This window comes from Somniosus microcephalus, chromosome 17 (genome assembly GCF_052327205.1).
Source record: "Somniosus microcephalus isolate GS21.2 chromosome 17, FLI_Smic_1.0, whole genome shotgun sequence".
In the NCBI taxonomy this organism is placed as follows: Eukaryota; Metazoa; Chordata; class Chondrichthyes; order Squaliformes; family Somniosidae; genus Somniosus; species Somniosus microcephalus.
In genome coordinates, this window is record NC_141003.1 from 9,938,372 (window position 1) to 10,082,550 (window position 144,179).

Genomic DNA, 144,179 nt, shown 5'->3' on the forward strand with positions numbered 1-144,179 from the left:
AATTGGACACTGGGTCGGCATTAACGGTCATGAATAAGCAAGATTACAAAAGGTTATTCTCGCACATTCCCCTGAGGGATACAGAGATTGTATTGAAAACATACACGGGGCAAATAGTATACCCCAAAGGACAGATCAAAGTAAATGTGGTCTACAATGGGAAAGAAAGTCAGAAAATGGACTTGTATGTGTTACCTGATGGAGGTCCGCCACTACTGGGACGGGAATGGATCCGGAGAATAAATGTGGACTGGCATTCCATACAAGCACTGACTGTAGATGCCTGTAAGGAGGACGACGTCAAACCTAAATGACTGTCCAAAATCTTAGACAATGCTAAGGAGGTGTTTCAACAAGGACTTGGAACACTGAAAGGAATTACGGCAACCATCAAGGTTGAAGAACATGCAAACCCAAAATTTTTCAAAGCCAGACCGGTACCTTATGCGATACGACCTGCTGTGGAAGCAGAGCTGGAAGGGCTAGAACATTCAGGGGTACTGTCCAAGGTGGACTGGAGCGAATGGGCTACACCCATTGTTCCTGTCATGAAGCGTTCGTTGAGCAGCAAGCCGGGGGAACCTGGGAAGGTTCGCATCTGTGGCGATTTCAAGATCACTGTTAATCCGGTTCTTCACACGGTGCAATATCCGCTTCCAAGGATTGAGGATATCTTCGCTTCACTGTCTGGCGGAAAACACTTCACCAAGATAGACCTGGCGCAGGCGTACCTACAGATGGAAGTTGATGAAGCGTCACGTCAGTATCTCACGATCAACACACATAAGGGCTTATATCGGTATAATAGACTGGTTTTTGGAGTGGCATCGGCTCCAGTGATTTGGTAAAGGGCCATGGAGCAGGTATTGCAGGGAATCCCAGGCACACAATGCTACCTGGATGACATCCTGATTACAGGAGATAACGATAAGGATCACCTCGCGAATTTGGAGCAGGTGCTCATCAGATTGAAAGAATATGGGCTCAGAGTTAATCGCCAGAAATGCGAGTTCTTTCAAAAGCGAATCTCGTACTGCGGCCATGTCATTGACCAGGAGGGGCTCCATAAGTCACCTGACAAGATCGAAGCGGTTGTCAAAGCTCCTGCACCGGAAAATGTATCCCAGTTGAGGTCGTTCCTCGGGTTAGTTAACTATTACCACAAGTTTCTTCCAAATTTATCCACGGTGTTACACCCGCTAAACACGCTTTTGCAAATGGGAATACCATGGAAGTGGAGCGATGATTGTAAGCGGGCTTTTCAAAAGAGCAAGGCACTGATCACCTCTAAGGAAGTGTTGGCTCACTTTAACCCAACGCTGCCTATTCGCTTAGCTTGTGATGCTTCTCCCTATGGTATCGGGGCAGTGCTCTCACATAAGTTTCCAGATGGCTCGGAAAGGCCAGTCGCTTTCGCATCCAGATCATTGACCTCCGTTGAGCGCAACTATGCTCAGATAGATAGGGAGGCTCTCAGCCTCATGTGGGGAGTTAAGAAATTTAACCATTACCTGCAAGGCCAAAAGTTTACGCTGCTGACAGATCACCAGCCGTTGGTTTCCATTTTCAACCCTAAGAAGGGTGTTCCGGTAATGACGGCGCAGAGGCTTCAGAGATGGTCCCTTTTCCTAGGGGCACATCAATACGATATTGAATTCAAAGGTACAAAGCAACATGGTAATGCTGATGGGCTGTCGTGCCTGCCACTACCTACAGCGGAAGAGGCACCAGCAGTTGACGCTGTCGAGATATTTCACTCGACCATCATCGAATGCTTACCAGTCACCAATGCGGGTATTGAGAGAGAGGCCCGAAATGACCCGACACTGTCTCGGGTCTACGACTTGACAGTGAAGGGATGGCCAGCACATGGCGAACCACTGTTACCAGCATTCTCAGCCAGGCGAGAACAGCTGTCCGTATGTCAAGGAACATTGATTTATGGAACAAGGGTGATTATTCCTCCTAAATTAAGGGAGAGAGTTCTGAAAGAATTGCACGAAGGTCATCTGGGGTGAGTCAAGATGAAAAGCCTTGCTAGGGCTTATGTGTGGTGGCCAGGTATCGACAAACAAATAGAGGATCTGACTAAAAGCTGCTCAGGGTGCCAAAAAGTTCAAAATGCACCTCCAATTGCACCGCTGCATCCGTGGGAATGGCCTTCAGCCCCATGGCAACGTGTGCATATCGACTTTGCAGGTCCATTCATGGATTACATGTTTTTGATAGCAGTAGACGCACATTCTAAATGGCCAGAAGTGATTAAGATGTCGACCACTACCTCTGAGAAGACGATCGCAGTTCTAAGAACCATATTTGCAAGGAATGGGTTGCCGGAGCAAATATGTTCAGACAACGGACCACAGTTCGTGTCAGAAGAATTCCAGAAATTCATGAAGAAGAATGGGGTGAAACACTATACATCTGCCCCATATCACCCGGCTACAAATGGGTTGGCCGAGAGATTTGTACAAACATTCAAAAAGGCGATAAAGGCCATGAGTGAAGATCATATTCCACTACAACACAAGGTGAACAATTTCCTAATGGCGTATCGAAATGCCACGCATGCAGTGACAAATCAAAGCCCTGCCATAATGTTCTATAACAGAAGGTTGCGGTCCCGGCTGGATTTGTTAAAACCCAATGTGCGACGGGAAGTCGAAAACAAGCAATTCCAGCATGTAAATAACAAGGCCACTCGTAGTTTTGAAATAGGACAACCAGTGTTGGCCAGGGACTATAGGAATGATAAATGGCAACCTGGGACAATTCGTGCACGACAAGGACCCTTGATGTACACGGTAGATGTTGGAGAGAACGTAATACGACGTCATGCTGACCAACTTGTGGAATCAAGAACAAGGGTCGACATGTCTACGGCAGAGACACCAGTTGAAGAACTTATTGAGCCTGTAGCATCTACCTCAGACTCGAACGTATTGGATGATGTTAAATCCATAGGAGATCAAGTGGTTGAGCCACCCCAGCAACGAGAACCAGAGACCCCTGAAAGGCGTTATCCGGGCCGGATCAGGAGGCCTCCTCAGAGACTGAATCTTTGAACAGTTCTTGTGTGTAAATTGTATATATGTTATCCATGTAATGTTTTAATTTGGGGTGTACACTGTTAAGCTAAAAGGGGAGGAATTGTAGTGTATGTAACCTGTACTACCTTAAGAGGATACCTTAAGGTGATGGACTACTTTTTGATGGCTCCTGTACATTGTAGTACCGGTGGTGACCACACCGGTATATAAACCCTGCGGAGCAAAGTGTATCTCAGTTCAGCCCTGACCCTCAATCACTAAAGACCTGTTTACTTACTTCTGTAGTCTGTGTCCTGTTATTCAGTATAACTGCATTTGAAAACACAGACTCAACATCACCGAACAAATGGGTAGAGGTCTTGCCTCTGGTCCTCATGGGAATTCGAGCCAGTCGATCGAAGAGCACAGGGTACTCGCCCCATGAGCTGATGACCGGACGGCCCATGAGGACCCCGGTACACGTATTGGTGCCCGGCCTCACCAAAGGACAGCTTCGGGAGACAGGCCGGGACCACTTTGCTGGGAATCTGCTGGAACGACTGCAGCAGGTTCACTGGCAAGCGGCCACCAATATGGGGAAACAGCACCGCAGCAACAATCTGCTGCTGGAACCCCGCAAGCAGCAGGACTGGGAAGTCGGCGACCAGGTCATGGTCCGCAGCTTCGCCAGAGTGGGGGTGTTCGAACCATTGTACATGGGTCCTTATAGTATCGTCGATAAGGCCAGCCCAATGGTTTATGCGGTCCAATTACCCCGCCGGGTGAAGTGGTACCACATCAACCAATGTAAGCGGTTTGACCCCACCAGGGCAGGAAGGAAGAAGGTCCCCAAACCCAGAGAACCCCCAGAAGTGACAGAGGACGCCCTGGTGGAGGTGGCAGCTTTGACAGAGGCCGATGTCGGCCCGAAAGCTATGCCGCCTGGGATGGTCCTCTGCCACTGTGGAGACATCACACAACTTGACAGACAGGCAGGAAGGATAGGACAGGAAGTTCAAAGTCAAGGTCACAGGGAGGCTGGAGCTCAGTGAAACCGACGCGCAGCCGAGGGAAGCCCTGCGGCCCGCAGCAGAGAAGGGAATTGTGTTAAGCATAGCAACCGGAAAAGCAAAGGAAGGGGAGGATCAGTGGGAGGACGAAGGGATACTGCCCATGATGTGGGACTTTGTGCCGCCGGTGAGGCGTAGTTCCTGGGCGGTCCGACCCAGGGTGACTTGGTCCCCCGTGTATCCTTCCCCAAATACAAGGGTTCAAAAGCAGAGGAAGCGCCGGAAGGGTAAACTCTGTACTGTGAGGGGTAAGTCCCCGTCACAATCCCCAGAACGAGCACCAGACACAGGGGGACAGTTGAAGGAGGTCCTCCTGCAAGCCCTACGGAAGGGGTATCTCGATCCCCTGGACAAGGTCAACAGGATGACCAGGAAAGGGGAGGCAGTTACAGAGACTGACCTGGCCACCCGGAGACGGGTGGCGTTGTACATAGCACCTTTTGATAGTTGGGGTGATTTTGCAGTGAGGTGATGGTGTTTTGGTTAAGCAAGGAAAACAAACTTGGTGCTACTCCAGTCGAGCCTGAAGAAGTCTCAGGCAAGACTGTGTTTTTCAATTTGTGTTCCAGAAGATGCTCCGGACCATCGTGATGATACTCATCTACATGGGGACCTGCACCGGACGCCGAGGGGACACCGAGAAGTCCCTGGTGTACGGGTGTTCCGGGGGCAGGGCGCCAACCGTAACCACGGGAGAAGGGATCATGGAAGCAGAAGACCAGGCCACCTACTTCCACGAGGGAAGATGGCATGGGTGGTTGGGCTTGAATTCCACCCGGTATTCGAGCCACAAGAGCTTTACTTACGGAGAGGCCTCTATCCCCTGTCCGAACATCGAGGTGGCCACTTCCCGGGTTAGGGTGACAGAGGGGAAAAGGGTGTGTTTGACATGTAAGGGGGATGTACCTTTAGGACGCTGGTGGTGGCTCAGGAAATTGAGCACGGACATCGAGGACAGGGGCTCAGACTGGGAACGTCTGAGCAACGATACCTACTGGACCATCACGGGGTCACCGGGTGAAGTCACTGTGTGTTGGGAAAATTGGTGGGCCTACAACGAAGGGATGTACGTATGCCTATGGGGATCAGCCCAAGTATGCCCAGCGGGGCTGTCCATCGCCTTTGCCAGGTGGTGGCAGGACACGGGGTACGGGATGGAGTGGGATAGAAGCGGGGAAGCTTGCGTCACCCCTCGTATCCGAGTGCCCATCAATGCCACCGAGCTCCTGGCTCAGGTGAGGAAACCCCTACCCACGCCCAAACCCACTGACGCCCCCGGATGTCCGACCACCACTAGGGGACCTGGGAATGGGATGGTATTAGTACCGACGGGTAAGTTGGTGTACCAGGGAGTGCACTACGCAGTTGCATCTGTGGTCCTTAACCTAACAGAAGTTCACCTACCTGCGTTCTGCCCCCGGAAAACCGAGTTGCTGTATCAGGCTCTGCTGAGGGAGATGTTCCGAAGCTTCTATGAGCTGGATTTCGGGGACATCAGTGTGGCAGACCTGTACACAAAAGAAGACACGACCAAGAGGGGCAGACAGTGCAGGGGGGTTATGAACGATGTTTTCACTGGGTTTAATACCGGGGCCTCAGTTATGAACAGCCTGGATGATGTGCAGCTGGCCCTACAGATTAATGGGCTAAAGTCTCAGCTGCGCAGCATCCTAGGGAAGGAGAATGATGTTTTGGGCTCCACGCTTCATGAGGGGATGGCTATGACTGTGCACCTGAAGGAGATTGTCGCCCAGCTAGAGGCTCATGCTCGGACGATAAACACCTTGATTAAGGAGGACCGGCTGGCCTCCAATCAGGCGGCACAAAATGAGGTGTGTGTGCTCTATGGGGCCTGGTTGCTGGGAGAGGGTCGCAGTAACTTGGAAGACCTTAGGCAAGGTCGGGACCCCTCCTGGATCAGCAACCAGCACCTGGAGGCACTGCACCCCTATAGCCACACCCTCAGCCCATGCCAGCTCCGAGTGGCATCGGAGGCCTATCCTGTCCCGGTTGACTGTGGGAAATCCAACCACACAATTATGGGTGTGGTTGTGCGAATGCCAGTGATGGGGTCTTCCGCCAGACCAGCACCCCTGTATCATGTGGAGAATGTCGGGGTCATTCGTGGGGGGGTACACGTCCGTTTCACAATGCTCCCACCCTATGTCATTGTGTGGGAGCACACAGTGACGGGTACTGACCTGTCTGGTTGCCGTAGCCGGGGAGCACAGGTGATACTGTGTCCCCAGCACTTGAACGCCTTCAGGAGGTCACAATGCGGGTTTAGCACTGCTGGGGCAGAACCTATAAATTGCACGATGGAGGTAATGGCGCCTGGCCATGTGCCTCCACAGATAGCATATGTGGGTGGTGGGACATATTGTGTCACCACGACTGCCCACCGGTATAGGCACGGCCCAAGTGAGTGGTGTGATATACCGGATGGCAGCTTTTGCTTTAAACCTAGGGCAGAAGTTCAAGTGGCCCAGGAAAGGATCATTCCAATCCCGGAACCCTCCACAATTCACCTCACGGTACAGCACAATGTAAGTGACTTGCAGAACTATGTTGCCCGGTTTGGGTACTCTATACCACTCTTACCTGAGAAACTCACTGCCTTATTAAAGGCAGTGGACCTCAGTCAAAAACATTACTTCACCCTTGAACAGAAAAACAAAGACATAGCTCTTGGGATTGCAGACATACAGTCACCCGCATGGTGGGAATGGGGAACAAGGGTAGATATCCCTGTCGGGCTTCGCATGGCCTCCCACACGCTGGTAATTGTACAACTGGTCATTGCAGTGTATCTCATTATAAACACCTGCAAAGCCAGAAGAGCCCTCAAAGCACACCGGTATCTGAAATTATTCAACAAGCAGCAACAGAAGGACAGCCCAGTATAACCATGAGAAGAATGCCCTTTTGTTTCCAGGTATTCTTTCCTTGTCGGAAACAAAGAGGACCATTCTGATGCACTGTATCGCAGCACTACTCACACCCGGAGCTGGCTAATACCATACATTACGTCAGCTGTCAAAACTTATGTACGGCAGATCACACAGTACGAACTTACGCCATCACAGATATATATCTTATACTGTATGGATATGGAGAAAGCTGTACAACTGTGCAGGAAAGGACGCAAGGAACACACGCGGCATGGGGTATTTTGTTATGCTCTATATATTGGAAAAATGTAATACCTTGTTTTGATGTATACCTGAAAGGGAATATGATTTTTTTGTTTTTTTGTTATGTTTTTACACTAACTTTGTAAGGGTTATTAGTTAGAGTAAACAACAGGGATGACTGACACTTGGTAGGCCTTTGGATTTTCTTACATGCCAATTGACACATCCCAGCATTACCCGGTTGTGTCAAGATGGGGGACTGTAGGGTTCGAAAATCCACAACCACGTTTTACCAAAAATTGGATTGCCCTATACAGTTTAAAACCAACATTTTCGGCCAAGGCAGAGGTCCCGACAAGCAGGCTGGGATATGCCTGGGACATCCGAATACAGGGGACTGTGGCTCAGAGGCGAGCCATAGATGTCGGCCAATCAAAGCAGAGTGCATTCTCAAAGGCCAATCAGGGGACCGAGTCAGACCTGAAGCGAGGAAACCCCTGGCCAATGGGGACCACCCGGTCCGGGTTTGAATATGTGACTCACCCCTAATCGGGCTATGAATACAAGCCATCATCACCTTAATCAACTCGGACTAGGGACAATAGTCTTGGGATCACTACAGTTAAGAGGTGGCCCAAACTAATCAAGTCCCAGGACTGACACAATGGGGCAGCAGACTTGGAGGAGCCGATGTGCACTCAAAACAATACCCCTGTCCTCACACCTACCTGTATAAATATGGAACGCAAGAAGGACCAACGCTGAGAGAGAACTATTACCAGAAGAACGAACAGGAGAGCGAGTTAAGACGCTGAGGGAAAAGACGCGCCCGGGAGGGACGAGCTGGGGCGAACTAACATCTAAAGAACTCCAACCGCACTGAGGAGAAGATCCACCATCAGGCCCCAGGCTCAATCGGTATACTGAAGGTTTACTCCGCTACCAGATGGCGCAACATCGCCGCAAGAAGCCGTACCGTATACCGACTCCCGTTCCGGGGACATCGACAAGAAGACACCAACGACTGAAGTGGCTGTGGAAGACGGCATTCACTCCAGCCATTTCGAGAACCAACTAATGACAACCGACCGAAAGCGCAATCAACAAAACCAAACTTCGAGAAAACCCGACCAGACGCAGCAAGGTCCTCTCCGAGGTTCAGGGTACGGCGAACCCCGAGGCACAGGTCGAATTCCGACGATGACAACAACAACCCAACAACCGCACTCAAAATTCCATCTGTCAAGGGAGGAGGCTGAGAGTATAATCCAAGGGCCTGCAACTGTCAGTCTAGTTTAGGTAGGAAAGTGGGTTGGTGGGATTGGACTTGGTAAAGATAAAACTGTGTAAACATTCTCGTTGTGTCCGTTCTCTCTCATATTTTATTTATAGTTATAAATGTGTGTGTGTGTTTTTTATGTTTGTGGTAGAACTTACCTTGGCAAATAAAATTGGTTGTCACCTGTTCTTTTTCCAAGGACTACTTGTCTCCGAGTGTCTATTTAAAGTGCATCGTTCTCCACCCAAATTCTGGAGCTAGAACCAGATAGGGGCATTAGGGCGCTTCGAACCCGCCAAACAAGGGAACAGCAGACTAGGGAAAAGAGAGAGGACTCCAGGAGCACTTGGGCTCAGGAGTACCCCACAGATTAGGTATAAACTGTGCGGGTCGCCACCGTATTTTAGTCCTCCTCTATAAGCTGTTGTTCTCTATCTCCTTAGAGGGTGTTTAGTGACACCCGACCTGCAGGCTAACATAAGCTGCAAGGGTATAAAGGAGACCGAGGCCCAATACATCAACAGGCACTAAAGACCCCTGCAATTGGGCAGAGCAGAGCCTCATCCCCTTACAATGTGATACTTTATTAAACACCTTTTGAAAGTCCATATACACAACATCAACTGCACTAACCTCATCAACACTCTCCATTCCTTCATTAAAGAACTCAATCAAGTTAGTCAAACATAATGGCCTAGAAATTCGGTGGAGGCCCAAACGGGCCACCAAGCTCGCCTGGGCGCCGGAATTACCGCTGCGATCGGAGCAGTTGCGCCCGCTGGAAATTCAGCTTGAGTGCCCCAAGATGGATGCGGGGTGCTGCTCGAGGCGCCCTGCGTCCCTCTTGGGGCGCTGAAACTGAATATCGCAGCGCAACATGCCGCAGCGCCACACGCTACGGCACGGCGCACTGTGGTACTGCAGGCCTTCCTCCCCTTAAGGGGGAGGGGCCTGCACCAGCGCGATCACCGATCGCGTGTGCCGGTAAAAGAGCCCGGCACCGAGGAGAAGCGCCGGGCTCTCGGGACACTGCCCGGGGGGGGGGGGGGGATCAGGAGGCCGGGGATGGAGGTGCTGGCAGGCGGCCACCGAAAAAATGGCCGCCCCACACCTCCACCTTAATTTGCACCACTACCACCACAGGTAGGCCCTGTGAACCGGACGCGATTTGCGATCGGCGTTACAGAGGCGGGCGCGACCAAATATCACGATTGGGGCGGTAGCGGGGCACTGCGCACACCGATGATGTCATCAGTGGCGGCGCAGCGCTACGGGCTAACGCTACCATTAGCACCCCAGCTAAATATCGTGGGAGGCATGGCCAGTGGCGCTAAAGCCACTGAGTGCCCTGTTTAGGCGTTAACTGGTGGCGCAGCCCACCAAATTTCTAGGCCAATTTGCCTTTCACAAATCCATGCTGCCTTTCATTTATTAACCCATATTTTTCCAAGTGCCAATTAGTTTTCTCCCGGATTATTCTCCACCACGGACGCATACGGTTTGGGACTCCTTACCTAAGGAAGGATATACTTGCCATAGTTGGAATGCAACGTAGGTTCACCAGACTGATTCCTGGGATGAGGGGATTGTCCTATGAGGAAAGATTGAGGAGACTGGGCCTATATTCCCTAAAATTTAGAAGAATGAGAGGTGAACGCATTGAAACATATAACATTATAACAAGGCTGGACAGGGTAGTGCTGGGAGGGTGTTTACCCTGGCTGGGGAGTCTAGAATTAGGGGTCACAGTCTCAGAATAAGGGGTCGGCCATTTTGGACTGAGATGAGGAAAAATTTCTTCGCTCAAAGGGTTGTGAATCTTTGGAATTCTCTATCCCAGAGGGCTGTGGATGCTCAGTCGTTGAGTATATTCAAGACAGAGAGCGATAGATTTTTGAATATTAAGGGAATCAAGGGATATGGGGATAGTGTGGGAAGGTGGAGTTGAGGTAGAAGATCAGCCATGACCTTATTGAATGACGGAGCAGGCTCGAAGGGCCAAATGGCCTACTCCTGCTCCTATTTCTTATGTTCTTATGTTAAGCTGACTGGCCTGTAGTTGTCGGGTTCATCCATCGCCCCTTTTTTGAACAGGAGTGTAACATTTACAACCCTGCAGTCATCTGCCACCACTCCCATATCTAAGGAGGATTGGAAGATTGTGGCCAGAGTCTCCACAATTTCCACCCTTACTTCCTTCAGCAACCTGGGATACATCCCATCTGGACTGGGTGACTTTTCTACATCCTCTTTATTTTTATTTGGTCTAATTTCTCTACCACCACCTCCTTTACTGTGACATTGATAGCATCCTCTTCCTTAGAGAAGACAGATGCAAAGTTCTCAATCAGCACCTCAGCCATGCCCTCTGCCTCCACAAGAAGATCTCCATTTTGGGCCCCACCCTTCCTTTGATTATCATTTTAGTAGCTATATGTTTATAAAGGACTTTTGGGTTCCCTTTTACATTACCCAGTAGTATATTCTCATATTCCCTCTTTGCCCTTTATAGTAATCTGGGATGTAATGTTTAAGTTATCCACCAGATGGAGCCAAATATTAAGGGTTCACATTCACCAGTATTTAAGGTAATGGATCATGTATTCAATGTCCTGGTACACCAGTTAATATGGTAATGTGGCATTGCATTATGGGTATGACTCAGAGGTTGATCCTCCATCTTGTGCTCGTGCAATGAGAATTGTGTGCCTGGCCTCCAGCTTGTAAGAGATATGTTCCTCTGCTACACTGTGTAAATAAACAGTTGGGTTTGCTCCTAATATCTCGCTTCTCTCAGTTTCTGACCTTACCACTCGGATATCACATATTGGCGACGAGGATAAACAGATCACAATTTGACGAAGAAAAAAAAAAGGAACACTGAATAACGGATCGTGGCTGCTACGGTAGGAAAGATCTCTGCTTTTGATGTTCAGACGCAGACCTGGGATGAATACTGCGAGGTGTTGATGCATTTCTTTGAAGCAAATGATATAATTGATGTCGGAAAAAGGAGAGCAATTTTGCTCACTTCCGTGGGAAGTCAGACGTATAGTTTAATGAGAAACTTATGCAGTCCTGCAAAGCCTGGAGACAGATCATTTGCTGACTTAGTGGCCTTGCTAAAGGACCATTTCAATCCCAGACCGAGTGAGATTGTACAGCGTTTCAAATTTAATTCATGGAACAGAAAACCAGGAGAGACTGTATTGGATTATGTAGCGGTGTTGCGGAAATTGGCACACAATTGCAATTACGGCAACAACCTGAAAGACATGCTGAGAGATAGGCTAGTTTGCGGGATAATGGATGATCGAATACAGCGGAGATTATTGTCCGAGACTGGGCTTACGTATGAAAAAGCGTTGGAACTTTCTCAAGCCATAGAGACAGTGAACCGAGATGTAAAAGAAATACAAGGTTCAGACTGGGCTACTACAAAGCAAGTTGCAGGTCAGGTTATTGTGCACAAGTTAAACATGCGTCAGAAACCACAACGTGAGCATGTAAAGGCATGTTATAGATGCAATGGCGATCACCTGGCGAGGGAATGCAGGTTTCTGGAGGAAAAGTGCCACAAGTGTGGGAAAAAAGGGCACATAAAACGTGCATGCAGGGCAAAAGCAATCGTGGGGGAATACAAACTAAAAGGGGGAGGAAAGCAAAACCTAGGAAGAGAAGTGAAAAAACAGGAAGCACATCACCTCAGCGGAGAAGCTGAGAAAGAAGACGACATGTTCATAATGCATAGTATGGTAGAGAACATTCCAAAAGTGGATCCTATCACTTTGCAACTGACAGTAAATGACTCTAAGGTCAACTCTGAAGTGGATACAGGATGCGGGGTAACCATAATGGACAGGGAGGAGTACTCAAAGGTGTGGAACCGTGCAAAAGTTCCAGAGTTAAAGTTTTGCTCTATGCAGCTTAAAACATATACCGGTGAACGAGTGGCGACATTGGGTACAGCTACTGTAACTGTGCAACACAGGGACACAGTGGAACAGCTACCTGTAGTTGTAGTATCGGGTTCCGGACCAAACCTGTTAGGTCGGGGCTGGATACAAGAACTTAAATTAGATTGGGGAGCAATAAATCAAATAGAGGGAGGCAAACAGTTGTCTTTGCAAGAAGTGTTGATTGAACATGAGAACGTGTTCAAGGAAGAACTTGGCACATTTAATGGCCCCCCAGCTAAGATTTATGTAGACAAGGAGGCACTGCCAAGGTTTTTTAAACAACGGCCTGTGCCGTATGCCATGAAACTGAAGGTTGATCGTCTTTTGAGAGAGAACATACTGGAACCCGTGAAATGTTCAGAATGGGTAGCTCCCATTGTACCTATTTTAAAACCGGACAATTCGGTAAGACTCTGTGGAGATTATAAATTGACAGTAAATAGGATGTCTAAACTAGAACAGTATCCTATTCCCAAAACAGAGGATCTCTTTGCAAACCTGGCTGGAGGGAAGAAATTCATGAAGCTGGATATGAGTCATGCATACTTGCAGATTACACTAGATGAGGAATCCAAGAAGTATGTAACCATAAATACACACAAGGGTTTGTTTACCTATAACCGCTTACCATTCGGTGTCCCATCTAGTCCAGCTATTTTCCAGAGGACTATCGAGGGTGTACTGCAAGGGATCCCACATGTTTCAATCTATCTGGATGACATTCTGGTGACGGGAAGAACCGACCAGGAGCATCTGAGCACTCTGAGAGCGGTACTACAAAGATTGGATAAGGCTGGGTTACGGCTCAAGAGAAGAAAGTGCACTTTCCTGGGGAATGAGGCCGTGTTCCTGGGACACAGAGTGGATGCCACCGGGCTCCATCCAATCAAGGAGAAGGCACAAGCACTGCAGGAGGCCCCAGCTCCTACCAATGTGACTGAGTTAAAAGCTTACCTGGGACTGCTAAACTATTATAACAGATTTTTACCAAACTTGGCAACAGTGTTAGCACCTCTTCACAAACTTCTGCGCAAGGAGACACAGTGGCAGTGGAAAGAGGAACAGAGGGTTTCATTTGAACAGTCCAAGAAACTGATGCTGTCCTCGGAGGTGCTGGTTCACTACAATGCAGAGAAAGACATCATTCTCTCTTGTGATGCTTCACCTTACGGGGTGGGGGCGGTTCTTTCACACAGCTTGGAAGATGGAACAGAAAGACCAATAGGGTTTATGTCTCGAACTCTGACACCAGCGGAAAAAAACTATTCCCAGTTAGATAAAGAGGGGTTAGCAGTAATGTTTGGGTTACGGAGGTTTCACAAGTACATATATGGCAGGAAATTCACCATATGCACCGATCATAAACCTCTTCTATCTCTTTTTAATGAATTGAAAGCAGTACCACAGATGGTGTCACCCTGGATCCAGAGGTGGGCAGTGACGTTGAGGGCATATGAGTATGTCATCGTTTACAAGGCGGGCAAGTACCATGGGAACGCAGATGCCTTGAGCCATCTTCCACTGCCAGGTACACCTATCCGTGCAGCTCCAGAGGACAGAGTTTTGATGTTGGAGGACACGGACACGGTAATTGTGACCGCTGAACAAGTAAGGACTTGGACCGGTAAAGATCCAGTACTGTCTAGAGCCCGAGAATATGTGATGAGGGGTTGGCCACAGCATCCGGAAGGGACTGATTTCATACCTTACAGTGTCAGGAAGACAGAGCTGGGTGTGCAGGATGGTTGCGTGTTGTGGGGCGCACGAGTGATTATTCCACAGCCAGCACTACAGTCTATCCTAGGGCAACTACATCCGTGTCATCCTGGAGTTTCGCGTATGAAAGCCTTGGCAAGGAGTTACTTGTGGTGGCCAAAGCTAGATGAGGAGATAGAAAATCTAGTCAAGACATGCAGCACTTGTCAAGTACACAGGAAGGCACCAGCAGCGGCTCCTCTCCACCCCTGGGAGTGGCCGGATAAACCATGGAGAAGATTACATGTAGATTATGCGGGTCCATTCATGGGAAAGATGTTCCTCATAATCATGGATGCCCATTCCAAATGGATGGATGTTTATCCTGTAAATTCTGCTTCATCTACTGTTACTATAGACTGCCTGCGTAGGACTTTTATTAATCAAGGGCTACCGGAGATCGTAGTAAGTGACAATGCCACGTGTTTTGGGAGTACAGAAACAAAAGAGTTCATGAGAAACAATGGCATAGTGCACGTGACCTCAGCTCTATATCATCCGTCTTCAAATGGACTTGCGGAGAGAGCCATACAAACATTTAAGGAGATGATGAAAAAAAGTGCGGAAGGGAGTTTGGCAGCCAAGGTGTCACGAGTTCTGTTCAGCTACAGAATAACACCTCAATCTACCACAGGACTCTCTCCTGCTGAGCTGTTGTTAGGACATCGACTACGCTCCACTCTTGACCTGGTTCACCCAGATCTAAAAAGGTGGAAAACCGACAAATCAAACAAAAGGAGAACCATGACAGAAGGACAAAGAGCTGCAGTTTTGGAGAAGGAGATGCGGTCCTTACCAGGAATTTCAGTTATGGTCCAAAATGGATTCCTGGCGTCATAGACTCAATGACCGGTCCAGTATCATATACGGTCATGGTGGGAACTGGTCAGGTAGTATGCAGACATGTAGATCAGATACTGACCAGACAAGGGGAAATCGAACTGGAGGTTCCAGAGGAGATGTCAGAGGACAAGTTGGCCCCCAGTTATCCAAATGCATCGGTGGTACCAGCACCACGAACAGAGCCAGTTCCACCTGGACACCTTCGTCAAGAGGAAACCATCATAGCAGAGTCAGATACTCTGAGTACTGCTCAGGAGCAGCAGGTGGCTCTACCACAACCAAGCAGGGACTTGACTGTAAGACGTTCACCAAGAGCTCACAAGCCGCCAGAGAGATTGATAACAACCTGCTAGATTCGTTCAGTATGGACTATCATTAAAGGAGTTTCCTTATGGGACTTTTTAAGAACGTTGTTAAGAAATTAATGTTCAACTTAAGAGGGGAGAGATATAGTAATCTGGGATGTAATGTTTAAGTTATCCACCAGATGGAGCCAAATATTAAGGGTTCACATTCACCAGTATTTAAGGTACTGGGTCATGTATTCAATGTCCTGGTACACCAGTTAATACGGTAATGCGGCATTGCATTATGGGTATGACTCAGAGGTTGATCCTCCATCTTGTGCTCGTGCAATGAGAATTGTGTGCCTGGCCTCCAGCTTGTAAGATATGTTCCTCTGCTACACCGTGTAAATAAACAGTTGGGTTTGTTCCTAATATCTCGCTTCTCTCAGTTTCTGACCTTACCACTCGATATCACACCCTTCTATTTCCTTTTTCAGTTCTCTGCATTTTCTGTAGTCACCTTGATTCTCTACTGTATTATGAACCTGACATTTATCATAAGCCTCCTTTGTCTGTTTCATTTTAATCTCTACATCTTTAGTCATCCAGGGAGCTCTAGCTTAAGATGCCCTTTCTTTCCCCCTCGTAGGAATATGTTGAATCTGTACTCGATCTATCTCCTCTTTGACGGCCTCGCATTGTTCAGTTACTGTTTTACCTGTCAATCTTTAATTCCATTCCACCCGGACCAGATCCCTTTTCAACTCGCTGAAATTACCTCTCCTCCTGTTGAGAATTTTCACAATTGATTGTTCCTTGTCCTTTTCCATAATTACTCTAACCCTAATTATATTGTTTCCCAAATGCTCTCCCACTGAAACATGCTCCATTTGCCCCACTTCATTCCCAGAACTAGATCCAGCACTGCTTCTTTCCTCATTGGGCTGGAAACACCCTGATCAAGAAAGTTCTCTTGTACACATTTCAAGAATTCTCCTTGTTTCCTCTTTACAGTTATTTTTGCAGGCTATATGAATAATTGAAGTCCCCCATTATCACTTCTCTAAGGTTCTTGCATCTTTCTGTAATTTGCCAGCAACTTTGCTCCTCTATCTCCTTCCCACTATTTGGTGGCCTATAGTACACACCCAGTAGTGTAATAGCTCCTCTATTGTTCCTTAATTCTAACCAAATAGATTCTGTCTTTGAACTCTCACATACACCATCCCTTTCTAGTGGTGTAACAGCATCTTTGATCAATAGCCCCACATGTCCGTTTTTCCTTTCCTATCTTTCCTGAATACCTTGTAGCCAGGAATATTAAGTGTCCATTCCTCTCCTTGTTTGAGCCAAGTCTCCGTTATTGCCACTATATCATAATCTCATGTGGCAACTTGTGCCTACAGCTCACCAACCTTATTTACCACGCTTCGCGCATTTACGCACATGCACTCCAAACTCATCTTAGTCTACCTCACATTTTCCCCCTGTCAGATCCCTCCTATTTCTGAACTACTCTTTATTTCAATGCAGTTTGTCTCTCCCAGTCCTCTGTGCACCTTGTATCTCCTCTCCAATGCTTCATCCTCACACACACTCACTTGTAGCAATGCAGGCTCAGGACTTTATTGAAACCTCACACCATCCACAACCAGTATGAGCACACAGATCTTTTCATACATCGCAAAACCAGTATGAGAGCTCAAGTCTTCCACACTACACCAGTCCAGTATGAGAGCAAGCTGCTAAAACACAGAGGCCTAGAAATTCAGTTGTTTGCGCCAGCCGCTAGCGCCTTAGAAGTGGGGCGCTAAGCGGCTAGCGCCCGGGCGCGGCGCGATCTGCACCTCTTGCAAAATTCAGTTAAGATTTAGCAGCGGCGGAAAACCTTTGCACGCGTTCATCTGCGCGCGCAGATCCTGACGTCATTTCATGGTGCAACGTCCTTTGTGCGCCCCGAACTGGAAATTCAGTGGCGCCGGCCTATTGTGCGCCTGGCGCCTCCCCGCGACTGCTAGAGGGGAACAGTTCCCAGTTGCTGCGGGGCGCGGGGGCGCTAATTAAAGGGGACTCCTCTTGCAGTATAAATGGCAGCCATTTTGCTCCACTCCTTCTTTGTGAGAGACGGGTATTTGGAGAGAGACAAAGGTAGAGAGCTTTCTGGTTTGGCTCAACACTCGCACAGGTATTTATGGCTTCAGGCCAGAGCTTTGCACTTGTCTTTAACTTCAGTGTCATAGCATTGATTGGAAACATATAATGGGGGCTGCAATGGGTGGAAACGTTGGGCTTCTCCATTGCATTCAAAGGGCTCAGAGACGCCGTGAGAGAGTGCCAGTCATGGCCAGACGGAGAAGGGCCAACAGGCATTGGCAAAGGAGTCCTTACCCACCCAGGGTATACCGCCAGCAGTTCTCATATCTGAACATGTCTGAGGAGCAGTGTGTTCGGAGGCTGCGATTCAGAAGGGCGGTGGTCACTGAGATCTGCCACCTGCTTCGCGGAGATCTGCAGCCACAGCTGAGGAGCAGGACGTCTCTGTCGGTGGCAGTGAAGGTGATGGTGGCTCTCAACTTCTATGCCACCGCTCCTTCCAATCCACCACTGGGGACATTTCCAACATCTCCCAGTTCGCAGTACATTGCTGCATCCGCCAGGTGACCAATGCCCTTTTCAGAAGGAGACAGCAGTTCATCTCCTTCCCCATGACCGTGGACAAGCAGTATTAGTGGGCTTCCCCATGGTGCAGGGCGCCATTGACTGCACGCATGTGGCTTTGCGGGCACCTCTAGAGAATGCTGAGGATTACCGCAACCAGAAGGGCTACCATTCGCTCAACGTGCAGTTGGTGTGTGACCACAGGCAGCTCATCCTAGCTGTCAATGCCCGCTTTCCAGGCAGCAGCCACGATGCCTTCATCCTGCGCCAGACTTCTGTGGCAGACATTTTCGAGGCCCAGCCTCACCCACGAGGATGGCTTCTCGGGGACAAAGGCTATCCTTTGTGCACCTGGCTGATGACCCCGCTCCGTGCGCCCAGCACCCCTGCTGAAGAGCGATACAATGACAGCCATCAAGCAACCAGGAACATCATCGAGCAAACAATCGGTGTGCTGAAGCAACGGTTCCGCTGTCTGGATCATTCCGGGGGAGAACTACAGTACTCGCCTGAGCGAGTCTCCCATTTCGTTGTCGTGTGCTGCATGCTGCACAACCTGGCTATCCGCAGGACTCAGCCACTGCCAGCAGACATTGGAAGACCACCAGAGGAGGAGGAAGAGGAGGACCAGCACGGGAGGGAGGCAGAAAGTGCAAGGGCCACCCGTCGGCGGCTTATTGCAAGTCGGTTCTAGGCCCCCTCTCAGGGAATGGCTTGTGCCAATGGCAGAAGATGAATGTAGCTGCTCCACAAGCCCTCAGCCGAGCAGGGCAACCAGGACTTCAAAAAGAAAACATGGACAGTGCGATTTAAGAAAATGTTTTACTGTGATACCTCTGTGCCCTTCCCACATGACAAACTAATGGAGAGAAACACCCCCCAAAAACACAAATACACCAGTCTCGGCCTTTATATATAAAACAAATATACCAGTCTCGGCCTTTATATCTAAAACAAATACAGCAGTCTCTGCCTTTATAAATAAAACAAAACATTTGGCCACACCTTCTACTTTTTCCCCTGCGAGGGTGATCCGTCTCGCTTCCGTGATTGGCCCCTACCCGCCCTGCAGCTCCTCCTCAATGGGACCCCAGTGGCTGCAGCAAGGCTGGGGGAAGGCTGCTGAGGGTCAGTTGGTGAGACAGCAGATGCCCTTGGGGGTCAGCCTGGACCAGCTCTGGGCCTGGAGGGGCCGGCTGCTGACTGCTCCAACTCTGCTTGGGCGGCATCAGTCTGTCCAACGGCTGGTGGCAGCTGCAATGGAGGAGTGACAGTGTTGGCTGCAGGAATGCTGCCAACCTGACAGATCACAGGTCGACTGATACATTAGCACTCGCACGGGCCAGCACTGCAGCATGCGCAGCAATCTGCTGAAGCACAGACTGCTGGGCTGCTGCAGCGCGGCGAGTGCCCCGGCGATGCCTGGCCGATCCAGCGAGGGTGGCAGCAGTTAGAGCCCGTGTGGCCCTGGTCTGTGTCTGCATGACACCAGCCAGTGAATGCATGGCACGACTGAGCACTTGGCTAAAAGCCGCCTGTGATGCAGCGAAGTCCTACTGACTCCTAGTCTGTGCTGCCACGAAGTCCTGCAGACTCCTGGCCTGTGCTGCACTGAATTGTTGCAGACTCCTGGCCTGAGCTGCCCCGAATTCCTGCACACACCTTGCCAGTGACTCTATGGAGTCAGGCATCCTTGCCACTGCAGCCATGAGCTCAGTGTGCCTGCGCTCAGCCTGGGCGCCCATTTCCGCTAGGAGCTGCACCTCCTCTGCGCTCACCGTCGCAGGACTGGAGGCCGCACTCACCCTCCGGGGAGAAGGCCGCTGAGCTTCCCCACCCCTCCCGCGTTGCTTCAGCCCGCTGGTCCCCGGAGCTTCACTCTCCTCCGACCCTTCCACCCTGCTGCCCTCCAGGGAAGACGTGTCACCATCATGGCCGTGGGCTGCCTCGGCTGAGGGTGTCCCCGATGGGCCGGCTTCCTCTTCCTCCTCCTCTATGTCTGACTCGGACACAGTGCCAGCTGAGGGGCCGCCTCCTCACCTGGCGAGTCACCATCTGAAAGCAGGGAGGCACAAGCGTTGCTTTAGAGTGAGGACAGGGCGGCAGTGAGGGAGGCATGAGTGCTGCTGTGCACTGCATTGGTTCGATAGTGGCAAAGGATGCTGGTGTGAGGCGCAAGTGGAAAGGGAGAGGTCAAAAAGGTGATGACCTTACCATTGGTGCCCAGAACAGGGTCAGCATCTCCAGTGGCGACGGGGCCACTCAGCCGGCCTGCCATGATCTGCTCCACTCGCTGCTCGAGGTCGCTCAGCTGTTTCAGGTCAGGACGGCCTCCCCCGGTCTGTCGCTGCTGTCTTCTGTTATGCGCCAGCTTGCCCTGCAAGAGAAAGGATGGCCTCTAAGTACAGTGCCAAGCCCTGATCTTGCCCGCACTGCCTCCCATGGTTGAATAGCCCTGACAGTGTCAAGCCCTGATCTCGCCTGCACTGCCTCCCATGGTCGAATAGCCCTGACATTGCCAAGCCCTGATCTTGCCTGCACTGCCTCCCATGGTCAAATAGCCCTGACAGTGTCAAGCCCTGATCTTGCCTGCACTGCCTCCCATGATCGAATAGCCCTGACAGTGTCTAAAGTCCTGAATGTGCAAGTGCTTTTCATGACAGTCCCATAGCTGCTGGATGAGGGCTGGGCATTAGGGCTTTCAGGCCCCTTTGGCCATAAAGTGAGGTGCACATGCAGGGATGAGGAGGATGCTGGAAAGGGTACTCACCCTGACAACCCGAGTGAGGTCGTTTAATTTTTTCCGGCATTGGGTTGATGTCCTGCCAACCACGCTGTTGGACGTGACCCTGTTTGCCACCTCCCTCCATGCTTTCTGATATTCGGCGGGCATCGGCCTCCTGCCACCCTCAGGGAAGAGGATATGGCGCCTGCGGTCCACTGCGCCAACCAGCAGCCTCAGGTCTCCCTGGCCTTCTCCATTCTCCTGGGCGTGGAGCAGTTCCAGAAGCAGTGTTCAGGCCTTGCCTTAGGGCTGCAGTGTGCAGGGCGTGGCAGCCAAGCAATTCCACCCTCCCCCTTTAAGTGCTGACCGGCGCCTGACTGTCTGCCCTCAATGAGCAACTCGCTGCACCTGCGCTGCGCCCACCTTCGGTGTTTGCGCCCCGGATCGCCGGCTTAGCACCTAATGATAGTCATGCATCGCCTGCTGTAGCGCAGCAGCAACCTCTTGGGGCGATGCAACTGAATATCGGCGAAGGTGGCGCTAAGTTGTGCCGGGCGCAAAAGTTAGCGAACACCATGCTGTGGCGCCCCAAACGTGGCTATACTGAATTTCTAGGCCAGACTCACTGCAATCGTATACCATTCTTTACCCTTGATCACTACATTCCATGCATACCACCAATAAATCATAGTGCATTAAAGAGACATACAAATGACAACAGAACAACAGCATGAACTAAACAAACATGCACTTCCATAAACACAAGTGACCTAATTGCTATCATAAACTCTTTCCATTCCCCTAAACACAAGTGACTAGGCTGACATAATCCAGACCATTACAGATATGTCTGAATGACGCTTGCACATTCTACTGTAGGAACGGAGGTTCCTATCAAAAGACTGAGTTCGACTCAGATAATTAAATTAATGAACTTTAATGAAAACAAACGAGTTTAAACTGGAAACTGCTAGGACACATCAATAACAGGTCTATTCTCTCTGAGGACTCCACGAGGACTGATCCCCTGATCAGGAGAGTGACGTCATGACGTCATCACGTTCTTCCCGCCGTTGGGGCATCACGTGACTAACGGCATGACGTCATCACGTGCTGTAAAGGTAACCGGCATTGTACAGTCAAACAGTGTAATTAAAGGTACAGGCACAGACAGTAACTACATTGCTGTTAAAGGAATTATGTACAACCGCTCAGTCCTTTGGTGGCTCCGCCACAATACTATATTACCTTCCTGTGAAGATATCCTTGCTTTAAAATCCCCTTACACTATTTACAACCTACACTCAGCAGAAAGCTGTTTAACTTTTAACTCATCATGTTCTGGTCTCACAGACTGTGCAGAAATAATAATGAGGTACTCACTCCCCCGATTCTTCTCTCTGTCCTTTCTGCCAGATGTTATCTGGGTAATGCTACAATGTACCGTAATATCAAGCAATCATGGACTTAAAAGATTCTCCAGCTCTCCTTTCCATTATGCATCTTGTGGATATTCTTGCTAAGTTACATTTCCCACTAGCTTTCAGTCATTCCAATTTCATTGTTAACTCAAAGGAATTCAACCCGGAATTTTAGAAATCCAAATTCTATGTCACTCTTTAATTTTAATCCCTCTGATAGGTACTAGTATGTTTAACTCTATTTTGTTTCATTAAAAAGTCAGTTTCGCTATGGAGTATGTGTCAGTGCCTTGATTAAAAGTTGTCTCACTCTCCTGAGCCACATTAACCATTTCATGTTGTGCTGCTGTCAAGTAACTGAGCATGTCTGAGAGCCGTTCTTCAGTGCATCTTCATCATGCATTTCCGCATGCTAGTTGCCTCACGCGCAACATATCACATTTGGCCATATCCCAATATCGTACCACACTTGACATCAGATACAAGCCATTCCTGGGCTTTTAAGTTATTTTATGAAAAGATCAGAGGTCTTTCCTCATCTCTCTCTGCATGGTCCCAATGTCTAGGGTACTGGCTAGGATATCAAATATATTTTTTCATTGTTCCGTATAGGCAAAGACAGAAACCTATCAATTGATGATTCTCACCTACACTTTCCTTACTTTCAATAGAATGTACATCAATATCAAACTGAAATCCTTTTAGGAATCATGTCCATGATAATGTTACTCAGGGGTGCACTCACTTCGGGTTCCTGAAGTTCACCTAGGAATTTAAAAAAAAAATAATTCCCATTATATTACCATTTCATCTCATTCTTGAGCGCTGGAGAAAATTTACTATCCAATACAATATGATCATTACCATTTAGCAAAGTTCCCAAATCAATCTAAGTTATCAACACATTTTTGTCATTCTGTTTAAACTGTTATTGAACCTTTTATTCCTCAAACTATTGTAATCCCAGAGAGCAATTCAGTCTGCAAGATGTGGGGTGTTAGTTACCTTTAACACAACAGTCTGTCCCCCCAAAAAACTTTATTTCTTAACACACAGTGTGGAGAGAATCACGTAGACTGGACCTTCTCAAAACAGAATTTGATTATCCCCTTAAATTTCAGATAAATTTCTCTTCCCGGGTGCTTGAACAGCAACTCTTATCAATTTAAATTTCACATACAAATTATGCCCAGGCTTGATGGTTTTACAAAGGAGACAAAAGTAGTTGTAATTGCATTTGGATCTAAGGGGGAAAAGATCAGTCTCGACCATTTTGGTGCGCTAACATCACCTGGGCACTAACTCTAATTAGCGCTGGCGACCGCAAAATTCAGTTTTAGCACCCCAAGAGGGAAGTGGAGTGTTACACACTCCTCTTAGGGTGCTAACCTTAGAGCAAGGTGCAACCGCAGAGTGCTACTCAAGTTCCGGCGCTGTCAATTACAAGTACTCAGACAGACTGGCGCCTTCCAGTTCTTAGAAGGGAGGTTCAATCATACTGCACAGCCTCACTCAGATCATTGCTGCCTGTGAACTGGGCCTGCAAGGAGCCGCAAACCATCCTTGAGAAATCTCTTGGCTGATCAGCGGCCCAGGGAGAGAGCTCACTGGTTCAGTGACCAGGCTTTGGAGGCTCTGGTCACGGCCGTGGAACGCCGACGGGCCGCGCTCTTCCCGGACATGGGCAGGAGGCCATTGCCGCAGGAGTTCAGGGGGAAGTGGAGGGAGGTGGCCCAGGGCGTCTCGGCCAGAAGTGTGGTCCACAGAACTCTCACCCAGTACCACAAGAAGTTCAACCACCTCACTCAGGTGGTCAGGGTGAGTACATGCTTCAAAAACCTGAACATGCCACCATCTCAACCTCACTCCGTGCACAGGCGGTATAGACCGCCAAATCCCCACCACCAACAATGCCCACCTACTAAAAGTGACATCCACATCTCACGCCTTGCATACATTAACAGCTATTCAACTATGGTAGGCACATCTGCCAAACACATGGCTGCACACTCACTCACACTCTGTCCTTTTTCTTGCAGGCCAAGCTTGCTCCTAACAGGAGGGAGCAGCAATGCACAGGAGGACGTCAGGTGGAGCTGCACCCACTTACAGACCTGGAGGAGCGAGTGCGCAGCATCATTGCGGCCCAGGTCGTGGGCACTGTGGCAGTCAGAGACGTAAACCCACTTGTGGACAACAACGGTATGTTCATCACCACTCCCCCCTCACAACACCAGCCTTTCCCACTTTCCATCTAAGTATACTGTCGCCATTCTTTGCTCCCTTCCTGCCCCCCTGCTCTCACGTTAAAGCCACTCTTGTACCTCCCTGCTTCCTGCCTCCCAGTGGCAGCGATGCGGGAGAAGAGGAGGAACAACAAGCCGGAGCCTCACTGCCTGTGTCTCCCGAAGGTGCTAGGTCCGATAATGGGGTGACGCGGTTGCTGGAGGGGAGCAGGAGATTTGGATCTGATGTGGGTGAAGCTCCGGGACCCAGTGGGCTGCAGCAAAGCCATGGGGGAAGGGAAGCTCAGGGGCCATCTCCCCAGAGGGTGAGTGTACGCACAAGTTCTGCTGCACAGGTCTCGGATGAGGACCTCGATATCGTGGTGATGAACATGCACACTGAGCTCATGGGTGCAATGGCAAGGGTGCCCGAGAACATGGATGCACTGGCTAGGAGCATGGAGGAGTCTGCCACCAGCACAGCTGTCATCTGTGCGCAAACCCTTAAGCCCATCCTTGCCTCGTTGCAGAGGATGGCTGAATTGCAGAGACACCGTGGGGACCCAAACCAACACCAGCCGCATGTAATGGGTGAGGTGGCAGTATCTATTACAGCACAGGCCAAGGCAACCCAACGGCTTAGTGCTGGAATCGAGTCATTGGTTGGTGCCATCCAATCTCAGACTGCTCTCATGCAATCTCAGGTTGATGCCACACAAGCGCTGACTGCTGCCATCATAGCTGGGACGACCACTGTCCACCGGGGATCTCACCGGGTGCCGCAGCAGGCCAACAATCTGTGCTCGAGCAGATTGATCCGGATGCTGTGGTTCTGCCCCATGGGAGTGGCAGTGTGTCGGTCGAGCAGGAAGGTGCTGTCCTCTCTCAGGATGACAGCATTCCTGCTCCCACCACTGCCACTCCGCCATTGCACTTGTCGCAGCCTGTAATCCAGCCATCCCAGACTGCTGTTGCCCATGCAGAGTTGGTGCAGTCTGCAGCCGGGCCCTCCAGGCCCAGAGCTGGTCGAGGGCGTCCTTCAAGGCCATCTGCAGTCTCTAGATCCGACATTCAGCAGCCTTCCGCCAGCCTTGTTGCAGCCACTGGGGCCCCATTATGGAGGAACAGTAGGGTGGGAAGGGAGGGAAGTGCGAGTGGGAAGGAGATCACTCTCGAAGGGCAAATAACTAAAATTTCTCTAATATATGGGGGGAATATTTGTCCCAAAGTTGGATGTGTATGTGGTAAGAACCAGTTTTGTTTGCTAATGAATTGTTGTGTTTGTTTGTTATTGGTTGTGCTTAATAAGACACAGATGGTCAGAAAAATAAAACATTTTATTGAAACGTTACAAATTTCCTCATGTCACTCATTGGAACTCTGCCCGGTAATAGGGGTAGCGGGATGACTGTAATGATGTGCTTTTGATCCCAAAAGCCATCTTCACTGTCATTCATCAGAAGCGCTGCCTTATGAAGCATTCACGAACAGCCCTTGCAGAAGCAACATTGAGCACCTCCCTCCCACGTTGTTGCTGCTCATCCTCCTCCTGAGGTGGTGCACCAATCCCTGGTGGCAATGGCTGGGTCCTCAGAATTGCGAGGTTGTGAAGCATGCAGCACACAATGAAAACTGATATTCGATCGGTGGAGTACTGCAGGGCTCCTCCAGAGTGGTCAAGAAACCGGAACCGTTATTTCAGCACGCTGATTGTCTGCTCAATCAGGTTCCTAGTGGTGCTATGGCTTTCATTGTACGTGAGCTCAGCGGGGGTGTTGGTGTTACGGGGCGGTGTCATCAGCCAGGAGCAGAGGGGATAACCCTTGTCCCCGAGGAGCCAGCCATGAGGTTGATGCGGCGGTTGGAACAGTTCTGGGACACCAGTCTGGCACTGGATGAATGCCACCGTCACCTTCACTGCCACTGACAGAGGGGTCCTGAGCTGAGGCTGGGGCTCTGGCTGCAGGAGGTGGCAGAGCTCTGTGACCACCTCCTTGCTGAAGCAGAGCTTTCTAAAACACTGCTCCTCAGACAGGTGGTTTTATGAGACTTGCTCCTGGAATAGCCTGTTAGTGTAAGGTCTCCTGTGCAGAGCCCTGTTGGCCCTCCTCCCTCTGGCCACGTTTTCCACTCTCTCGCTCCGCCTCCGGCGATGAAGCTGGAGGACGAGGCCCCATGTTAGTACAGCCCCCATTTAATCTTCTAAGTGTGGTAGTAATAAAGCTGACAGAAATGGGAAGTTGAAAAGTCTTGCTGAGGAACAAAACTCCTTGTAGGACAGCGTTAAATGTCTCCAGGCGCCTCTCTCAATATGCAGAATATTTTGCCGACAGGAAAAAGCAGGAAGCGCACGCCTTTAAATAACGTTCCCCCAGCTCCCAGCCGACTGCAAAATGTCCCCCTCTACCTGTCATTCCTAGTGGCAGGCGCTGAGGCAGGTGGCGAGAATCTATTTAGAGTCCGGGGCGCTGCGTGCTTCGACGACGTCACGATCTCCGGGCGCAGGAAATCGTGGCGGTAGTGTTTAGCGCCACTGCAAACTGCCAGGTCAATTTCGCGGGCAGCGCTAAAATCGCCGCGCACGGACAGTAAGTCATTAGCGCCCCCAGGAGGCGCTAACCAACCACATTTTTCCCCCATGAGCTTCCCTTGTCTCCTTTATTCCATCATAACTATTTATCCTTTTTCACTTAAGCCAATTTTCAATTTCTGATGTTTTCTATTGAATCCCATTCTGTACCGATTCAAAATCTTAAACTCACAGTCCGTGTCCTCAAACAAGTCGGTTACCTCCTGCGCAGTTCTGAACACTTTCTTCTGGTATATGGCAGGTGTGCAACAACATAGAGTAAAGGGTGAAGGGAACGCTGAAGAGTCAGCCGAGAGTCCCAATCCTTTTTTCAGTTCACCCTTCGGAACTGCTGTAACTGCCTCTCTCAACGTTTTCAATATTCCAAGTCCCATTCCACATCCCTTTAGACCATGCATACAACTCCCACATTTTAGCTTTACACTGAACATCCCATCAGTTCTGAGACAGCCCATTCCTACAGGAATTTTAAGTGATTCTGAGCAAGCTTTTCCCATTGCTTTCATCTCTAACTGTTTCTGCATCAGTTTCTCAGGAATTGCTCCTCGTGTCTCTGGGGTGATGGGGTACTGTCTCGGTGGGGAGGAGGTGGGGGGCCTTCCTCTAGGACCACCTCAACCTTCATTCATCCGACAGACCCTATGTCAATCAAAGATATTTCCCGCTGCCCTTCCACATATGCCTCGATAAAGGGACAACCACCCTATCCTGAAGTAAGGGTCCTAAGAAAGTGACGTGTGGGGTTAAGGTGCAGCTTCCCTATTGCAATTCCGCCTCACTTGCAGAATCTCCTTCGACCTCACCAACTGGCTCAAGGTCTCTTTCCCGTTGATGATGCTTGTTTCCTTTCCTGATTCAACTTTTCTTTTAACTTCTGTAATTCTTTATCCAATCTATCTCTGTCCTCTATCAACTGATGGGTCGGGACCCAGATTCCACCAGGTCCCACTTCCCTCATGCGACCCCTCCTGGGATGTATCCACTCTGGCCCTTCTGCCTTCCATCGCTGTAACCTGTCTCACTTCCATGACTAGGATACATGTAGCTCTCTGATACAGACTTTCCACCCTCACCATCCACTTATCAAAACCCTCATCCCTGCCCCAGGCATCTACTTCCAGCATTACTGAGAGGGGTAGAAGTGTCAAAATGATCTCTCTACGGGTATCATCCCCATAATAATTGATGTCAATCCAATTTGTTCCCAAGCTTTTACACAACTGGAATATACTGTCCCCTGCTTCCCTGGGTCCTTCCCCTGGTAATAATGTAAGACGCCTTATCAATGAGTGCAGCAGCGCAGAGTGAACAACTGCAAGTTTGGTAAGTGTGGGAGTTCGGTGAAGTGGGGGAAGGAGGTGCTTGCTTTCATTAATTTCTCCCGCAGAGTGGCAGCGGACCTGAGCGGGAGCAGACTGAGGCCCCAGAGTGGGAATAAAAGCAGCAGCAGACCTGCATCAACAAGAGAAAACGGCAGTGTGATGTCACAGGTAAGTGATTGGTAGTGACTGTGGGCTAAGTGTTAAGATAGTGACTGTGGGCTAAGTTTTAAGTTAACATATAACATATCACTAAATTTTAAAAACTAAAAGTTAAATTAATTAATTTAATAAACTAAACGAGGTAAATAATTTGATTAACACTAAACTAATTAATTAAACAAATAAAATAATGGGAGAACAGGAGATGTGTTGCTGCTGCAATATGTGGGAGCTTGTGAATATTTTTGTCCAGGGCGGCTACATCTGCGGCTCGAGGAACGCTCCAAGTTGAGGAGCTGGAGTCCGAGCTGCAGACATTGCGAGACATCAGGGAGAGAGAAAGTTACCTGGACCTTTTGCTCCAGGAGGCAGCCACACCCCTTAGATTAAATACTTCAGAATTGACACGTGGTCAGGAACAGGAGGGTGTGACTGCGAATGAGGCAGGTACGGGGAGCCAGGAGGTAGTATTGCAGGAGCCTCAGTCCCTGCACTTGTCCAATAGATTCGAGGTTCTTGCAACCCTTGTGGACAAGTGCGGGGACTGCGGGGAGAACGAGCAAACTGACCATGGCACTGTGGTACAGGAAGCCGTTAAAGTGGGGGGAGTAAAAAGGAAGGTGGTTGTAGTAGGTGACAGTATAGTTAGGGGGATAGATACTGTGCTCTGCAGCCAGGAGCGCGAGTTCAGAAGGCTATGTTGCTTACCCGATGCCAGAGTAAAGGACATCTCCTCTGGGCTGGAGAAGAACTTGGAGTGGGAGGGGGAGGATCCAGTTGTCGTGGTCCACTTAGGTACCAACAACATAGGTAGTACAAAGAAAGAGGTTCTGCTGAGAGTTTGAGCAGCTGGGGACTAAATTAAAAAGCAGAACCACAAAGGTCATAATCTCTGATTACCGGAGCCACGAGCAAATTGGCATAGGGTCAATAGGATCAGGGAGATGAATGCGTGCCTCCAAGATTGGTGTGGGAGAAGTGGGCACCAGTACTGGGGAAACAGAGAGCTGTTCCATTGGGACGGACTACACCTGAACCATGCTGGGACCAGAGTTCTAGCGAATCGAAGAACTAGGGAGATAGGTAGGGCTTTAAACTAAATAATTGGGGGGGGGGGGGAATCTAGAATGCTAAAGAGAAAAGACAAGGAAGCAGTGCAGGAAAGTGATTGGGGTAAGGATAACCAGATTGTATCAGGAAGGGACAGAGCGTACAAACAAAGGAGTGCGCTAACAAATCATGTCCGGGTAAGAAAAAATGGTAATAAGACAAATAGGGCCATAGTACAAAAAATGTTAAGATGTCTAAAAATGTTAAAAAGACAAATCTGAAGGCACTGTATCTGAATGCATGAAGCATTCGTAAAAAGGAAACGAATTAACAGCACAAATAGATGTAAACGAATACGATATAATTGCGATTACGGAGACATGGCTGCAGGGTGACCAAGGCTGGGACCTGAATATCCAAGGATATTCGATATTTAGGAAGGACAGGTGAAAAGGAAAAGGAGGTGGGGTGGCATTGTTAGTAAAGGATAAAATCAGAGTAATAGTGAGAAAGGATATTGGCTCAGAAAATCAAGATGCAGAATCAGTCTGGGTGGAGCTAAGAAGCACCAAGGGGCAGAAAACATTGGTGGGAGTTGTCTATATGCCTCCAAATAGTAGTGGTAATGTAGGGGATGGCATCAAACAGGAAATTAAAGATGCATGTAACAAGGGTACTACAGTAATCATGGGTGACTTTAATCTACATATAGATTGGCCAAACCAAATTAGCAATAATAGTGGAGGATGAATTCTTGGAGTGTGTACGAGATGGTTATTTAGACCAGTATGTTGAGGAGCCAACTAGGGAACAGGCTATCCTAGATTGGGTATTGAGCAATGAGAAGGGGTTAATTAATAATCTTGTTGTGCGTGGTAGTTTAGGGAAGATTGACCATAACATGATAGAATTCTTCATTAAAATGGAAAGTGAAGAAGTCCAATCCGAAACTAGGGTCCTAAATCTAAACAGAGCTTCATTAAAAGACATGATGGTGGATAGGCAATGGCTAACATTTAAGGAACGAATGCATGAATTGCAACAGTTATACATTCCTTCCTGACGCAAAAACACAATAGGAAAAGCGGCCCAACCATGGCTAACAAAAGAAATTAAGGATAGTATTAGATCCAAAGAGGAGTCATATAAAGTTGCCAGAAAAAGTAGCAAGCCTGAGGATTGGGAGCAGTTTAGAGTTCAGCAAAAAAGGACCAAGGGATTGATTAAGAGGGGAAAAATAGAATATGAGAGTAAACTTGCAAGAAACATAAAAGCGGATTGTAAAAGCCTCAACAAGTATGTAAAAAGATAAAAAGATTAGTGAAGACAAATGTAGGTCCCTTACAGTCAGAAACGGGAGAATTTATAATGGGGAACAAGGAAATGGCTGAGCAATTAAACAAATACTTTGGTTCTGTCTTCATGGAAGAGGACACAAATAAATTCCCAGAAATGCTAGGGAACCAAGGGTCTAGTGAGAAGGAGGAATTAAAGGAAATTAGTATTAGTAAAAAAATAGTATTGGAGAAATTAATGGGACTGAAAGCTGATAAATCCCCAGGGCCTGATAATCTGCATCCCAGAGTATTAAAGAGGTAGCCATGGAAATAGTGGATGCATTGGTTGTCATCTTCCAAAATTCTATAGATTATAGAACAGTTCCTGCAGATTGGAGGGTGGCAAATGTAACCCCACTATTTAATGAAGGAGGGAGAGAGAAAACCGGGAACTACAGACCGGTTAGCCTAACATCAGTAGTAGGGAAAATGCTAGAGTCTATTATAAAGGATGTGATAACATGACACTTGGAAAATATCAACGGGATTAGACAAAGTCAACATGGATTTATAAAAGGGAAATCGTGTTTGACAAACCTACTGGAGTCTATTGAGGATGTAACTGGTAGAATAGATAAGGGAGAACCAGTGGATGTGGTGTATTTGGATTTTCAGAAGGCCTTTGATAAAGTCCCACATAAGAGGTCAGTGTGCAAAATTAAAGCACGTGGGATTGGGGGTAGTATACTGGCATGGATTGAAAATTGGTTGACAGGAAACAGAGAGTAAGAATAAATGGGTCTTTTTCGGGGTGGCAGGCGGTGACTAGTGGGGTACTACAGGGATCAGTGCTTGGGTCCCAGCTATTCACAATATATATCAATGTTTTGGATGAGGGAACCAAATGTAATATTTCCAAGTTTGCTGATGACACGAAACTAGGTGGGATTGTGAGTTGTGAGGAGGATGCAAAGAGGCTTCAAGGCGATTTAGACAAGTTGAGTGAGTGGGCAAATACATGGCAGATGCAGTATAATGTGGATAAATGTGAAGTTATCCACTTCGATAGGAAAAACAGAAAGGTAGAGTATTATTTAAATGGTGATAGATTGGGAAATGCTGATGTACAAAGGGACCTTGGTATCCTTGTACACCAGTCACTGAAAGCAAACATGCAGGTGCAGCAAGCAGTTAGGAAGGCAAATTGTATGTTGGCCTTCATTGCAAGAGGATTTGAGTACAGGAGCAAGGATGTCTCACTATAGTTGTACAGGGCCTTGGTGAGACCATACCTGGAGTACTGTGTGCAGTTTTGGTCTTCTTACCTAAAAAAGGATATACTTGCCATAGAGGGAGTGCAGCGAAGGTTCACCAGACTGATTCCTGGGATGGCAGGACTGTCGTATGAGGAGAGATTGGGTTGACTAGGCTTGTATTCACTAGAGTTTAGAAGAATGAGAGGGGATCTCATTGAAACGTATAAAATTCTGACAGGGCTAGACAGACTGGATGCAGGGAGGATGTTTCCCCTGGCTGGGGGGTCTAGAACGAGGGGTCACAGTCTCAGGATACGGGGTAGGACATTTAGGACTGAGATGAGGAGAAATTCCTTCACTCAGAGGGTGGTGAACCTGTGGAATTCTCTACCACAGAAGGCTGTGGAGGCCAAGTCACTGAATATATTTAAAAAGTAGATAGATTTCTAGACACAAAAGGCATCAAAGGTTATGGGGAGAGAGCGAGAATATGGTATTGAGATAGAAGATCAGCCATGATCATATTGAATGGTGGAGCAGGCTCGAAGGGCCGAATGGCCGACTCCTGCTCCTATTTTTCTGTTTCTATCAATTGTGGTCGAGTGAGCACCAAAGATTGCAACTATTATTCTACCGAGCAGGGACCCGGGGTTTGTTTCAAAACCTACCACCTTACCCCGATGATTCCCTAAAGCTGGTAGAATCATATGAACCCTCTGTTTTCTCGGATATGTTCCTCGAAAGCCACCATCCCAGAATATTACGTCACCATTGGTAAAACATATTAAGACCCTGAATCGGTGCAGGTCCCACTTCGTCAAGGATAGCTCATGTCCTGTAACTTTACCCCAACTCGCTCAAACTAGGAATCCCCAAAACCACTAAAGGTAGTGTTCCCTTCATGACCTCCATGGGGAGTGGAAGATTCATGATCTCACCTTGCCTGCCCAAACGTGCTCCTCCACTCTCCGCATTACCGGCAGGTCGGCTGTAACTGTTGCAGGGTGATGAGCGTCTGAGGAGCCGAAGAGGCATCTAACTGCTCCGCCTCCGTACCCAACGTCGCCACTCGAACCACGCGAGTTTGAGGCTTCAAAGTCGGAGATGGCAAACGGTGGTTATGCTCGCTGTCCCTTAATCCCCTTTTCAACTCTTGGACATGGTAAAGCCTCTGAGCACCACCAGGCTTCATCAATTTGTGTCTCTGCTGCAGCTTAGATATTCCTTCCTCTAGTTCTTGATTCCTGTTTTGTTTTCTGTAAGATGCTGCTGCAGCGTCAGAAGAGTCCTGGCTGCTCCGAGCGCCTGGAATCGCAAGTTTTCTACCTCTTTCCTGGCTGCTGCTAGCTGCTCTGAATTCAGCGCTGCTCTATAAGTTCTGAGACTTCTCTATCTCTGGCCTCAACCTCTTCTCCTAACTTCTGAATCCCTAGCATTAGACACTGTAACACTAACGCCTTTCTCTTTTTAATCACTTTTTAACCCTAAGACCCTAATCTTTATTAACTGGACACTCTCCAAGGACTGCTGTGTCTCTTTCCATCCTCCTGTCATTGTTTCCTGACCTATCCCTTAGGCCCCCCTTTAGACTCAATCAATTTATTAAGAAATGACCGGACCTTGTCCGGAATATTCCCCGATCCTCCTATTGCAAATTGGAAATCCCTTTAAGTCACGATAACTAAGAGAATGCTCACCCCTCGAACTGATGTGTGGGAAACACTTCCACGAACCAACTCTAATTTTAACGAAATTTGGAAAAATCATTTCCGACCAACTTCGACTTAACAAAATTCAAAAATATCACGTCGGGCCAACTCAGACTTAACAAAATTTGAAAAAAATCATGTCGGAGTCACCAAGATGTTGGACTGTTTTCTTGTTCTTTCTCTTGTTATTTTAAACATCAGATTACACAGACACTCCGTTACAGCAATGCATGATCAGAACTTTATTGAAACCTCATGACATCCACAACCAGTATGAGTGCACAGGTCTTTTCATACATCACAAAACCAGTATGAGAGCAAGCTGCTAAAACACAGACTCACTGCAATCTTATACCATTCTTTACCCCTTGATCACTACATTTCATGCATACCACCAATAAATCATAGTGCATTAATGAGACGTATAAATTACAACAGAACAGCATGAACTAAACAAACATGCACTTCCATAAATACAAGTGACCAGGCTGACATGTTCCAGACCATTACAGAAATGGCTGAATGACTCTTACATATTCCACTAATTTACTTTACTGTGAACATATCCTCACTTTAAACGCTGTGATTATCGGCACAAACTATTTTGTGGCCTTCTGCACATGCGCGCGGAAACCCAGAGCTGCGCATGCGCACACGATCCCCTTCTGCACATGCGCGCTGTTTACCAAGGCTATGCATGCGCAGTACCCAATAGTTGTGGCCTGCAGTAGGCCACTCTTTCCTCAGCTCCACGGGAGAACTGGATCGGGGGTGGGAAACGGAGCAGGGAGAATGGGGGGATTGGAGAGGGGGAGAGAGGGGGAAAGAGAGAGGGCGCAAGAGAGGGGATCGGAGAGGGGGAAAGAGAGAGGGCGAGAGAGAAGGGATCGGAGGGGAGAGGGGCTCGGAGGGGAGAGAGGGGGGGGAAAGAGAGAGGGTGAGTGGGGATCGGAGTGGGGAGGGGGGATTGGAGGGGCAGGGAGCAGAAGGGGGAGAGAGGGCTAGAGAGAGGGGATCGGAGAGACGAGGAAGAGGAGGGGGAAGAGAGGATCGGAGGGGAGAGGTGGTCAGGAACTTGGGGGGGGGGTAAAGTGCATGGAGAGCATAGTGGGGCTGGGGGGAAGAATGTGATCCAGATGGCAAGACTGATCACGTTCTTCCAACCCCACCCCCTTCACACCCGCACCACGTTCTCTCTCCTCCCCCTAGGCCTGGTTGATTTCTCAGAAAGCTCGGTGCGTGTGTGGCAAGAGATGTCGTTGGACTGGACAAAATCCGGAAGTCATGACACTGTCAATATTCACTTCATACCCAATAAACCTGTTAAAAATCCGTGACCCACACACAATGCCCCATCTTTGTGGGTGGGGGGGAAGGTCAGGAACCCGGGAGGGGAGGAACTTGGTCGGGGGGAGGTCGTCAGGAACTTGGGCTGGGGGGGGGGCGGGGGGGGAGGTCAGGAACTTGGGCGGGGGAGATCAGCAACTCGGAGGGGGAGCAGAAAAGGTCAGGAACCTGTTGGGGAGGGTAAAGGTCAAACACTCGAGGGTATGAGGAAGGTCAGGAACTTTTTTTTGGGGGGCAGGAACTTGTTTGGGGGGTAGAAGGTCTTAACCCGTGAGGGTGAGCCCTATCTGTTCTATGTAAGCTCTGTTCTTTCTGGAGCTTGGCAATCAAAATGGCTCGAATTACACTTTGCAAAGTAATTGATTACTTAGGCAGGCAGGATCTAATTACACATTCCAGATAAACTGTCTTGTCCGCCAAAGGGACCGATCAGAAATCAGGTGTTGCCTTCAAGGTGACCAATCAGAGATCTGGTGTTGGAAATAAATACCCACCTAAGAAAAGTACACAATTTACAATCCATGCTCAGCAGAAAGCGGTTTTAACTTTTAACTCATCGTGTGCTGGTGCACAGACGGCGCAGAAATAGCGAGATACTCACGTAGTGTGAACACTCGTTCCACGCCCCTCCCCCTGCCAAATTAGTTTAAACCCTACCCCACAGCACTTGTTAACCTCCCTGCGAGGATGTTGGTCTCAGCTTTGTTGAGGTGCAACCCGTCCATGTTGTACACGTCCCTCCTACCCAGGAACTGGTCCCAATGCCCCAGGAATCTGAGGCACTCCTTCCTGCACCATTTCTCCAGCCACTCGTTAACTCATGGCGTACCTCTTAATCCCCTGGCCTTGCTGGCCAAAGTGCGCATCAATAATGGGGTGTGTCGTTAGCACACCGTTACATTGCCAATAAGATCCGGTCCGATGAAAAGGCCACTCAGCTCATCAAGCTCAATGAGCTTTCTGAGACAATCTAATGATTAATGGACCCGTTTCAACCAATGAAGGATAGTTCTACATTAATGATTATGATGCACCTTCCTTACCGAACGTTAAAAAGGAAAATTGAGTGAACAGCCTTGAAGCACTGACCAAATGGATGAGACGCTAAACCGAGGCTCCATCTGCCCTCCCAGGTGGACGTAAAAGATCCACGGCACTATTCGAAAGCAGGGGGTTCTCCCCGGTGTCCTGGACAGTATTTATCCTTCAACCAACATCACAAACACAGATTTTTTGGTTGTTATCACATTGCTATTTGCGGGATCTTGCCGTGCGCAAACTGGCTGCCACGCTTCCTACATTACAACAGCAACTTAACGTCAAAAGTACTTCATTGGATGTAAAGCACTTTGGGACGTCCTGAAGTCGGGAAAGGCGCTAGAAATGGATGACTTTGGCCTAGAAATTGGATATGGCCCAAAAATCTGTCCTCCAACAGATTGCTAGGAATGTTGAGACGACACCCAGGGGGAATAGCAGTGGGTCTGTGAGGCAGAAACCTGCTATCCTCTCTCAGGATGACAGCATTCCAACTCCCACCACTGCTACTCCACCATTACCCTTGCCGCTGCCTGTCAGCCAGCCAACCCAGTCTGCTGTCACTCATGCCCAGGTGGTGCAGTCTACAGCCGGGCCTTCTAGGTGTCCTGCAAGGCCATCTGCAGTCTCCCCCACAGAAACTCAGCAGCCTTCCACCAGCCATGCTGCAGCCACTGGGGTAGCACTGCATAGGCGCACTAGAGTAGGAAAGGATACACGAACAACAGGCACTAAGAGATTGCACAAGGGTGATTAGTTCATATTGTAATATTAATTGAATACTTATAAATATATTAATTTTGTTCAGAATGTTCGTTTTGTGGTGGCTCTGATTTCAGCTTTGTGCTCAAGAGGACACTGTGATGTTCCGTGACAGAGGGACGGTATGATGGGGATGTGGTGAGCAATGGGGATCTGGGGTTTCATTCACTCGAATCGGAGTCTGATGAGGCGTTCACGGACAGCCCGTCCAGAAGGGGTATTTGTTACCTGCTTCCTCCCTTCTTCCTCATCTTCCTCCTCTTCCTCTTGCTCCTGTTCCTGCTCCTCTTCCTCTTCCTCCTCCTCCTCCTCCTCCTCCTCTCCCTCGTCCTCCTCTTGAGGTGGTCCCGCAATCCCTGCTGGCAAGGGCTGGGCCCTTGCGATAGCCAAGTTGTGAAGCATGCAGCAGACCACCACGAAATGGGAGACCCGTTCCGGCGAGTACTGGAGGGCTCCTCCCGAGCGGTGGTCAAGGCAGCGGAACCGTTGCTTCAGCAGCCTGATGGCCTGCTTGATGACGTTCCTGGTGGCAGCTTGCTTCTCATTATACGAGTGCTGGGCAGGAGTGGTGGGGTTGCGGAGGGGAGTCATGAGCCAGGTGCAGAGTGGATAGCCCTTGTCTCCGAGCAGCCACCCTCGGGTTTGACGTGGTGGCTGGAAGATTGCTGGCACACCGGACTGGCGCAGGATGAAGGCATCGTGACTGCTGCCAGGATAGCGGGCATTGACCATCAGGATGCGTTGGACGTGGTCGCACACCAACTGTACATTAAGTGAGTGGTAGCCTTTGTAGTTACTGAAGATCTCAGGATTGTTATGCGGTGCCCGCAAAGCAACGTGTGTGCAATCAATGGCGCCCTGCACCATGGGAAAGCCCGCTATCCTGGCAAAGCCACATGCACGCTCATCCTGCTTCTCTCTGTTTAGAGATAAGAAAACGTAGTCCTTTCTCCTGGTGTAGAGAGCCTCTGTGACCTCCCGGATGCAGCAATAGACGGCGAACTGGGAGATGTTAGCTATGTTTCCTGCTGCAGACTGGAAGGATCCACTGGCGAAGAAATTGAGGGCCACGGTGACCTTGAGGGCTACTGGGAGAGCGGTCATTGCCCTGCTCTGAGGCTGCAGGTCTGGTTGCAGGAGGTGGCAGAGTTCCGTGACCACCTCCTTGGTGAAACGGAGCCTCCGAATACACTGCTCCTCGCTTAAGTGGATATAAGAGAAGTGCTCTCGGAAGACCCTAGGTAGGTAAGGCCTCCTGTTGACAGCCCTCCTGACCCTTCTCCGCCTCCTCCTCCCTCTGCGCGCATCTTCTCCTCTTCTTCGCTGCCTCTGCTCCCTCTCCCGAAGATACTCGAGTGCGAGGGGGACTGCCAGTAGAGCCCCCATGACTGTGAGCAGGTGGAGTGAACGGCAGCCTTTAAATCACAATGAAGGAGTTTCCCACTTGCACCGACACTCCCCGTCACCTTAGCACCTTGCAATAAGTTAATGATGCCGCTGGAGTTGCAGAAAGTTGCCCAGAGCCTGTTAAACTGAAAAAGCATGTCAACGGTAAGTTATTGCTGGTGATCCCTTTAAATATTGCTGGAGGCTCCGCCTGCTTGTGAACTGCTCAGCTGGTTGTGGTTCACACAGGCCGGGGAGAGGAGCGGAGACAGCGTCAATGGCCAATCGGGCGACAGGTGAGCGCTGCACTCACTGAGCTCACAACCTGCATCATCGACACATCCCCAGCCAGCGCCGACCTGCTGAAAATGGCGGCCGCCGCGGGACCGCCGGAAGTGAGGCGGCCGCCATTTTACTTCAGCCTTGAGGGTCAGCGCTTACACCGCCAATGTCCAGGTCCTTCTTTCTGAAGAACTCCGGCCCGCCCGATTTCAGTTCCACAGAAGTAAATCCGCTACCGCCGGTTTTTAAATTAAATTTGACTCGCAGTGTCAAGTTCGTCCAGATGACTTCGCTCGCTCAGCTTTGGATGATTCGCGCTGCCGTCGCGAGAACAGTTTGCCGCGCGCCATGGGCGGGGTTTGATGGAAGGCGCGCGCGCGGGGAGGGGGCGGGGTTTGCTGGAAGGCGCGCGCGGGTAGGGGCGGGGTTTGCTGGAAGGCGCGCGCGGGGAGAGGCGGGGTTGTCTGGAGGGGGCGGGGTTTACTGAAAGGCACGCGAGGGGAGGGGCGGGGTTTACTGAAAGGCGCGCGAGGGGAGGGGCGGGGTTGTCTGGAGGGGGCGGGGTTTACTGAAAGGCACGCGAGGAAAGGGGCGGGGTTTACTGAAAGGCGCGCGAGGGGAGGGGCGGGGTTTACTGAAAGGCGCGCGAGGGGAGGGGCGGGGTTTACTGAAAGGCGCGCGAGGGGAGGGGCGGGGTTTACTGAAAGGCGCGCGAGGGGAGGGGCGGGGTTTACTGAAAGGCGCGCGAGGGGAGGGGTGGGGTTTACTGAAAGGCGCGCGAGGGGAGGGGCGGGGTTTACTGAAAGGCGCGCGAGGGGCGGGGCGGGGTTTACTGAGGCGCGCGAGGGGCGGGGCGGGGTTTACTGAGGCGCGCGAGGGGCGGGGCGGGGTTTACTGAGGCGCGCGAGGGGCGGGGTTTACTGAAAGGCGCGCGAGGGGAGGAGCGGGGTTTACTGAAAGGCGCGCGCGGACAGTTTGAGGGAGGGGCGTGGTTGGAGCGCGGGATGGGGCGTGGTTTGCCCCGGGGGGCGGGGTTTGAGGGAGGAGGCGTGGTCTGAGGGTGGGCGGGAAGCGCGGGGAGAGGTCGCTAACTGGCCGAACGCGGCGACCGTTTCGGTGCAGCGGCCGCCTGTGAGGGATCTGGGGCGCAACAGGCCCGGGATAGGCCGCGGATCAGCGGCTGAGAGCTCGAGCTTTATCGCCGGGGCGGGCGTCCGTGCTGAGGCCGCTGGTGCCGGGACCCCGGCTGTGTTCGGGCCTGTGTCCTGACCGGCTTCACACTGACCTGCACCCTGGAGACAGAGGGCCGGCGCCCGCACACCTGCAGGTAAGAGCGCGGGTGGCTGGGCGCAGAAAGATATCTCCATCAAACAGCTGGTATCTGACAAAGACTTGCATTTATATAGCGCCTTTCCCGACCACCGGGCGTCCCAAAGCGCTTTACAGCCGATGAAGTATTGTTTGAAGTGTAGTCACTGTTGTAATGTAGGACACACTGCAGCCAATTCACGCACAGCAAGCTCCCACAAACAGCAATATGATAATGACCAGATTATCTGTTTTTAGTGATGTTGGTTGAGTGATAAATATTGTCCAGGACACCGGGGCGAACTCCCCTGCTCTTTGTGATTGTGGGATCTTTAACGTCCACCTGAGCGGGCAGACGGGGCCTCGGTTTGACATATGTGAAAGACGGCACCTCCGACAGTGCCGCACTCCCTCAACACTGCACTGAAGTGTCAGCCCGGATTATGTGATCAAGTTTCTGGAGTGGGACTTGAACCCACAACCTTCTGACCCGGATGGCGGGTGCTACCCACTGAGCGGGTTACAATGACTGACAGTTTCAGCTTCTAATCACAAAGCATTCTGTGTTAATCCAAGATGTGGAGGCAGGTGTAACTCTTCCTGAAAGTTTACGTACCTGTAGAAAGTTGCAATGTTGTCAAGACAAAATGTAAAATCAATGAAGTTATAACCAGGCTGGTTACAAACACCTTGATGCCTTGCCAACTGGTCTCCCACAGGTCCTCAACTAAAATTTTACCACTTGGTCAAGCCATCTCACTGTTGACATGCCATGTGTCCTTTTAGTTTTTTCCAGCAACAACTTACATACGTACATATAGTCCAAGTCGCCTCAAAGGTGTGACGAGAACAGGCAATGAACCAAAGGAGAGGTTAGGATGACCAGGGTCAAAGAAGTGAGTTTTATGGAGGGCCTTAAAGAAGATGAGGGAGATGGAGAAACGGAGGGTTGTGTTTTGGGTGGGGAGGGTGCGGAGAATGAATATGGTGATTGAAAGTGCAGTTGGCAATGGTGTATGGGTGTGCTGGGTGAGTGTGACTTGGTGCAACATAGGATTTGGGTAGCAGAGATTTGAATCAGTTCAAGTTTGTGAAGGATGGAATATTGGTCAGGAGAGCATTAGAGTAATTGGGTCTGAAAGTGATGGCAAACAGCAAAGTGGTTGAGCTAGCGCTGGTGTTGGGCAATGTTAGGTGCAAGTAGGCGATTTTTGTAATGGTGAGGATACCTCAAGCTCAACTTGGGGTTCATACTTATTCAGCCTGAAACAATGGCTGGGTAGGGGGGGATGGAGTTAGTGATGAGGGTATGGAGTTTGTTGTGAAGGCTGAAGACAATGGCAGATTTCTCCTGAATTCCCTATTGGATTTATTAGTGACTATCTTCTATTTATGGCCCCTAGTTTTGGTCTCCCTCCACAAGTGGAAACACAGAAGATAGGAGCAGGAGTAGGCCATTTGGCCCCTCGAGCCTGTTCCGCCATTTAATGAGATCATGGCTGATCATCCAAATTCATACCCTGTCCCTGCTTTCTCCCCATATCCCTTGATCCCTTTAGCCTTAAGAAATATATCTAACTCCTTCTTGAATATATTTAATGAATTGGTCTCAACCGACTTGTGTGGTAGAGAATTCCACAGGTTCACCACTCTCTGGGTGAAGCAATTCCTCCTCATCTCAGTCCTAAATGGCTTACCCCCTTATCTTTAGACTGTGACCCCTGGTTCTGGACTCCCTGCCATCGGGAACATCCTTCCTGCATCTAGTCTGTCCAGTCTTGTTAAAATTTTTATAAGTTTCAATGAGATCCCCTCTCATTCTTCTAACCTCTAGCGAATATAAGCCTAATCGACCCAATCTCTCCTCATACGTCATTCCTGCCATCCCAGGTATTAGCTTGGTGAATCTTCGCTGCGCTCCCTCCATGGTAAGAACATCCTTCCTCAGATGAGGTGAACAAAACTGCACACAATACTCAAGGTGTGGTCTCACCAAGGCCCTGTACAACTGCAGCAAGACATCCTTGCTCCTGTACTCTAATCCTCTCGCTATGAAGGCCAACATACCATTTGCCTTCTTAACCGCCTGCTGCACCTGCATGCTTACCTTCAGCGACTGGTGCACAAGGACACCCAGGTCTCTTTGCACTTCCCCTTTTCCCAATCTATTGCCACTCAGATAATCTATCTTACTGTTTTTGCCACCAAAGTGGATAACCTCGCATTTATCCACATTATACTGCATCTGCCATGCATCTGCCCAATCACCCAACCTGTCCAAATCATACAGGAGTTTCTCTACATGCTCCTCACAGCACACACACCCACCCAGCTTTGCGTCGTCTGCAAACTTGGAGATATTGCATCTAGTTCCCTCGTCTAGACCATTAATATATTTGTGAATAACTGGGGTCCTGGCACCGATCCCCGCGGTACCCCACTAGTCACTGCCTGCCACTCGGAAAAAGACCCATTTATTCCAACTCTTTGCTTCCTGTCTGCCAACCAGTTCTCTATCCAAGTCAGTACCTTGCCCCCAATCCCATGTGCTTTAACTTTACACGCTAATCTCTTATGTGGGACCTTATCGAAAGCCTTCTGAAAGTCCAAATACACCACATCCACTGGTCCTCCCTTATCTATTCTACCACTTACATCCTTAAAAGATTCCAGTAGATTAGTCAAGCACGATTTACCTTTTGTAAATCTATGTTGACTTTGTCCGATCCTGTCACTGTTTTCCAAGTGCTCTGTTATTACATCTTTTATAATGGACTCTAGCATTTTCCCCACTACCGATGTCAGGCTTACCGGTCTATAATTCCCCGTTTTCTCTCTACCACCTTTTTAAAATAGTGGGGTTACATTAGCTACCCTCCAATCCATGTGAACTGTTCCAGAGTCTATCGAATGTTGGAAGATGACCAGCAATGCATCTACTATTTCTATGGCCACTTCCTTAAGTACCCGAGGATGTAGATTATCAAGCCCTGGGGATTTATCGGCTTTCAATCCCATCAATTTCCCTAACACCATTTCCCTACAAATACTGACTGCATTCGGTTCCTCCCTCTCATTAGATCCTATGTTCCCCGACATCTCTGGGAGGTTATTTGTGTCCTTTGTGAAGACAGAACCAACGTATGTATTTAATTGGTCTGCCATTTCTTTGTTCCCCATTATAAATTCCCCTGATTCTGACTGCAAGGGACCTACGCTTGACTTCACCAATCTTTTTCTCTTCACATATCTATAGAAGCTTTTACAGTCAGTTTTTATGTTCCCTTCTCTGTCTACCCTGCCAAACCCTTTCATGATCCATGTCGGCCTACTCCTGAGGTCCCCGCTATCACAGAAGCCAGTCTTCAACCAATTCGATTCGCTCCACGTGATATCAAGAAACAGCTGAGCGCACTGGATACCGCAAAGGCTATGGGCCCCGACAACATCCCGGCTATCGCGCTGAAGACTTGTGCTCCAGAACTAGCCGCGCCTCTAGCCAAGCTGTTCCAGTACAGCTACATCACTGGCATCTATCCGACAATGTGGAAAACTGCCCAGGTATGTTAGGTCCACAAAAAGCAGGACAAATCCAACCCGGCCAATTACCGCCCCATCAGTCTACTCTCAATCATCAGCAAAGTGATGGAAAGTGTCATCGACAGTGCTATCAAGCGGCACTTACTCACCATTAACCTGCTCATTGATGCCCAGTTTGGGTTCTGCCAAGACCACTCGGCTCCTGACCTCATTACAGCCTTGGTCCAAACATGGACAAAGGAGCTGAATTCCAGAGGTGAGGTGAGAGTGACTGCCCTTGACATCAAGGCAGCATTTGACATCAAGGAGCCCTAGTAAAACTGAAGTCAATGGGAATCGGGGAAAACACTCCACTGGCTGGAGTCATACCTAGCACAAAGGAAGATGGTTGTGGTGATTGAAGGTCAATCATCACAGTCCCAGGACATCGCTGCAGGAGTTCCTCAGGGCAGTGTCCTAGGCCCAACCATCTTCAACAGCTTCATCAATGACCTTCCCTCCAACATAAGGTCAGAAATGGGGATGTTTGCTGATGACTGCACAGTGTTCAGCGCCATTCACAACTCCTCAGATAATGAAGCAGTCCATGCCCACATGCAGCAAGACCTGGACGACGTTCAGGCTTGGGCTGATAAGTGGCAGGTAGTATTCGCGCCACAGAAGTGACTATCTCCAACAAGCAAGAGTCTAACCATCTCCCCATGACACTCAACGGCATTACCATCGCCAAATCCCTCACCATCAACATCCTGGGGGGTCACCATTGACCAGAAACTTAACTGAACCAGCCACATAAATACTGTGGCAACAAGAGCAGGTCAGAGGCTGGGTATTCTGTGGCGAGTGTCTCACCTCTTGACTCCCCAAAGCCTTTCCACCATCTACAAGACACAAGTAAGGAGTGTGATGGAATACTCTCCACTTGCCTGGATGAGTGCAGCTCCAACAACACTCAAGAAGCTCAACACCATACAGGACAATGTAGCCCGCTTGATTGGCACCCCATCCACCACCTTAAACATTCACTCCCTCCACCACCGGTGCACCGTGGCTGCAGTGTGTACCATCTACAAGATGCACTGCAGGAACTCGCCAAGGCTTCTTCATTAGTACCTCCCAAACCCGCGACCTCTTCCACCTGGAAGGACAAGGGCAGCAGGCGCATGTGAACACCACCACCTCCCAAGTTCCCCTCCAAGTCTCACACCATCCTGACTTAGAAGTATATCGCCGATCCTTCATTGTCACTGGGTCAAAATCCTGGAACTCCCTCCCTAACAGCACTGTGGGAGCACCTTCACCACACGGACTGCAGTGGTTCAAGGCGGTGGCTCACCACCACCACCTCGAGGGCAACTAGGAATGGGCAATAAATGCTGGCCTTGCCAGGGACGCCCAATTCCCATGAACGAATAAAAAAAAATTATCTTAAAGACCTCTATCAGGTCACACCTCAGCCTTCTCTTTTCTGGAGAAAAGGACCCCAGCCTGTTCAATCTTTCCTGATGGATATAACCTCTCAGTTCTGGTATTCTAGTAAATATTTTTCCTGCCTTCTACTGTGCCTCTATATCCACCTGGGGCAAGAGAGCCCCAGGTGGGCAGAGGAAACGCTTCAAGGACACCCTCAAAGCCTCCTTGGAAAAAGTGTAACATCCCCACCGACACATGGGAATCCCTGGCCCCAAGACCGCACAAAGTGGAGGAGAAGCATCCGGGAAGGCGCTGAACACCTCGAGTCTCTTCGCCGGGAGCAAGCGGAAGGAGCGCACGTCAACACAAGCACCCCACCCACCCACCCGCCCCTTCAACCACCGTCTGCCCCACCTGTGACAGAGACTGGAGGTCCCGCATTGGACTCATCAGTCACCTGAGAACTCATTTTTAATGTGGAAGCAAGTCATCCTCGGTTCCGAGGGACTGCCTAAGAAGATGATATACTTTTCTGTAATATACAGGAAACTCTCGTTTAAACGGCACCTAAATATCCGGAATTCTCTATTAACCAGCAAAATTCTCACTCCGAAAACACCTCAATAACCGGAAATGTTGCCGAGTCTGAGTCTCCCGCGGTGGCCGAGTTAGTCAGTGGGGGTAGTTCTCCAAACTGCCACTACTCGGCTTCTTGGCGCTGTCGGAAGTCCGAACACCTCAATAACAGGAGTCTAACTTTTTGTTAAAAATAGCCTCGGTAGATAACCCTCTCCGTCATCCAGAATTTTTAATCAACCGGCACCATCCCGGTCCCGTCGGTGCCGGATACCAGAGAGTTTCTTGTATGGAGATTGGGACAGCCCACAGTACTGTAAGTGTGGTCTACCCAAGGTTCTAAACAAGTTTAACATAACTTCTCTGGTTTTGAATTCTATCCCTCTAGAAATGAATCCCAGTGCGTTTTTTATGGTCTTATTAACCCGTATCGCTACTTTTATTGATTTGTCCAGCTGTAGGCAGAAGTAGATGAGGAAAAGAAGGCGGGTGCTCGAGGATGGATACTTGAGGGACTCCTAAGGTAATGGTGCAAGGTAGAGATGTTCAGGCTGTGATTGGTTAGGTAAGAGCAAATCGAGCAAGGGCAGTGTCACTGAGCAGGGCAATACAGGAGAGACATTGGAGGAGGTTGGTGTGGTCAATTGTGTTGGAAGACTGCAGAGAGGACGAGAAGCGATAATGCATCCCCGTCACAGCGAATGTTGTTCGGGTCGTTTGTTTTGAAACGAGGCTTGCTGAGACTGTGATTTCATAACCGAGGTGTTTACAGTGCATAATGGCCGAACCCACCTTCAAAAGGCATAAACATGTGAAATACTATCACTTTACATTGAATAAAATTTGCTTTTACGGCATCTATAGAAATATGTGGCATGCACAATGCGAAACAGGCCATTCAGCCCAACTGGTTCATGGCAGCATTTACCCTTGGCACAAGCAAATTGTCTTAATCACATTAACCCACCCTGTTCCCATATCCTTCATCCCTATTTCCTTTATTTCCCCTTTTTTCACCCACCTCTCCAATCTAATCTTGAATGTTGACATAGTTTCTGCCTCGGCCACTAACCCTGGAAGTGAATTCCACAGACTCACAACTCTGTTAGGAAGTTTCTCCTGCCCTCGGTTCTAAATCTCTTGCATTTAAGCTTGTATCTATGACCCCTCAATTACTGGAAAGTCTGCTTCTCTACTCTATCCCATCCTAACATCTCGCCCCGTTATCTCTGTTCTGATGAAAAATGCCCCAATATTTTAAATATTTGTATTTCCTCATACCAGGCAGTATCTCAGTGAGCCTGTGCTGCACCCTCTCTAAAGCCTCAATATCCTTCCTATGCTGTGCAGCCCAATACTGCACCCCATTTCCTAACTGAAGTCTTATTTAGGTTTAATAATGGCCCATCATTACCTCTTGGCTTATGTTCTACACCTCTTGTGATAAAACCTAGAATTCTATTGGCTCTTGTCAATCTGAGGTGTGACCTTCAACGTCCTTTGAACCTGTGCCCCCAAATCCCACGGCTCTTCCACAGCATCGAGCCAGCTTGCATTTAGATTATAACTACAGGAAACTTTCTGGTATCCGGCACGGACGGGACCGACGTGGTGCCGGTTCATCAACAATTCCGGATAACCGAACGCTATAGTAAAAGATACGGAGCTCAGAGCTCCGTATAAAGCAACAAACCCTGTTGCTGCTTCAAAACAATGGGCACAAGTTGCAAGCGTCTCTGTAGCTTAGCAACAGCTTCAGCTACACCCTTACACAGCAACAAATGGAGTAAAAAAAGTAACTAAAAGTAAAAAAAAGTTACCTGAACCGACTCCTGAATTTTGCCGGTGGATAGAGCGCTCCGGTTATTTAGGGGCCGGTTAATCGAAAGTTTCCTGTACTGCTGGTTTGTTTTACCGTGACCTCACACTGCCATTGAATTCCATTTGCCCCTTTTTAGCCCATTCCCCTATCTTAACAATATCCCATTACAGCTTCCTTTGGTCTTTTAAAGAATTAACTACACCTCCTATTTTGGTAACATCTGCAAATTTCAACAGCACTCTCTAGACCTATCTCCTAATCATTGGTATCCTGCAGTCTGAATATTTCCTGATGAGCAAAACAAAGTGTCAATAGTGCATGTCCTTCGTGGGTGCTGGGGGAGGACCTGTGGCATTAAACTGAAGGACAGTGGTGGCTTTTCACGCTTAGTCTGTGCATTGCAGGTGGCTGACAGTTGCTGCAGGTCTTTCTAGACCAGCTAGCATGTCTCAATCATTGCCTGTTCCTGCACACTGCTGCTTCGCCATCTACAGATGGCGCCATCTGCAATGAGCCGGTTGCCTGCTGGTGCCCATTGTGAACATGCGCCAATTTCCTGTCTGATGCTGGACCACTCTCCTCTCCCTGCTTTACTGCAATCTGTCTGCCCCTACCTGTGACAAAAGAGCTTTTGTATACGGCTCACTTCTGTCGGTGCTGTTGTGATACTTGAGAACCTTCCCGTTTGTTATACTCATTAATTCCAGTTCTAAGCTGGATAAAACACTTTGATTTCAACCTGGGGGGGGCTTAACAACTAAAAATTGGCATTTTCTCTCCCTTCTTTATTCATACTGGTTAAGCCATCCTCGGAGGGTAGGAATCTTTAAAGCAGTGCTAAATGCAAATAGTTGGTCAGTTAAAGCACTTTTGCCTCTGAGTCAGAAGGTTTTGGGTTCAAGTCCCACTCCAGCACACATTCCAGGCTGACACTTCAGTGCAGTACTGAGGGAGTGCTGCACTGTCAGAGGAACTGTCTGTCGGATGAGACGTTAAACTGAGGTGGACATAAAAGATCCTATGGCACGGTTTTGAACACTTATCCCCCAACCAGCATCACTAAAACAGATTATTTAGTCATTATCATATTGCTGTTTGTGGGAGCTTGCTGTGCACAAATTGGCTGCTGTGTTTCCTACATTACACAGTGACTACACTTCAACAATATTTCATTGGCTGTAAAATGCTTTGGGACGTCCTGATGTCGTGAAAGGTGCTATAGAAATGCAAGCCTTTTTCTACTGACCCCCATTTATTCATGCCTACTTTTTGCTAAAATTATCAAAATGGGAAAATACTGCTATCAATTTTATTTTATCAACTATAAATGGCTTACCCTGCCCTTGCACGAAAGCCTCTGTGTTGTATATAATTGCGGTTTCAACGGTCTCCCTTTTGGTCCGAAGTATTTGATTTGCAGTCAGTTGCACAAATTGGGTTCGTCCAGTTTGGAATCGAGGTATCGGACTGATGGACCTTCTTAAAACCCATCTTTTATTCCTTAGCTTTCAATCATCCTTCCTAAACTCGCTCCCCGGCTCAGTGTTTGTTCCTCTTACCACGACTGCAGAGTGCATTGGGATGTTTTAAATCTGCTATAAAATGCAAGTTGTTGTATCTGTTTGAACACTGTCAACAGCAGTATACATGCCTAAGAAGAAGACATGCATACATTTTTTAAATATTCGTTCTTGGGATGTGGGCGTCTCTGGCAAGGCTGGCATTTATTGCCCATTCCTAATTGCCCTCGAAGGTGGTGGTGAGCTGCCGCCTTGAACCGCTGCAGTCCGTCTGGTGAGGGTGCTCCCACAGTGCTGTTGGGGAGGAAGTTGCAGGATTTTGACCCAGCGACGATGAAGGATCGGCGATATATGTCCAAGTCAGGATGGTGCTACCTGAAAAGCTGACTAGTATAAACTCTGCATATTTATGTTCTGTATGTGTGTTGTCTTTTTTCATTCCATTTATCTATATTCAGACTCCGAATCTATTCAGTTTTTGCGAAACTACTGTATACTTAACCAAGAGCTTTACTTTGGTGGCTGTCATATTTCACATGTATCCCATGTTCTTATTTTGCAGGATATACCATGCCGGATAGCATCAAATTAGCCTCATGTGGGGATGACATTAAAATCTGGGATTCGGTTTCCATGACCGTGGTGGAACAGTTTAACCCTCACAAGAAGCCCTGTGAAGTAACTTCTGTTTGCTGGACCGTTGATAATATCCTTTGGGACTCTGTGCTGCCAGTATCTACTGCATGTATGAGAATCTAATCAAATGCAAAATGTAATCGGATGTCATTATTAGAATGTTGTGGCAATTGATTTTAAAATGTGTTAACAGGGCCCCAATTTATTGAGCTGCAAGGGAAAAGTTTTGCTCTGAGGTTTGCAATACAACATTTTTAGGTCGGCAGGGAGGAATGATTTTTATTTGCATTGATCTACATGTGGTGGTCAACTCCCAGATTTCTCATTGTTCTGCTGGAATTTCTGGTCTCTGCTTTTTATTTTTTTGCTCGTCTCTTCCTCCTACCATCCTTCCCTTTTCAGCTGGATTTCCTCCTTCTGCTGCTTTCTCGTGGCCTTGACCACTAGTTCGATCTAATTAAAGGCTAACATTTCCATGATTGCCTACTAATACCCTTGTATGTCATTATGGAATGTGTTCAAATTCTTCCTAAATTAAAAAAAAACTCATTTGTTCTGTGCTTGCTTTAAACTTATTTGCTTAAAATAGACCAAAAACATAATCATGGGTAAAATAGACTTTTGAACATTTTTTAGCCTGGTTTTAACTTAAGTAAAGACCGATAATAAACCTCATGCAAAACTAAGAATGTTTTGTCTTCACTTTGAGTGCCACTGAATATCCAAATTACAGCTTTGTTTACATAGCATTTTGTGGTTCAGATAGTAATAATTTGGCTCTCGTAATGAGGCAAAATAACTCCAATTCTTAAAAGCAATCATTTTACCTTCATTCCTCCACATCAGTGTTTGGTGAGCTCATCCAGCAATGGGGACAAAATAGTACTGTCATCCTGCAGGTCTACTCCAGTTCCGATAAAAGATCTTGCCGAAGGGGTATGTAACTTTTTATTATTTAAAACTAAAACTTGTGTAAAGTTGGAGCATGGCTATAAAGTTTGGGGGAATTCTTTGTAACTAATTTAGTTAGAATGCCTTCCATTTAATGTTTTGACGAAAGGTCATTGACCTGAAACGTTAACTCTTTCTCTCTTCACAGATGCTGCCTGACCTGCTGAGTATCTCCAGCATTTTCTGTTTTTAATCCATTTAATGTGTCTTTTTGAGTCCGTTTTGATCAATTTTTCTTTCATTCCACAGAGAAAACAGACATGTATAAGTCTGAATTCCACTTCCAAGTGTATTGTAAGTGGAGGCCTTGATAACACCGTCAATATCTGGGATATAAAGTCGAAGAGATCTCATCGGACGCTGAAGGTATTCTGTTGCAGCAACGGTCAAGTGCTAGTGGATAAGTCGGTTTGCTGTGCCATGACGGATATGTCACAGATTCATGCTCATAATTCCCCACATGGTGACTCCCCAATCTCAGCATTGGAGGAGCACAATAAAGGCTATCTGCTGTCTCACAGACAGGGGAGGGAGAATCCGAGCAAGTTGATCAAATTGTTTTCATGCACCTTTCCGTTGCTGGGCATGGGGACCTTTGGCAGAAGTTAGGGACATTTTGTCAGTTTGGCCCCTCACCCTGGGAGCAGTATGTGGGTCAAGAGGATCTGAAGGAACGCAGATTGTTTTGATGATGGAGTGCCGAGAAGAGCTACAGGGTAAAAATATAAAAAACTGGTAGTGTAGTGGTTATGTTACTGGACTAGTAATTTAGAGGCCGGGATTAATAATCCAAGTAACACGAGTTCAAATCCCACCATGGCATTTCGAGAATTTGAATTCAGTTTATATTTTTTTTTAAATCTCGTCTCAGTAAAAGTGACCATGAAGCTGTCAGATTGTTGTAAAAACCCAACTGGTTCACTAATATGCTTTAGGGAAGGAAACCTGCCGTCCTTATCTGCTCTGGCCTCTGACTCCAGTCCCACATGTGAGTTCCTCCCCCATCTTAACTGCCCTAGCAAGCTACTCAGACGGGGCTACGAGGGGTGGGCAGTAAATGCCGATCTTGTCAGAAACGCCCACATCTTGTTCAATACCATGTGAGGAATTTCAAACTGGACATTTTTGGCTTGTGTTTTTACATGCACTAACTATCAACTACAGACAGCAGAAGACCAACTGCATTGAGTATTGTATTCTGATAGTTGTAAGAAATATTCTGATGCAAATCCCAGAGTTTGTGTCTACAGTTTTGAAACTGATTTGACATTGTATGCCTGGAATGTATTTTTGTAGCATCTTTCATCCCTTTCCTTTGTTCTTTGGCTGTTTGGATAGAATAATATGTTGCTTTTAGTGTACAAATTTAATTGCAACACCAAAAATTGTGTTTACTTAAAATTGCTTAGGATAAAATACATGGGCATGTTTGTTAAGTTACTAAGATGAGCCACTGATGTGGGGAAGTGTGGCGTGTTCATTACTTTGTGTCATTACATAAAGATATAAGTTACTGATTAAACTAAATGAGGCAGATCTTAACAGTTGCTCTTTGTTCTCTCCCTGTGAAATAAAGCAGCTTAATAATTTGTTTAATTCATACCCTCACCAGGTATTTGCTTGCTCTGCCTTCAGAGAGAATACATGGTGGTGGGTGGGGGTGGTACTGTTGTTAGAATCTTAGGTTATGCTATTGTAGAAATAGATACAAGGCAGTGTGAGCCAAATCCCACAAAAGTAAGGTGCTCAGCCTGCTTACGGGAGCAACTGAATCCACTGGATTGGAGAAGATATTCAGATTTGAGTTTGTATCACCCCACCTACTTTCCCTAAGCATTGTAATCTTTATCTTTCAGTTCAGGATAAGTGCTTTGGTGTTTGAGTGCCTTTAGTCATTCTATATCTTTTGAGACTCTCAGGATTCCACTTCCAAACTGTGCACTACATTTTTATACTCCTAATTGCTTGTGGAGATGTAACAAATTAATAGAACATTCCTAGCACTTTATCTTAGTGTTGTCGTCTTTAACGTTTTTGTTTAATTTTTTTTTACAATTTGCGTATCTAAAAACCACTTTCTCTGGCTTTATACTAATGAACAATATGTGTATTGCAGGATCACCGGGAAGAAGTGAATAGTGTATGTTTCAATTGGAATGACTACTATATAGCTTCAGGTTCCCGCAGTGGTGATATTATCGTACACAGCATTACTACAAATATTTCCAGTACTCCATTTGGCCACGGTAAATCTCAGGTACGTACTTTCTTAAACTTCAGACTTCACAGCATTGGTTAAACAGTTTGTATCTGCTCTTTCCCTACTTTTGAAAACTGGCAGAATATTAGGGAAAATGAGAAATAAATTTTCAGATATAGCTTATGGCTTGAGTGTCTGGTTCAGGAAGTTATTAGACATAATCTTGATTGAGGAGGTTTTATTGGGATAACTTATTGAATGCACTGCCTGAAATGATGGTGGAAGCAGATTCAATAGTAACTTTCAAAAGGGAATTAGATAAATACTTGGGGGAAATTTGCAGGGCTCTGGGGAAAGGGCAGGGAGTGGGACTAATTGAATAGCTCAGAGCCAGCACAGTCACACTGAGCTGAATGGCCTCCTTCCTGTGCTGTATCATTCTGATTCGATAACTGAAAGTGATTCACTTGTAAATTTGTTGTTTTTGCATAACACTTGGTAATTGGTGTCTGTTTTAAAATGTTTAGTTAACATACCGAGCCTAATTTCAAATGAGTACATCAAGTTGCCTGTTCAGCACCGGTTTCTCTACAGTTGTACCTACGCAGGAACTCGCTTTCTAGCCATGTGGTGATATGCTCCACTATCACTTTAAGTGTGCTCCTCTCGGGAACAGTGAATTAGGCACTGGTCTTTTATTTACGGGATCTGAGTTTAAATCGAGCCCAAACCGCTTACTTGAAAATCTCCTATATCTGCTGGCTGCCAGCATCCTACATGAAATGAGATTATGCACTTTTTGCATAACTAAAAGAGGTAACTTTACTTAGCCTATCTTTATTTGATAGGAACAGTTTATGCTAGAGTCTAAGGAAACAGAAATATACCCTGTGTTTGTATTATACAGGTAGACTACCTTTTATCCGAACTTCCGAAAACCGAAACCCTCTAAAAACCAAAGGTTTTTTCGTTCAGCGTAAGTTGTGCGCACGACATGACCAGAGTGGCGCACGACTTGCGCTGAGCAGAGGGTCAGCGTAAGTCGTGCGCACGACCCCGACCCCCGCCGATGACCCGACCCCGACTCCCGCCGACCCCCCCCCCCCCCCCGCGGACCCCCGACTCCCGCGGACCCCCACCGCCGACCCCGACCCCCCGCGGACAAATTTCCCAGTCTTATAAAATACCTTCCGAAATCCGAAATTTTCCGAAAACCGAAACACGGCTGGTCCCGAGGTTTTCGGATAAAGGATAGTCTACCTGTATTTGTAATACGAGGGTAAAACTTTAAAAAAAAAAAAAGAATGATTTAAAATTCCTTATTTCCACCTTTGCACTGTTGCTGAATCCCTTGGCCTGTCTTTTACAAATTGTGTGTGGGAAGGGGAGGAAGGAGAGAGGGGAAGTTCCTGATTACTGTCCTGTATTGTATTGTATTAATTTAGTGGATGCTGCTACCTTGGGGAAATCGTTATTGCTGATTTTTTCCTGGCAGTGACTGCATTCTGGGAGATAGTCATGTTTGTGTTACAGTTTAGTCGAGTCCAAAAAATAAACATTGTCCAGTCAAATAAATATGGAAATGTATTCAACTAATTTGTCCTCTTCTGCCCACCCCTATAACTAAATGCAATATCAGAAAAGCTGTACATTAGCTAGAAGTTCAAAAAGTTGGTTTCACTTCAGTTAATTGTTTCCAACTAAATGCCTTTTTAATATCGATATTGCAAAATCAGCATGTTAATCTGTCAACAAGTTGGAACTGTTGATTGTTATATATGGAACCAGAATGGCCCTACACAAACCACTTCAAAGAGACTAGACATAACTGAGCTTTCTTTTGTCTTGGCACTCCAATTAATAACTGGTTACATAGTGCTTAAAGTATAATGTAGAACATTTATTAAACTAGTGTGACCATGTATTTAACATAAGATGTTTTTTTCCCAAATCAAATTGACTTAAGCAGTATTCTTGTCCCAATAAAATAATTTAACTTGTCAATTCAGTCAGTTGTTAATAGAAAACTGTATAAAAAATGTTTTTTCATGTTGGTGGCAGAAAATCACACATTCTATTCCTCCCTCCTTCCACAGCTGCACATTGAAAAGTATTTCTGCTTGATTTTCCTTTTCCTTTTATTAGCCAGTGCAAGACCTAAAGTATTCAGTCTTTAAAAAAGCTTTACTGGGAAGTGTCCATGACAGTGGGACTGTAACTCTTTGGGATGTTAATACACAACAACCTCACTATACCTTTGAAAATGCTCACAAGGCTCCAGCTTCTGGACTGTGCTTTTCACCAGTAAATGATCTGCTGTTTGCCACAGTTGGCTTGGATAAAAAGATCAACTGCTACGATTCATCCAGCAAGATGTGAGTATGTTTTGGGATGTTTGGCAGCTACATTACGTATCTTGATTGTGAAGTGATCTTAAAGCACCGTGGGTCAAATCTGGCAATTAGCAAGCCCACTGGAGAAAGCTTGGTATATCGGAGCCCTGACCTGAAGAGCCAAGAGGACTATTGTATGGAAGTTGTGATCTTTGTCAAATGTAGACAACTTATAAGTTGAATTACCCATTCTTATGTCTCCATAAGAAGCCATGGGGCATTCAACCATTTTTTCAAATTGCTAAGATAGTAGGCAGGAACATGGGAACTCGCAGGAGGCTCTCATCAAGCGGTATCTGTTGTTGGAGAGAATCATTGGCACATCACACTGTGAAGTATTGAAGTGTTGCAGGTAGCAAATTTCGAATCCAAAACTCTGCTGCCCATATCCTAACTCGCACCAAGTCCCGTTCACCACCACCCCGTGCTCGCTGACCTACATTGGCTCCCAGTCCAATAACACCTCAATTTTAAAATGATCACCCTTGTGTTCAAATCCCTCCATGCCATAACCCCTCCCTATCTCTAACCTCCACCAGCCCTACAATCTCCGAGATCTCTGCGCTCCTCCAATTCTGGCTTCTTGCACATCCCTGATTTCCTTCGCCCCACCATTGGCAGTTGTACCTTCAGCTGCCTCGGCCCTATGCTCTGGAATTCCCTGCCTAAACACCTCCACCTCTCTCTCTCCCTCTCCTCCATTAAGATGCTGCTTAAAATGTACCTCCAGGTTATCTGTCCTAATATCTCTGTGGCTCGATGTCAAATTTTGTCCGATTACATTTCTGTGAAGTGGCTTGGGACATTTTACTGTTAAAGGCACTATATACATGCAAGTTTGTGTTTTTCCATTTGGCATTGTGTGCCGCCTTCTAGAAGTAAACGTGATGGATTATAATCAACCGCTGCAACCCCCTAGCTGTTCCAGGCTGGCTGACTGCTTGAAGAGCTGTGCACTCAACCTGTGGGCACTTTGCCAGATCTGCTTGGTCAGTTGTGCCAGTATATCCTCACTTTGAGATACAGCAAGTCGTGCTAATGGGTCCAAAAAACCAGGTGGTCTTAGAGTGATATAGTGCAATGACAAACACCAGCATTCACTTGTCCTGAATCTTGTGAAGGAACTCGTGCTATAAATGTGAATGGAAAGAAGATCGGTAGGAATGTCTTTTGCCACGGGATCAATAGTCTGTCTAGTACTCGAGTTGAGGGAGAAAATAATGGCCATCTTGAGGCATGGAACTGTACCTCAACATGGGTCACTGTCTTCAGGTGAAAGTGCAAGGAAAATTAAGATACAACAAACATCTGAAGATACAGTCTGAGTTCTATTCTCAACATGGTTACAATCCCTTCATTATATCTAGCTTTTCACAGCTTGAACAGCACACAGCAGCATGCAGTACATATATTCAAAAGGAGCCTATCTTAACATGCATAGGTCTGTTTATTAATCAATTCTTTGTACTATTTGTATATATTTTTGGGGTAAAAATACTTTAAAAGCACAGACTTACTAAATGTTTTGCATACATAATTGTTGCTATTGAACAGGGAAACAATCTTTCGCATCTTAATTAGAGCTATGGTCGGACACTTTCTAAAAATAGGGAAACCACTTCGAGTAGTTGTACACTGATCAGATGCTCGTGCCGGTCACAAGATCCAGTCTCCTTTTTGTGTAACACTCGTGTTTTCAGGTTATTTGCTTTCCTCCCCAGTTGGTCTCCTTTGCTCACCGTAAGTCCTCACTAATTGTCTGGGTGTGGGAGTAAGGGAGAGCGCAGCGAGCTTTCAGGCTTCTGCTACTACCAGTTGACTGGAAGGTACCCAAGAGTTCATCTGATTTTTTGTTCCCGGTGAAAGCACTTGCCTCTATTTTATACTTCCTCATGGTTACATGGCTAAAAATGACAACCTAGTGATGCTGGACGTGAACTTAGGCCCTACCACTGTTGGTATGGTTGCCCTCTATTTTTAATTATCCTTAATGTACTAAATACCTACCATTGTCATTTTATATTAATTTGTAAAACATACTGCCTCTCACCCAGAACTGACATTTCAATTGTTTTCCCTCTGAAATTTCACACACTAATGATTTCTTCTGAATCATAGAATCTTACAGCGCAGTAGGTGGCCGTTTGGCCTGTCGTGCCTGCGCGGGCCCTTTGAAAGAGCTGTCCAATTTAGTTCCACACCCCAGCTTTTTCCCCCCCCATAATCCTGCAAAATAGTCCTCTTCCTGTTACATGTTCTGTTGCCTTTTGAAAGTTTCTATGGAATCTGACTCCACCACACTTTCAGGGAGTACGTTCCAGATTTTAACAACCCTCTGTGTGAAGAAATTTCTCCTCATTTCCACTCTAGTTTTGCCAATTGTTTTAAATCTATGACCTCTGGCTACTGACCCACTTGCCAGAGGAAATAGTTTCTCCCTACTTGCTCTATCAAAACCCCATATAATTTTGAATATTAGGTCTCCCCTTAACCTTCTCTGCTCTAAGGAGAACAATCTCAGCTTCTCCAATCTCCACACAACTGAAGTCCCTCACCCCTGGTATCATCCTGGTAAACCTCCTCTGTACCCTCTCCAGACCTTTGACATCCTTCCTAAAGTGTGGTGCCCAGAATTGTACATAATATTCCAGCTGAGGCCTAACCAGTGTTTTGTAAAGGTTTAGCATGACTTCCTTGTTTTTGTATTCACTGCCCCTATTTACAAAGCCAAGTATCCCACACGCTTTCTTAACTGCCTTATCAACTTGCTGTGCCACCTTCACAGATTGTGAATATGCGCCCCCAGGTCCCTCTGCTCTTGCACCCCCTCAAAATAGTGCCATTTGGATGACACTGCCTCTCCATGTTATTCCTCCCAAAGTGCATCACTTCACACTCCTCCACAATAAATTGCATCTGTCATGTGTCTGCCCATTTCACCAGTCTCTGTCCTCCTGAAGTCTGCTGCTATCATGTTCACTATTTACTACGTTGTCAAGTTTTGTATCATCTACAAACTTTGAATTTTACTCCCTGTACCCAAGTCCAGGTCATTTATATATAACAAGAAAAGCAATGGTCCTAATGCCAACCCTGGAGACCCACTGGATACTTCTCTCCAGTCAGAAAAACATCCACTCCCTGTTGTGTATGTAACCTGTTCCACCTTAAGAGAGCTTAAGCCTGTTCCACCTTAAGCGATGTACTACTTTCTCAGGCTGCTGTAGACGTAATACCGGGGGTGAACACACCGGTATATAAGCACTGTGCAGTAATCTTGTATTCAGTATAGTCCCTACCTCCAACCAGTAAAGACCTGTTTGAGTTATACGTTTAAGTCTTTGTGTTAATTGTTCAATACAATACACATACTTAACACTGGCGACGAGTCAGGTTCTTACCCTGCGGCAGTTATTCCACGGCGGTTGAAGAGAGGTTTCAAACCTCACCACTCACCACCCCACTGGAAGCGACAGGCATTAGGACCCTGAAGCCTCCATCAGCTTGTGAACCGGAGTAGAAGACAGGACTGGGGAAGAGAGAGGTATAGGGCGATAGCGATCGGCAGATAAGGGCCGGGCCGCTTTCAAGTGCGAGGCGCAGCCGGGCCATCGATCGCATCCGCTGATAAGGGCCGCACTCGGGGGCTGAAGGGAGACGGCGTCGGGGGACGGGTGAAGACCGCCAAGCGCGGGAAAACCGCCATTTTGTGGGCGGAGGACGACGGCAAGAGCGGGAAGCCGCCATCTTTGATAACAAGTAAAGAAAAGAAAATCTGAGAAATTGCAAATCTACAATGCCTAAACACGGGAATATTAGCACCTTTGATAGTGACCTCGAAGATTGGGCCATATATGTTGAAAGAGTAAAAAATTATTGTAAGGCCAATAAAATTCGTGACCAAGATAAAGCTCTAACATTATTAAATTTAATGGGTGCGAAGACATACGGGCAATTGAAACACCTGTTATCACCAGATGAACCGGCGGATAAGACGTTCGATGAGATTGTTACTGTCCTGAAAGATCATCTAAACCCCACGCCGCTGATGCTAGCGGAACGATTTAAATTTTACGACAGAAGGCAGCTACAGCATGAAAGCAATGCTGAATATTTGCTGGAATTGCGTAAATTAGCGAAATATTGCCAGTTTGGAACGGGACTGACAGAGGCACTTCGAGACAAATTTGTGTGTGGTTTATTTAAACAGGATACACAAAAGCGACTGCTCGAGGAGAATGAGCTGACGCTTGAGAAGGCGGTCACTATGGCAGCAGCACACGAAGCCGCAGCGAGAGGCACGGCAGTAATGCAGCTACGGTCACCGGAGCTCAGTGCACACAAATTGGGTGTGAGTTCTGGCAAATGTTATCGTTGTGGAAAGACAACGCATGATCAGAACCAGTGTTGGTTTAAAAACCAAGAATGTAGAACTTGTGGTAGGCTTGGACATATAGCTAGAGTATGCAGGTCAGGGAAGAAGACCAGCAACAAGAAGTCACCGCAAGGGAAATACGCAAAGGTACACAAGGTGGCCGAACAGGAGTCCGATTCAGACGCAAGCAGTATTGAACTGGCTAGCTTAAGGGTACTCAACGTTGGTAAGGGTGCAGACCTCCAGACAATTTGGGTTACTCTTCAGATAGAAGGAGTCCAAGTAAAAATGGAATTGGACACTGGATCGGCATTGTCGGTCATGAATAAGAAAGATTACAGAAGGTTATTCCAACATATTCCCCTACAGGATACGGAGATTATATTGACAACCTACACGGGGCAGAGTGTACCCCATCGGGACAATAAAGGTTGCAGTGGCCAACAAGGGCGAAGGAAGTCAAATAATGGACTTATATGTGCTACCGGAGGGAGGTCCACCACTACTAGGCCGGGAGTGGTTTAGAAACATAAATATGGACTGGCATTCGCTAAAAGCCATAAAGAGTGAGAACTCGGTGCAGATAATCAGCCCAGACTCTAGAACTGATGATGGTAAGACCAACCCATGTGCAAAAGACAAAGTTTCAGCACAGAATTCCACTGAGCAACAACAACATAGTTTAACAGAGAATTCTGAGTCTGTCAAGTCTACTGATATGCACATTTTTGAGGGACACTGGGCTCGAACTCAACTCCATTTCAAACTACAACAGCAATTAGAACAAATGATTCGCCGTTTTGAGCAAGAGATGAATGAAATAAAAAAGTTCTTTGTTACAGAGTGGGAGAATCTGGAAAGGCAACAGAAGCAACTGATGGAGAAAATGGAGCAGGAGCACACCAACCATCTGCGCGAGGAGGCCAAACGAATCAAAGCTGATTCAGGTTCTGAAGGTGCGTGCCATAATCTGGTGTCAGAAGAGTTAACGGTCAGCCAACTCCTTCATATGCTGAGGGACAAGACTCTGAAATGGGAAAAACTTGAACACGAGCTGCGATCTTCAAAGGAAAAGGGTTCGGAGCTCTCAAAAGTCATTGAGATGGCTGATGTGACGACACAGACTGAAACGACTGCAACAGAGCAGCCATTGGATGCCAAAAGTACGCTGACTCACGTCAATGTAGAACAACAGACCGCTGAAACAGCTGCTCCGGTAGAGGGATTGCATAGTCCGAGCAATCAATCTCCAAAGGAAGTTGAAGTATTAAAATCACAAATGAGGTCACTAGTAAACGACTTGCTGAAAGCCCAGAAAAAGCTGGATGCAGAGGTACACATGAAGAAGTCTCTTCAGGAAAGATGTCTGGATTTGGAACAAGAGCTGGCTAACGTCCAGCTGGGTATGGAGGAAATAGACGACCCTCTCGCTGGCCTAGCTCAGGACGACACCGAATATTACCATGACCTGTCGGACGACTCCGAATATTACGATGTCCTGTCCTGCCCAGCTTGTAACTTCGACCCCCAAAGTGCAGAAATCATGGAGGAGCACCAAAAGTCTACGGAACATCGGAAGAAGGTGGCTCTACTACGGGAAGTAAGAGAGATAGAGAAGGAACAGCAGTCGGATAGCGTCCAGTTGGGTAAGGAAGAAGTAGAAGGGCCTCTCGACCTGTTGAGTGATATTGAATACTATGAGGATGTGGTATGCCCAAATTGTGATGGAAACTCCCAAAGTGCTGAAATCCGGAGGAAGCACTTAAGGTCTAAAGAACATAGAGAGTTGGTAGCATTACAGCTGTCCGCCGAGAAGATGGGAACGACAAGAGTTGTAAAAAGGCAGAAAAGAAAAAGAAGAGGCCGAAAATAATAATTGTTTAAAATATTGTTACTTCTACTACCTCCGGCCGAACACTACGAAAAGATGCTGTCTGGAACGAATTAAGATCAGAGACTGAATTTACGAACTGTTCCCACAGAGACTGAACCTGTAAACTGTTCCCACTAAGAGTATGTTGCAACTGTTCTTAGAGATTGAATCTGTGAACTGTTTTCCGCAGAGACTGAATCTGTGATATGTTACGTTAAACATGAAGTTATATATGTATATATGTTATTACGTTATGTTAAATGGGGGGGATGACTATAAAGCTAAGAAGGGAGGAGTGTTGTGTATGTAACCTGTTCCACCTTAAGAGAGCTTAAGCCTGTTCCACCTTAAGCGATGTACTACTTTCTCAGGCTGCTGTAGACGTAATACCGGGGGTGAACACACCGGTATATAAGCACTGTGCAGTAATCTTGTATTCAGTATAGTCCCTACCTCCAACCAGTAAAGACCTGTTTGAGTTATACGTTTAAGTCTTTGTGTTAATTGTTCAATACAATACACATACGTAACACTCCCCACTACTCTCCACCTCCTATCCCTTAGCCAATTACTTACCCAAGTTGCCACCATCCCTTTAATACCATGTGTTTCTGTTTTTGAATAAGTCTGTTATGTGGTACTTCATCAAATGCCTTTTGAAAGTCCGTATATACAACATCTACTGCACTCCTTTCATCAACCCTCTGTTACTTCATCAGGGAACACAATCGGGTTTGTCAGACACGATTTGCCTTTAACAAATCCGTGCCGGCTGTCCCTCATTAACCCATGGTTCTCCAAGTGAGAATTAATTTTGTCTTTGACATTGGTCTCCAGCAGTTTTCCCTCCACTGACATTGTATAGTTACCAGGTTTATTCCTCTCCCCTTTATTGAACAGGGGTGTAACATTTGCAATCCTCTGGCACCACTCCCATATCCAAGGAGGATTGAAAGATTGTGGTCAGAGCTCCTGCTATCTCCACCCGAGCTTCCCTCCGCAACCTAGGATGCAGCCCATCTGGACTGGGCAACTTGTTAATGTTGAGTGATGCCAACCTATTTAGCACCTCCTTTCTTATCCTATGCATTATCTCTGCTCCCCCTCCTCCTGTGACATTAACTTCATCCTCTTCTATTGTGAAGACAGATGCAAAGTACTCATTCAGTAACTCAGTCATGACCTCTTTCCACAAGAAGATTTCCTTTTTGTCCCTAATCGGCCCCAGCATTCCTTTAACTATCCTTTAATTTTTTATATGTTTATAAAAGATTTCTGGGTTCCCTTTTATGTTACCTGCTAATCTTTTCTCATATTCTTTCTTTGCCCTTGTATCCTTTTCCAGTTTCCTCCTGCATTCTGCCTGGTTTTTGATTCTTCTGTTCCTGATATTTGTCATAAACCTTTTTCTGTTTTATTTTAACCTCTATTTCCTTTGCCATTCAGTGAGCTCTAGCTTTGGATGCCCCATCGTTCCTCCTTATGGGAATATGCTTGGTTTGTACTGAACTATCTCCGCATGGAAGGCCTGCCATTGCCCATTTACTGCTTTCCTGGCCAGTCTTTGTTTCCAGTCCACCTGTGCTAGATCCCTTCTCAACTCACTGAAATGGGCTCTCTTCCAGTTTGAACTTCATACAAAACTAACCAGACCTGCAGCATTGCACACTGAGTTAGAGGCTCTGCTGTCAAAGGGGGTTGCACATCTTCATTGAGGGAATTTAGAAAGAAGTTTATAAAAGATGATCTCAAAGACAAGTGTTTTTGGATTGTTTCCTGGATAATAAATATTTCCTTTACTTACTGTATGTAGATACATTCATTTCTTAACAGACTACACTAGTAAATTGCTGCATGCAATATGGGGGAGTGGCTTTTGCCTTTTACTGTCCATCTGTTTAGGGCGTGGCTCTTTATAGCAAAGGCCAAGAAATATATAAAACGCTATCTTGTTTGGATATTTCCTTCTATGTCAGCTATCTCCACAATAGTATGTTACGTATTTAGGCACAACATTTTGGTAAAACATTTTAAATTCAGCATTTATTCACAATGTCCTTTCAAACTTGAATAATGCTATAATCTTTCCAGATGTTGCTACTATTTATGCTAAGAACTGGAAAAAAATTGTTCACACAAACAAACATAAGTAAAAGAAACAGTTGCTGGAACCATTTTTTTTGTTCCTGGGATGTGGGCGTCGCTGGCAAGGCCAGCATTTATTGCCCATCCCTAGTTGCCCTTGAGAAGGTGGTGGTGAGCTGCTGCCTTGAACCGCTGCAGTCCGTGTGGTGAAGGTGCTCCCACAGTGCTGTTAGGAAGGGAGTTGCAGGATTTTGACCCAGCGACGATGAAGGAACGGTGATATACTGCCAAGTCAGGATGGTGTGTCACTTGGAGGCGGTGTTGTTCCCATGCGCCTGCAAAATGTGAAGTCCTGCTCCTCCCTTGTGTTCAGTTCTTGTGCGTAGCTGCAGGGCATCAACTAGTATATCTTATACACCATTTTGCTTTAAAGTTTGGGAAATCTGGAGTTTATGTCCCATGTTTTGATGTTTTATATACCTTTCTAAAACTTCTGTGCCCCGCTGACCTGAATCCCTTCAGCCAACAGTGGTGTGTCTGGGAACCTGCACGAACTCAAGGCCCTGGCTTCTGTCACTGGCACAGGCCTCTTCACAGAAAACATTGTTACGTGATACAGCTGCATAGTTTAATTTGTTTTTTAAAGTTTTTTTCATTTTTAATTTGTTGCAAACCTTGTTTCCAATAGTAAGAGCTCAGCTTAGTGGAGAATGAGATGGTGGCTGAAAGGATTTTCAGAAAATATATTTTGAGCAATTTGATTGATTACCACCTTTTCAAATTATTTTTGGCAGCCCATTTTGAACTGGTTTTATTTCTTATAATTTGCTGCTTGGTTTAATCCCCACCCTTTCAGTTATACTTCAATACTCTTTGAATCAAATTTCATATTCATAAATCGGGTGCAAGCGTAACTTGTACAGATATAGAAAAATATAAGTGTGTTGTAGCGGAAAAAGCATTTCAAGTGGCATGGAATTGTAACAACCTTTTGTTCTCTAGAAAACAATACTGCCTAAAGAATTTAAGCTAAAACTTTGCGGTCATCTTTTTATTAAATTTCCTTTTGCACAGGGTATTGCGAACTATTTCTGTTGAAGCTCCTTTGACTGCAATAGACTTTATGACTGACGGAGCAACTTTGGCTGTAGGATCCATCAGGGGCAAAATTTATGTGTATGATTTGCGAGTGACAACTTCACCACTAAAAGTTGTCAGTGCCCACAAGAAATCTGTGCAGTGCTTGAAGTTTCAGAATGGTTCTACGCAATTGAAGGTAGGCGGACTGTGCATCTCATTACATCTTACAGCATGGAAACCAATCTTAACTTGTGTATATATCTTAGTTTTAAATCCAAGCATATTGAGGTGAAGCGGTACAGTACTGTCACTGTACTTCGCAGACACTACTATCCCTGCAGAGTACATGTTTGTTTTATTTAATAAAGAGTGGAAAATAAAGGGAGTTGAATAATTTGACACTCACTGTTAAGGCTCATACGTGGCCACTGGGTAAGGAACCCCGGAATGAATCAGTAGCCAGACTACATCCATCACTTTTTTTGAAATCTGAGTTTATCTCAGCAAATATCTGTAAATATTTAACAACTTTCATTTATTTAGCGCCTTTAATGTAGTAAAATGTCCCAAGGCGCTTAACAGGAGTGTTATCAAACAACATCCGACACCGAGCCACAGAGAGATATTTGGACAGGTGACCAAAAGCTTGGTCAAAGAAATACGTTTTAAGGAGCGTCTTGGAGGGAGAGATTTAGGGAGGGAATTCCAGTGATTAGGGTCTAGGCAGCTGAAGACACAGCCACCAATGATGGAGCAATTAAAATCTGGGAAGCGCAAGAGGCCAGAATTGGAGGAGCGTAGATATCTCGGGGGTGGGGGGTTGTAGGGCTGAAGGAGGTTACAGAGCTAGGAAGGGACGAGGCCATTGAAGGAACAACAGAAAATGCTGGAAATACTCAGCAGGCCAGGCAGCATCCGTGGAGAGAGAAACAGAGTTAACGTTTCAGGTCTGGGACCCTTCATCAGAACTGGAAAAAGCTGGAGATGTAACAGATATTAAGCAGGTGCAGAGACAGGGTGGGGTGGGGGGGGGGGGTTAGGAGGGGAGGAAGATATAGAAAGAATACCCTGTACTTTTGTAAGAGGCAGGAAAGATAAAATGTTGCAAATGGGAATGGCAAAAATCATACTGCATGAAAAATGGGGGCAGGGATAATTATCTGAAATTGTTGAACTCAATGTTGAGTCCGGCAGACTGCAAAGTGCCCAATCGAAAGATGAGGGGCTGTTCCTCGAGCTTACGTTGAGCTTCATTGGAACAATGCAATAGCCCGAGGACAGAGAGAGCAGAGTGGGAGTGAAGCGGTGAATTAAAGTGACAGGCGACCGGAAGCTCAGGGTCACCCGTACGGACTGAACGGAGGTGTTCCGCAAAGCGGTCGCCCAATCTGCGTTTGGTCTCCCCAATGTAGAGGAGACCGCATCGTGAGCAGCGAATACAGTATATTAAATTGCAAGAAGTACAAGTAAATCGCTGTTTCACCTGGAAGGGGTGTTTGGGGCCCTGGACAGTGGGAAGGGAGGAGGTAAAAGGGCATGTGTTGCATCTCCTGCGCTTGCACGGGAAGGTGCCAGGTGAAGGAGAAGGGCTGTTGGGGGTGATTGAGGAGTGGACCAGGGTGTCGCGGAGGGAGCGGTCCCTTCGGAATGCTGAAAGGGGAGGTGAGGGGAAGATGTGTTTGGTGGTGGGATCACGTTGGAGGTGGCGGCCATTGAAGGATTTCAAAACAAGGCTGAGAATTTTAAAATCGAGGTGTTGCCTGACCAGGAGCCAATGTAGGTCAGCGAGCACAAGGGTGATGGGTGAATGGGACTTGATGCAAGTTACGATACGGGCAGCAGAGTTTTGGATGAACTGAAGTTTGCGGAGGGGGAAAGGTGGTAGGCCGGCCAATAGAGCATTGGAATAGTTGAATCACCCAAAGGCATGGGTGAGGGTTTCAGCAACAGATGAGCTGGGGGTGGGGGGGGTGGAGACGGGCGATATTACAAAAGTGGAATTAAGCGATCTTGGTGATGGAGAGACTATAGGGTCAGAAGCTCAGCTCAGGGTCAAATCAGGCACCATGGTTGCAAACCGTCTAGTTCAGCCTCAAACGGTGGCCAGGGAGAGAGGGATCGAGTCAGTGGCTAAAGAGCAGAGTTTGTGGCGGGGACTGAAGACAATGGCTTTGGTCTTTCCAATGTTTAATTGGAGGAAATTTCTGCTCCTCCAACACTGAATGTCAGACGAGCAGCGTGACAAATCAGAGGCAGTGGCGGGGTCAAGAGAGGTGGTGATGAGGTAAAGCCGGGTGTCGTCGGTGTACATGTGGGACCTGACTGTTTTTGGGTGATGTCACTGAGGGGCAGCATGTAGATGAGAAATATGAGGTGGGCCAAGGATAGATCCTTGGGGGACTCCCAGGAGTGGGAAGAGAAGCCATTGCAGGAGCTTCTCTGACTACGACTGGATAGATAGGAATGGAACCTGGCGAGGGCAGTCCCACCCAGCTGGACAACCGAGGAGAGGCATTGGAGGATGATGGTGTGGTTAACCGTGTCAAAGGTGGCAGACCGGTCAAGATGGATGAGGAGGGATAGTTCACCATGGTCACAGTCACAGAGGATGTCATTTGTGACTTTGAGGGCATTTCAGTGCTGTGGCCAGGGCAGAAACCTGATTGGAGGGATTCAAACATGGCCAAAGTACAGCACCAAAGTTTTACATGGCACCTTGTATTTCTTGCTTCAGATGAGAAACATTATTCTGTTCACGTTTACAGAGGCTCAGCATTTTATTAGTTTTGATGGAAACAAATTTTGAAGTTTGCAGACAATACAAAACTTGGCAAACGTGAATAGTAAGGAGGATAGTGGCAGACTTCAGGAGGACATAAACAGGCTGGTGAAATGGGCAGATGCAATTTAATGCGGTTAAGTGTGAAGTGTTGCACTTTGGGAGAAACAACATGGAGAGGCAGTAAATGGTACTATTCTGAGGGGGGTGCAAGAGCAGAGGGGCCTGGGTGCATATTCACAAATCATTGAAAGTGGCAGGGTAACTTGATAAGGCAGTTAAGAAAGCGTGTGGGATACTTGGCTTTGTAAATAGGGGCATTGAATACAAAAACAAGGAAGTCCTACTAAACCTTTTATAAATCTCTACTATCGGCCTCAGCTGGAGTATTGTGTACAATTCTGGGCACCACACTTCAGGAAGGAGTTGAGTCCCTGTAGAGGCTATAGAGGAGCTTTACCAGGATGATACTAGGGATGAGGGACTTCAGTTATGTGGAGAGTTTGGAGAAACTGGGATTGTTCTCCATAAAGCAGCGACGGTTAAGGGAAGATCTAATGGAGATATTCAAAATGAGGGGTCTTGATCGAGCAATTGGGCAGAAACGGTTTCCTCTGGCGAATGGGTCAGTAACCAGAGGTCATAGATATAAAATAATTGGCAAGAGAACTAGAGTGGAAATTAGACATTTTTTCACTCAGTTGTTGAGATCTGGAACATAGAAACATAGAAGATAGGAGCAGGAGTAGGCCATTTGGCCCCTCGAGCCCGCTCCGCCATTCAATGCGATCATGGCTGATCATCCAAATTCAGTACCCTGTCCCTGCCTTCTCCCCATATCCCTTGATCCCTTTAGCCTCAAGAAATATATCCAACTCCTTCTTGAATATATTTAATGAATTGGCCTCCACCGCCCTCTGTGGCAGAGAATTCCACAGGTTCACCACTCTCTGGGTGAAGAAATTCCTCCTCGTTTCTGTCCTAAATGGCTTACCCCTTATCCTTAGACTGTGACCCCTGGTTCTGGACCCCCTGCCATCGGGAACATCCTCCCTGCATCTAGTCTGTTAGAAGTTTATAAGTTTCAATGAGAACGCACTACCTGAAAGGTGCTGGAATCAGAGTCCATCATTTCAAAAGGCAAGTGGACATGTACTTGGAAGGGGACTAATTTGCAGGTTTGGGGGGGAAAAGCTGGGGTGGGACTAAATTGGACAACTCTTTCAAAGAGCCGGCACGGGCACAACGGGCCGAATGGGCTCCTGTGCTGTAAGATTCTGTGCTTCTATTACAGAAAAAACGTTAGCACATTTAGTTGTCGAATGACTCTTGTGACAAAGGATTTCATCTTCATTTCTTTCAAATGCTAACTGACCTGTCGTTTTCCAGAATTAGTTTTTATTTAAGTTTTCCAGCATTCACAGTTTTTCATTTGCTGTGCTCTTCAAGTCAGGAGCCACCAGAGAAAGTTGCAGCCCCTACTTTAATTGCCACTGCCCAATCCGATCGGGACTGGATTCTTAGTGTGCAAGGTGTGGAGGAACCCGATTGGTCTTGGTCTGACATTTTATATGAATGAGTGTTTTCTGTGCTGCTTTAATCTTGTTTTAACACTGGGCACCAGGTTTCCTACTTCCAGTTTAATCGCTCCTGATGATACAAAACTAGGTGGGAAAGTAAGCTGTGAGGAGGAGCCAGAGCTTGCAAAGAGCTATACACCGGTTAAGTGAATGGGCAATAAAGTGGCAGATGGAGTATAATGTGGGGAAACGTGAGGTTATTCATTTTGGTAGGAAGAATAGGAAAACAGAATATTTTTTTAAATGGTGAGAAACTTTCAAATGTTGGTGTTCAGAGAGATTTAGGTGTCCTCGTGCAAGAAACACAGAAAGTTAGCACGCAGGTACAGCAAGCAATTAGGAAGGCAAATGGCATGTTGGCCTTTATTGCAAGGGGGTAGGAGTATAGGAGTAAGGATACAAAGCTAGGTGGGACAGTAAACTGAGGAGAACACAGAGTCTGCAAAGGGATATAGATAGACTGAGTGAGTGGGCAGTAAGGTGGCAGATGGAGTATAATGTGGGGAAATGTGAGGTTATTCACTTTGGTAGGAAGAATAGAAAATCAGAATATTTTTTAAATGGTGAGAAACTATTAAATGTTGGTGTTCAGAGAGATTTAGGTGTCCTCGTACAGGAAACACAAAGTTAGCACGCAGGTACAGCAAGCAATTAGGAAGGCAAATGGCATGTTAACATTACTGCAAGGGGGTTGGAGTATAAGAGTAAGGAAGTCTTACTGCAATTGTACAGGGCCTTGGTGAGACCACACCTGGAGTACTGGGCACAGTTCTGGTCTCCTTACCTAAGGAAGGATATACTTGCCTTGGAGGCGGTGCAATGAAGGTTTACTAGATTGATCCCTGGGATGAGAGGGCTGTCCTATGAGGAGTGATTGAGTAGACTAGGCCTATATTCTCTGGAGTTTAGAAGAATGAGAGGTGACCTCATTGAAACATGCAAAATTCTGAGGGGGATTGACAGGGTAGATGCTGAGAGGTTGTTTCCCCTGGCTGGAGAGTCTAGAACCAGGGGGCACAGTCTCAGGATAAGGGGTCGGCTATTTAAGACCGAGATGAGGAGGAATTTCTTCGCTCAGGATTGTGAATCTTTGGAATTCTCTGCCCCAGAGGGCTGTGGATGCTCAGCCGTTGAGTATATTCAAGGCTGAGATCGATAGATTTTTGGACTCGAGGAATCAAGGGATATGGAGATCGGGCGGGAAAGTGGAGTTGAGGTCGAAGATCAGCCATGATCTTATTGACTGACGGAGCAGGCTCGAGGGGCCGTATGGCCGACTCCTGCTCCTAATTCTTATGTTCTTAACACTGTCCACCAGGTTCCAGTTTCTGTAGTTTTAGTGTAATTTGTTTGTAGATGGACATTGAATGAATAAAGACGATGTCTTATTGTTGGCACAGTCTTCCTTATTTTTAAAATGTAGTTCAGTTGGAAGGGGAAGTTAGTGTTGACCCTTAGAGATCATGACCTGGGAATTCGAGGCGGAGCGGTACCCCTGCCCACCCTTGTCCACGGCCACGTCCCAAATTCCAGGAACAGCGTCATTTGCAGTCACTGTGATACAAGGATACACTTGCAGCAGCCGTCTGGGCCTGAACTGATCCGCTCTTGTGAGGCAGAGGGTAGTCCTCTCGAGGCCCTAATGGGCCAAAGAAGATAACTCTGGCTGCCGCTGGAGCCACTCCGACTCGAAGGTAATCGATCCACTGATTACCTTATTCTTGTGAAGAATTGGGGCTTTTTAGAGGGCCTAACTGGCATGGGCCTTTCAAAAGTGGAAGCCCGGAAACTCCACCATACATACCCCTTTAACATGGGGGTAGGTGAAAGATCTGCTTCAAGACCCACCCACCCCCAGCCCCCATCACAAATGTCCAAATGGGGCGGAATCCTGTCTGAGCCAGGCTCCAACCATATTTCAGGCCCCTCTGGGACTAAATGCAGCTCCAAGAATTTCAAGGCCCACGTCTCTGATTATTTTGTCCCTATTGGATCACTCGGCCAGTCCATTTGTACTTGGAGGATAAACCACTTTCAAAGAATCCAGCGGATTACACTGAAGCTGTTAACTGTTGTTTAATGTAGCTTTAGCTAGCCCTTCATTGTAGCAATCACCAGTACTGTGCCAATTGTAGTGAGCCTTCTGATGACTGTTTCAGCAGCCTTTTTATCAAGCTGTGTTGCACAAGTCACGTATAAATACCATTTTCAGCCTTTCCGTTGTCAGTGGCAGGTTTGTTGCATTATTATTATTAAATAGGCTTTTTCTCTCTTCTAGTCAAATGGGGGGAAAAGCTTCGCAAGCAGGGCTTCGTCCTCCGTGCCCATTACAGCTACTAAGACGGCTTCAGCTAAGGTGAACAGTGCTTCAGGTAGTGGCAGTGCAAAAGAAAGCCCCGCTCTTACTGCATTGATGACATCTGCACCAGCTGTCAAAGTTACGCTCGCTATTCCAGAAGAGAAAGGAGCTGAAGCTAATCTAGATGGAAAAGGTAGAACTATTTCTGTTTAAGTTAAATGGACTCTGGCATACTGTGGGGATGAAAAGAAGTATAATTGCATGAAGAGTATTTCCAGCTAAAGGAGTACGTTAGCCTTGTTGCTATGGTACTGGACTGGCAGCCTATCCGAACAAGTCGTGACATTGAATTCAATTAAGAATAAATCTAGTCATTTAGGGACTGGTGCATGAAAATGACCATGAAAGCTGCCAGATTGTCATAACAAACACAAGTAGTTCAGTTCAGGGAAAGAAACCCGCCACCCCTACCCAGTGTGGCCTATATACAACCCCAGTCCCATGTTGCTTGGTTGACTCTTAATGCCCTCAGGGCAGCTAGGGATAGGAAATAAATGCTGCCTTGTCAGCATTTCCCACATCCGAAGAACAATTTTTTTTTTTTTTTTAAGTTTTTAAGAGAAGCCCTTAGCGATCTTTCAGTGCAAAATTTTGACTGGCTAGGTCTTGGTGTTTTGTTTTGTCTGTCTATCTTTGCCAGCAGCATGGGTACGGTGGCTGAGTGGGTTGCTAGTCCAGGACCAGAACCAGAGGTCCAAGAGTTCAAATCCCATCGTGGCAAGTTGTAAAACTGAATTCAATATATAGGCCAGCACCACAAAAAAAACGATGAAAGCTGGTTCGTTCATGTCCTTCAGGAAAGCTGGGAACCTGCCACCCCTACGCACTCTGCCATATATGTGACTTCAGTCCCACACTGTGTGATTGACTCGTAATGCTGTCAGTGCAACTAGGGATGGGTAATCAATACTGATTTGCCAGTGTTACCAATGGCCCAGGATCAAAAAAAGAGCAGTTGTTGTCTATATATATTTAGCCATAAAGTTTTGATAACATTTCCAAGTTCAGTGTACTGGTATATTCAATCTAAGCTAAAGGGTTAAGCTATAAATTGAATCGGACCATTTTCCAGGGAATGGCAGTGAGCAGCATAAATAGGTTCAGGTAATGCATTTCTTCAGAGAAAAGATCTATGGGATGTTCGGAGAAGGAAAGTAGAAGTTGGAATGAATCAAATTATGGTTGTTGGGCTGAATGGCCTCGTCTCCTGTTTTTCAAACATGAGAGCTTAAGGAATCTCTAGTTTGGGGATTATGGTATTCTTTGGTTAGATGTACCCATGATATTTTAAACATAATGGGACAAAATAGAATTTTCGCCTGCTAATAAAAAAAGCTGCTTTGCCACCTGTGCTTTGTTTCTAGGTTTATCTCACAGCACCAGTTTAGACGTCATTCCATCCAAAGAGACAGAAAATGCAAAAAAAGCAGATAACAGTGGCAATTTTAAAAACCTTGATTGTGTGGGCAAAAACAGTTTTGGAGATGTGTTCTCGCCAGTCAGAGATGGTAATTTGATTTAAATGAGCATTCATTATTATTTATTGAGTTGTGCAAACTGTTTATGAACCACAACGATTAGTCATGATGAATTATGGTTTGCTTTTATAGATGTTACAGGATTAAAGCCAAGTGAAGACTGCGGAGCAAGAGGAAATGGTATGATACTCTTCACTGGCAATTAATTTAATTAACTTGCGTAAAGAAATCTACTAATAGGGTAGCACACTGTCCTTTCTGTGGCCTGGATTTGAATGTAACCGGGACGACAGGATGAACGTTACAGCTGACTACAGCAGTCCTATATGAAGCTAATTCCTAGCAGTTGCAAGCCCATAGTACAAAACTGCTCATAATTTGGCATCGTGGGTGCAGAAATGGTGATTTCATTGAGTAGGCAGAAATTGTCTTCGTTTGGTACCGGTTGACACACCAAATCAGACCGCCAGGTAAGCAGCTGAAAAATCTGTACTGTGGCATTTTGGTGACGCTCATCTGCGATTGAGGTATATCTTTGGGGTAATTTAGAGGGAAGTCTGTATCTGGATGTGATTACAGCTGACTTTGGTGTGCTTGTTGCTGATACTGGGTGCTCAAAGTGAAAACTTCATTTCTGCAGCATTCGTATCCCTGATGGTCTGTTTCAGTTTGATTCCATTGGCGGTGCTCTTGCCTCTCGGTCCAAGCCACATTCCAGGACTTGAGCACATAATCTGGGCTGACACTTCAGGGCAGCGTTGCATTTTCAGAAGTGCCGTCCTTCAGATGAACTGAGGCGGCGTCTGCTTGTTCGGGTGGGTGTAATAGATCCCGCAGCACTATTGAAAAGGAGCGTAGAGTTCCCCTAGTGTCTGGCCAATATTCTTCCCTCAAACATCAACGCCAAAAACAGATGAGCCAGTGACTGATCTCATTTGATGTTTGTGGAATCTTGCTGTGTTCAAGTTGACTGTCACATTTTTTCCTCTTCCTTTTGGTAGAGGAAGAGAAAAATGCAGCAGGGTTCACCTAGCGGGAAAGTTCTGACTTTCTTGCACACTGTTGTGGGTAAAGACTATTGCCTTGCAGACTCCAGCTCACTCCATTTTGGGTCTGGTTTGCCGGTCAGACTTTTTCTGGCTTTGTTGTTCTTGCCCTGAAGTGGGTATCAGCCTAGGCAGTATTTGGTGGGGGGGGGGGGGAAACTATTGTAACCTACAGAAGTTTACTCCAAGCTTAGAATGGGCTGTATGAAGTTCCCTGCTCTTGGTTGCAGCCATGTTGAGTCACCCATTGGTGTATTCTCCATTGATTTTCCAAGGTAAAGATCAAATATCGTAAAACGCTGCTCAAGGGAATAGCGCTGCAAAGTAATGCAAAATGACCCGGTTCAAGAAGAAATTCAGGGTTCACTCCAGATGAGAATGGTCCCTTACCAGACTGTTTCAGATTTTTAGATCTGTGCTCAATATTCTATCAGGTTCAGCATCACCAGTCACTTCTGTAAGCTGAACCCTGCATCCCCTATGATCTGGAGCGCACCTGTACTCCCCAATAGTTGAGCGCTAGCTGACAGATCATAGCAATAAGACCCATTTTTAGGTTTACTGGATACTGTGATCGCTGCCATGTGTGTTCTCCTATCTTTATGGAAGGTGAACTGCAAAGCACTCTAGTAAGAAAAGGTTAATTCTAAACCAACTAACTGGTTTATTTTGCATAGAATACATGAATGAACAAAATAGAGTTTTCCAATGAAGTACTTCTATTTCTCATCACAAACAACAAAATATGCAACCTTTTCCCCTGTTATGGGCTAAACTCAAGACACCAGTCCCTGACCTAACTCATACCCTGGCAGGCTACATGTGCTCAGCCTCCCTTACTAACGAGGGAATGAGTGATATCCGTCTCGCTCACTGTTCCAGACTTAAAACTGTTGACTTTCGCCAGAGAGAGTGTGAGTAGGAGACATGAATGAAGCCTGTTCTTGCAGTAAAGGTGCAAACCGCTGTAGGATATGTTGGACTCCTCATTGTCCCAAAGCCTGTGTTGGGTGAGAGTCAGTACTTTTGATGGCCGATTCATCTGGTTATTCCAACTGACTGTTCTAATGGCGATCCTGGTTGTCTTCTGTGCCTGTGAGAATTAACTCACTGCGAGCTGAACTTCGCCTTCGAGCAGCAACATGATCTAAATTGAACCGGAAATCCCTTCTCTGCCCAATAGATAAAAATCTCAGTGTTGCACAGAATTGTGCACTTGGATAGATATAACTACTGTGCAACTCAATTCAGGATGCCTGTGAAAAGCAATTTATACCACGTAAAGCTTCCATAAAGCCAAAATCATGAGCTTCCTCTGTGTATGCTCATTCTGTACTAAGTAACAGACCGCAGTATTTCATAGCTATATTATTTCCTGTATCTAAATCGACTTCAGTTTTCATTCCTATTCCCTGCTGGATAATCCAATTTCTTTTCAAAAGAGCTTAGTTCCTGTCAAATGATCATCCAGCATTTATAAGGGAGCTCAGTGAATGAGCACTGGCAAACTAGAAATCCATTCCACACATCAATCACTCTACAAAGAAAATAATTCCTATGAACCTTTGTCCTCCTCAGGTTTGACTATCATGCATTGATGTCCTCCAGTCTCAGAACCGCAATTGAAGTCATAAACCCTTGTTACATCTATATCATCAATTCCTTTCATCGAGATTTTAAATCGTGTCACATCTTGACCTTTTCTCCAATAAAGCAAATTCAGTCTCTTCAAATGATCCTTAGAACTTTAAGTCCTGGAGTCATTTTGGTAGAAAATCAGTGCCACTGGTCAGAACCTGGGGTTTTGTGATCTGCCAACTTTACAACAATGTATCACAGTATTGACTAATTACAGCTGTCATATTTGCAAGTTTCTCTGATCAATAGAGGCCAGTTAAGTGAGAGGCTGGGAACAAATGTTCATACAACTGTGAATATTTTACTTGAAGTTAAAATTAAAATAATAGGATTATATTGACGTCCAAAATCTAAATTTCTGCTCATTTTACTTTTAATGTAAGTTTTCATGTTATTTTAAGAAGCCCTTCGTGTATGGTTAGCTCTTCATTTTCACTTGATTTCCATACAAAACAAACATTGATTTTTGGGTGAGCGAGGAGTATGAAGCGCAACCATTGCAGCAAGGCTACTGTACATGTAATTCTCCATAACTGCAGAGCAAATATATTGTCTTCATTTCTCTGCCTGTTTTTCCCTATGGCTAATCTTGTCCCAAACCTATTAGAAATGGTAGGTGGCTGGTGTGGATATAATTTTATTCCTCTAAATGTGCATTTTATGGTTTCATGTTTTAAGCTATTGGTACTTGAGAACAAAAGACTCCAATGTATTTCCCTCTGTAGGTTTGAGCTTTATGCCACAGTTGAGCACCATATTTTCCACGCGAGGTAATCCAGTGGGTGCCAGCACAAAAGGAGAGTTCAGCTCGAACTCCTTGCAGGGCTTTGGATCTCCATCTCCCGTTAAAGAACAGGATGTGCATCGAGACGTGGCTGCCATACTTGGCAAAATCCAGAGCGGGAGGCAAGACTCGAGAGAGCCAGTTGGCCAGGTACTTCCTAATCTATATCAACAGCACTTTTATGTCTTTGTTTGCTTTTAATTTATGAGGACAGGTTGCATAAACTTGGCTTGTATTAACTTGAGTTTGGAAGATTAACCAGGAATCTAATCGAGGTGTTTAAAATGTTTAAGGGATTCGATAGGGTAGATACAGAGAAACTATTTCCTCTGGCGGGGGGAGTCCAGAACAAGAGGACATAATCTTAAAATTAGAGCTAGACTATTGGGGTGAAATAAGGAAACACTTTTTTTCCACATAAAGGGTAGTGGAAATCTGGAACACTCGCTCCGAAAGCTGCAGATGCTGAGTCAGTTGAAATTTTCAAGACTGAGATCGATTAAATTTTTGTTATGTAAGGGTATTGAGGGATATGGAACAAAGGCGGGTAAATGGAGCCGAGGTACATATCAGCCATGATCTAATTGAATGGTGGAGCAGGCTCAAGGGGCTGAATGGCCTCCTCCTGTTCCTAAATTAATAGCTTACCAGTTTACACAGTGAATAGCTGAAGCATATAGACAAGGAAGGTCCCAAACTTGGTCCTTGGTCTGTGCTGAGTTAGCTAATCTCAACGAGGCACACTACAGTTAGCGGCAGAGCATCTGGGTTTGAGAGGCAAGAATCAGTAATGGTTTCTGCTGCTGATCACTATCCAAGGACCCCCCCAGTGGAAAAGTGTGTGGTTTGGCTGTGATGGCCCCTGTGGTTGAATAGCCTGAAGATGCTCACGGTCAAGACTGGGATGTACCTACTGCCCGGCGTGATGGAGTGTTATCTGTGCTATGGAACTGTAGAAAGAGTAACATCTTCAAGAATGGAGAAAATTTGCAAATGGCGGAGCGGGGCGGGGAAGTACTTGTGTTTCATGTATTTGGAATGTTTAACTGATTTTGACAGAAATGGAAAAACTGATCAGCTTTTGGGGAACACAAGAGTGATGCAGGGGAAACAGAATTATAAGGATAATGACGTGATCTGAGCAGTTACCAGCCTCGTCCCTGTTGGTTTACTGCGAAGATATTTTCCTTATCTATGGTGGCAGACTGTTTTTGCACAAGGCCATTTTACATTTTCTCCCTCCTTATTTTGGTTGCTATGCCGTTAAGCTCTCAAGCCTTTGCAATTACCTTTTGGTACCTGCACATTACACAGAGTGACAGAGGCCTTGGGAGTCAGTGTTTTCATTAATCTGGGAAGTACCTGCCTCAATGCATATTTGGTGTGATTGCGATAAGGGTCTTGCCATGTGGAGAATTGTCAGCTTAAACCTACATGTTACCACTCTGGCATAGAGTATTCAATGTGGTGTGCCATTGACTCCTTTCACGATAGTTTTTCAGTTGTTTGCTGTTACTTTGATCGCAACATGTTGTGCTTTACGTGCATCAAGTTTGCTGTGACCAATTTTTTCTATTAAGATTAGGCCAGTAATATTATCAAAGATTGTTCATTGCCGTTTTAAGTTTTCTCTTAGCCTCTCCTGGGCCTTGATTTTCTTAAATGTGAATGTAATGGTAGAATATTTACACAAAAAATCTTGCATGTATCCCAAATTCTCAACAGGGAAATGATGTCGTAGGGACCCAGAAATCCAAAATGATTACGCACAATGGTCAGTTGGAAAATGTGAGGTTGGATCAGGTAGGTGTTGGTCAAGCTGTGTAGAACAACAATGGATGCTTTCAAAGTCGAATTTTGCAGATCTGCAAGTTGTATAAATCTTTTGTATTCAAGGGAATCAAAGTAGGAACTTTTGAAATGCAGCATTTTTAGTACTGCAATACTGTACATAACCACTACACTGCTGTACTCAGTCATGCACCTGACAACCGCGTTGAGCTCACCAAGTCAAGATTTCTCCTTGCAAAACTTCCAGCAAAAAATTCTTTCATGAAGACAAGATTTTTTTAATGGAAAAATTAAGACAATTATTTTTCATTGATCTACCAACTGGAAAAATTATGATGGAAGTTAGTAAAAAAAAAACAAGTTTAATGATCTCTCATTACAATTTAGAATGCATGAATTCACTTATAGGGATACTTAATATCAAAGAGGATAATACACCAGATATTCCAGGGAAATTAATAATGAATCAAGGACTGGAACCCACTAAAGTTAACGTAAGCAAGAGAGCCGTATTAGAAAAATGAGTGGCATTAAAGACTGACATCCCCAGGACCTAATGGTTTTCACCCCAGGGTTTTAAAGGAAGTCGGTGAGGAAGTTGCAGATGCTTTAGCCATAATCTTCCAAAGCGCACGCGATTCAGGAATTGTCCCTTTTAGATTGGAAAATTGCAGATATAACTCCATTATTTAAGAAAGGTGAGGGAGAGAAACCAGGAAATTCTAGACCTGTTAGTCTAACATCTGTTGTGGGTAAGTTATTGGAATCTATAGTTAAGGACAGAGTGACTGAGCACTTGGAGAAATTTGAGCTGAGTGGAGAGAGCCAACATGGATTTGTAAAGGGTAGGTCATGTCTGACAAACCTGATTGAAGTTTTTGAGAAAGTGACTAAAGTAGTAGAAATGGGAATGTCTATGGATGTAGTTTATTTGGGCTACCGGAAGGCATTCGAGAAGGTTGAGACTGTTAGCTAAAATTAAAGCCCGTGGAATTGAAGGCAAATTATTGACCTGGTTCGGAGATTGGTTAGGCAGTAGAAAACACAGAATAGGAATAATTAGTGTGTACTCTAATTGAAAGGAAGTGACTCATGGTGTCCCACGAGGATCTGTGCTGGGGCCTCAACTATTCACTATATTTATTAATGACTTAGATAACACAATAGAGGGCCATATATCACAAGTTTGCCGATGACAGAGTTTGGTGGTATAGTAAGTGGTGCAGATGGGTGCATAAAATCACAACGAGACGTTGATCGATTAAGTGAGTGAGCAAAACTGTGGCAGATGGATTTCAACACAGTAAGTGTGAGGTCATCCATTTTGGACCAAAGAAGGATAGATTCGAGTATTGTTTAAATGGTGAAAAGCTAGGAACAGTGGCGATCCAAAGAGAGTTAGGGGTCAATATACACAGATCACTAAAAGAATGTAGTCGGGTACAAAAAATAAGTTAAAATACAGATCAGTCATGATCTCATTGAACAGCAGAACAGGCTCGAGGGGCTGAATGGCCTCCTCCTGTTCCTATGTTCCTATTTCTATTGTGATTCTATTTGCTGTAAACCCCAGAAATTCGGGACTCCACGGGTGAGTACGCGCTGGGTACTCACCCTTAGGCCCAACGAAAGTGCCGGTTTCGTGCATGCACGGGAAACCGGAACTTCCGTTCCCTTGGAAGGAAAGGGTTCAGAGGTCGAACGCGTACGCCGGAGAGGCAGTGCGTACGCCTGGAACTTGCGTTTTTTTTTCCAGGTTTCTCTGAGGGTAAGTCTCCAGCAGTTACACATGTAAAAGCAGGCGCAAGGCCTGCTTTTAACAAGGTAAGTGGTGAATTAATCAAAATAAAAACATTTTTTCCGCAGGTTTATTATTTTTAAATACTTTAAAGAAAGGTAAGTTTATTTTTAGCCCTGTTAGAAAATGTAATTTTTCAAAAATTTAAATTATTGTTTAAAATAGTTATTTTATGTAATTTATAGTTATTTTAAAAATGTGATGTTTTAAAACATTTATTAGAAGTTTTAGTTATGTTTTGGGGCTTATAGTATTTATAGTTTTGACAGCTCTTGTCAATTTTATGAATGGGCATTTCCCTGCTACCATTGGCTCTCCATGGCCCATGTGCTCCCAGGGGACGCTTCGAACTAACTGCGCCCCTGGGATACGCAAGCTCTGCGCGCCGGCAGTTAGAGGAGGCCCAGGATCAGAATCCCACGCGGGCCCACAGCACAACGGCTGGCGCGCTAAGTAAGTGCAGGTCGGAGGCTTTCACCCACGGGAAGCCCCCCGACCCGAATTTCTGGGCCTATATTTAGCTTGAAATAATTTCCCATCCTTTGCTGGATTTGATAGTTTTTTTAAATGTTGTTGTGACTGAAAGAGGTGCTGATCTTAAACCCATACATGTCCAGATCATGTTCCCGTTAAGCTGCAGCCGTCTGGCGGTCCCGTGCAGCTGGCTCACTGACTTTTTTAAATGGAAAAATCGTGCATGCGCAGAAATTTGAATGGGCCTCACAGCCCGTTAAAGGGGCCGCCCCCCCCCCCCCCCAAAAAAAAAAATTCGAGGGAACATTGGACCAGATGTGTTCAATATTCAAGATGTATAGTTTTGTTCATAATCTCAATAGAGTTGGCTAACATAAGAACATAAGAAATGGGTGCAGGAGTAGGCCATTCGGCCCCTCGAGCCTGCTCCGCCATTCAATAAGATCAAGGCTGATCTGATCTTGGCCTCAACTCCACTTTTCCGCCTGTTCCCCATAACCCTTGACTCACCTGTAGTTCAAAAATCTGTCTACCTCAGCCTAGAATATATTCACTGACTCTGCCTCCACAGCGCTCTCGGGTAGAGAATTCCAAAGATTCACGACCCTCTGAGAGAAGAAATTCCTCCTCATCGCCATCTTAAATGGGCGACCCCTTATTCTGAAACTGTGCCCCCTAGTTCTAGATTCCCCCTCAAGGGGAAACATCCTTTCAGCATCTACCCTGTCAAGCCCTCTTGGAACCTTGTATGTTTCAATAAGATCACCTCTCATCTAAACTCCAATGAGTATAGGCCCAACCCGCTCAACCTTTCCTCATAAGACAATCCCCAGATCCCAGGAATCAACCTCGTGAACCTTCTCTGAACTGCCTCCAATGCACGTATATCCCTCCTTAACTAAGGAGACCAGAAATGTACACGGTGAGACCACACCTAGAGCACTAACGCCCTGTACAGTTGTAGCAAGACTTCCCCTACTTTTATACTCCCACCCCCCCCCCCCCCCCCCCCCCCCCCCAGCAATAAAGGCCAACATTCCATTTGCCTTCCTAATTACTTGCTGTACCTGCATGGTAACTTTGTGTTTCATGTATGAGGACACTTAGATCCCTCTGTAACACAGCATTCTGTAGTGTCTCTTCATTTAAATAATATTTTGCTTTTCTATTCTTCCTACCAAAGTGGATAACCTCACATTTTCCCACATTATACTCCCATCTGCCAAATTTTTGCCCACTCACTTAACCTATCTATATCCCTTTGCAGACTCTTTGCCGCCATCTTACCTGAAGAGGCGAGTTGGGAGCGGGTCATCTGACTTGCAGGTTCCGATCTCGCCCCAACGACGCAGAGATGCTATTTTGCGTCAGTTGGCCATGTTAAGCCTGCCCTGCGGGCTTGCCGGCCAATTAAGAGAAAGCCGGTGTCAAATGACGTCAGTTGATGACGCGTCATCTGCTGGTTTTCTTAAAGGGGACACGCTCATTTTTGTTTGACATGATTTTTCAGTGTTTGACAGCATTGAGGTGCTGCAAACACTGACGCTCACTGTACAAGGGTGAACCCTTGCACCCAGGCTCACCAGTGCGCCTCTTCTTAGGATAAAACAGATGGCAGCTGCAGGTGAGGTTACAGAAGCAATCTGTCACTGGTGAGAGAGATTCTCCCAATGAGCTGGGACTACACAAACAATTCAAACCTTATTACCTACAGAAAAGTCTAAAAACATTAAAAATGATTTTCCCAGCATTTTCTTACCTCCAAAACTCACCAGTGTACCATTGGATCCTTCACACCACTTCTGCAGCTGTCATCAATGAAGAAACATTACAGTAGACTCGCAACACGCCACATTTACCTGGCATGGAGTCCGGACATCGGGAAGCCTGCAGTCGACCTGGCAAAATTGGAAAAAGCCTCTTAACTGCTTGTTAACAAGCAGTTAAGTGGCTATAATTCTCTTCCCGCTGCAAGGAGTCGGGGCCCTGTGCAAGTCAGGGACCCGCCTCCCGGGAAGATTGATTGGAGGCGGGTTCGGGACCGGCTGCCAATCTTTTTGATTTTGCCAGCAGTCCCGCCTCCCAACCCCGACCCCTGAATGCTGGCAAAATCGAACCCTTTGTGTCCTCCTCACAACTTGCTTTCCCACCTATCTGTATCGTCAGCAGATTTAGATACAGTACACTCAGTCCCTTCATCCAAGTCATTAATATAGATTGTAAATAGTTGAGGCCCCAGCATTGATCCCTGTGGCACCCCACTAGTTACAGTTTGCCAAACTGAAAATGACCCACTTATCCCGACTCTCTTTTCTGTTAGTTAGCCAGTCCTCTATCCATGCTTTCTAACACCGCCTTCAGTGTGCCAGTGCAGCCTTCGGTCGCCTGAGGAAGAGAGTGTTTGAAGACCAGGACCTCAAACCCGGCATTAAGCTCATGGTCTGCAGAGCAGCAGTGATACCTGCCCTGCTGTATGCCTCAGAGACATGGACCATGTACAGCAGGCACCTCAAAGCACTGGAGAGGTACCACCAACACTGCCTCCGCAAGATCCTGCAAATCCATTGGCAGGATAGGCGCACCAACGTTGGTGTTCTTGCTCAGGCCAACATCCCCAGCATCGAAGCTTTGACCACGCTCAATCAGCTCCGATGGACGGGTCACATTGTCCGCATGCCCGATACGAGACTCCCAAAACAAGCGCTCTACTTGGAGCTCTGGCACGGCAAGAGAGCCCCAGGTGGGCAGAGGAAACGCTTCAAGGACACCCTCAAAGCCTCCTTGGAAAAAGTGTAACATCCCCACCGACACCTGGGAATCCCTGGCCCAAGACCGCACAAAGTGGAGGAGAAGCATCCGGAAAGGCGCTGAACACCTAGAGTCTTCGCCGGGAGCAAGCGGAAGCCAAGCGCAAGGAGCGCACGTCAACCCAAGCACTCCACCCACCCGCCCCTTCAACCACCGTCTGCCCCACCTGTGACGGAGACTGTAGATCCCGCATTGGACTCATCAGTCACCTGCGAACTCATTTTTAATGTGGAAGCAAGTCATCCTCGGTTCCGAGGGACTGCCTAAGAAGACGATTTATCCATGCTAATATATTACCCCAACACCATGAGCTCTTATCTTGTGCAGTAACATTTTAAGTGGCACCTTATCAAATGCCTTTTGGAAATCTAAATACACTACATCTACTGGTTCCCCTTTATCCACCCTGCTCATTACATCCTCAAAGAGCTCTAATAAATTTGTCAAACATGATTTCCCTTTCATACAATCAAGCAGAGTCAACATGGTTTTATTATGGTTTTCGAAATGTCCTGCTACTAATTCCTTAATAATGGATTCCAGCATTTTCCCGATTACTGATAGGCTAACTGGCCTATATTTTCCTGCTTTCTGTCTCCCTCCTTTCTTGAATATGGGCGTTAAATATGCGGTTTTCCCAACTGCTGGGACCTTTCCAGAGTAGGGAATTTTGGAAGATTACAACCAATGCATCCACTATCTCTGCAGCCACTTTTAAGACCCTAGGATGCAGGCCACCAGTTCTTGTCAGCCTTTAGTGCTATTAGTTTGCCTAGTACTTTTTCTCTAGTGATAGTGATTGTTTTAAGTTCCTCCCTCCCTTTTGCCCCTTGATTTTCCACTATTATTGCGATGCTTTTAGTGTCTTCTACAGTGAAGACAGATACAAACTATTTGTTCAAAGTCTCTGCCATTTCCTTGTTTCCCATTATTAATTCCCCAGTCTCATCCTCTAAGAGACCAACATTTACTTCAGTTACTCTCTTTTTATATACTTGTAGAAGCTCTTGCTGTCTGTTTTTATATTTCTTGCTAGTTTACTTTCATAATCTATTTTCTCCCTTTGTTTAGTCATCCTTTGCAACATTGTATGCCTTTTCTTTCAATTTGATACCCTCCTTAACTTCCTTAGTAAGCCACGGATGGTTCATCCTTCTCGTAGCATCTTTCTTTCTCACTGGAATATATCTTTGTTGAGATTTATGAAATATCTCCTTAAAAGTCTGCCACTGCTTAGCTACCGTCTTACATTTTAATCTATTTTCCCAGTCCACTTTAGTCAACTCTGTCTTCATACCCTTGTAATTGCCTTTATTTAAGTTTAAGACACGAGTTTCAGACCCAAGTTTCTTATCCTCAACTGAATTCTATCATGTTATGATCACTCTTTCCTAGTGGATCCTTTACTGTGAGATCATTAATTAATCCTGTCTCATTACACATTACCAGATCTAAAATAGCCTGCTTCCTGGTTGGTTCCACAATGTATTGTTCTAAGAAACTGTCCTGAATGCATTCTATGAACTTGTCCTCAAGGCTACCTTTGCCATTTTGATTTGTCCAAGCTATGTGAAGATTAAAATTGCCCACGATTATTGCAGTACCTTTTTTACAAGCCCCCATTATTTCTTGATTTATACTCTGTCCTACAGTGTAGCTATTGTTAGGGAGCCTGTAGACTACCCCCACCAGTGATCTTCCCCTTATTATTTCTTATTTCCACCCAAACCGATTCTACATCTTGATCTTCCAAGCCAAGATCATTCCTCACCACTGCAGTGATCTCATCCTTTATTAACAGAGCTACCGCACCTCCTTTTCCTTTCTGCCTATCCTTCCGAAATGTCAATACCCCATAATATTCAGTTCCCAGCCTTGGACACCTTGCAACCACGTCTCTAATGGCTATCCGATCATATCCATTTATTTCTATTTGTGCCGTCAATTCATCTATCTTGTTACGAATGCTGTGTGCATTCAGATAAAGAACCTTTTTTAATTTTGTCTTTTTACCATTTTTCCCTACTCTGATCCTATTTGCTGGTGCACTCTTATGTTTGTACGCTCTGTCCCTTCCTGTCGCACTCTGGTTATCATTACCCCTATCTACCCTGCACCCTTGCCTTGTCCTTTCTCTTTAACTTTCTAAGTTTTCCCTCACCTGAACCCTCCCCCCCACCCCACTATTTAGTTTAAAGCCCTATTTCTGCAGCTTGTAAAGTAACTAAAACAGACTGTTTTGCAACCCTGAAAGGCATTCAATGTTTCTCTTTTAAGATGTTAATTTGTTAATGGTTTCAATTTGTTTACAAAGTTAAACTCTTCCATTACTGAGTGTGGAACCTTGGGGATGCCTCTAACATCTTCTATGGTGAAAACCCCTGATGTATGTGAAAGAAAAGAAAGAGAATTTCAGATTCTGCTCGAATCCTCGGAGTATGATACCACTACACTGGGTGAGTATTCTCGCAGTAAGCGTTATTGATTTGTAATTGTACCTGTTCTGAAAGACATGACTGGTTGGGCCGAATGGCCTGTTTCTGTGTTGTGTATTCTATGAATTTAACAGGCTCAAAGTATAAAGGAATACCACCGAGAATGGAAGAGAGCTAAATTGATTTTTTAAGAAGAGTACAATATTTTTTAAACTAGAAGATTTTAAGTGCTATACACTTTTAAATAAGGCCTGTTTGTGTGTTTTGTTCTCTTAAACTGTGGCCCATCGACCTGCTTAAAAACTTCAAATGAGTTTTGTGCAGCTCCCTTCATGTCTATTAATATATAACTTGCGTTTCAAAATCATGCCTTAGTCCATATCACAGTCGACCAAACTTGCAACTTAATCCACACAGCAGCCACTAGTGGCTTTCACTGCTGGTCTTCAGCTGTTGACAAAACTATCCCTGTGCAATCAGCTCAGCAACCTGAGACTTGTTTAAAGGTTTCAATGTCGATGGAAGTGGCATTCGTGCTACAACCTTTCACGGTTTCCTTGTTGTATATAGAATTGTACAGCACAGAAGGAAACCATTTGAGCCAATAGCGTCTTTTAAAGAGCTATCCAATTAGTCCCACTCCCCTGCTCTTTATATATATAATATATATATATTATATATATATATGTATATAATATATATATAGCCGATCATCTCTCTGAGCTCATCTCATCCATGAGATGTACCTCCTGCTCTCTTGACCCCATTCCCACACAACTTCTCTTCCTGACCCTGCCCCCCCCCCATTCTTCCTCCTCTGCTACTGTTCCCCTTCCTTTCAAAACTCTCATCACCCCCCTCCTCAAAAAGCCCACCCTCAACCCTTGCGATTTTCCACCCCAGCTCCAACCTCCCTTTCCCCTTAAGTCCTTGAATGTGTTGTAGCACCCAAATCCATGCCAATCTTTCCTGCAACTCCGTTTGAATCTTTCCAATCAGATTTCTGCCCCTGCCACAGCACTGAAACGGCCCTAATCAGTCACAAATTATATCCTCTGTGAATGTGACTGTGGTTCATCATTCTTCTGTGACCCCTGCAGCTTTTGACATTGATGCACTATCAACAACACCAAAGACTACGAGTTGAACTTATATGAAGTAGGCTTTTATTGACTAAGAACTGGAGCATGCCTCTGCTAGTGGATCCATCCTAAGAGCTCCCGGGGGAAGGGTGGTGAGTCACCTTTATACCTGGGCTTAGGGGTGGAGCCAGGGGCGGAGACATGCCCGGACTTGTACAGAGTTAACAGTGGTTTACCACACAGACATGTACAGGGTTAACAGTGGTTTACCACAGACATGGTCAACCAAACCATCCTACTCCAAAGCCTCTCGTCTGTTCTCCAGCTCATTGGGATTGCTTTTGCTTGGTTCTACTCTTGCATAGCTAATCATAGCCAGATTATCTCCAGCAATGGCTTCCTTTGTTGACCCTACACTGTCACCTCTGGAGCTCCCCAAAGATTTATCCTTGGCCCCCCCTCCCCTTCCTCCTCTACATGCCGCCCCTTGGCAACATCACCTGCAGACATGGGGAACAATGTATGCTAAAGACACCCAGCCAGAAACAGTGGAGGTCCAAGGAGACTTGGGAGTCCATGTACATAGATCATTGAAATGTCATGGACAGGTACAGAAAATAATCAAAGGCTAATGGAATGCTGGCCTTTATATCTAGAGGACTAGAATACAAGGGGTAGAAGTTATGCTGCAGCTGTACAAAGCCCTGGTTAGCCCACACCTGGAGCACTGTGAGCAGTTCTGGGCACCACACCTTAGGAAGGATATATTGGCCTTGGAGGGAGTGCAGCGTAGGTTTACCGGAATGATACCTGGACTCAGCAAGTGTTATATTACGAAGAGAGATTATGCAAATTAAGGTATTCCCTGGAATTTCGAAGGTTGAAGGGTGATTTGCTCAAAGTTAAGATATTTTGGGGAACTGAGGGTAGATAGAGAGAAACTGTTTCCACTGGCTGGGGAGTCTGACTAGGGGGCACAATCTTAAAAAATAGAGCCAGACATTTCGGGAGTGAAGTTAGGAAACACTTCTACACAGAGTGGTAGAAGTTTGGAACTTTATTCCACAAATGGCAATTAATGCTAGGTCAATTGTTAATTTTAAATCTGAGATTGATAGATTTTTAGTAACCAAAGGTATTAAGGAATATGGGGCAAAGGCGGGTATTTGGAATTAGGTCGCAGATCAACCATGATCTCATTGAATGGTGGAACAGGCTCGAGGAGCTGAATGGCCTACTCCTCTCCCTATGTTCTAAGCTGTGTTCCTAGATTCTGAAGTATTACTGAAGAGAGGTGCCAAACAGGAAGGAAACTTCACTGTCACATGATGGGAAGGGTAAAGAAATTGAAATGAGAACGAGCACGATGTACAGTGCGAGACCAGCCCAAAGATAAGTCTATGACCTTATTAAATCAATGTATCTGAAAAACAAATGCGGGGTCAAAATTGGAGACAAACGCACCGATTTCTTCACCCAGAGAAGAGGCGTCCGGCAGGGCTGCAATTTGAGCCCGACCCTGTTCAACATATACATAAATGAATTAGCAGACATGCTGGAGCAAAGCGAGTCACCAGGTCTCCGTCTCCTGGATGGAGAAGTGAAATCCCTGTTCTATGCGGACGACCTGGTTCTGCTGTCTCCCACAGAACAGGGATTACAGCAACAACTAGACCTACTCGACAAATACTGCCAAAATTGGGCTCTAACAGTAAATCTAAAAAAAAACCAACATCATGATTTTTCAAAAAAGGCCCAGATGTCAGGAAAACAAATACCAGTTTACCCTCAGTGATACCACTATAGGACACACTATGAGCTACACCTACCTTGGTCTAACTATTACAGCATCAGGGAGCTTCAACATAGCAGTGAATGCACTAAAAGAAAAAGCCCGAAGAGCCCTATATGCAATAAAAAGAAAATTCTACAACATCCAAATCCCAATCAAAATCTGGCTCAAAATATTTGACAGCATAATCCTGCCCATTGCACTACAGTGGTAGTGAAGTATGGGGCCCGCTAAATCACCAAAGCTACACCAAATGGGAAAAACACACAATAGAAGCCCTACATGCAGAATTCTGCCGAAGCATCCTTCGCATCCAAAGAAAAACGCCAACAAATGCATGCAGAGCCGAACTAGGCAGATACTCACTGATAATAAACATCCAAAAACGAGCACTAAACTTCCTAAATCACCTCAAATCTAGCTCCCCAGACACCCTTCATTTCAAAGCATTTCAGACCCAAGAGCTAAACCCAGAAAAGAGTCCCCTGAGTCAGCTGCTACTGAAACTAAGTACTCAGCTGGACCCTGACCAACCCCAGACCAACACAGCCGTCCAAACACCAATCCGAGTGAACCAAATCATTAAACAATGCAAAGAAACCTACCTGGAACATTGGAACAAAATAACCGAAAGCCAAAGCAGATTAGAATGTTACCGGGCCCTAAAAAGAGAATATAAACTGGCAGACTACCTCACGACCATCAGAGACACAAAACAGAGACAGACCCTCACCAGGTACAGACTAAGCGACCACCAACTGGAAATTGAAAAAGGCAGATACAAGAAATCCTGGCAGCCTAGAGAGAATAGAATATGCGATCAATGTCTGGCCGGCGAGGTTGAAACAGAAATGCATTTCCTCCTAAAATGCGAAAAATTCAACACATCAAGAAACATATTATTCAACAAGCTAAGCCAAACAACCCCAGATTTCAAGGAATTGGATGACCTGTCAAAATTGAGATTAGTCCTAGGAGAAGGAGACAGACCATACCTTGGGGCCAAATATGTAACAACATGTCACAACCTGAGGACTGTTTAAAATTAATATTGAACGTACCAAATGAAGTACAAAGACTGTTTAAAATTAATATTGTTTAAAAGTAATATTGTATGTACCCAACAAATGTCAAATCGATTGACACCTACAAAATGTTTGAAAATGTACCTTTTTGCTATGTAAGCTTTGGCAATATGGTTCTCTGTAAACTTTCATGCCAATAAAGCATTTGAATTTGAATTTGAATTTGATATTGTTGAAGATGTGTGTATGTGTGCTGCAATTTCAAATTAAATGGAAGGAAGGTACAACACACCAATGGTTTCATTACTCTGTATTAAGGAGTGCTATATCCTTCCAATGAGGAATTCAATAATTTAGCATTAATCATTAAGAAACTAGGGATTTCCCCCTCTCTAGTTCAGGATACAAAAGGTCCAGAATCCAGCGAGACACTGTAGTTTTCTAACTCTGATGAATTTTATTTGACATTCAGACACAACAGATTTCACCAGAAAGAAAGTAGCTGTTCATGCAACCTTTCTAGCAAGCTCAACTCAAGAACGAAGGGCCGTCAATAAAACCAGCACGTCAAGTGCATATTTCATATCTCTTGCTCTGTCATGCTTGACTTTGTGTCGCATTTCAAAGAAAAGTCCTGGAACATGCAATACCAGAGGCAGAAAAGAAGTCTGCAGTCTCTTAATTGGTATCTGTGTGAGCTCAACCAGTCTTTACTTAACTGCAGCTGCCTCCTCATTGACCTCTGTTTGAATCCAGTGTTTAATTAATACCAGTTTGACTTTGTAGCCTTAAAGGGGCACGATGTGTAATGGTGTAAAACTGTGCACCCTCTTACAGAAATTTACCATAAGCAGTATTTTAGAAATTTATAAACAGAAAACCAAAAATAAAAGTATTTGTATGTGGAAGTCTAGTTGGGAATATCCATGATACTGCACCAATGTCGCAGACATAGCAGTATTAGTGTGCACTGTTGTTCACAAAGGCGGGATTTTAAATATACAGGAAAAGTTCTGATATCCGGCACCGACGGGACCGGCGTGTTGCCGATATATCAAAACTGCCGGACATGCAAAGTTAACGGAGCATATGGAGATGAAAATCTCCATATTTGACAACAAACACTGTTGCTCAGCAACAGCTTGTAAACACTCGGCCCGTACCTTGGAAGCGTCTCTGAAGCTGTTGCTAAGCTACAAAGACGCTTTCCAGAGCCTGCCTGTTAAAAGAATGCTAGGAGAAGAAAAAAAACCTAACCAAAACGGCTGCTGATTTCTGCCGTTAGAGCGAGGTTTCCGGCCATACAACCTCCGGATAAACCAAAGTTTCCTGTATGCTGGTTTAACTCACTGCAGATGAGTGAAGACGATGTGTAGTGTTCAGGTGCAGTAGTGTTGGGAGTAATTGGACTAGGACGTGCACATGTAATTCAGTCCCCATTTTAAGGTCATACATCTTCTGGCTCTGGTATTGTATGTTCCAGGACTTTTCTTTGAAATGCGACACAAAGTCAAGCATGACAGAGCGAGAGATATGAAATATGCACTTGACGTGCTGGTTTTATTGACGGCCCTTCGTTCTTGAGTTGAGCTTGCTAGAAAGGTTGCATGAACAGCTACTTTCTTTCTGGTAAAATCTGTCGTGTCTGAATGTCAAATAAAATTCTTGTCCTCATTTTTATATTTCCATTATAAATTCCTGTGTCAGCTGTGGCTCAGTGGGCAGCACCCTTGCCTCTGAGTCAGAAGGTTGTGGGTTCAAGTCCCACTCCAGAGACTTGAGCACAAAATATTTAGGATGACACTCCAGTGCAGTGCTGAGGGAGTGCTGCGCTGTCGGAGGTGCCGTCTTTTGGATGAGACGTTAAACTGAGGCCCCGTCTGCTCTCGGGTGGATGTAAAAGATCCCATGGCACTATTCAAAGAAGAGCAGGGGAGTTCTCCCCGGTGTCCTGGCCAATATTTATCCCTCAATCAAAATCACTAAAAAAAAAAAAAAAATCTGGTAACTATCTAATTGCTGTTTATGGGAGCTTGCTGTGCACAAATCGGCTGCCGTGTTTCCTACATTACAACAGTGACTACACTTCCAAAAGTACTTAATTGGCTGTAAAGAGCTTTGGGACATCCAGTGATCGTGAAAGGTGCCATATAAGTGCAAGTCTTTTTTTCTTATGTCCACATTTTTAATGAAAGCTTATTGCTGTAATTTCACCTTCCCACCAGTAGTGTTGCTGTAGCGGTTCAACTAGCGGGAGAGTGTTACTGTAGCGTGACCAGTTTACAGCTGTCCGTTATAAATTTGGACATAGGAATTTATAATGGAAAAAAATTATAGAAACTGGAGGTGTAAGATTTTTGATATATAAATGTGGGAAAAATTTTGAGGGCTTGTAGAAAATAAATGGTGATAATTGAGCTCCTTTATACTTTGTGTGCAGTAACTGTCAATGTCATAGACTCAAAGAATGATACAGCACAGGAGGAGGCCATTCGGCCCATTGTGCCTGTGGTAGAGCTGTCCAATTAGTCCCACTCCCCTGCACTTTCCCCATTGCCCTGTAAATGTCTTCTCCAAGTATTTCTCCAATTTCCTTTTGAAAGTTACTATTGAATCTGCTTTCACCACACTTTCAGGCAGCGCATTCCAGATCACAACAACTCTCTGCATAAAACGAGTTTCCTCGTGTCTCTCTGGTTCTTATATCAGTTACCTTAAATCTGTGTCCTCTGGTTACTGACCCCTCTGGCACTGGAAACAATTTCTCCTTATTTGCTCTTATCAAAACCATGCATGATTTTGAACACCTCTATCAAATTTCCTCTAAGGAGAACAACCCCAGCTTCTCCAGTCTCGCCACATAACTGAAGTCCCTCATCCCTGGTACCATTCTAGTAAATCTCTGCACCCTCTCCAAGGCCTTGACATCCTTCCTAAAGTGCGGTGCCCAGAATTGAACACAATACTCTAGCTGAGGCCTAACCAGTGTCTTATAAAGGTTTAGTGTAACTTCCTTGCTTTTGTACTCTATTCCTCTATTAATAAAGCCAAGGATCTCATATGCTTTAACAGCCCTGTCAACTTGTCCTGCCCCCTTCAATGTTTTGTGTACATACACCCCCAGATCTCTGTTCCTGTACCATTTAGTTTATATTACCTCTCCTCATTCTTCCTACCAAAATGTATTACTTTGTAGCGGTACCACCGGGTGTCCCTTACTTACCTGTACATAATTCCCTTTACCTATGTTTGTATATATAGTTTACCTGTACGGGGCGTTGCCCCTTTAAGGACGGCTGCCGGCCCAGCTCGGCCTTCCGCTCCCGCGACGGCCGCCAGCCCAGCTCGGCCTCCCGCGACGGCCGCCGGCCCGGTTCGGCCTCCCGCGATGGCCGCCGGCCCGGTTCGGCCTCCCGCGACTTCGGCCGCAACGGCCAGCTGCAGTGCTGGGTAAACGTGATGACATCACGCAATTCACGTGACCGTCCCAAGCGCGGGCAACACAATGACGTCATCGTGTAAACCTGCGGACTGCCTAGTCAGTCCTCGTGGCGTCCCCGCTGGGGAAAGACTTGTTCCACAGCCCTCCAACATCAATCTCCGTTGTCTGCTGTATTTAATCGAATTCAACATTAAAAACCAGTTTGTTGTTCTTCCGAGTTGAACTCCGTTATTGGTTAGGTATACGACAATACCTACAACTTCACACTTCTCTGCATTAAATGGCATCTGCCATGTGTCTACCCATTTCACCAGTCTGCTTATGTCCTCTTGAAGTCTATTACTATCCTCATCATTGTTTACAATATTTTCAAGTTTTGTGTCATCTGCAAGCTTTGAAATGATGCCCTGTATACTCAAGTCCAGGTCATTAATATATATCAAAAAGAGCAGTGGTCCTAATAGGGTCCCTGGGGGGACACCACTGTACACTTCCCTCCAGTCTGAAAAACAACCGTTCACCACTACTCTGCTTTCTGTCCCTTAGACAATTCCGTATCCACGCTGCCACTGTCCCTTTAATCCATGGGCTTTAATTTTGCTAGCAAGCCTATTATGTGATACTTTGTCATCAAAGTCCATATTTTAACAATATCAACCGCACTACTCATCAACCCTCTCCGTTAATTCATCAAAGAACTAAGATTCAACCAAGACTTTGAAAAATTACCCAAAGGCTAAACTGAAATGTATAAAAGGAAAAACTAAATAAGCAGCAGAGCCTTTAATGCACTTTAGTTAATAAAATATCAACCAGTAGGACACATTATATTCTGTCTGCTGGAGTTTTAATATGGCACTACCAAGTCAAAGTTCTACCACTTGTAAAGGATATTGTGAACTGTTCACATCAGTGGTTGTGTGTGTGCTAATTCTACAGGTGTAAAGATGGTGGTTCCTACTCTAGCAGCAATTCCGAAACTGTCTGAAGAAATTGTGGATGCTTTTGGAACTGATGGCATTGGGCAGCAATTAACATCTGTTCAAATTCAGTTAATTAAGTCCATGATACAAGAAACTTTGGAGGATTACAAGTAAGGAATGTTGATAAAATCTTGTATTGGATCCATTTTAATAGGCAAGCCTATTTTCTTGAGTGTTTTTGTGTTCTATGTTGCTTACATGAAACGAGAAGTAAATGTGTACTTTTGGTTATTATTAGAGACTTGACATTGAGTGGTTTAAGATGAAAAATGATAAAGAAGCTAGTTGTAATTTGATCTCTTCATTTTCTGTTTTGCTCTAGAACTGTTTCACAATCTACATGCTTTTGTCAAATGATGGTACTGAAATTCTAAAGTTTCTCTCTATTTAACCCAGAGATGCGTGGCATCGAGACATCGTAAACTTGCAGCTGGAGATGATCAAACAATTCCATATCCAACAGGTATTCTACAATAATTGAACTGTTCTGTGCTTTAGTTCTAGTATTATAGCATGTTGAGTGGGTTGATTTACTCGAACAAGATGCAGTTGGGAATAATTGCACCAGTGACCGATGTCTCTTGAATTTCACCACGGTAGTTGGTAAGAATGACTGTATTGGGCTGTCACTTGGCAAGTCTAAAACATTGCCGCAGCTTACTGCCTGAAACCATTGTGCAATGCAGGTGATCTCCAGCGTCTCTCGTTCTGCCAGAACATTTCACACCTAATCTGAGCCGTCTTCTGTCTCCACTAGTCCTATCACCATCTCGTCTCGTTTCGAATACCTCTTAATGTCTCTTCACTTCTTTTGTTCTCTTCCCAGCCCTGCCTTTCGATCTATTTCATTTCCTTTCCAGTTTTGAAAAAGGGTTAGACCCGAAACGTCGACTCTAATTTGTCTCCACGGATGTTGCCTGGCCTGCTGAGTTTTTCCAGCATTTTCTGTTGTTATTTCGGATTTCTAGCATCTGCAGTATTTTGCTATCGTACGAGGTAATGGTAATAGTTCTCCTGTTGCCATTTACACCTCCTCTAGAACCGTCTTTTGTTTCTTTACTTGTCCTATTACCACCCACTGTTGCCTTGGACCATCATCCCTTTTATCATTTAATCACTCCTGCCTTCCATCCTAGCACAGACCGTCCCCTTTGTTCTTTCCTTTCTCTTTCTCCGCCGCCCCCCCCCCCCCCCCCCCCCAAAACTTTCCCTGCATTTGCACTTGTTTAAAACCTATTATCTCTAACTTTTTCCAGTTCTGATGAAAGGTCATCGACCAGAAACGATAACTTTCTTTTTTTTAAATGTATTCACGGATGTTGGCGTCACTGGCAAGGCCAGCATTTATTGCCCATCCCTAATTGCCCTTGAGAAGGTGGCGGTGAGCCGCCGCCTTGAACCGCTGCAGTCCGTGTGGTGAAAGTACTCCCACAGTGCTGTTAGGGAGGGAGTTCCAGGATTTTGACCCAGCGACGATGAAGGAATGGCGATATATTTCCAAGTCAGGATAGTGTGTGACTTGGAGGTGGTGGTGTTCCCATGCGCCTGCTGCCCTTGTCCTTCTAGGTGGAAGAGGTCGCAAGTTTGGGAGGTGCTGTCGAAGAAGCCTTGGCGAGTTGAGCAGCGCATCTCGTAGATGGTACACACTGCAGCCACGGTGCGCCAGTGGTGGAGTTAATGCCTTGGAGATGTGGGGAGAAATAGGGAACATTGGACTGGTACAATAGAGTGTGCTCTTCTGAGTTTGGGGTTGAGTAAAGGGAGCCCTAGTCTGCAGCTGGCTATGTTATGCCTGAGTTGGTGCTAGGTGCTGTCATTGGATGACAAAAATTGAATGATGTATCTGCACTCCAGCACTGCCATCATCCCATCTTAATGAGCACAAAGTTCACCCTCCTCCAAATGAACTCCAGGGGGACTGAAACTGGCAGGAAATTAAATAGGAAGGCAAGACGAGAGGAGGCCTCAAAAATGAAAGGAATGGTACTGAGGGAACCATCAAATCCTATAATTTTAGAGGTGGCAGAGACCCAAACTTGCTTAAACAGTGCCTCACTTTATAACCATATAGTTTATCTTAGTTTATATTGAATTTGTTTGAAACATCTTTTACAGAGATATCCTATGTAGACTTGCCAATTGGCTCAAGAAATATTGCATTCTCCTTTCAGAATGAAATCCATGGTTTACTTAAAAGATACTCTATTAATGAAGACTTGGCGGCAGAAAACGCGAGATTACGAGAAGAGAATAAAAGACTGCGAGCTACATTTTTTTAACGAGCACATTTCTGAACACTCGCTGCAGCAAAAGAGTTCCACACTGATGAGAAGAAGCAATAACTTCATGCAACAAGGCAAGCACAGATGGTGGACACTGATTTCAACCTGTTTCAAAATATTTAACATGTTAAATGTTCTATAAAACAGGCCAGTTCCTCAGATTAGTCAGCCTTTGTTGTTCTAAAATCAGCTAATACCATCGCACTAAAATGGTTGGAATAAAAGCATTGAAGGCCTGTAATCAGCGAAACAGCTGAACTCTGATAAATGTATAACTAATCTTCCAAGAAATTGCTTGAATCAGGACTTCTACATAATGGGAATGAATGAGAAAGGAGCATTGAAATTCAGTATATGAATCAGAATAAAGATTGGATTAGATATGCATTTATCCAGATTCTGCTGTACAGGTTTTTCCTCAATTAACAATGTGACAAGATTACTCAAGGAAAGGGCAGTTCTCGGAACAAAGGCTGTTTTATAAGTGAGGCGTTTTCTACTCTAGATCCTACTTTTTATGATTTGTACCAACTGCTTTTTGTCCTACAACATCTTTTGTATCTGTTTCTGGTACAACCAGTATTTTCAGGACTCTGGGAAAAGTGAAACTCAATTTTAAAATGCTGCATCGGTGCTGAAAGGATGGTCTAAAGTGCCTTTTTCAGATTTAGTGGGTTTTTGGAATAAGCAGGTTGAAGAGTCAACAGTCGGACAGTAATTCCGATATACCGTCCTTGCTTGACCTGGCATTCAACAGTTGTGTAGAATGAAGTCATTGTTTATATTGAACAACCGTACACTGTTTTAGCACATCTATTTTGTAAAGAATTTCTGTATGGAATTCATTTTTGAATTAACAATTAAATTGCAGTATATTTTTGATGGAAAATATACTATATTAAGCGTGTTAAGCAATAAATATATATGAAAGCACTGTTAAAGAGCTTTAAAAATATTTATGCATTTTACTCCAGTAAACGATGCTATTTCTGCTGCTTCACCTTCTCCAAAGTGTTTAGGAAAGAAAACTTGATGTGGCACCCAGACTGCTGTGTCATGGAAAAATCCTCACCGACCGTTTCCTTCAGCTAGCCTGTTCTGTTTATCCCACCCCTTGAATGGTGGTGCTGAAGTGGGGGTGTAACTCGGAATTTACTAGAGGAGGAAATGAGCGATCTAGACATTGTAATGCACACAGCAACCTCCTAAAAGCAGCAATGCAATAAATGACCAGATCATAGGTTTTAAGTGTTGCTCGAAGGAGAACTATTGACCAGGACCCCGTGAGAACTCCCCTGCTGTTCTTCAATTAGTGCAAGTAATCTTGCGTCGGTTTAATGTCTCATCCAAAAGTCGACACCTCCGACATTGCAACGCTATCTCACAGAAGTGCCGGCCTAGATTATGTGCTCAAGGCTCAGGAATGGGGCTTGAAGCTACAACCTTCTGACTCGAGGCAAGAGTGCTACCCACCGAGCCAAGGCTGACACTCATCAAGGAGCTTTACTGGAGACCAGAGGACACCAAGCAGGAAGTGGGAGATAAATCATCGGAGGGGTGACAAAGTGCGGTCAAAGAGGTAGGTTTTGATTTGGCAGAGTTATAGGGAGAGAGTTTGACTGCAGGAAAGTGATGGCTGAAGACCCTGACACCGATGGTGGAACAGAGCAAGGGACCACACAGAGTAGGGCAGAGTTGAGATTGAAGGGTATGTGCTGACATGTAGGATGAGCAAATTGCAGAGGTAGGGTGGAGTCAGGCCATGGACAAACTTGAGAATGAGCCAGTGGAGGTCAGTGAGAACAGGGGTCGTGGTGTGGGTTGAGATCCAGAGCCTGTGTTGAACAGAGGCCAAGACCCACCTGGTGCTTGCAGAAATGCACCTGCCACAGTTGTAGGAGCTGGGGCCTGGTCAGTGGGCAGAGATTCAGAGTTCGCTTTTACAGATTAGGAAATTTTTCTGGTGCTCTGGACAACTTTTATCCTTTAACACCACCAAAAGCAGATTAACTGGTCAGTCATCTCATTTGCTGTCTGTGCAACCTTGCTGTGTGCAGAAGTTCACGTGGTGTGGAGATGCCAGAGTTGGACTGGGGTGGACAAATGTAAGAAGTCACACAACACCAGGTTATAGTCCAACAGCTTTATTTGAAATCACAAGCTTTCGGAGCGCTGCTCCTTCGTCAGGTGCCAGTGAATGGTTTTGGGATGCCCTGAGGATATGATCCGTGCTTTATGAATGCAGGTTCTTTCTTTGGCTGAAGGTCTACATCTCTCTTATTTACACATTCTGTAACAGATGCTTTAACAAGAGTTCATTGTAAAAATAAAGTAACTTTCCAGTGTAGAATAAGGAGCCTGTTGGTCTACAGAAAAAGCTAGCTGGGGAGGATGGTGTATTCTTGAACAATTGAGGTGAAAATGGTTCCTTCGCAAGCTGACTGGGGTATTCTTATGCAAGAATTCACCCAATAATGACTGCAGCCCAACTCTCAGCTGGGTTAGGATAGTACCCAGATGGGACCCTAAGGTATAATTGAGGATCTCTGATTTCTGACTGCTAAACTTTGCAGCATGCACATTACTGCTGGTAGGGAGAGGGTCTTCCTTTCAGGCCAGAAAAGGGTTGAACCCAGGGAAAATACAAGAGACCATCTGGACAGTAGGAAAAATAAATCCTGCGCTGCCTCTTCCATTCTGCAATTATTCAGGGTCACTAATTCACTTAATACTGATTGAATCTTCAGTGAGGGACTACCTCTGGCAGTTTTAGACCTTGTCAAATGTAAGAGAAAGAGAAGTTACAATTGTAGGATTGTTCTCTCAGTTCACAAGCACCCCCCCCCCCTCAAATTCAGAGGTTAGAGTGAAGCTGTGGTCAATGATATACAGAAGTAACTTTTTAGTGGCCACTGTAAAGGTACATTTTGGACAACAACACCTTATGCTACATTGTACCAAAAATAATGGAGGATCTAATCTATTATACTTAAGAAAAAATGAAGCTGGTAACTGAAGCAATGTGTGGTAGCTATGGATGCCAGGGACCATTTTAACTTAGGGTTTCAAAGTCCCACAGGAAGTACTACACTTGATGGAAGCGACCCATGACCAGTACAAGGTCCTCCTATTTAACCTAAAACAAACTAACTCTAATCTGCACCTTTTAGTTGTGAGATATTGATCATGCCTTTTTATTGAACTATATCTAGCTGATTGATCAAGCCATCTTCACTATTCAACCCTGGCCAATTGTCCTAGACAACCTTTGTCCCTTCTCTACATCCCAACCTCCACAGCAGTGCTGACATGTCATGCCCCATGGGATAGTTGAACATCTCTCGTTTTTCCTGTAACTTCCACTTCTCTAACTAGTTTTTTTCTTGGACTGCAAAGCTAGTCTCCAAAGATGTTGAGACTTGGTGGTGAGTGTAGAGGTTTGTGAGGAAGTCTACTCTTTGCTACCCAAGACCGATCTGTCTTCATTTATTATCACATTCTCCTTTCTATAACTATCCCAGTACTTCAACCTTAACTTTAGAAGCTATCAAATCCTTCCTGAAAGTTCAAATGCATTATGTCTATTCGATGTCTAATCCTTGAAAGAATTTAAGTAGATTTGTAAGCAATGAACTGCTACTAGGGCAAGTGATTGGCATATCCTTTGACAATCCCAGGGTAGGCCTGGTATTTCATGATGCAAGGACCCTTTTAATGACTAAATTTATGTTCTTGCAATACCACTCAACCTGGTAGGCCCAGAAAAGGAACAACTGAAACTGGAGTCTCACTCCTGCAGGTAATGTATTGTTCCTAGATGTTTTTTTAATGTCTTGCATTTCCTTTCTGTCTCTTCTCAATCTCTCTTACCCTCGCTGTGTTTCTGTATCTAATTTGACTCTAATACACCCTATTTCCTTGTCATTCACTCTTCTGTTTCATTGGTTAAGGAGATAGAAACTTTTGGTCCGGTCGTTCCTCAAGGTCCCAGAAGCCCTGTTGACCTCGCCGTTATCAATTTACACTTCCTGCAATTGGTGGTGCAAAAATAATTGGAGCTGAAGTGAGCTGCATACTTTGGGGTAGTCATCTTGTTTGGGTGGCCAGGGCAACTATCCATTTTTGCCACGAATTGTGCCTGAATTTGCCGATCTCGGGAAATTATGGAGCTAATGTTTTCACTGCCAACTTTTATTTCTTTCAGTAAAAGGGATTGGCATTTTGGTGTGTAGCGAACTTCAAATTTCTAGGTAGAGATAAGTACATTTATTTACAAGATACTGTTTCCTGTTGGAAGGAGAGAAATTCAAGACTACACACAGCCTATTGAATTGGATAGTGGATACCTCCTTGCATCATTCCCATGCATACTAACAACAGTTAGAGTTCGAGCTTATTCTACATATTCTTCGATTACTTTATAGGTTACGATGCAGCCAGCTCTCCATAAAGCAGCAACCTGGAGCAACTTGCATGCTTTCGCAAAGTATCATATGACAACAAATGTTTCGCTGCGGCAAAGCTCTAAGGAAGCTGAATGTTGAGATTCAATGAACAAGGAAGAATGCAAGCTCGCCTACCATTAGTTATAGTCTTACTTACATATACTCTTCAAAAGAAATTCAACCTCCATGTACAAAGATTCACTGCAGCCTACACCTTGGTGCCTTTTCTGACTTAGTATTACTTGGAGCTGCTTAATCTTCAGTTTTATACATGTACGTGTTTGTTAGTCAAGGGCTGCCTTTCTAGCCGGTAAGTAAGGTGGTGATTTAGATTGAAGCCTTAACACAACAGAGTGGAGGAAGGTCCATGAAACGGAGCTGCTCCGTGACGCACTCGGACTGGTTCCCTGACCCATGTTGTCTGAGCAGCTTATAATAGCAAGCCTCTGAGAAGAAATGATTCACTAAGTCACAGATGTCTCCTGACAGGCAGGAATTAAGTTTCTTGTTTTATATAATTGGGTGTGTGTGTGTGTGTGTGTGGGGGGGGGGGGGGGGGGGTTAATCTGTACTCATTGAAAAGACTTCACCCTGAACTTCTCATTTAAGTGAATACCAAATTGCAGAAAATCATAATCGCAGAGGATAGGTGAAGAATTCTTCGTGCTGTGCGTGAGTTGATGCTTTTTCACAAGTTAGTCAACAGAGGGTGCTATTGTAACGTTCTGGCGAGACCTGTACAGTTTCTGCAGTAAGTTGGAGTGATTTTGTATATCACGAGAAATATATTGTGTCCATCTTTCTTTTAAATCTTTATATTCTGCATTCATGCTTTGCATACAGTTGTTGAAACACCAACAGGTTTATTTCTTTGGAAACCAGTTGACCATCCTCTCTACTGAATGAATTTTGCCCTTAAGCGCTTGCATTTTGATTATGTTTTTAATAGATTTTTTGTGTCTAATAAAACATACACAAGGAACCAAAGTATTCCAGTATTGAAAACTCCCCTGCTCCTCTTCAAATAGTGCCATGGGATCTTTTACATCTACCGTGGAGGGCAGACGGAGCCTTGCCTCATCTGAAAGACGGCACCTCCGACGGTGCGGTACTCCCTCAGTCCTGCTCTGAAGTGTGCTTCAATCTCTGAAGTGGGACTTGAATCCACAACCTTCTAACTCAGAGGTGACAGTGCTACCAATGAGCCACCTAAATTAGAAATGCACTCAGCTTTTCAATTGATGTATCCCAGTCGAGAGTCAACTGAAAACTGTATGCCATGCATTGCAGTTTTTATATTATTCTAGTACAATGTCAGAGTTGCAATAAACCACGCAGTCCCTGTTTTTAATAAGGCAATGATTGAAATAATTAGTGCAGAGGTGTCAAGTTAACTTGCATTTTACCCTCCATTTTTCTCCCTTCCTCTCCACTAGCCGAGTTTCAATTTGTTTGCACGCAGCTGCACAGATACCAGGCCGCACTCCGTTCCTCACCCAAGCGTCTGTGGTCATTCTTCAGGTGAACCTAGATATGGGGGGTTCTGAAATTCCAAGGACTGGGGAAGGTAATAGAACAGTACAATGTCAGTGGGTGGGGGTGCGGAGTGCTACATTTGGGGTGGTAGACTGGGTTTCCGCCCCATTTTCCCTGGATAACAAATCCAAATCTGAGGAGGGCAGCACCTACATCCTGGCAGCAATTTGAGGGTATACTTGGCAGCATTCCCAGGCTCCCCTGGGAATTCTGCCCAACTCATCGCTCTTCAACCCAGGGGATCTCGTGTCTGCTGAGAGGCCTTCCAAAAGACCCAAAGAAGGTGAGGAACAAAGGTAACCGATCCCTCTCCCTACCCCTCTCCTGCCCCATTCTCCCGCTCCTCCCCTTCTACTGTACTCCCCCTTCACCTCCCTCCACTCCATTCCCATCCCCCTATTCTCTATCCCTCCTCTCTCCTGCCCCATTCTCCCCCTCATCCCTACCCTTCTACTGTATTCCCCCTTCACCTCCTTCCACTCCATTCCCATCCCTCTATTCTCTATCTTTCCTCTCTCCTGTCCCCTACTCTCCCCCTCATCCCTACCCTTCTACTGTATTCCCCCTTCACCTCCCTACACTCCATTCCCATCCCCCTATTCTCTATCCCTCCTCTCTCCTGTTCCCTACTCTCCCCCTCATCCCTACCCTTTCCCCATACCTCCTCATCTTCTCCCCTACCCTTCCTTCCGTGCCTTAATCCCTTTCTTGCCTAACTCCCGTCCCTCTTACTCTCCTCCCTCTTACAAACCTCTCCTCCTCCTGCCTGCCCTCCTCCTCCTCTCCCCATCCTCCCTCACCCTCTCCTGTCTCAATGTAATTATCTCTCCACCCTCTAACTCTGCTTGATCTGAAAGCACCCTTGGTCTTGCAATGGCACGGGATATTCATCATGACTTGTCCTGTCAACATTCCCTATGGGGTTTTCAATGTTAGTTGTGTCCACAGGATTTCCCACTCAACCCTTTAAAGTTTTTCACTCTCAAAGGCATGTGATGCTGGGGAATTCCCTACTCTAAAGGTTTGGTTTGGTTTGCCTCCTCGCCATGTTCTGGCCACTAGGTGGTTCTGGGCAACCTGTTGTCTCAAACTTCCCTGCTGTCAGCCATCTTGATAAAGTTGAGTAATAAGTGAGTAAGGCTTTTAAAATTTTAAGTAGTTACAGTCAATTAATTATTTTTAATTTTGTTCCCCCATCCCAAACAGATGATCCCTGACCTCCTGGTTCTCTTCCCAATTTTTCCCCACACCTGGCTTGGAGCACATCCTGCTGATGTACATCTTGTTTCTAGGCTCTGCTATTGACCTCTGCAGTTTATGACTAGCTCAAAGATTCCCCTCTCAACTTCTTGCCTAACTTGGACTCGGGCTTCTGGTACCAGTCCCATCCCTGGCTAAGTCATAAATTGCTATGTCCTGCTGTGAGGTGCCTTTGCTGCTCATCTTCCCAACACCCTCACTGCTGAAATCTCCCCCATCCCCCTCCTACTCCTCTCATCATCCCTTCCCCCTGGATGAGTTTCCCAACTCCCAGCCCCACTACCAAATTGGTTTCCTGGTCATCTACGCCCTTCCCCCTGTGAGTTTGGTAGGAAGAATGAGAACATATGTTCTTAGAGGCAATATAAACTAAAGGGTTCAATTCTAAAGGGGGTGCATGAACAGAGAGACCTGGGGTATATGTGCACAAATCGATGAAGGTGGCAGGGCAGGTTGAGAAAGTGGTTAAAAAATCATACTAGAGAAGCTGGGGTTGTTCTCCTTGGAGCAGAGAAGGTGGAGAGGAGATTTGATAAAGGTGTTCAAAATCAGGATGGGTCTAGATAGTAGATAGAGAGAAACTATTCCCATTGGCAGAAGGGTCAAGAACCAGAGGACACAGATTTAAGGTGAGTGGCAAAAAAACCAAAGGCAACATGAGGAAAAACTTCTTTACGCAGCGAGTGGTTAGGATCTGGAATGCACTGCCTGACAGGGTGATGGCAGCAGACTCAATCGTGGCTTTCAAAAGGGAATTGGAGAAGTATCTGAAGGAAAAAATTTGCAGGGCTACGGGGAAAGGGCAGGGGAGTGGGACTGGCTGAAGTGCTCTTGTAGAGAGCCGGCACGGGCTCGATGGGCCGAATGGCCTCCTCCTGTGCTGTAATGATTCTATGAGTTGGTCTCTCAGCCTTTACACCCATTCCCCTTCCTCTTCCCCATCCCACTGCTCTCCCCTCCCATTCTGCCCTTTTTGTTGGCCTCCTTTCCCCCAGCCTGAATCCTCCTCTGCTTCCCTGTAACTTCCTCCCCATTCCAACAACAACAACTTACATTTATATAGTAACACATCCCATGGAGAAATTAGGGCAGGTGACCAAAAGCTTGGTCAAAGAGGTAGGTTTTAAGGAGCGTCTTAAAGGAGGAAAGAGAGGCAGAGAGGTTTAGGCAGGGAATTCCAGCGCCTAGGGCCTGGGCAACAGAAGGCACGGCCACCAATGGTTGGGCGATTATAATCAGGGATGGTCAAGGGCAGAATTAGAGGAGCGCAGATATCTCGGGGGGGGGGGGGTGGTTGTGGGGCTGAAGGAGATTACAGAGATAGGGAGGGGCGAGGCCATGGAGGGATTTGAAAACAAGGATGAGAATTTTGAAATCGAGGCATTGCTTAACCGGGAGCCAGTGTAGGTCAGCGAGCGCAGGGGTGATGGGCGAACGGGACTTGCTGTGAGTTAGGACACGGGCAGCTGAGTTTTGGATGACCTCAAGTTTACGTAGGGTGGAATGTGGGAGGCCAGCCAGGAGTGCGTTGGAATAGTCAAGTCTGGAGGTAACAAACGCATGGATGAGGGTTTCAGCAGCGGATGTGCTGAGGCAAGGGCGGAGACGGGCGATGTTACGGAGGTGCAAATAGGTAGTCTTAGTTATGCTGCAGATATGTGGTCAGAAGCTCATTTCAGGGTCAAATATGATACCAGGTTGCGAACAGTGTGGTTCAGCCTCAGACAGATGTTAGGGAGAGGGATGGAGTCAGTATGGAGACCGGTACTTGGCTGTCTTTGATCTTTATGACGGTTCTGTCCTCCTATGTTGATTATTTCAGAGGGGGTGGCTGTGATTTTCTACACTTGTTAATTTGAGTAAATTCACCTTTAGACCACCGCTTGTGTCTTCCTACATCGGACCGTGAAAGCCGAATTAAAGTGAAGGCTGGCTGGCGTCTGTTGACTGATAACACCAGGGGGACCGCATTTTGTTTATTCTCCGTTTTGATGTTGGAAGAAGTGACCTGTTCTGGGCCATTTAGTCCGATAAAAGAAAAGGCAAAAAAGAACGGACTCGTAAAAACGAAAATAAATGTTTATTCAAATCAAACCTATTTCAATTACTTTTTTTGTAATATTTATCCATTTAAGGTCGATTTCCATCATATTTCGGAATATGGAAGTGTGCCTGGGGCAGGGAGCTGGAGGAGAGCCGGGGATATTGACTCAGATCCCGCAGGGACGGAGCTGGTGGGTTTCACTGTCCATTTCTCAGAGACCCGGGCGGTGCCGTTTACCGACCAGGCACCAGCTTCACAAACACTCATCACGGAGCGGCCCTCCCCACAAACATCAGCTGGATTGAGGGCACTGAATTCTTACCCGATAACCGGGGTAGGCGGTAACCGGGGAGATGGTCATCTCCAAGCTCATCTTTAGATGTTTGTGACACTGTTTCTCAGTCCCTCCCAATGTGGGCACCCTTCACCCCCCACAACCAACATGCACACAGCCCCTCCCATCAAACACTCCATCACTGGCCGGGGGAGGGGGTCACTGGCCTGGGGGAGGGGGTCACTGGCCGGGGGAGGGGTCACTGGCCTGGGGGAGGGGGGTCACTGGCCGGGGGAGGGGTCACTGGTCAGGGGGCGGGGGTCACTGGCTGGGGGAGGGGGTCACTGGCCGGGGGAGGTAGTCACTGGTCAGGGGGAGGGGGTCGCTGGCCGGGGGAGGAGGTCACTGGCCGGGGGAGGAGGTCACTGGTCAGGGGGAGGGGGTCACTGGCCGGGGGAGGAGGTCACTGGCCGGGGGAGGAGGTCACTGGTCAGGGGGAGGGGGTCACCGGCTGGGGGAGGTGGTCACTGGCCGGGAGAGGGGGTCACTGGTCAGGGGCAGGGGGGTCACTGGCCGGGGGAGGAGGTCACTGGCTGGGGGAGGGGGTCACTGGCCGGGGGAGGGGGTCACTGGCCGGGGGAGGGGGTCACTGGCCGGGGTTGGAGGTCACTGGTCAGGGGCAGGGGGTCACTGGCCGGGGGAGGAGGTCACTGGTCAGGGGAGGAGGTCACTGGTCAGGGGAGGGGTCACTGGCCGGGGGAGGTAGCCACTGGTCAGGGGAGGGGATCACTAGCTGGGGGAGGGGGTCACTGGCTGGGGGAGGGGGTCACTGGCCGGAGAGGGGGGTCACTGGCCAGGGGAGGGAGTCACTGGCCGGTGGAGGGGGTGACTGGCCGGGGGAGGGGGTCACTGGCAGGGGGAGGGGGTCACTGGACGGGGTGAGGGGGTCACTGGTCAGGGGGAGGGGGTCACTGGTCAGGGGGAGGGGGTCACTGGCCAGGGGAGGAGGTCACTGGCTGGAGAGGGGGTCACTGGTCAGGGGGAGGGGGTCACTGGCTGGCGAGGGGGTCACTGGCCGGGGGAGGGGGTCACTGGCAGGTGGAGGAGGTGACTGGCCGGGGGAGGGGTCACTGGCAGGGGGAGGGGGTCACTGGTCAGGGGGAGGGGGCCACTGGCCGGGGGAGGGGGTCACTGGCTGGAGAGGGGGTCACTGGTCAGGGGGATGGGGTCACTGGCCGGAGAGGGGGTCACTGGCCGGGGGAGGGGGTCACTTGTCAGGGGAGTGTGTCCCTGGCCGGGGGTGGAGGTCACTGGCCAGGGGAGGGGGTCACTGGTCAGGGGGAGGGGGTCACTGGCCGGGGGAGGGTGTCCCTGGCCGGGGGAGGGTGTCACTGTCCGGGGGAGGGTGTCCCTGGCCGGGGGTGGAGGTCACTGGCCAGGGGAGGGTGTCCCTGGCCAGGGGAGGGTGTCCCTGGCCAGGGGTGGAGGTCACTGGTCAGGGTGAGGGTGTCACTGGCTGGGGGAGGGTGTTTCTGGCCGGGGGAGGGTGTCCCTGGCCGGGGGAGGGTGTCCCTGGCCGGGGGTGGAGGTCACTGGCCAGGGGAGGGTGTCACTGGTCAGGGAGGAGGTCACTGGCCGGGGAGGGGGTCACTGGCAGGGGAGGGGGTCACTGGACGGGGTGAGGGTGTCCCTGGCCGGGGGAGGGTGTCACTGTCCGGGGGAGGGTGTCCCTGGCCGGGGGTGGAGGTCACTGGCCAGGGGAGGGTGTCACTGGCAGGGGGAGGGGGTCACTGGTTGGGGAGGAGGTCGCTGGCAGGGGGAGGGGGTCACTGGTCAGGGGGAGGGGTCACTGGCCGGGGTGAGTGTGTCACTGGCTGGGGGAGGGTGTCCCTGGCCGGGGGAGGGTGTCCCTGGCCAGGGGTGGAGGTCACTGGCCAGGGGAGGGTGTCACTGGTCAGGGAGGAGGTCACTGGTCAGGGAGGAGGTCACTGGCTGGGGAGGGGGTCACTGGCAGGGGGAGGGGGTCACTGGTTGGGGAGGGGGTCACTGGCAGGGGGAGGGGGTCACTGGTCAGGGGGAGGGGTCACTGGCCGGGGGAGGGTGTCCCTGGCCGGGGGAGGGTGTCCCTGGCCGGGGGAGGGTGTCCCTGGCCGGGGGAGGCGTCCCTGGCCGGGGGAGGGTGTCCCTGGCCGGGGTGGGGGTCCCTGGTCGGGGGAGGTGTCCCCGGCCGGGGAGGGGGGGGCGTCCCTGGCTGGGGGGGCGGTCCCTGGCCGGGGGAGGGTGTCCCTGGCCGGGGGTGGGGGTCCCTGGCCGGGGGAGGGTGTCCCTGGCCGGAGGAGGGTGTCACTGGCCGGGGGAGGGTGTCCCTGGCCGGGGGAGGGCGTCACTGGCCGGGGGAGGGTGTCACTGGCCAGGGGAGGGTGTCACTGGCCGGGGGAGTGTGTCACTGGCCGGGGGTGGGGGTCACTGGCCGGGGGAGGGGGTCACTGGCCGGGGGAGGGGGTCCCTGGCCGGGGGAGGGTGTCACTGGCCGGGAGAGGGTGTCACTGGCCGGGGGAGGGGGTCACTGGCCGGGGGTGGAGGTCACTGGCCAGGGGAGGGGGTCACTGGTCAGGGGGAGGAGGTCACTGGCCGGGAGAGGGTGTCCCTGGCCGGGGGAGGGTGTCCCTGGCCGGGGGTGGAGGTCACTGGCCGGGGGAGGGTGTCCCTGGCCGGGGGTGGAGGTCACTGGCCAGGGGAGGGGGTCACTGGTCCGGGGGAGGGGGTCACTGGCCGGGGGAGGGGGTCACTGGCCGGGGGTGGGGGTCACTGGCCGGGGGAGGGGGTCACTGGCCGGGGGTAGGGGTCACTGGCCGGGGGAGGGTGTCACTGGCCGGGGGAGGGTGTCCCTGGCCGGGGGAGGGTGTCCCTGGCCGGGGGAGGGTGTCACTGGCCGGGGGTGGAGGTCACTGGCCGGGGGAGGGTGTCCCTGGCCGGGGGAGGGTGTCCCTGGCCGGGGGAGGGTGTCACTGGCCGGGGGTGGAGGTCACTGGCCGGGGGAGGGTGTCCCTGGCCGGGGGTGGGTGTCCCTGGCCGGGAGAGGGTGTCCCTGGCCGGGGGTGGAGGTCACTGGCCGGGGGAGGGTGTCCCTGGCCGGGGGTGGAGGTCACTGGCCGGGGTAGGGTGTCCCTGGCTGGGGGAGGGTGTCCCTGGCCGGGGGAGGGTGTCCCTGGCCGGGAGAGGGTGTCCCTGGCCGGGGGTGGGGGTCACTGGCCGGGAGAGGGTGTCCCTGGCCGGGGGTGGGGGTCACTGGCCGGGGGAGGGTGTCCCTGGCCGGGAGAGGGTGTCCCTGGCCGGGGGTGGGGGTCACTGGCCGGGGGAGGGTTTCCCTGGCCGGGGGTGGGTGTCCCTGGCCGGGAGAGGGTGTCCCTGGCCGGGGGTGGGGGTCACTGGCCGGGGGAGGGTGTCACTGGCCGGGGGTGGGGGTCACTGGCCGGGAGAGGGTGTCACTGGCCGGGGGTGGAGGTCACTGGCCGGGGGAGGGTGTCACTGGCCGGGGGTGGAGGTCACTGGCCGGGGGAGGGTGTCACTGGCCGGGGGTGGAGGTCACTGGCCGGGAGAGGGTGTCACTGGCCGGGAGAGGGTGTCCCTGGCCGGGGGTGGAGGTCACTGGCCGGGGGAGGGTGTCCCTGGCCGGGAGAGGGTGTCCCTGGCCGGGGGTGGGGGTCACTGGCCGGGGGAGGGTGTCACTGGCCGGGGGTGGGGGTCACTGGCCGGGGGAGGGTGTCCCTGGCCGGGGGTGGAGGTCACTGGCCGGGGGAGGGTGTCCCTGGCCGGGGGTGGAGGTCACTGGCCGGGGGAGGGTGTCACTGGCCGGGGGTGGGGGTCACTGGCCGGGAGAGGGTGTCACTGGCCGGGGGTGGGGGTCACTGGCCGGGAGAGGGTGTCACTGGCCGGGGGTGGAGGTCACTGGCCGGGGGTGGGGGTCACTGGCCGGGAGAGGGTGTCACTGGCCGGGGGTGGAGGTCACTGGCCGGGGGAGGGTGTCCCTGGCCGGGGGTGGGGGTCACTGGCCGGGGGAGGGTGTCACTGGCCGGGGGTGGGGGTCCCTGGCCGGGAGAGGGTGTCCCTGGCCGGGGGTGGAGGTCACTGGCCGGGGGAGGGTGTCACTGGCCGGGGGTGGAGGTCACTGGCCGGGGGAGGGTGTCACTGGCCGGGGGTGGGGGTCCCTGGCCGGGGGTGGAGGTCACTGGCCGGGGGTGGGGGTCACTGGCCGGGGGAGGGTGTCACTGGCCGGGGGTGGGGGTCCCTGGCCGGGGGTGGAGGTCACTGGCCGGGGGTGGGGGTCACTGGCCGGGGGTGGGGGTCACTGGCCGGGGGAGGGTGTCCCTGGCCGGGGGAGGGTGTCCCTGGCCGGGGGAGGGTGTCACTGGCCGGGAGAGGGTGTCCCTGGCCGGGGGAGGGTGTCACTGGCCGGGAGAGGGTGTCACTGGCCGGGGGAGGGTGTCACTGGCCGGGAGAGGGTGTCCCTGGCCGGGGGTGGGTGTCACTGGCCGGGGGAGGGTGTCCCTGGCCGGGGGTGGAGGTCACTGGCCGGGGGAGGGTGTCCCTGGCCGGGGGTGGAGGTCACTGGCCGGGGGAGGGTGTCCCTGGCCGGGGGTGGAGCTCTCTCGCCCCTCCCTCTGTTGTCTCCTGGTCTCCGGGCGGATCATTTCTTGGCCCCTCGGGCTGGTTTATTTGGTCTGCAGGAGAAGAGCCGAGACTCCGGGCGGAGATTCGAGGCCAATGGAAGGACCACCTGAGCAGGTAGGAGCAGGGAGATTGCAGGGTGTGGGAGGGACCGAGCCCAGGGTGAGGGTGCAGAGCTGGGGTTTAAAGCCCAGCGATCTCGGGGTTCCTGGGCTGGTCCACACCAAGCCTGGCGAGACCCTGGACTCCGCTGTGTGCAAGTCCTGACTCCCTGGATGTGACTTTATCTCACGGTGCAGATACAAACTATTGGGGCAACATTCCCCAATTTACCACGTTGTGATTTTCATCCCAACCCGACAGTCCCGGGAATAACAGACTGGACGAGAAGTCGCAGCCCAGTACATCCCAAACTTGCGCAGATTGGGTGTAAGCTAATGTGAAATCTGAGTTTGTTTCTGAACCCTCTTATCTTTTGCCCCGTGAAGATTCTGTTCCTGGTGTTCAGTCCGCTCCACCCCAGGCATTGTCGGCTCAATGATACTCTGTCCCACGCCACTTTTGGGGAAAGTATGTTATTGGAGAACTTTATTGTGATGCAGTCCGCACCGTGACAGTGTCTGTGTCAGTGTCAGTGTGATTGAGGGGTTTGTAATCACCGTGTTGTCAAACAGATGTTCCTAAGAACGGTTTTGCCCCTGTGTACAGACCGACCCGAGGAGCTTCCTCACCGGTTCCTGCTTCCAGAACAGATGTGGTCACATTTTAAAGATGTCTTTTCTTGTTTCAAATGACTTTCGTATTGATTTGTTCGTTCCTCAGAGAGAGTTGGTTGGCTTTACAGTGAGAGTACAATGTGAGTTGGGATTGCTGCATGTATTATGTAAGGGTGATGTGTGCTCACAGTGATTTACTGATCTCCGATGCCTTGAGCACAGTTGTAAATACAGCCCAGTGTAAACAGTGTCTGCAACACCAGGCTGTAAAAACCGGCTGTTGAAGCAGGCTACATGAGGATCCATGAGATACACTTTATATCCAAGGCCTGGGCAGGTCTTGACAACTGATGAATGACCTCCTTAAGATCAGTAGTGCCATAAAGTCACATTCCATAAGTCCTTGTAACATATCTTGTTTGTATCATATTTTGCTTATATCAAGTATTAATTCATCTGGTTAAGGTCTAGCTGAAGGCAATCAGGTAATGGTAGAAAGATAGATCGAATGGTGCACTGTATTCCCATGTGGTATAGTGTTCATGGTTTAAATGTAGGGGACAATGAGTATTGTAAATGGAATGTGTTGGGTGACAGTGAGATGCACAGTTAGCAAACCTGAGTTATACCACTGACTGTGCATTACACAGCGGCAAGGAGCTGTGTGCAATATACATGTGCAGCGCCGTGCTCCCCGGGGTCACTAACCTTTGATGTTAGGGTGTAGACGAGAGAGTGAACTTTCTCCTAACCTAAAAAAATGTCAGTGTCCAACAGGACTGTATTTTAAAATGCAGATGTGCACTGGGCTGGAGTTATACTGTATTCTGCGTAAACTGAAACTGGCAGGCGTCTCACCCGCTTGGAGTTAATGCCCTGGGGAGTCAGATTGGGACCTGACTTCTAAATTATTTAGTTAGTTTCCTACATTATGACAGTGACTATACTACAAAAATACCTCATTGGCTGTAAAGCTCGTTAAGACGTCCTGAGATTGTGAAAGGCGCTATAGAAATGCAAGTTTTTTAAAATTGTATTATAAAGCAAAATACTGCGGGTGCTGGACGTCTGAAATAAAAACAGAAAAAGCTGGGAACACTCAGCAGGTCAGGCAGCATCTGTGGAGAGAGAAAGAGAGTTAACGTTTCAGGTCATGACCTTTCATCAGAACCCAGCAACCAGAAATGTTAATTTTGTTTCTTTTTTTAAAATTCATTGATGGGATGTGGGCGTCGCTGGCTAGGCCTACATTTAGTGCCCATCCCTAATTGCCCTTGAGAAGATGGTGGTGAGCCGCCTTCTTGAACCGCTGCAGTCCATGTGGTGTAGGTATACCCACAATGCTGTTAGGAAGGGAGTTCCAGGATTTTGGCCCAGCGACAGTGAAGGAACGGCGATACAGGTCCAAGTCAGGATGGTGTGTGGCTTGGAGGGGAACTTGTAGGTGGTGATGTTCCCATGCGTCTGCTGCCCTTGTCCTTCTAAGTGGTAGAGGTCGCGGGTTTGGAAGGTGCTGTTGAAGGAGCTTTGGCGAGTTGCTGCAGTGCATCTTATAGATGGTACACACTGCAGCCACAGTGCGCCGGTGGTGGAGGGAGTGAATGTTGAAGGTGGTGGATGGAGTGCCAATCAAGCGGGCTGCTTTATCCTGAATGGTGTCGAGCTTCTCTCCACAGATGCTGCCTGACCTACTGAGTGTTTCCAGCATTTTCTGCTTTTATTCCTTAATTATACTGTCACTTTCACCCTGATGTGCGCTTAAAGCCACTTCACGTGGATACAATAATGACAGTATAACTGCAGTACCACTGTTATATCCATGGCATTTCCATGAACATTTTTCCACATTGAATCCTCATGACATCCCATAATCGTAGAGACCGAGGATTTAAAGAGTGGGGGAGAGAGAGAGCGTGGCCCAGACTCACCGGCGGCAGCAGTGAGAGCGGCCCTGGGTGGAGACTGAGCGCAGAGACGGAGTGCGGTTTAAACAGAGTGCTGCGAGTTGGGCGAGTCAGGGAGTTAGGGGAGGAGCGGAAGGAGGAGCTCCCTTGCTTCGCCTTTGTTTTTCCTAACTCTTCACCCTGTAGGAATTGGTTCTTACTTTACACCAAGGAAAGAGTCCGAGAGCGGGAGCAGTCAAACAACAACTGCGAAACCGCTAAAGTGACGTCACAACCAGGGAAGGAGCTGATTGGTAAGTAGGACCTGGTGAGTATTTCTACAGTCCAGTCGTTAAAGTCAAAGTAAGGTCTCTAGTTTAGAGTAAGTAGTGTTTAAAGGGAAGTAGGTCCCTAGTGCATTTAATATTCTTTAATGTAAAGGGTGTAAATTAAGGGTAGGACATGGCAGGGCATCTCGGCAGCGTGGTGTGCTCCTCCTGTGCTATGTGGGAAGTCAGGGACACTTTAGGTGTCCAGGGCGAACACATGTGCAGGAAGTGTCTCCAGCTGCAGCTACTTGAAATCCGCATTTTGGAGCTGGAGCTGCGGCTGGAGTCACTGTGGAGCATCCGCGAAGCTGAGATCTTCATGGATAGCACGTTTAACGAGGTGGTCACACCGCAGGTAAAGAGTGCACAGGCAGACAGGAAATGGGTGACCGCCAGACAGAGTAAAAGAACTGGGAATGTAGTGTAGGAGTCCCCTGGGTCCATCTCCCTCTCCAACAGATTTTCCATTTTGGATACTGCTGAGGGAGATGGCTTTTCAGGGGAATGCAGCAAGGCCAAGTCTGTGGCACTACGAGTGGCTCAGCTGCACAGAAGGGGAGGAAAAAGAGTGGGAGAGAAATAGTGATAGGGGATTCTATCGTAAGGGGAACAGATGGACGTTTCTGTGGCTGCAGACGTGACTCCAGGATGGTATGTTGCCTCCCTGGTGCCAGGGTCAAGGATGTCACTGAACGGCTGCAGGGCATTCTGAAGGGGGAGGGCGAACAGTCAGAGGTCGTGGTTCACATTGGTACCAATGACATGGGTAGAAAGAGGGATGTGGTCCTGCAACAAGAATTTAGGGAGTTAGGTAGCAGATTAAAGAGCAGGACCTCAAAGGTTGTAATCTCTAGATTACTTCCGGTAACACATGCTAGTGAGTATAGGAATAGGAGGATAGAGCAGATGAATGCATGGCTAAAGAGTTGGTGCAGGAGGGAGGGCTTTAGTTTCTTGGATCACTGGGTCTGCTTCTGGGGAAGGTGGGACATGTACAATTCGGACATGTTGCACCTGAAGCGGTATGGGACCAACATCTTTGCGGAGAGGTTTGTTAGTACTGTGGGGGGGGGGGTTTAAACTAACTTGGCAGGGGGATGGGATACGGAGTGGAGCTATAGTAGGGGGTGATGCACAGCCAAATATATCTTAGCAGGTTCCTCTAATGAGGCCATATGGGTAGAACTTAAGAACAAAAAGGGGGCAAGCACTTTGCTGGGAGTGTACTATAGGCCCCCAAACAGTCAGGGGGAGATAGAGGAACAGATATGTAGGCAAATCTCAGAGGAGTGTAGAAATAATAGGGTAATAATAGTAGGGGATTTCAACTTCCCCAATATTAACTGGGATAGTCAGAGTGTGAAAGGCTTAGAGGGTGCGGAATTCTTAAAGTGCATCCAGGAGAGCTTTTTGAGCCAGCATGTAGAAAGTCCTACAAGAGAGTGGGCGGTACTGGACCTAATTCTAGGGAATGTAGCCGGGCAAGTGGTAGATGTGTCAGTAGGAGAGCATTTTGGTGACAGTGACCATAATTCGGTGAGATTTAAGGTAGTCATGGAAAAGGACAAAGATGGACCAGAAATAAAGGTTCTAATTTGGGGGAAGGCCGATTTTAATATGATAAGGCAGGATCTGACCAAAATGGACAGGGATCAGCTACTTGTAGGAAAATCCACATTAGAGCTGTGGGAATCTTTCAGAAAGGAAGCAGAGAGAGTACAACGCCAACATGTTCCTGTAAAGGTCAAGGGTGGGACCAACAAACCCAGGGAACCCTGGATATCAAGGGATATACAAGAATGGATTAGGAAAAAAAGGGAGGCTTTTGGCAGATACAAAGGACTAAAAACAGTAGAAGCCCTAGAGGAGTATAGAAAGTGCAGGGGAGTACTTAAAAAAGAAATTAGGAGAGCGAAGAGAGGGCATGAAAAAACACTGGAGGGTAAAATAAAGGAAAATCCCAAGGTGTTTTATAAGTATATTAAGAGGAAAACCAGGGAAAGAGTAGGGCCCATTAGGGTCCAAAGTGGCAATCTGTGTGTAGAGCTGGAAGATGTAGGTGAGGTTTTAAATGAATATTTTGCATCTGTGTTCACTATGGAGAAGGGTGATGTAGGCATAGAAATCAGGCAGGGGGATTGTGATATACTTGAACAAATTAGTATTGAGAGGGAGGATGTACTAGCGGTTTTAGCGGGCTTAAAAGTGGATAAATCCCCAGGCCCTGACGGGATGTATCCCAGGCTGCTATGTGAGGCAAGGGAGGAGATTGCAGGAGCTCTGACACAAATTTTCAGAACCTCTCTGGCCACAGGGGAGGTGCCAGAGGACTGGAGAATAGCTAACATAGTACCATTGTTCAAGAAGGGTAGTAGGGATAAACCAGGGAATTACAGGCCAGTGAGCCTAACATCAGTGGTAGGGAAATTATTGGAAAAAATTCTGAAGGACAGAATTAGCCTCCACTTGGAGAGGCAAGGATTAATCAGGGATAGTCAGCATGGCTTTGTCAGGGGGAGATCGTGCCTGACCAATTTGATAGAATTTTTTGAGGGGGTGACTAGGTGTGTGGATGAGGGTAGTGCAGTTGATGTAGTCTACATGGACTTCAGTAAGGCTTTTGACAAAGTCCCTCATGGGAGACTGGTCAAGAAGGTAAGAGCCCATGGGATCCAGGGCAATTTGGCACATTGGATCCAAAATTGGCTTAGTGGCAGGAGGCAGAGGGTGATGGTCGTAGGTTGTTTTTGTGACTGGAAGCCTGTGTCCAGTGGTATACCGCAGGGATCGGTGCTGGGTCCTTTGCTGTTTGTAGTGTACATTAATGATTTAGATATGAATGTAGGAGGTATGATCAGTAAGTTCGCAGATGACACGAAAATTGGTGGAGTGGTAAATAGTGAGGAGGGAAGCCTCAGGCTACAGGACGATATAGACGGGATGGTTAGATGGGCAGAACAGTGGCAAATGGAATTTAACCCTGAAAAGTGTGAGGTGATGCATTTTGGGAGGACAAACAAGGCAAGGGAATACACAATGAATGGTAGGATACTAGGAAGGACAGAGGATCAGAGGGACCTTGGTGTGCATGTACATAGATCCCCGAAGGCAGGACAGGTAGATAAGGTGGTTAATAAGGCATATAGGTTACTTGCCTTCATTAGCCAAGGCATAGAATATAAGAGCAGGGAGGTTATGATGGAGCTGTACAAAACGCTAGTTAGGCCACAGCTGGAGTACTGTGTGCAGTTCTGGTTGCCACACTATAGGAAGGATATGATTGCATTGGAGAGGGTGCAGAGGAGATTCACCAGGATGTTACCTGGGCTGGAGTGCTTCAGCTATGAAGAGAGACTGGACAGGCTGGGGTTGTTTTCCTTAGAGCAGAGAAGGCTGAGGGGGGACCTGATTGAGGTGTACAAAATTATGAGGGGCATAGATAGGGTAGATAGAAAGGAACTTTTCTCCTTAGTAGAGGGGTCAATAACCAGGGGGCATAGTTCCAAGGTAAGGAGCAGGAGGTTTAGAGGGGATTTGAGGAAAAACTTTTTCACCCAGAGGGTGGTTGGAATCTGGAACTCACTGCCTGAAAGGGTGGTAGAGGCAGGAACCCTCACAACATTCAAGAAGCATTTAGATGAGCACTTGAAACGCCATAGCATACAAGGCTACGGACCAAGTGCTGGAAAATAGGATTAGAATAGACAGGGCTTGATGGCCGGCGCGGACACGATGGGCCGAAGGGCTTCTTTCTGTGCTGTATGACTCTATGACTCTATAATCAGCTGCCTGACTTGTAACCTAATGTGCCCTGCAGGCCAGACTCTGAAGGGTAAGGTCCTTCTGCTTTGTTGCATCCAATAAACTTGCACCTTATTGTGATTGTTGGGCCATTGAGAGAGAAGATAGTAAAAAACAAGTGGTTCCCAGCAGCTGATCTGAAACCCCACAACATCTGCAAGCCATCCTTGACTATACGCTGCCTCACAGAGGTGTGAACCTGACAGGCTAACACCGAGCCCATGCAGTTATTTTACTAGATTTAATATCTTATACTGTGGTCTAAAATTGCTGGATATTACTACACAGACTAAAGCAACTAATATCTAATTGCACGTAAATAGTTAAATGAAACACAACAACTGGCATCTACTAAAAGTATACAATGAATACATCCATAATGGGTCGACTACCTTCTTTCTGTAATACCCACTTCTGATTGCGTTCAAGAATCTCTGTTAAATAAGACAGGTCTTTCTTTAGCGTGGCAACTTGAAGCTGTTTTCACTATCTCCTGCTTCAATCATTCATCTTCTGACAGCATTGCTTCTTTCAGAAGTCTCATTCAGTTCAGAAGAAATCTTATCCCATTTCAGCTCACTGCTGTTAATCTCTTGGTTGTTGAAACCAACGCTTCAGTTATCTCTTTGACATAGATTTTCTTAGACACACTCTATTTCCATACATATATTGAATTAACAATCAAAAATAGATGTGATGAATTCCAGGAAGGTATGAAATCTTCGAATGTCCGTGTCAAGTTAATGACCTGGACTTGGGTATACAGGGCATAATTTCAAAGTTCGCAGATGATACGAAACTTGGAAATGTAGCAAACAATGAGGAGGATAGTAATAGACTTCAGGACATAGACAGACTGGTGAAATGGGCAGACTCATGGCAAATGTAATTTAACACAGAAGTGATACAGTTTTGCAGGAAGAATGAGGAGAGGCAATATGAATAAAATTATAACATTTTAAAGGGGGTGCAGGAACAGAGCGTCCCGGGGGGTGTTTGTACACAAGTCTTTGAAGGTGGCAGGACAAGTTGAGAAGGCTGTTAAAAAAAGCACACGGGATCCTTGGCTTTATTACTAGAGGCATAGGGTACAAAAGCAAGGAAGTTATGCTGAACCTTTATAAAACACTGGTTAGGCCTCAGCTGGAGCATTGCATTCAATTCTGGGCACCACACTTTAGGAATACCTTGGAGAGGGTGCAGTGTCAGCTGTGGCTCAGTGGTAACACTCTTGAGTCAGAAGGTTGTGGGTTCAAGTCCCACTCCAGAGACTTGAGCTCATAATCTAGGCTGACACTCCAGTGCAGTACTGAGGGACTGCTGCACTGTCGGAGGTGCCGTCTTTCGGATGAGATGTTAAACCGAGGCCCTGTCTGCTCTCTCAGGCGGACGTAAAAGATTCCATGGCACTATTTCGAAGAAGAGCAGGGGAGTTCTCCCCGGTGTCCTGGCTAATATTTATCCCCTCAAGAACCATCACTAAATCAGATTATCTGGTCATTTATCTCATTGCTGTCTGTGGGAGCTTGCAGTGCACAAATTGTCTGATGCGTTTCCTACATTACAACAGCGACTACACTTCATTGATCTGTGAAGCGCTTTGGGACGTCCTGAGGTTGGGAAAGGTGCTATAGAAATGCAAGTCTTTCTTTTGCCTCTGGATGAATGAATGGCTTTTTTCCTTCATAATTATCTTGTGATATCAGTTAAAAAAACAGGTTCTTGTGCTGTAACAGTAAGCGGGCAGTCAGGGGGCACTAATGGAGTCGAATTTGAGGATGAATAAACATACTGGATGATTCTCACCTCCAAGAATTCACCACTGAAGAACCAAGCAACCAGCCTCCATAACTGGTCCAAATAGGATTAATACTTCATCATAGGGTTCCTCGGCGCCTGATTGCCATTTTAGGTTGGAACGGGCCAGACCGTGTGCAGTGCAGGCTCCAATCAGTTCCACGGGTGTGCTGATAATTAGTTTTGTGGGTCCCGGAGCAGCAGGAATTCCCTTCCAGATCCCACAACAACAATCAGGCACCCAAAAGTCAAAATCCACCCCCAATGACTTGGATTCATGAAATTCAATGCAAACTGGTCAAATTCACAGACGGCGGTGGGAAACTGAAGGTGAAAAATACAGCCGGGTCAAAATGTGTTACAACGAATTTGCAAATGGACAAACCAAATGCAAATGAAATTTAACATGGTTACAAAAAATTTACAGTACTCCCTGAAAGAGATCAAGTAGAACTGGCACGTGCAAGGCCAGCTGTGGCTCAGTGGGTAACACACTCGCTTCTGAGTCCGAAGGTCGTGGGTTCAAGGCCCACTCCAGAGACTCGAGCTCATAATCCAGGCAGACACTCCCAGTGCAGTGCTGAGGGAGTTAAGCCATAGCCCCATCTGCCCACTCCGGCGGATGTAAAAGATCTCATGGCACTATTCGAAGAAGAGCAGGGGAGTCCTCCCAGTGTCCTGGCCAATATTTATCCCTCAACCAAAGCAGATAATGCTGGAAATACTCAGCAGGACAAGCAGCATCTGTGGAGAGAGAAACCGAGTTAACGTTTCAGGTCGGTGACCTTTCGTCAGGACCAGAAAATGTTACAGACGTACCTAAAATAGATGATCTGGTCTTTTATGCTGCTGTTTGTGGGACCTTGCTGTGCTCAAATTAGCTGCTGTGTTTCCTACATTACAAATTAGCTTAACATTGGAAAGAGTGCAGAGGAGATTTACTAGCATGGTACCAGGAATGAGGGACTTCAGTTATGTGGAGAGATTAGAGAAGCTGAAATTGTTCTCTTTAGAGCAGGGAAGGTTAAGGGGAGATTTAATGGAGGCGTTCAAAATCATGAAGCATTTTGATAGAGTAAATAAAGAGAAACTGTTTCCATTGGCAGGAGGGTTGGTAACCAGAGGACACAGATTTATAGTAATTGGCAAACGAACCAGAGGGGAGATGAGAATAATTTTTTTACCCAGCGAGTTGTTGTGATCTGGAATGCGCTGCCTGAAAGGGCGGAGGAAGCAGATTCAATAGTAACTTTCAAAAGGGAATTGGATAAATACTTGAGGGAAGAAGATTTTCAGGAAGGAGCTGGGGAGTGGGACTAATTGGAGAGTTTTTTTCGAAGCGCTGGTACAGTCACAATGGGCCGAAAGCCTCCTTTCAGAAGACCTTTGATAAGGTGCCACATAAGAGACTTATGACAAAGGTCAGAGTGTGTGGAGTCAGGGGCCAGATAGCAGAAAGGATTGAAAGATGGCCACAAAACAGTAACCAGAGCTTCGGAGTAGAGTGAAGTTTCTCAGATCGGCAGGTAGTGGGAAGTGGTGTCGCCCAGGCAACCGCGCTGGGACCACTGTTCACCAGATCCATAAATAATCTGGACTCAGGGTTGGAGATATTTTGTTGAAATATGCAGATGATATCAAATTAGGGGTACTGTATAGCTAAAAATATGGATCACTGCCCCAAAATGCAGGAAGACATAAATAGGCTTGCAGAGTGGGCGGATACACGGGGGAGAAGGGAATAGAGGGATATGCGGGCAGGGTGGGAAGAGGTAATTAGAGAGGGAGGAGGCTCGTGTGGAGTATTAACACTGGCTTGGACAAGTTGGGCTGAATGGCCTGTTTCTGTGCCGTAGATTCTATGTAACAAAGCGAATATAATGCGTGGCTTTAATTATCCAAAGATAATGTAAGTGGCCATTGAAGGGGAGATGTTTCTACAGGGTGTCCAGGACTGCTTTCTACATCAGTACATTTTTAGCCCAACAAGGAGAGAAGCAGTGCTGGCATCCAGTTCTAGCAAATGAAGTGGGCCAAAAAAAGTAATGTAAGAGTAGAGGAGAACATCTAGGAAACAGCGACCATAACGTAATTAGGTTTGAAGTGAAAAGGAGAGCGAACAATCAAAGGGAAAAACACTTGACTGGAAAAAAATTCAGTTTGAGTGAGATAAAATAGAACTAACCCAAATAAACTGGAAAGATAAATTGGCAAATAAGACAGTGCACACACCACGCGAAACGTTGAAATCGGAGAGGATTAGGGTATAGACTAGACATAGACCAGAAGTAAAGGGGGTACAGCAAAAGCTGGAGTTCCTTGGAGGAGTAAAGACATTAAAATTAATCTTTAAAAGAGGCGTATAACCAATCTAGAGCTAATAAAAGAAAAGAAAGAAAAAAGAAAGCACTTGCATTTCTATAGCGCCTTTTACGACCTCAGGACATCCGAAAGCGCTTTACAGCCAATGAAGTACATTTGAAGTGTAGTCACTGTTGCAATGTGGGAAACACGGCAGGTAGTTGAGGTACAGTATGGAGGAATAACAGAGATACTAAACAAATAGTTTACCTCATGTTTCATAGGAGAGTGTGGTTGTACGAGAGAAAGGATACAAGAGGAGGAAGTGGAGCAATTCAGTATAATAATGAGTTATAGTTGATATTGATTGTGCCTTTGTGAACATTTTAATATTTTGCAATGTTAAAAGTGCTACATAAATGCAAACTGTCGTTATAGTACTTCAGTGCAGTACTGAGGGACCACCACACTGTCGGAGAGGCAGTACTGAGGGAGTGCTGCACTGTCGGAGAGGCAGTACTGAAGGAGCGCTGCACTGTCGGAGGGGCGATACTGAGGGAGTGCCACACTGTCGGAGGTGCAGTACTGAGGGACCACCACACTGTCGGAGGCGCAGTAATGAGGGACCGCCACACTGTCGGAGGGACAGTACCGAGGGAGTGCTGCACTGTCGGAGGGGCAGTACTGAGGGAGCACTGCTCTGTCGGAGGGGCAGTACTGAGGGAGCACTGCTCTGTCGGAGGGGCAGTACTGAGGGAGCAGCGCACTGTCGAAGGGGCGATACTGAGGGAGCGCCACACTGTTGGAGAGGCAGTACTGAGGGAGCGCCGCACTGTCGGAGGGGCGGTATTGAGGGAGCGCCACACTGTTGGAGAGGCAGTACTGAGGGACCGCCACACTATCAGAGGGGCAGTACTGAGGGAGTGCTGCACTGTCAGAGGGGCAGTACTGAAGGAGCGCTGCACTGTCGGAGGGGCAGTACTGAGGGAGCGCCGCACTGTCGGAGGAGCGATACTGAGGGAGCGCCACACTGTCGGAGAGGCAGTACTGAGGGAGCGCTGCACTGTCGGAGGGACGGTTTTGAGGGAGCGCCACACTGTTGGAGAGGCAGTACTGAGGGAGCGCCGCACTGTCGGAGGGGCAGTACTGAGGGACCGTCACACTGTCGGAGGGACAGTACTGAGGGAGTGCTGCACTGTCAGAGGGGCAGTACTGAGGGAGCACCGCACTGTCAGAGGGGCAGTACTGAGGGAGCGCCGCACTGTCGGAGGGGCAGTACTGAGGGAGCACCGCACTGTCGGAGGGGCAGTACTGAGGGAGCGCTGCACTGTCGGAGGGGCAGTACTGAGGGAGCACTGCTCTGTCGGAGGGGCAGTACTGAGGGAGCGCCACACTGTCGGAGGGGCAGTACTGAGGGAGCGCCGCACTGTCGGAGAGGCAGTACTGAGGGAGCACCGCACTGTCGGAGGGGCAGTACTGAGGGAGTGCTGCACTGTCGGAGGGGCAGTACTGAGGGAGCGCCGCACTGTCGAAGGGGAAGTACTGAGGGAGCGCCGCACTGTCAGAGGGGCAGTATTGAGGGAGCGCTGCACTGTCGGAGGGGCAGTACTGAGGGAGCGCCGCACTGTCGGAGGGGCAGTATTGAGGGAGCGCTGCACTGTCAGAGGGACGGTACTGAGGGAGCGCTGCACTGTCGGAGGGACAGTACTGAGGGAGCGCTGCACTGTCGGAGGGGCAGTACTGAGGGAGCGCCGCACTGTCGGAGGGACAGTACTGAGGGAGCGCTGCACTGTCGGAGGGGCAGTACTGAGGGAGCGCTGCACTGTCAGAGGGACAGTACTGAGAGAACGCTGCACTGTCAGAAGTGCCATCTTTTGGATGAGATGTTAAACCGAGGTTCCATCAGCCCTCTCAGGTGAACATAAACAACTCCATGGCACAATTTGAAGAAGAGCAGGGGAGTTCACCCCGGTGTCCTGGCCAATATTTATCCCTCAGCCCACATCACTAAAACAGATAATCTGGTCATTTGTCACATTGCTGTTTGTGGGAGCTTGCTGTGCAAATTGGTTGCTTCATTTCTTACATTACAGCAGTGACTACACTTTATAAGTACTTCATTGGCTGTAAAGCACTTTGGGATGTCCTGAGAAGATGGAAGGTGCTTTATAAGTGCAAGTTTGTTTGTTCATTGACTGAAAAAATGGTGAAACTTAAAGTGGACCATGATGGCTGCATTTTGGGAATTTTATTAATTTGTTTATGGGATGTGAGCATCGCTGGCAAGGCCAGCATTTATTGCCCATCCCTAAATGCCCTTGAGAAGGTGGTGGTGAGCCGTCTTCTTGAACTGCTGCAGTCCGTGTGGTGAAGGTACTCACACAGTGCTGTTAGGGAGGGAGTTCCAGGATTTTGACCCAGCGACGATGAAGGAACGGCCGATATACTTCCAAGTCAGGATGGTGTGTGACTTGGAGGGGAACTTGGAGGTGGTGGTGTTCCCATGCGCCTGCTGCCCTTGTCCTTCTAGGTGGAAGAGATCGCGGGTTTGGGAATGCCTAGGGAAGTCAGAGAGGAAATAGCAGAGGCTCAGTCCACAATCTGCCACACATCCTTAAATTTGGAAGAGGACTGGGTTGCCAATGTAACACCTCTGTTCAAAAGCGGAGAAACCAGTCAGCCTAACATCAGTAGTGGGTGAGCTTCTAGTATGGAATAAAATCAATACTCACCGAAAAAGATATGGGTTAACTGCAGACAGCCAACATGGATTTGTAAAAAGGCGAGTCATATCTGACAAATTTAATAGAGTCTTTGAGGAGATAACAAACGTATTAATAAAAGAAATACAGTGGATGATGTGTATATGGATTTTCTTAAATGCAGTTGATAAGGTGCCACGAATAATAGGCTTGTTGATAAAATTAAGGACACAGAACATAGGAACAGGAGGAGGCCATTCAGCCCCTCGAGCCTGTTCTGCCATTCAATTAGATCATGGCTGATCTGTATCTTAACTCCATTTACCCGCCTTGGTTCCGTATCCCTCCCTCCCTTACCCAGCAAAAATCTATCAATCTCAGTCTTGAAAATTTCAATTGAACTGATATCCTCTTTTGGTGAAAGAGAATTCCAGATTTCCACTACTCTTTGTGTGAGAAAGTGATTTCACTCCTCAATGGTCTTCTATTAGGGAGAGTGTGGCAGTATGGATAGGAAGTGGGCGAAAGTTACTAATTGATGTTTTTTGGGACTCAAAAGATGTAAACAGTTGTGTCCACCAGGGGTCAGTGTTGGGACTATTGTTGTTAATATACTGTACATGAAAGATCTGGACTTGTTATCTGGGACGCAATAGCAACATTTGCTGTTATTAAAATTAAGGTATGTGGTTAATCGTGAAGAGGACTGTAAGTGAATTTAGGAGTTAGAGAAGTTAGTAGATTGGGCAGATAGCTGTCAGATAAAATTTAATGTGGAGAAATATGAGATGTGTTTTGGGAGAAGAATAAGGAAAGTACATATTCACTAAATGGTAACATTTTTAAGGGGGTAGAGACACAGAGACCTCGGAGTCACTCAGATGCACTAATCTTTAACAGTGGGAAGTGAAAGTTGAATCAGCTGTTAAAAAGCCCATTGGACCCTGGGTTTTATCAGTAAGGACATAGAGTACTAAAGCAAAGAGGCAATGCTAAACCCATACGCATCATGAGTCAGGTCACAGATGGAATGGTGTGTGCTAGGTGGGGCACCCCAGGAGGCAGCTGTAGCTCAGTGGTAGCGCTCTCTCCTCTGAATCAGAGGGTTGTGGGTTCGAGTCCCCCCTCAGGGTTTTATGTCTGTTCAGGTGGAGGTAAAAAAAATCCCACGGCACTATTTGAAGAGCAAGGGGAGTTCGCCCCGGTTTCCCAGCCAATATTTACCCCTCAACCAACGTCACTAAAAACAGATGATCTGGTCATTCATTTCATTGCTGTTTGTGGGAGCTTGCTGTGCGCAGATTGGTTGCCGCGTTCCCTACATTACAACAGTGATTATAACAGATGTTTTCACCCGTCACTTTCAACTCTTGATTCCCACCAGATTTACAGTCTATAATTAGCATTAGTTAAACAAAGCTGCTTTGCTAATAATTTGATAGAGGTGCTAAAGACTTCTGTGATTTCATTTCTACAATTTCATCAGCCTCACAGTGAAAGTTAATGCCCTCTGGTCCAAAGAAAAATCAATTTTCTGCAATGCAGCAACAGGCACGTTTGAGCTGCCAAATTGATATTAATAACTCAATTTAAATGCATTTCCATCTGCCATGCCAGAATTATGGCACTGGGAATTGAGCGTTTGATTGGCTAAGATTGGGGGGTGAGTTTATAAATATTTTAAAAGTAATTATTTAGCAAAGGCTGGGATGCAGCCAGTGTTGCACCCTGTCAGAGATGCTGTTTACCCAGCCACGGGATGAAGAGATGTGTTGAAGGTTGTATTGATTCTATCTCCAGATGTGCTGAAGTACTGCTCTACATAAACAAGAAACGACCTGAAAACTCACCCTTCCAGCCAAGGATTTCGCATCAGTGTAAAATAAGTGGTAGCGTCGTATAATCGATCTCCTTGGGTGTTACCGCAATGAGCCTTTGATCACCTCTGGACGGCTGTGGGCAACAGCTGACAGCCTGTGACGTTACCCGGTGCAGGTGTGTCAGTACAATTCACGGCCCACATATATTTATTTGGACACACCAGTTATTAACAACCTGCGAAATGTTGGGTCTTGGAGGCAATGAATAAAAATCATTTAAAGGAGCGAATGGTCCAAGACCTGTCTAATTTTTTGTCCTAAAAGACTCTTGAGCAGCGCCTTGGGATGTTTTACTACATTAAAGGTGCTATGTAAATACAAGTTGTTGTTGTTGTTATTGATCACACATTCTGAGAGCACGTATGCTCTCTGCCGGTGCTGTTATTCACATTCGAATTGTTTAAGTACACTGCAGTTCAGAAAGAAACATCACATTCTCCTAACTTATAGACCAGTCATCCCATTGACTCATTCAACAAGGAACTGCATGGATATCTGGTGAAGAGCTGGACTGATCCGCCCAGGCCGGAGTTAAAATTACGGTCGGGTCTCAATGATGTCACCGGGCCGCAACATGCATCGGTAAAGCAGGACCCTGTTGACTCCGGGCGCCTGTCCTCGCTGCCTGCTCAGGAGGGCAGGTTAAAACTGCAGACGTTGCGATCACGCCGGCTTTCGGACGGGTCAGAGCCCGGGGCGATTTTAACTGCCCGCTCACCAGGTTTCTGCTGAGGGAGTAGGGTTAAAATTGCATAATGATCAGGATGAGCAAAGACAGAACTCATATTTCCATAGCACCTTTCACAACCTCAGGACGTCCTAAAACACTTTACAGCCAATGAAGTACTTTTGAAGTGAGGTCACTGCTGTAATGTAGGAAACATGGCACGCAATTTGTGCACAGCAAACTCCCACAAACAGCAATGATCTAAATGACCTGATCATCTGATTTAATGATGTCAGTTGATGCCAGGACACCACGGAGAACTCCCCTGTTTTTCAAATAGTGCCATGGGATTTTTTACATCCACCTGAGAGAGCAGACGGGGCCTCAGTTTAACATCTCATCCAAAAGATGGCACCTCCAGCGGTGCAGCACTCCCTCAGCACTGCACTGAAAGTTAATCAAAAACTGCACTGTAAGTCATGGATTATCCATGAGGAAGAGATGAAAGATCTATTAGTATTGGTAAAAATTGATTACCAAAGAAATTTGAAGAGATTAATCTTTGTTCCCCATTTGAATCTTTGTTCACTGGTTGTCAGAATCGATTGGATTATGTTTATGACACTGACTACAGACCTGTGAACATACTGACCACTTGCTCACAAATTTTAATCTGAGTCAAAATTTGATCTCTTGAATTTTAGATATATTTTGCACTGCAGTAAATTGAAATGCCTCACGGAAAAGCTGCTGATTAATTTGCTGCCTGAGAAATACAAGTTACATATTAGATCTTCCAAAACACTTAACACTTACCACATTGATTTTAGTGGTCCTACGAAAGGGCTATGTGGAACGAGCAGGAGGAGTGGGACTATTTGGACAGCTCTTTCAAAGAGCCGGCACAGGCACGATGGGCCGAATGGCCGCCTGCTGTGCTGTAAGATCCTATGATTCTATACTAGCCTCATTTTAATTTTACAATTGAAATGGGTATGTTGTCCTTATTTATCTCCCAGGACATACTCAGGAAGGCAGACAGGTGTTCAGCTCCTGCAGATGGTGTTCAGATGTCTGACAGTGGCCTGGTGAGTCACCTTTACGTGGGGCTTCCCAACAGCTCCACAACTGAGTGAGGAACCCAATCTGCATGGCAAATAGGAGCTCCTCATTGCTACAGCCCAGCCCCAGCTCCACCCCTGTACACTTGTACATTTGGAGCCACGTTTATCTGAGAACTGGTTATTCGAGGATAAAGTAATTTTAATAAACCATTATCAGGGACAAAATAAACTTTCATTTGGAAAGGCATGGGTTAATTAAGGAGGGCCAGCGTGGATTTGTTAAAGGCAAATCGTGTCTGACTATCTTGATTGAATTCTTTGATGAGGTAACATAGAAGGTTGATCAAGGTAGAGCAGTAGATGTTGTGTATATGTGGACTTTCGGAAGGCATTTGACAAAGTGCCACACAGGAGGCTTGTTAAGAAAATGGAAACCCATGGAATTAAGGGGAAACTGGTGGTCTGGATACGGAATTGGCTCAGTGACAGGAAACAGCGGGTGCTGGTGGATGGGTGTTTTTCAGACTGGGAGGTGGTTTGCAGTGGTGTTCCCTAAAGGTCTATTTTGGGTCCATTACTTACTGTAATTTTTATAAACGACTTAAACTCGGTTGTAGGGAGCAGCATTATAAAGTTTGCAGATGATACGAAACTTGACAACGTAGTAGATAGTGATGAAGATAGTTGTAGGCTTCAGGATGACACAGACAGGATGGTGAAATGGGCAGAAGCACGGCAGATGGAGGCCAATGTGGAGAAGTGTGAAGTGATGTTCTTTAGGAGGACTAATATGGAAAGACAGTGAACTATAAATAGCACGATTCTGAAAAGTGTAGATGAGTAGAGAGACCTTGGTGTCCATGTACACAAATCCTTAAAGGTGGCAGGACAAGTTGATAAGGTGGTTAAAAAAGCCTGTGGGTTACTTGGGTTAACAAAAATCTATCAATCTCAGTCTTGAAAGCTTCAATTGACCCCTAGCATCCACACCTTTTGGGGGACAGAGTTCCAGATTTCCACTACCCTTTGTGTGAAAAAGTGTTTCCTGATTTCACTCCTGTATGACCTGGCTCTAATTTTAAGATTATATCCCTTCATTCTTCATTCCCCTACCAGAGGCAATAGCTTTTCTGTATCTACCCTATCGAATCCTTTTAACATTTTAAACACCTCGATCATATCACCCTTCAGTCTTCTATACTCAAGGAATACAAGCCAAGATTATGCAACCTGTCCTTGTAATTTAGCCCTTTAAGCCTTGGTATTATTCTGTTTTTAAACCAATATATTGTGCATTAGCAAACCATTCGCAGGATATGGAGCCTTGTGAAAACTGTTGTGAAAATTCGGGTAACGTCAACTGAGAACGATTTCATTCGAGCACATCTAAGTGTTTGTTTCCTGTTACATTAAACTGATCATAGCCATGATTACCATCTAACCCTATATATTCCAAAAGGAACTGTTAAAGCGGTTGAAAGTTTGTATCATTAGTTGCAACATGTACAGACCTACCCTCAAGGAATATTTCACAAGAGTTAGTGTCTGTTTAATTATCTCTGAAATCTGAACTTTGAACAAATAGCAGATGCTGGAAATGTGAAATCAGAAACAGAGAAGGCTGGAAACACTCAGATCAGGCGGCATGTGGGGAGAGTCGACATTTCGGGTATAGACCCATTGTGAGGGTGGTGGAAATCTGGACCTCTCTCCCTACAAAGGCTGTGGATGTTGGGAGTCAATTGAAATTATCAAGACTGAGATCGATAGATTTTTGTTAGGTCAAGGATACGGAGCAAAGGCTGCAAAATGGAGTTAAAGGTGTGGATTAGCCAGGATCTAATTTAATGGCAGAACAGGCTCGAGGGGCTGAATGGCCGCCTCCTGTTCCTATTAACTGTTCTAAGGAAGGGTCTATACCCAGAACGTCAACTTTTGACCTCTCCACAGATGCCGCCTGACCTGCTGAGTGTTCCACCACCTTCTGTTTTAGTCGAGAATGATATAATAGCTATAAACACAAAGACCCGAAGGGAATTCACTTCCAGCTTATGAGCAGCCTCACTTTAGTCCTTCCTGTATGTACGATATTTTATTGTAGGTATTTACTTGTGCTACTGAGATGATTACAAGCAGAATACCCCAGGCCTAGATCTTAGACTTTTGCTATTAAAATGTATTATTAATGACTTGGCTAAGGTTATAGTGAGCAAGATCTCCAGATTTGCATGATGATACAAAAATAGATAGCGGAACAAACACTGCAATCAGATGGAGAAGGATATTGAGTTTTTGGATAACTGAGCAGGAACGGTTCCGTGTGAATAAGTGCACAAGTGATATGGTTGAAAGAACCAAAATATGGAGGTAAACACTAAAGAGTTGCTGATTAGGAAAGAGATCTGTTGGGTTATAATCTATGAAATACTCAGCACAGTGCTTCTCCACAGCAAGGAGAAAGTGAATAGGATGTATTGCAGAAGGATGGAGTAGAAATTTCAAAAGGTTCCACTGTTCTGGTCACCTCATTAGCAACAACAACTTGTATTTATATAGTGCCTTTAACGTAGTAAAACGGCCCAAGGCGCTTCACAGGAGTATTGAAAGACAAAAATCTGACACCGAGCCACATAAGGAGAAATTAGGGCAGGTGACCAAAAGCTTGGTCAAACAGGTAGGTCTTAAGGAGCATCTTAAAGGAGGAAAGAGAGGTAGTGAGGCGGAGAAGTTTAGGCAGGGAATTCCAGAGCTTAGGGCCTAGGCAACAGAAGGCACGGCCACTGTCGTGTATTGATTGCGAGTTTGACACCAGTCAATACGGTAATGTAATGTGCATTGCATTATGGGAATTACCCGGGAAAACGGCAGTCGGCCATTTTACACAATTAAGTAAAGATCACAGTTAGAAGCCTGTCTGCCTGATTCTATGCTTTAATGCGTTCATACAACATTGGCGACGAGGATAACGAACAGAATCATTTTAGATAAGTAGTTGCCCAAGTTTGAGTTAGCTAGGATGGAGAAGACCGGCATTCAAAATTTTGCATGCTTCGCCGAGCCAGCCATGTTGGGTCCAAGATGGTCGAGGTGGTTAACGTTTTTTGAGCTTTATGCCGACGGCAAAGGACTCATTATCGACGATACCTCTACAGCTGCCACAAAGCAGAGGAGAAGAGCTCTACTTCTACACTTAGCAGGACCAGATGTCCAGGATATCTTTTCGACTCTACCGGACACAGGAGAGCCAGCAGACTACACGGCGGCGGTTAGTGCTTTGAATCACTACTTTGTGCCCCAGGTCAACGCAGCATTTGCTAGACAGACTTTTCATAAGTTGTCCCAGAAGACAGGTGAGACTGTGGAACAATTTGCTACTCGCTTGCGGCAGGCTGCTAAAGACTGTGCTTTTGGGGGGGATGCGGATAATCAAATAAGAGACGCTATCCTGAGTAGGTGCACGTCAGCCTATGTGCAGAGGAAATTGCTAGAGGAAGGGCAAGGTCTAACACTCGCCCGCACGTTACGATTGGCCTCACAATGTGTAAACGTCGAGGAGCAGATGTCAGCCATGTCATGTACAGAGAAGGCGGAGACAGATACTGTTCGTCGTGTTACACAGAAAAGAGGGTATTATGCGAAAAGCTCGACAGAGAAACCAAAGGGAAATGGCGATAGGAACGAAAGGAAATGTTACAGATGTGGACACACAGACCACATGGGCAGTGATCCGAAATGCCCAGCACGCGGACAAATGTGTCATAAGTGCAAGGGAAAGGATCATTTCTCCAAAGTATGCCGCACAAAGGGTACAAAGAAACACAGTGTGAACAATGTAGAGGAACAAAATGACGTTGCATTTGCTGTTACTGGAAATAATGTGACAGAGAGACTTACCTTTTGTGTGGGGGGAGTAAACCTGAGAATGTTAATTGATTCGGGTGCAACTAATAATGTGATAGATGAAAATACATGGGAAGGATTAAAGTGAGAACACATTAAGTGTCAGTCACATGTCCCTAAGACAGAGAGAAAGTTATTCTCTTATGCTTCTAGCCGACCACTGTCAGTTAAAGGTGTATTCACATGTGGGATTACAATAGGTAAGAGAACTGAGCAGGCGGAGTTCATTGTGGTTAAAGGCCATGGAGAGCCGTTGCTAGGAAGGGAGACAGCCATGAAACTGAGAGTTTTAAAAATAGGCGCAGATGTCTCAGCTGTGGTAGATGTAAGACAGCTACTAGAACAGTGGTATCCAAAGGTGTTCCAGGGAGTAGGAAGGCTGAACACAAAACAGATCAGTTTGTATTGCGACCCACAAGTGAAGCCTGTGGTTCAGCCACTCAGGCGTATACCATTCAACTTAAGGGGGGCAGTAGAGGCCAAAATAAAACAATTGAGAGACATGGACATTATCGAACCTGTAACTGGTCCCACCCCATGGGTAAATCCTGTGGTTATTGTACCAAAAGCGGATAAGGATGTAAGGTTATGCCTAGACATGAGACGAGCAAACCAGGCAATAGTGAAGGAACGATGTCCAATCCCCACCGTTGATGAGATACTCCAAGGTATGAACGGCTCGACGGTGTTTAGTAAGCTAGACCGGAAATGGGGTTATCACCAGCTAGAACAGACCCCTGAGTCACGAGAAATCACAACGTTTGCAGTACATAACGGAGTATACAGGTACAAGAGGCTGATATTCGGTGTATCTTCAGCTAGTGAGCAATATCAGCACGAGATAGCTAATGCCTTAGCTGGAATAGAGGGTGTTGAAAACATCTCAGACGACATTATCGTGCATGCACACGACCAGGAAACGCACGACAGACGCCTGCATGCTGTCATGACCAGACTAATGGAAAGTGGACTGACATTAAACTCAGAGAAGTGCCAATTCAACATGGACCGATTGATTTTCATGGGAATCCTGTTGTCTGAAAAGGGCATCGGACCAACAGCAGAGAGAGTGCGAGCAGTGGCAGAAGCTCGGGAGCCAGAGAATGCTACAGAGGTGAGGAGTTTCTTGGGACTCGTTGGGTACAGTAGCAGATTCATCCTGCAGTTTGCAACGCTATCAGAGCCACTGCGACGCCTGATGAGAAAAGACATACCATTTAAATTTGGATCACAACAGAGACAGTCATTCAGTGCACTCAAGGAAGAGTTGGCCAGAGCCGGCACTTTAGCATATTTTGATAAGGACGCACCAACCAAGGTGATAGCAGATGCCAGTCCTGTAGGTTTAGGCGCAGTACTAGTTCAGGACCAACAGGGACAAGAGGTGCCAATATGCTATGTAAGTCGTAGTTTAACAGACTGTGAGAGGAAATACTCTCAAACAGAGAGAGAGGCCTTAGCTCTTGTATGGGCTTGTGAGAGGCTGCATCCATATGTGTATGGCCGAAAATTTAACTTGGTAACTGACCATAAGCCATTACAAGTGATATATGGCCCACACTCTAAAAGCTGTGCCCGTATAGAGAGATGGGTACTTAGATTACAGCCGTACGATTTTAAGGTAATACACATTCCAGGCAAGCAAAACATTGCAGACCCACTGTCACGATTGCTGGGGGAGACAGCAAAACAGGAGAGACATTCTCATGGCTCAGATGAATACGTGAGATTTGTAGCTGTGAGTGCGACACCAAAAGCACTCACTACTAGAGAGGTGGAGGAAGCCTCTGCTACTGACCCAGAGCTGATTGAGGTACGGAAGGCAATCACAAACGGACATTTTGAGAACTGTAAAGCTTATGCAGCAATTGCAAATGAGCTGTGCATAGTGGGGTACCTAGTTCTTTGGGGAACACGCATCGTGCTACCCACAGTGTTACACGCATGAGCCCTGGTGTTAGCACATGAAGGACACTTGGGAATAGTTGGAACAAAGCAACATCTCAGAACCAAGGTTTGGTGGCCTGGCATGGACAAGGCAGCTGAAAAACACTGTAAAGCGTGCCACGGCTGTCAGATAGTAGCCATACCTGACGCACCTGAACCGTTGACACCAACACCATTACCGGAGGGCCCCTGGCAGGATGTAGCTATAGACTTACTGGGACCTTTGCCATCCAACCACTCCATTCTTGTGGTAGTTGATTATTATAGTTGCTACTATGAATACGACATCATGACCTCCACAACAACAGAGAAGGTTATTGATAGTTTAGAGTCAATCTTCAGCCGTCATGGTTTGCCAATCACCTGCAAATCTGATAATGCTCCCCAATTCAAATCTGAATTATTCAAAGAATACTGTGAAAACAACGGGATCAAACACCTGAAAATGACAGCAAAATGGGCTCAGGCTAACAGAGAAGTCGAGCACCAGAATGCATCGCTGATGAAGAGAATCAGAATTGCTCAGTCAGAAGGATTAGATTGGAAACATGAACTTAGAAAATATGTGACTGTGTACAGGAGCATTGACCATGCCACGAAAGGAAAGAGCCCGGCAGAGTTGCTCTTTAAACGGAAAATGAGAGGAAAGCTGCCAGACATCACAGAGTCGCGCGCAGACATGGAAGTACGTGACTGGGGCGCAGAACAAAAAGGCAAGTCCAAACTGTACGCAGATGAACAGCGGAGAACACAATACTCAGAGGTGGAAGTTGGCGACACGGTGCTGGTACGGCAGGACAAAGTAGACAAGTTCACCACTCCTTTTAATGCCACACCCCACAAAGTTTTGAGTAAAACAGGGAGTCAAGTAGTAGTAGAATCTCCAGACGGAGCACGCTACTCGAGAAACACTATGTTTGTGAAGAAATACAGAACCAATGAACCAAAGGAGACACTCCATGAGCAGGAGGAAACACAAGGGACTGAGGACAGTATAGTAGACCCTGACACACATACCACTGTGACACAGGCAATACCCACTGACACCAACATGTCAGACATACCCAATACAGCCAGACCTCAAAGGGTTAAAAGAAAACCCCAAAGACTGTCTGATTATGTCACAACATAAACTGTGCGAGAACTGCATGATGTTAGGGAGAGGGATGGAGTCGGTGACTAGGGAACGGAGTTTGTGGCAGGGACCAAAAACAATGACTTCGGTCGTCCCAATATTTAATTGGAGAAAATTTCTGCTCATCCAGAACTGGATGCCGGACAAGCAGTCTGACAATTTAGAGACTGTAAGAAAGGATATTAATGCATTGAAAGGATCAACAAAGATGATTCTGGGAAGCAATTAGGCTTTGAGGAAAGGTTATGGATGTTAGGCTTGTTTTTTTTTGCAAAGAGGAGACTCAGAGGAAATTTCATTGGAAGTTTTCAAGATTATGAAAGGAATTTAAAATTCTCATATTGTGTTCAAATCCCTCCATGGCCCCATCCCTCCCTATCTCTGTAACCTCCTCCAGCCCTACAATCCTCCGAGATATCTGCGCTCTTCCAATTCTGGCCTCTTGCGCATCCCCGATTTGAATCACTCCACCATTGGCGGCCGTGCCTTCAGCTGCCAAGGCCCTGAGCTCTGGAATTCTCTCCCCAAACCAATGAACCAGAACAGACATGATGGGCAAAATGGCCGCCTTCTGTGCTGTAAACGTCTGTGTTCCATGCAAATAGAATCGTTGCAGTAACTTACTTGAATAGTAATTTTTCAACTTTTTCTTGGAAAACAAACATGTAAATTTAAATGAAGTGCTGCACGATAGGACAGGCAGATGTCTAAAATATATTCTGATTTTAAAATAACCTAATTGAATTTTTAAACCATTGCAAATTTCTGAAAGTCTAGACCAAATGTTAAAATACTTTTTTTTTAAATGTTGGTTGTAATTGTAAAGCGGAAATCTATTTTTAAATTAGATAAACTAAATTTTTGAGATGATAGTTTCAGTCTCAAAAAGATTGCAGTAAGTGCCACAGCAGTGAGTGATAGCCAGGACATCTCACAAAGTGAGCCCAGCGCAGAACCAGGCACAGTTTGATCTCTTCTCACATTTGGAGGATGATGTGCCCCTTTTCTGAAAGAGGTAGTTTTAACTTCCGACAATGATGTAAAACGAGCGATAACGGACTGGTCGCCCGTTAGACACCCTGCCCGATTTCAGGCGAATGTATCACGGACGGTTGATCTGATATCCCCCCCCCCCGTTTTACATCATCGGCTTAAGTTAGAATGACCCCTCTTGTGTATATTGCTGGAAGTAGCAGTTTTGGAAAATTATAAATAACACTCTTTCCCATTTGTCAGACACTTAGCTATTTATCAGACCTAAGACACAAGTTCACATTCAGATTTGTTGTAAGCTGAGCGTTACAGGAGTGCCGCTGCCTCTTAAAGCTTGGCTATAATCAGGATATTCAGAGAGACTGGCTGGATTACTTATATCAGTATTGAGATATTGATGGTGATGGGAGTCTCCCGTTGAGTCAACGATGAGTCCCAGTTGTTGTGGGTGCGCTGATGGATGAAGAGCCTGATCCCGGCCACACGTATCGCCCTGGGAGACGGGTGAGGCGGGGCGATGAGTTGCCCTGTGAACCGAGTGCTTGGCAACCAATCTCACAGCCTCAAATTCATTCACACCGACGGGGCAGACATGCTGCCGTCATGGGCTGTCAGTGGCTGTGTCTTCCCTAGTGTCAGGGTTAATATTCCAAAATTTTAAGATGGTCTTTAGTGTGTCTTTGCAGCGTCTCACCTGCCCGCCTATGCTGCGATATCTGGACTACAGCTCGCTTTAGAAGAGGGCTTTGGGAATTCTATAATCGGACATGTGACTGCGTGTCCAGACCCACACTGCACCTTTCAGATGGCGGCCTTGATTCCAGTGATATTGCAGTGCTCGAGGACATTAAAGTTAGGCCCCCTGACCAGCCACTTGTTGCCAGCAATATATCATAAACAGTGCCTGTGGAAATGGTCATGACTCCTGATGTGACGGCAGTAGCTGATCCAGGACTCAGATCCATGTAGTAGGGCAGCGAGAACAACAGCTTGCTCTAGAGCGCCTTTCATTGGCAGACTCGTCCCACGTTCCTGCCAGAGTCCCAGCTCAAGTTTGCCAAAGGCGGAGCTGACCCTGCCAATCTGGCGAGTGACACCGTCGTTCATTGTGCCGTTCCGTGAGGGAACACCACCGAGGGAGCAGAATTTGTCCGTGACCTTAAGTGGTACGTCAGGGAGTGTGACTGGATGATCAGATGTGGGCTGGACTAGGACTTCAGTCCTTTTTAAGTTGATTCTAAGGCCACCACACTGTGTCGCCCGAGCAAAGCAGCTGGATGTCCTGGAGAGTGCGAGCGAGTAACATGCAGTCCTCGGTCAAGAGTGCGTGTGAATGGTTATCTGCATTAGTTTAGTCATAGCTTAGAGCCGGTGAAGGTTGATGATGCCGCTCTCTGTGCAATATCGAATATAGATTCCCCTGTCACAATTCATGAACACCCCGAGCACTACCAGAGCAAGCAGTTTGTTGAAGAGGGTTGGGGAAAGAACACAACTTTGTTTGACACGATTAGTGACCACAGTGATGGCCTGTGACCTTGGTCTATTACTCAGACCATCATACCAACGTGTAATCGATGGGCAATACTCACACATCTGCCAGGGTATCCAAACCTTAGAAGGATCTTTTTATTTTTTAATTCTCAGGATGTGGGTGTGGCTGGCAAGGCCGGCATTTATTGCCCATCCCTAATTCTCCTTGAGAAGGTGGTGGTGAGCCTTCCTCATGAAAGTGCTCCCACAGAGCTGTTAGGGAGGGAGTTCCAGGATTTTGACCCAACGACTGTAATGATCAGTAACATGTCATTCTAGAATGGTACACTAGGTGGAGCTGTATGTTTAAGAGTGGGCTACCCACAAGGCATTAGTCAAGATGGATGCCTGTACACTAGTCCACATGGCTGAATAAATGACTAGCTCAAGCTAACTGTTGATAATGAAAACGTCTATTTATTTATGAACATAACATAGTACCAGGAGTGGTAATATCTGCTGAATATTGTGAAATGTGACATGGAGAATTTGAAGTCACCGGAGGGTTTGAAACTCACGGGGAATGTCGACTGCAATTGGTGGACTTTCAAACAATAATTCAAACTTTATATTGCTGCCATCGGGTTCGGTACGATGCCAGATGCAAGGAAAATAGGGTTACTGCTCATGGTTGCAGGCCCGCAGGCGATAGAGGTATTTAATACGGTTGTATTTGATCAAGAGGAGGACAGAGAAAAAATGGACGATGTGCTAAAGAAGTTTGATACACATTGTTCTCCCAAAAAGAACGAGACCTATGAGAGGGACGTGTTCCGTTCACGGACACAGCAGCAAAACGAGACTTTTGATAGCTTTGTGACTGATCTGAAACTGAAAGCACAGACATGTAATTTCTCTGAACTGAAATCATCCATGATTCATGGCAAGATTGTGTTTGGTATTCATGATAAAAAGGCCAGGGAACGTTTGTTGAGAGAAACTGAACTAACATTGGAGAAAGCTGTGAAAATATGCCATGCCAGAGAGCTAGCTCAACAGCACGCAAAGACTTTCAGTGAAATTAATAATAATGCGACTGCAGTAAGTGATAGTGCTGCTGTCGGTGCTGTGTCCTACAAGGGGAAGAAACGTGGGCAGAACAGAAATGCAAAGCAATCGGAGGATGGAATTTTTAATTGTAAACGCTGTGGTTACCAGCACCAGTCAAGACAATGCCCAGCATTTGGGAAAATGTGCACAAAATGTAATGGAAAGAATCACTTTGCCAAACAATGCTTTTCAAAAGTAAAAACAAAGAAAGGGCAACAAGTCAATGTGATTGAGGACACTGATTTAAGTGAGACATTTTTTGTAGGAATGGTGTCATGTGACAATATAGAAAAGGATACAGAAAATGTGCAGCCCTCAGGAATGGACAATGCTGAACATAAAGTTAATGCAGTAAAAGAGGACAAATGGATGATGCCACTGCAGGTAAATGGAGCATTAGTTACATTGAAACTAGACACTGGGGCAAAAGCAAACTTAATCAGTATGAGTGGCATTAAAAATATGAAAGAAAAGCCCAAAATACAGAAAAAGTCAGTACTACTGAAGAACTATAATGGACAGAAAATAGATAGCTTAGGTGTATGCAGACTTAAAGTGACAGTCAAAGACAAAGTGCATCATCTCATGTTTTCTGTTGTGGCTGAAGGACTTGATTCACTACTGGGTGACAAAGCTTGTGAGGACTTAGAACTGGTCAAGAGAGTCTACCGTATAAACTGTGCCATAAGCAGACCAGATGACTCAGTGGATTCTGTAGTGAGTAATTTCCAGGATGTGTTCAAAGGATTTGGAGTTCTACCATTCACTTACAAGATCCAGCTAAAGGAGGATGCTCAGCCAGTGGTACATGCTCCACGGAGAGATCCAGCACCCCTGCGTGACCGGCTCAAGAAAGAACTGGACAGAATGACCACACTAGGAGTCATCAGGAAAGCCAGCAGACTGGGTTAACTCCATGGTATGTGTAAAGAAAAAGAACAATGATCTAAGAGTATGCATGGATCCAAAAGACTTAAATGCAAACATAAAATGTGAACACTACCAGATTCCCAAGTGAGAAGAAATCACTAGTGAAATGTCAGGTGCCAGATACTTTACAAAGCTCGATACCTCACAAGGATTTTGGCAACTAAAACTGGGTGAAGAGGGCACCAAATACTGTACCTTCAACACACCATTTGGCAGGTATTGTTTCCTCAGAATGCCTTTCAGGATAATATCTGCATCTGAAATCTTTCATAGAGCGATGGAACACATAATTTAAGGTCTGGAAGGAGTTCGGGTCTATGTTGATGACATCATCATCTGGGGCTCCACACTGAAAGAACACAATGAGAGACTGACTAAAGTGCTACAGAGCATACGCCGGAATGGACTGAAGCTCAACAAAGCCAAGTGTCAGTTTGGCGTCCAGGAAGTCACTTTCCTAGGAGATAATCTATCTGGTAAAGGAATAGAGCCAGATATGGAAAAAGTAAACGCCATACTCAACATGCCATGACCCACTGATAAAAAAGGAGTGCTACGCATCATGGGGATGATAAACTTCATTTGAAAGTTCATTCCTAACTTGTCAGCCAAGACAGCCTGTCTGCGAGACCTGCTACATAAAACAAATGAGTTCGCATGGACAGAAAGACATGAACAAGAGTGGATGAACCTCAAAACAGTGCTGACAGCCACACCTGTACTCACCTTCTTTGACCCAACAAAGAGAATCAAAGTGTTAATGGATGCATCAAACGATGGCCTAGGCGCGGTCTTGCTACAAGCAGAGGGTGAAGATTGGAAGCCTGTTGCCTATGCCTCCAGGTCTATGACTGATTCTGAGTGTCGATACGCCCAGATTGAAAAGGAATGTCTAGGCTTGGTAGTTGGACTAGAAAAGTTCCATGGCTACATTATGGACTTCCCACCTTCACAGTTGAGACAGACCACTGCCCACTGGTTGCCATCATAAAAAATAATCTGAATGAGATGTCTCCAAGGATTCAACGACTCATGATGAAGCTGCAAAGATATGACTTTGAACTGATCTACACACCAGGCAAACACATAGGCCTAGAAATTCGGTTGGTAGCGCCAGCGATTAGCGCCTAAAGAGCCCGAGAATTGGGGCGTTACCCAATTTTCAGGCGGGCACAGTGAATATAGCGCCACCTCCCATATTGAGTATCCTTTTAGCGCCGGCGCTAACTCTTTGCGCGTGCCCGCGGGCGCAGGCAGATCACGACGTCATTTCAGTGTGCAACGCCTTTTTGGCGCCCCGGACCGGATATTCGGTAACGCCCGCAACCTTTCCGCCTGGCGCTATTAGTGACAGTTGGATGGAGTATTCCCAGGCCCTTCTCGGACTCGGGGGGCGCTATTTAAAGGGGACAGCACTAGTATAAAAGTTGCAGCCATTTGGGCTGGCCATTCTGTTCGTTGCTGGAGAGAGTTGCTGACCTTCTGTTGGACAGTACTTTCCTCATTGAGCCTTTGGAGGCACTGGCACTGGCAGCTTGAGGGCCCGGCTCCCGAGCTGGTGATGCAGCATCTGAAAGCAGGGAGGTGGAAGAGTGGCATTAGCAAAAGGACAGCTTGGCAGCAAGGGATGCAACAGTGCGGCAAGGCTATGACATGGCTCCACAGTGAGAAAGCATGCTGGCGGGGGGAACAAGTGGAAGGAGACAGTTGTAAAAGGTGAGAACCTTACCACTGCTGTCGACAATGGGGTCGGCAGCTGCAGTGGTTACAGGACCACTCAGACGTCCTCCAAGAATCTGGTGGACTCTCTCCTCGAGATCCGTGAGAGTGACCACTTGTGGAGGTCCTCCACCGGTGCGAAGCTGGTCTTTGCCAATCCTTGCCAGTTTGGACTGCAGCGGAAAGGAGGGGAAGTTATGTTACATGATGCCCTGAGTGATCATCTCATGCCCCCCATGGTGCAAGAGCCCTTACATGACGCCTTGAGTCAAATGTGCATGTGTGTGCCCAGAAAGGGCCATGGGTGCTTGCTGGCAGATGGCCAATGGGGCACAGGCCACCCTGTAGCCATAAAGTCAGGTGCAAATGAAGGGATGCAGAAGTTTGCAGAAAAAACACCCACCCTCACGACCCGAGTGAGGTCGTTGAATTTCTTTCTGCATTGGACAGGGCTCCTGGTCACCATGCTGCTGGAGTTGACCCTCTGGCATACATCCCTCCAAGCTCGTCGGTAGTCCTTATGATTCGGTCTCCTGCCATTGTCTGGGTAGAGAACATCTCGCCGGCGCTCCACTGCGGCCACCAATTGCTCCAGAGCCTCATTGGTGAAGCGCTCTGCTCTCTGTCTCACCTTCTCCATCTGGTCCAAGTTTTTAGCGCCAGAGAAGGGCCTGCGCCGATTCTGAGGCCTACAAGGCGCTGAGTGTGGAAGCTGAAGCTGACTGACCCACCCCTTTAAGAGCTGGCCGGCACCTGGAAGTCTCGTGGTCATCGGTAATTGAGAGCACCTGCGCTGCGCCCGTCCGCTCCGATATTGGGTTGCACCGGAAGTTTAGCGCCTTAGGAGTCCTGTGTAATGCCTGAATTCACGCCTCAATCACCTTTAGGGGCGATGCAACCCAATATCGCGCCAGGTGGCGATAAATTGCGTCTGGCTATAAACTTTGCGCTGCGCCAATTTTAACGCCCCAAGCGGGGCTATACCCAATTTCTAGGCCATAGTGTTAGCAGATGCACTATCCCGAGCACCCACAATGAGTCATGTGAGCTCTACTGAGGAAGACGTGGATGTTCATGTGAGTATGGTCACTGCTGCGCTGCCCGTGTCAGGCACAAAATCAAAGCAAATAGCAGAAGAAACAGTAAAAGATACAGGGCTAGATTTTCAGTTGCTTGCGCCAGCAGTTAGCGCCTTAAGAGAAGTGATTTTCGGGCGCTATGCGTGTAGCGCCCGGGCGCAGCGCAGTTTGCGCCCCGCCCCAAATTAAGTTGCCCGTTAGCGCCGGCGCAAAGTTTAGCGGCCGCCCGGATGCGCGCGCAGAAAATGACGTCACATCCTCGTGCAACGCCCTTTGGCCGCCCCAAATCCAAACTTCAGTCGGACCGCTCCATTGTGTGGCTGGCGTCCAGAGCGTTTGTAAAATGGAACGCAACACACCCTGGGGAGCGCAAATTAAAGGGCACTCCTCCTGCACTATAAAAGGCAGTCTGCATGTGTTGTGTGGAAGGATCCAGTGTGTTGTTGTGAACGGTGTATTTATGTTTCCGGCCACCACCACCACCTCCTCCTCCTCCTCCCCCTCCTCCCCCTCCTCCTCCTCCTCCTCCTCCTTTCCCCCCCAGACTCTGCCTTTGAAAAAAAACACATGCACCCTTCCCCTTTAAGAGCTCACTGGCACCAGTGCGCTGCACCCGAGCTCGGGTGTTGCGCTCTGCACCGCCGGCTTAGCGCCTAAAGATAGTAGTGGAACGCCTCTTTTAGCGCTCCACCAACCTCTTAGGGCGAAGCCACTGAATTTCCGGCAACGGGGCGCTACTTTGGGGCGGGCGCTAACTTCGGGCGGGCGCTAAGGTTAGCGCCCCAGAACTGTCTATACTGAAAATCTAGCCCACAGTGTTACAAACAGTAATAGAGAACATTCATCATGGTTGGCCAAAAGGTTCCTGTCCAAAGTACTATCACATCAGGTCAGAGTTGAGTGTCGCAAGTGGACTATTACTAAAACAGAACAGAATAGTCATTCCACAGGCTCTACGTCGAGACATGCTCAAAAGAATTCATGAGGGACACCTCGGAATTGAAAAATGCAAAAGGAGAGCAAGAGACACTGTTTATTGGCCTGGCATAAATAAGGACATTGAGAACATGATAGGCGAATGTGAGACATGTCAGAAACACCAAAACAAACAAGCAAAGGAACCAATGATAGTAGCTGACTTACCAACAGCACCATGGCAAAAGGTTGGTATGGACCTTTTTCATTTGAATGGTAAAGACTATCTATTAGTGATTGACTACTATTCTAACTATCCTGAGATGGCGCTGCTCTCAAGCACATCAGCAAGCAGTGTCACAATGCATGTTAAATCCATCTTCGCCAGACATGGAATTCCCAGGATTGCCGTTAGCGACAATGGTCCGTGCTTCAACTATAAGGAGTGGCAACAGTTTGCAGCACACTATGACTTTCAGCACATCACATCCAGTCCTCTGTATGCTCAGTCGAATGGTAAGGCAGAGAAAGGTGTTCAAGTTCTCAAACAGCTACTGAAGAAAGCAACAGAAAGCAAGTCTGATCCTTATCTCACCCTGCTGAGCTACCGAGCCTCCCCTTTAGACTGTGCTTCTTCACCTGCTGAACTCCTAATGGGTCGCAAGTTGCGCACCACTCTACCCTGCTGTGCAAAAGAAAAGCAGAGTAAGGAACTGAGACAGAGACTTCAACTGTTAAAGCTGAAACAGAAATCACACTATGACAAGTCATCCAAAACTCTGAAACCATTGACAAGGGATGATGTTGTCAGGATTGAGGATCCAGATGCATGGAACAGGAAAGCTACAGTTCTTGAGGAAGTAGGACCAAGGTCATACACTGTTAGAGCTGAGGAAGGACAGATTCTCAGGAGGAACCGCCGTTCCCTCCTGAAAACACAAGAAACTATCCAAGAGCAAATCGATGACAATGCCGCAACTGAATCTTGTCACTCACCACCAGAACAATCTAACACAAACACACATACAAGCTCTCATGCAAACACATCAGACTTACCTGTGCTGAGAAGAGCCACACGTGAAGTAAAAAAGCCTGACAGACTTAGGACTAGATTTTCAGTATAGACAGCTTTGGGGCGCTAACCTTAACGCCCGCCCGAAGTTAGCGCCCGCCCCAAAGTAGCGCCCCGTTGCCGGAAATTCAGTGGCTTCGCCCTAAGAGGTTGGTGGAGCGCTAAAAGATGCGTTCCACTACTATCTTTAGGCGCTAAGCCGGCGGTGCAGAGCGCAACACCCAAGCTCGGGCGCAGCGCACGGCAGACACACTGGTGCCAGTGAGCTCTTAAAGGGGAAGGGTGCATGTGTGTTTGTCAAAGGCATAGTCTGGGGGGAACGGAAGACGCAGAGGTGGTGGTGGTGGTGGTGGTGGTGGTGGTCCATTTTACAAACGCTCTGGGCGCCAGCCGCACAATGGGGCGGTCCGACTGAAGTTTGGATTCGGGGCGGCCAAAGGGCGTTGCACGAGGATGTGACGTCATTTTCTGCGCGCGCATCCGAGCGGCCGCTAAACTTTGCGCCGGCGCTAACGGGTAACTTAATTTGGGGCGGGGCGCAAACTGCGCTGCGCCTGGGCGCTACACGCATAGCGCCCGAAAATCACTTCTCTTAAGGCGCTAACTGCTGGCGCAAACAACTGAAAAT

At 47.1% G+C, this 144,179-nt stretch overlaps 2 protein-coding genes and 1 long non-coding RNA gene across 7 annotated transcripts; all 3 read left to right on the forward strand.

The window, feature by feature from the left end:
* The first annotated feature begins 5,556 nt into the window (after positions 1 to 5,556).
* LOC147105490 (uncharacterized) lies at positions 5,557 to 33,386 on the forward strand. Its single transcript, XM_086010912.1, has 2 exons — positions 5,557 to 6,879; positions 33,303 to 33,386. The coding sequence occupies exons 1-2, from the start codon at positions 5,557 to 5,559 to the stop codon at positions 33,384 to 33,386; spliced, it is 1,407 nt and encodes a 468-aa protein (XP_085867038.1).
* A 5,319-nt stretch (positions 33,387 to 38,705) lies between these two features.
* On the forward strand, positions 38,706 to 96,852 carry nedd1 (NEDD1 gamma-tubulin ring complex targeting factor). 5 transcript variants are annotated; one of them, XM_086009906.1, is made up of 16 exons: positions 38,706 to 38,786; positions 49,305 to 49,448; positions 50,220 to 50,314; positions 50,579 to 50,695; positions 52,446 to 52,586; positions 54,675 to 54,904; positions 64,330 to 64,531; positions 70,973 to 71,186; positions 72,418 to 72,561; positions 72,664 to 72,711; positions 75,941 to 76,149; positions 77,725 to 77,802; positions 85,185 to 85,326; positions 93,586 to 93,739; positions 94,026 to 94,092; positions 95,801 to 96,852. In XM_086009906.1, the coding sequence occupies exons 2-16, from the start codon at positions 49,313 to 49,315 to the stop codon at positions 95,906 to 95,908; spliced, it is 2,085 nt and encodes a 694-aa protein (XP_085866032.1). In that variant the 5' UTR covers positions 38,706 to 38,786; positions 49,305 to 49,312; the 3' UTR covers positions 95,909 to 96,852. The 5 variants fall into 5 exon arrangements, with proteins under 5 accessions (XP_085866032.1, XP_085866036.1, XP_085866035.1 ...); XM_086009905.1 differs by lacking the exon at positions 38,706 to 38,786 and adding an exon at positions 39,619 to 39,890; XM_086009910.1 differs by lacking the exons at positions 38,706 to 38,786; positions 93,586 to 93,739 and adding an exon at positions 39,617 to 39,890.
* Positions 96,853 to 100,915: 4,063 nt separating this feature from the next.
* LOC147105492 (uncharacterized) lies at positions 100,916 to 105,240 on the forward strand. Its single transcript, XR_015081501.1, has 3 exons — positions 100,916 to 101,107; positions 101,793 to 101,877; positions 105,028 to 105,240. It is a non-coding gene; the product is annotated as an uncharacterized LOC147105492 (long non-coding RNA).
* Positions 105,241 to 144,179: the final 38,939 nt, after the last annotated feature.

What these genes read in the sequence shown, in the direction of transcription:
- LOC147105490 (XM_086010912.1), top strand. Translation starts at nt 5,557, where the DNA reads ATGTTCCGAAGCTTCTATGAGCTGGATTTCGGGGACATCAGTGTGGCA. An exon ending in GCATGGCCTCCCACACGCTG is followed by an intron (nt 6,880 to 33,302) that starts GTAATTGTACAA and finishes GTTTTCTGTAAG; the next exon opens with ATGCTGCTGCAGCGTCAGAA.
- nedd1 (XM_086009906.1), top strand. Translation starts at nt 49,313, where the DNA reads ATGCCGGATAGCATCAAATTAGCCTCATGTGGGGATGACATTAAAATC. An exon ending in ATGGTTCTACGCAATTGAAG is followed by an intron (nt 64,532 to 70,972) that starts GTAGGCGGACTG and finishes TCTCTCTTCTAG; the next exon opens with TCAAATGGGGGGAAAAGCTT. An exon ending in GAAACTTTGGAGGATTACAA is followed by an intron (nt 93,740 to 94,025) that starts GTAAGGAATGTT and finishes TATTTAACCCAG; the next exon opens with AGATGCGTGGCATCGAGACA.